At 43.0% G+C, this 121,896-nt stretch overlaps 2 protein-coding genes across 2 annotated transcripts; one reads left to right on the top strand and one right to left on the bottom strand.

The window, feature by feature from the left end:
* The first annotated feature begins 44,936 nt into the window (after window positions 1–44,936).
* Window positions 44,937–50,877, top strand: NDUFB4 (NADH:ubiquinone oxidoreductase subunit B4). Its single transcript, XM_003412976.3, has 3 exons — window positions 44,937–45,158; window positions 49,250–49,396; window positions 50,758–50,877. Exons 1-3 carry the CDS (start codon window positions 44,979–44,981, stop codon window positions 50,818–50,820), a joined length of 390 nt encoding a protein of 129 aa, XP_003413024.1. The 5' UTR covers window positions 44,937–44,978; the 3' UTR covers window positions 50,821–50,877.
* A 10,930-nt stretch (window positions 50,878–61,807) lies between these two features.
* Window positions 61,808–120,223, bottom strand: HGD (homogentisate 1,2-dioxygenase). The gene is made up of 13 exons (XM_003412835.4): window positions 120,058–120,223; window positions 117,495–117,583; window positions 112,727–112,832; window positions 96,170–96,229; window positions 93,793–93,884; window positions 84,882–84,916; window positions 83,831–83,910; window positions 83,192–83,291; window positions 81,017–81,141; window positions 79,381–79,485; window positions 76,837–76,963; window positions 67,240–67,421; window positions 61,808–62,376 (listed from the first exon to the last, which is right to left on the bottom strand). Exons 1-13 carry the CDS (start codon window positions 120,160–120,162, stop codon window positions 62,227–62,229), a joined length of 1,356 nt encoding a protein of 451 aa, XP_003412883.2. The 5' UTR covers window positions 120,163–120,223; the 3' UTR covers window positions 61,808–62,226.
* Between the last annotated feature and the right edge of the window lie 1,673 nt (window positions 120,224–121,896).

Raw genomic sequence — 121,896 nt, forward strand, 5'->3', positions numbered from 1 at the left:
GATGACTGCCCTGACAGGGAACACAACAGAGAACCCCTGAGGGAGCAGGCGAGCAGTGGGATGCAGACCTCAAATTCTCATAAAATGACCAGACTTAATGGTCAGACTGAGACTAGAAGGACCCCAGAGGTCATGGTCCCCAGACCTTCTGTTAGCCCAAGACAGAAACCATTCCCAAAGCCAATTTTCAAGCAGGGATTGGACTGCACTGTGATGGAAAATGATACTGGTGAAGAATGAGCTTCTTGGATCAAGTAGACACATGAGACTATGTTGGCATCTCCTATCTGGAGGGGAGATGAGGGGGCACAGGGGGCCAGAAGCTGGCCGAATGGACATGAGGAGAGTGGAGGGAAGTAGTGTGCTGTCTCATTAGGGGGAGAGCAATTAGGAGTGTATAGCAAGGTGTATATAAATTTTTGTATGAGAGACTGACATGATTTGTAAACTTTCACTTAAAGCACAATAAAAATTAATTAAAAAAAAAACAAAACACCGTGGCTTGGGTCAGGCACAACTTAGTCCTTAAAGTGAGATCTTTTCTTCTGAACACTTGGAAGAGGTCTTTTGTAGATTTCCCCAATGCAATGTGTCATTTGATTTCTTGACTGCTGCTTACATGGGCATTGATTGTGGACCCAAGTGAAATGAAATCCTCAACAACTTCAATCTTTTCACTGTGTATCATAATATTGCTTATTGCTCCAGTTGTGAGGACTTTTTTTTCTTTACGTAATCCATACTGAAGGCTGTGGTCTTTGATCTTCATCAGTAAGTGGTTCAAGTCCTCTTCACTTTCAGCAATCATGGTTGTGTCATCTGCATATCGAAGGTTGTTAAGGAGTCTTCCTCCAATTCTGATGTCCGGATCTTCTGCATATAGTCCAGCTTCGAGGATTACTTGCTCAGCATATAGACTGAATAAGTATGGTGAAAGAATACCACCCTGTTGCATACCTTACTTGACTTTAAACCATGCAGAATTCCCTTGTTGTTCTATTGGAATGACTTTCTCTTGGTCTACGCAGGTTTCACGTGAGAACAATTAAATGTTCTGGAATTGCCATTCTCCACAATGTTATCTGTAATTTGTTATGATCCACACAGTCAAATGCCTTTGCATAGTCAACAAAACACAGATAAACATCTTTTCGGTATTCCCTGCTTTCAGCCGAGATCCATCTGACACCAGCAATGATATCCCTGTTTCCACAACTGTCTTAGTCATCTAGTGTTGCTGTAACAGAAATACCACAAGTGGATGCCTTTAACAAAGAGAAATTTATTCTCTCACAGTCTAGTAGGCTACAAGTCCAAATTCAGGGTGTCAGCTCCAGAGGAAGGCTTTCTCTCTCGGTTGGTTCTGGAGTAAGGTCCTTGTCATCAATTTTCCCTTGGTCTAGGAATTTCTCCTCAGAGGAACCTCAGGTCCAAAGAACATGCTCTGCTCTGGTGTTGCTTTCTTGGTGGTATGAGGTCCCCATGTCTCTCTGCTCACTTCTCCCTTTTATATCTCAAAAGAGATTGACTATAACTGCCATTAATCCATCTCATTACATCATAATGATAGGATTTACATCTTACAGGGAAATCACATCAGATGACAAAATGGTAGACGATCATAAAACACTGGGAGCCATGACCTAGCCAAGTTGGCAGATATTTTGGGGGCACACAATTCAACCCATGGTAACGTCCTATTCTGAATCTGGCTTGAATTTCTGGCAGTTCCCTGTTGATACACTGCTGCAATCATTTTTGAATGATCTTTAGCAAAATTTTACTTGTGTGTGATATTAATGGTATTGTTTAATAATTTCCCCATTCTGTTGGATCACCTTTCTTTGAAATGGGTACAAATATGGATCTATTCCAGTCCATTGGCTACCCTTTGCTGTTGCCATCGAGTCAATTCTGACTCATAGTGACCCTAGAGGACACAGTAGAACTGCCCCCATAGAGTTTCCAAGGAGTGCCTGGTGGATTTGAACTGCCGACCTTTTGGTTAGCAGCCGTAGCACTTAACAACTACATCACCAGGGTTGGCTAAGTCTTCCAAATTTCTTGCCATAGATGAGTGAGTGCTTCCAGCACTGCTTCAGTTATTGAAACATCTCAGCTGGTATTCCATCAATTCCTGGGGCCTTGTTTTTTGCCGCTGTAAAAAAGTGGTTGGGATACTACATGTCCCACAAGTCACCAAAGGGCTTTATCTCTAAAATGGGGGAACTAATTTCTGTCCTGCTTATTTCAAAGTGGTTGTGAAAACGAGGTATATGAAAGTGCTTTATAGACCATAAGGCACCAAAAGGTAACGTGGATATTTAAAACTAAAACACTAGGTCATGCAGAATGATATTAGTTTTAAATACTCATGATATAGAGCTTATAGGAAACATGGAGATTGTCTACTCCAATATTTTCCTCTTACTGACAGTGAAATTGAGACCCAGAGGGGATAGGTGTCTCAGGGATAGACAGCTAATTTGAGGCTGAGCCAAGATGAGAGTAAAACCTCCTCAGAGCTTTGCCCTGGAGCTGCAGAAACAGATAGACATGGCATTTCGTGCAGCTGTCTGCCTCTGTCTACTCTGCTCTAGCCCCCATTTTCATTCTTTACCACCCAGCCACCCCTTATGAAAATGGTTTCCAAAGGGATATGGTTTCTAGTCACATCAACACCCAATAATTAATGCCTTTGTGGAAAAGAACAAGAGGTGAACTAGAAAAGCTTGCACAGAAAAGGGAGAGGTCTAGTGGCCAATCCAAACCCTGCAGGTCAATCCAAATATTGCAGAAAATCCTTGTGAGCCATGGCTTTCTAAAGAATCATTTGCCAAGATGGCTCACCTCTTTGCAAGACAAACATCTAGGCACAAGCTCATGAAACCAACGACGCAGAGGCAGCTTGATGGGAGGGGCCCTAGCATACTGGTGGGAGCTGGGAGAATGAGGGCTGTGGGTTTTCCATCCATCCATGTCTCTCCAGCTGCTGCTACTAAGGCTTTGAATGTTACATGAGCCTAAAAGAGAACCTGGGGAGCTAGCTTCTCCAGGTCGCACCTCCGACTCTGTGTTCAATGTAACCTGAAAAACATGAGGGCTCTGGTCTTTCTATAAATTCCCCCTGAGGAGAGAACACGGCCATTCTCTGTGACCCATTCTAGTGTTTCACCATTGTCAAGTCTGGAAAAGTGGGCCCCACATTGGCCTTAAGACACCACCCTGGCGGTTTATGTTTATTTCCTCTGCCCCCTAATTCGAGGCAGAGAATAGCCGCTCACCAAGGTTTCCACTTAGAATTATGCCTTTAAGTACTTGACCATAATGGTCCCCCTTAACCTACACTTAGCCAGACCTAATAATTTTAGAAACATTTAATACACTTGCTTACTGATGACAGGCTTCTAAAGCTGTTCTGTAATCTCTGCTATTGGACCCCCCGGTGTTCCATCCACCAAAACTCCCCCACAGAGCTCCCCCTCAAGCCCTCCCCGGCAATGCTCTCCTCCCCTTTCTCGGCCCCGCCGCTCCTCCCTACCTAAGTGACCTTGCCATCTTCAGTTCACTGACATTTGAACAGCTGTACAAGCACAAGATGTTTAATTTGGGAACAGTGTCTGTGGGAAGGAGTGCTTTGTTAGTTTCCAAAGTAATGCAGAGCTTAATTTAGAAAGTAATGAAACAATTCTTTTGGTTCTGGAAGTCACAGAGATTATGGGTTGCACTGCAGAGGCAACCTGCCCAATGATATTGGCACTTTTCAACACTGGATATTTTTTGCAGCAGTTTCATGTTTATTCCCGCTTAAAGACACAGTGGGTCAGTCCAAAAGAAGTATTTGCTCCCCGAGGACAGGGCCATTGTCTTTTTCAGCCTCTCTGAAGGGCCAGAGCCTGGCAAGGACAAACAAGTGGTGGGTTTTTAAAAATGTTGAATGGCACTGCATTTCCTGTTTGCCCCCTGTTCCCTACCTTGGCCTTCTTGATGTAAAATTCGGTCCAGTCAGGTTCTGGGACATAAGAACAAGCACCAAGTACTGAGTAGGGCAGCAACAGGGTCGATGCGATCACACCACTTACCTTCCTTGGCTCAAGGAGGCTTAAAAAAAGTTCAGGTGTCAAGATTGAAGAGTATCATGACCTACCAGATCAAATGTTAGAATCTTTGTCTCAGGGACACATGTATGGAACAGGATAGATTTGAAGGTTGTCATTGTTGGATGCCAGCAAGTTGATTCCAACTTATAGCGACCCCATGTGACAGAGTAGAACTGCCCCGTAGGGTTTTCTTGGTAGAAATCAGCTTTCTGTCAGATACTGGCGGTGCTTCAAGGCTGTCATGGACTGTTTTGGCACCTCACAACACATGCTTAGCTACATTTCTCAATTCTCCAGGGACCAAAATCCCAGAAAAAGAATTTAAACTCTGTCCCCATGTGGGTTCAGATATATACCAACTTGTGTGATGACCTAAAAAAAAAAAAGAATTAAGAAACCAAACTAGTTGCCGTCGAGTCGATTCTGACTCATGGTGACCCGTGTGTGCCATGGTAGAACTGTGCCCCCTAGGATTTTCAATGACTGATTTTTGGAAGTAGCTCACTATGCCTTTCTTCTTGGCTGCCTTTGGGTGAACTCAAACCACCAACCTTTCGTCTAGCAGCCAAGTGCTTAATCATTTTCGACACCCAGAAACTCCATGTGTGATGAGCTAGGGATTCCCAAATGTCAGTTTGGAAAGAGAGACAATAGAATCTTCAAGAGAAAATCACCATGGGTGATTTGGCAGAGTGAACCCGATGGACCGGAACACCTGAGTGCTGGAGAACACGAGTTTCCAGGAGAACGTGAGGCTGAACCCATTCATTTTTCTCCTGGAGCCTCTCAATCCCTCATCCCAAGAGTTCCAGTTTGCCTGAGAATAAGGGGACAATTTTACTTGAAAAACAAAAACCAAACAATTGTGCCACTACAGGTCCAATTGTTCAGGTGTGGGCATCTTTTCTAAAAGACCTGGAAGGGGTTGCCCCTCTGGTCACAGACAGAGCCAGCCACTGGGGGTCAGTGGTTTGGGGAAGGTGGGCAGCAGGCTGGCAGCAACCGACCAGCAGTAGGGAGACAGCCTGCCAAGGGCAAGGGCAGCAGATCCGGAGGACGGAGGCGGGGAGAATATATATGGAAAACGTGACTGCACAGCTAAGTGGTGGCGGAATTACCCACTTTTGCTGCACAGCATATTTTAAAATTTTATTCTAAGTGTTATGTTGCCAGATTTTGATCTCTTTCAGGGCTCAGCATGTGGGTGGGTTCATCTCCATATATTTTTCATTGATTTTACTGGTAGGCCTAGGATGGAACACACAGGCAAAAAGAAAGAACCGTAGACAACCAGAGTAACAAAAAGAGACCCACAAAGAGATACTGAGAAAGCTTCAAACAAAGATTTTAGATGTAATTCGATCAAGAGGCAGTCGGGAAAGCCTATTAAGACGGTGTTCTGCTAGATGCTAGCTGGGTCGCCTAAGAGAGAGATCAGGCCTCCCTGGTTTAAGAACCCAAGGGAAACCACAAAGGTTCGTTGTTTTGTTTGTCCGATGGTTTGGCTCCTGGCAACCTGGGCCCTGGGGTTCTGACACACTGCCTGAGCTCCCCCTGCTGGCCGCTCTTCGGAATTTCACCATCTGGGCCCAAAGTGGTATCGGATTACGTAACTGCTTCTCCAGCTTTGCCCACCTGGTTTTGTGTTTTATTTCCCAAAGTTGCTGCCTTCTCCGAAGCCCGCTGTCTAACCTCAGGGCTTGAATGCCTTGACTGATGGCCATGGTCCTAACGCCCAGTGAGTACAGCCCTGAGGGCCCCTTCCAAAGGAGAGCGCACTCAGGAAGCTGGATGAATAAATATTTACCAAGCGCCCTGAGCGCAAAGCATAGGAAGGTCTGTGCACAGGTCTCAGGGAACCGCGTTTGCCTTTGAGAGTTCGTGCCTCAAAAGTGACGCTAGAATTAAACTGGCCTTAAAAAAATTTTTTTCCAGCACAAAGGCGACACTAGGGGGGTGTGGAAGGTACGGACTGTACCGGGTGACACTCAGAGGGAGCAACACCAAAATGACTGTCTAAAATTTTTGTGCAGTGTTTCAGCAGAAATTTATTATTTTTTATTAAAATATCCCTGTAGTTATAACAAAAACATTTTTTTCATAAGCCAGCTTAAATGTATCAATGTACCTACAAGGCTGAAACTCCATGCTAACTGACTTTTTGAATCACTTCTAATGCACTCTGGAGCCCTGGTGGCACGATGGTTAGGAGTTATGGCTGCTAACCAAAAGGTCGGCAGTTCAAATCCACTGACGCTCCTTGGAAACCCTGTGGGGCAGCTCTACTCTGTCCTATAGGGTTTGCTATGAGTCGGAATTGCTAGCAACGGGTTTGGTTTGGTTTTGGTTTAAGGTACTGTGGTCAGAGCAGTCATTATTACTCAGTTATAATGAGGCTTGGAATAACGCGGTTTACCCTGAAGGTACTACAAACAGCTCTTTTCCTTTCTGCAGGTGTTTTTAGTCAAGTTTTCTGGTGTTTTAGCTTTAGTCAAGTTTTCTGGTGTTTTAGCTGCAATACTGTGATAATTAGTATTTGTGAACCCATATCAATAACTTCTTTCAGGATGAAGTAGTAATTAAAGGGAAAGAAGGAGTGATATACTGGGAATTACAATTTATAAGTAACAGTACAAAAAACATTACTAAGGATTTTGTATGGTCTGATACAGGAGGAGGTCCATGGCGGGGGGCGGGGGTGACACCACGAGTTACCACACTGGGCGACACCAATCCTAGGGGTGCCACTGTGTGAGGGGTTGGGGTGAGGGCACTCCCCCATCCAGTTCTGACCGACTGGACCAGCTTTCCCAAATAAGTCCTGAGAAGAGCCTACTCAGGCAACAGCGCTGGACTCCCTCTGTCTTTTCCTTCTTTGTCTCCCCCTTCATCTTCCTCTCTTGGTTTGCAGGAAGGAGGGGAATTGTAATGTGCCAAGTGCCTGGAGCGCAAGAGAGAGAAGTACAAGTTGTCCCAAATACTCAGCCTTAGTTATTACTAAGAATAGCCTTTATCTCTGGGAGGAGAGGCAGGAGGCCTGTTTCTCTGTCAGCTGAAGGTTAACTATAAAGGGGGCAGGCCCATCACAGGGATGACTGGGAGCCGTTTCTTTCCTAAAGTGATGGAGTTCTGAGTCACAAAGGCAAGGAGGGGGTCTGTGGGAGGAGAGACCATGCATTCATATGACGACCACCAGGGAAGGAAGTGAGGGAGGAGGGAAGACAGAAATGGGGGGCTGGTAGGGGAACAGGACACAGGAGTCTTTGTTGCTCCCAAGCCCTGGCTCTGGCTCTGCACCCTGCGCTGACGGACAGGAGTGGTCACACACACTCGGGGAACGGCCCCTGGGCTCAACAGTAGGGCATAGCTGGGGCTCTAGGGAGTGGACCCCCCTCCCCCACTCTGGCTGTACACCAGAATCTCCTTGTGAGGAGGGCAAATATCCAGACCTCGGGCTGAGACGAATGCTCACAAGTACCTGCCCCCAGCTGCTCAGAAGTTAGAAACCCAGAGCCTCTTTTGAAAGATTAAGACATCTTTCTTTTATTAAACTGCTGCATTTCTTTCAGGGCAGAAGGTATTAACATGCCTAAAACATTACGTCAGAGGACTGTGGTTCTTTTCAAGGACTCTGGGTGAAAACATCAGAAAGCATCCTCTTTCCTTTGTTTGCTAAAAATCAAAGACATTTTACAGTTAACTGCACTGCAGAAAACAGGAACGGCCCTCAGGGAAATAGTCTCTCATGGTTAAGAGCTCAGCTGCTAACCAAACTGTGGGCAGTTCGAGTCCACCAACTGCTTGTCGGAAACCCTGTGGGGCAGTTCTACTCTGACCTACAGGGTGGCTGTGAGTCAGAATCCAGTCGATGGCAGTGGGTTTGGTTTTGGTTTTATTCTTGCCTAGCCCTTGCCCAGTGTTTCTTTCTCTTATCCACCTTCCCTCCCCCACCTTCTCTGTTTTCCTCTTAACACTTGTTAAGCCCTTTGCTCACCCTGTCTCGGGGCAGGTCACCTTTCCTGGCCCATCCTGGATTCCCTCCCTGGTCAAAGGACTGATAGGGAAGGAGAGGGAAGGAAGTGTTGGCATTTCTGCTTAGGTTCCAAATGTCTGACGCTCTGAAGGACACTTTGACAGGGCAAACATATCCCACGGAGAAGCCAGGGGAGAATCAGGCTCTGGGTCTTTCTTTCTTCAACACTCAGTCTGCAAACCTCTGAAAAATAACTAGACCACTGACGACTCGTCCATTTGATTATCTACTTCTACCATAGAAAAGTGTTTTAGTGACTCATGAGTCGATAGGAGCAGAAGGGCCTTGGCAGGCACTGCATAAATACAAATAATGGCTATTTATCACGAATGAATTTGCCGCATAAATAACTGGCCCACCCAGGTCTGCGTCTGTTGAATAAAAGGAGAAAAAAAAAACCCACAAACATCACAAAACAAAATAACCATAATAAAAGAGGAATACTCTCCAGAAGGTGTTATTTCTCTGTATTGCTATTGCGGAATAAATTGTAGCAATTTCCAAAATGCTACTGGAGAAGAGATGATGTTGGAAAAATCTGCTCGGCTGCCCTGTGTTGTGGGTCGCGACTGCCCGTGACCAGCAGAGGGCAGACTTGAGTTATAAACGGAGGCCTGCAGAGCGGGGAGGTGGGGACATGGCAGTTTAAGATTCTGGGGCTGTAAACTGATAACTCCATGCGGTAAATACCCACTTTGGGGCTGTAAACTGATAACTCCATGCGGTAAATACCCACTTTGGGCCTATGCATCCCCCAAAGATCAAAGTCTAAGATTCTTGACAGGCTACAAGAGACTAGATTTTAAGTTCTAAACAGGGAATGACACGACTAAATATTTCTTAAGATTAAAACCCGAGCAAAAGGGGCTGGTTCTACATTATGTCCCTCTGGGTATGGTAAGCTGCTATGTAACGTGCAATCGCCTCCCTGAGTCGTCCCCAACCAGCGCTTGTCATGGTCACCTGAGACCACGTGTTGTTCGGAGCGGAGGTGTTTGGGCTTTGTCTCTGACTTGCGTCCCAGGCTTGGTGAAAAAGTCCCTTCTGTTGATCTTTCTCTTTTGTTTAGTCTGGTCTGGACTAAACCCTGGTGGCGCAGTGGTTAAAAGCTAGGGCAGCTAACCAAAAAGTCAGCAGTTCGAATCCACCAAGTGCTCCTTGGAAACTCTATGGGGCAGTTCTACTCTGTCCTATAGGTGGGAATCGACTTGATGGCAACTTCTTTTTTTTATTCTCTGGGAAACAGAGACATAAGAGTGAAGACTATTAGAAATATTTCCTTAAGATTTGGGCCAGCCTAACAATTCCACTCATAGTTAAATACCCAAGAGAAATGAAAACATATTCACGCAAAACCCATACACAAATGTTCATAGCAGTGTTATTCATAATATTCAAAAAAGTGGAAACGACCCAATGCCTACCAATTGAAAACAAAACGTGGTATATCCAAACACTGGAATAACAAAAGGCAACCTGGTATGTGACCTGGTACCTAAAGTGTCCAGAACAGGCAAGTGCACAGAAACAGAAAATGGAATAGCTGTGGCCAGGGGCTGGGGGTAGGGGTGAATGGGGACGGACTGCTAATGGGTACGGGATTCTTTTGGGGGTAAATGATGAAAGCGTTCTCATATTAAATAGAGGTGATGGTTGCACAACTCTGTGGATGTACTAATCACCACTGAATGCACACTTTAAGAGGGTAAATTCATGGTATGGGAATTACATCTCGATAAAACTGTTATAAAAAAAAAAAAGGAAAAGAAAAAAAAAAAAAAATTGGGCCCCGGGCAGACATAGAGGGAAACTCAAAGCAGAAAGCAAAAAGAATATAGACTATCTGACTTTTGGGAAAGCCCCCCAACAACAACCAAAACCAAACAATTGGATGAGAACAGAGTAGAACTACTGCAGGCTGGAGGCAGAGAGAGCCAGACTCATTGTAGGAAGCAAGGGGAATTACCACAAAACCTGCGAAAGCTGGAACCTATGTACGGTGGAAACCTGTCAGAGAAACAAAAAAAACCCAAGCCCGTTTCCATCGAGTTGACTCTGACTTATAGCGACCCTATAGGACAGAGTAGAACTACCCCCTAGGGTTTCCAAGGAGCGCCTGGTGGATTTGAACTGCCGACCTTTAGGTTAGCAGCTGTAGCTCTTAACCACTGCACCACCAGGGTTTTCCAAACTGTGCTCCACAGGCTTTCAGTGGCTGCGAGCTCTCAGAAGTGGATTACGAGGGCATTCTTCTGATGCGCCTCTGGGTGAATTCGAACCACCAACATTTTGGTTAGTAGCCAAGCATTTAAATATTTGAGCCACCCAGGGATGATTTTCCACTAAAACAAGCGATAGAAAAGTGGGAAGACTGCACCCTGACAAAGGCAGAAAACTTGCAAGACTCAGAAAAACAAGGCATTCCTGTCCAGTTTTGGTTCTCACAGGATTTCACTTTATCTGCAAAGCTGAACTGGCCCTGCATCTTCTCCAGCTGGCTGGCTTGTGAAGCGTGGGCACCTCGCTGATCCTCTGGCCTGTGGTCGCATGGGTGCTGTCTCACTCAAAGCAAGGGGCCGCATCTGCGATGATGCCATGGTGGCCCCCTGTGCAGAAGGAAATGAGGGAGAATCACACTCCTCGGGCCACAGTAAGGAGGAAGACCTCACAAGATCTCAGGAGGTGGCCAGGAAGGAAGGTTATAATACTTAAGTCACCAGCTCAGCTGCAGGGGGCCTCACCATCACACCTGTGTTTTGGGTGTGTCATCAATCGTGCTGAGTCCAGAAGCTTGTCCTCTGTTCCTGCCGTAGCCCCCCCAGCGCCGTGCAGTGCTCAGCCCACGAGAGCCCTTAGTAAGCACCTGGGGAAAATGGAGGAAATGGATGAGCACACAGCTGAGAAGGCCTGGTAACATTTCCTGGGACGGCCAGAGCCAAGGTCAGGTACAGCCCTGGTCAGCACATCATAGGGGAAGTACCCTGAGCGAGAAAGACACTGAGAAATTGTTTTATTTGCTTGTTCCTTGTCAGAACCCCCTTCCACAGATCACTGGGTTGGCTTCGTAGAGTCGAAAAGCCTTGGGCAGGGAGAGGTCCCAGGTGTACCTGGGCGCAGCCATCTATGCCTGACACAGCTCTCATTTCTTACCTCCATCCAGTTCCTGGACAGAAGCTGTAACACTATCGTGTGCTACGAAGTAAAAATGGGGTTTGTTTCTAATATGCACTATGAAGAAACTTTTAAATTTTGTGTTTACTGATTAAAAAAACAAAAACCTTCCTGTTCTGTAATTGCTTATGGTGACTAGAGTATGATAAAATATTTTCCAGTCCTGTGTTTTTCTCCAAGTCTGGTCCTCTGGGTGAATGTTACGCCTTTTAGGGAACCAGGGAATTTGTCTAACTATATGTTACAAAATCTGCTTAATTATAGATTCAGCCAAGAGGTAGGAAGTCAGTAACTAATTATGTAGCTTGAACTTCAAACAGGCATTGGAGAAAGAACCCATAACATTTTCGGTTATGCAATAAATAAGGAGCTAAAAACAAAAAACAACTGGTCAAATACTGATTATTTTTAATAAATTATGTGAGTTTGACCAACTACTTCCAAAAGTCAGCCAATGAAAACTATGGATCACAACAGTCTGATCTGCAGCTGATTGCCAGGCCTTTCTTCCTAGTCCATCTTAGTCCAGAAGCTCTGCCGAAATCTGTTTTAGCATCATAGCAACACGCGGTTTTCCACTGACAGGCGGTGGCTGCGCGTGAGGTGTGCTGGCCAGAAATCAAACCTGGGTCTCCCTGGAACCTACTAAATGCCAGGCACTGTTCCAGGCACTGAAGATACAGCAGGGAGCAAAACAGGCAAAAATTTCTGCATTCGTATTTTACCTTCGGGGGGGGGGTGGGTAACACAAGAATGCATAGGTAATATACAAAATTCAGAAAATACAGAGAAGGAGAAACAAAGGGAGTGAGAAGAGGAGGGAGGGAGGGGGGAAAGAAGTACAGGGGACTCATATTCGGGCCACCCAGATAAGGCACTGTCTTTTTTTTAAGATACTAAGCTGTTGTTGTTTTTTAAGAGGTACAAACTGGTTACACATATCCTAGCTTAAGACCATTAATTTAGCAAATGTCCTTAGATTCTTGGGACTGCCATATTTTAAAGCCTTAAAGATACATTTAATAAGAAGCTGCTCTTGGGTCCAGCAGACAAGTAGATAGAATCGGATCTTTCTAAAGCCAGTGTTTACACTCTGATATCTCTGGTCTTCTCGTTTACTTTAACAGGCTTAGTTCACAAGGTAACTTTAAAGACACTTTTTTGTTTTTTTTTTAAGGAGAGATGTTTTTTAGGGAAGAGCAAGGAGCTTAAAATCCAGACGTTAGACTTAGCCCCAATTCTGCTGAATGACTTTAGACTAATCACTTCCCATCTGTAAGCCTAAAATTTCTAGTCTACACAATCCGTAGGATGGACTAGACCAGAGGTTTTCAAACTGGTCGGTGGGCCCCTGGGATTTCCAGGCCATATTTCTGGACCATCCTTGGGGATTTAAAGTGGAGGATCGTGCTGGGGCTTGTTACCACAAATTGCGGGTTCAAGCCGCCTGCCGCAAAGCCAACACTGAGACAGGAGGAGGTAAGCAGTAAAAAAAAAAAAAGCAGTAAGAAGGCTTTATTGAATACCGGTATTCAAGAGACAAAGGGGGTTAAATTTCTCCCAAATTCTGCCTGCCCTAGAGGGTTGATGGGAAGGTTTTATACGGAAAAGATTACAGTTACCTCATGTTTTGAGCAGGTAGTCCACAGATGGTCTTATACATCACAAAACAACTACAAAAACTCTTTATTAAACTAAAGATAAACATGTCAGGTACCTGGACTCTAATCAGTATATTTATGACAGGCTGAAAACTCTCATAAGAATCTCTCGGCTAGTGGGGCTGTTTTGCCAAGTCCACTGTGGCTGAGATAGGGAGCAAGAAAGCAAACCTTCTTGTCAGTTTGCAGGCTGAAGGCCGTTTCTCAAGACAACAAAGAAAGGAGACATCAAAGCCACAGGAGCTGAGATAGCTCTGCACCCCTTTGGAAGAGACCAGTGCAGCTGGTGCAATTAAAAAAATGTTTAGAGATTACTTAGAGCATCATTATGGCGTTAGCCATGTCAAGCTCTCAATCGCTTATTTCGAATAAGGGAAAATATGTTGTAAGGTATTAGGGCGTTTGTTATGGTTAAGAGGGGAACAGGCTGCTCGGCTATATTTTGAACAGAGCCTGCACCATTCTCCAAGTACTAGAGATTAATCACAGCTTATACAGCTATATTAAAACAAATGAGAAAATATATTCTCCCTAATATTAAAGCACTAAAGAAAACAACATTTTCACTACTTCAGGCTCTAGAACCGTGACACCCTCTGGCCTTCCTCCTCTTTCCCACTCAGAAAACCACCCGCTGTCAAGCCGACCTCGGCTCATAGTGACTCCACGTGTGTCAGAGTAGAACTGTGCTCAGTAGGATTTTCAGTGGCTGATTTTTCGAAGTAGATTGCCAGGTCTTTCTTCCAAGATACCTCTGGGTGGACCCAAACCACCAACTTCTTGGTTAGCGACTGAGCGCAGTTAACCTTTTGCACTTCGCAGGGACTCTTCTCTCTCAGAACAGCTCCCCTTTTCGTTGTTTTACAGGGGTATATTTTCCATCAGATTTTATTTGAAAGAAAGGCTCTGCTATTTTTAAGGGCTCAAAAATCGTCAGAACTGCCAGATGGTCTGAAACACCCTTTCTAGTTCTGAGTCCAAAAATTGGCTCTGATTTCTCTTTCTAGAAGTCTCTTTGCTCTCATGAACTCGCTCACTGATCACCCTAGATTATAAATACTCTCTCTGCAGACCCCAGCTGCCTGCTAACTAGGTATTATGCTGGCTCTAAAGATCCTGGAAATGAGCTTGCCTGGTAATCCTGGCCTAATCGCCTTGCCACCGGCAGTGAACGATGTTTGCAGCACTGCTAATTTGCTGACCAGGGATTTGATTTTTTTTTTTTTTTAACTTGCAGATGTTTGTTCCAACCACTTTGGAAAAACATTTCCAGAATCGTCCCCAGCCTGGCCAGCGCTGCAGCATCCTCATTTGCATATTGCTGCCTTGCTAGCAAAAGACGTTCTGCAAAACGCTGCAGTTCCTCTCCGCTCCCCACCGCAGGGAGCAGCTATTCAGAGAGGGTCCCTCGTCCTCTTCTGCACATTTTTTTTCCTTGCTGGCTGTCTCGCTGCCTGCTCCCTGAGTCGCCTTTGAAAGCGAGCAATCTTTGGCTGCCACTGCAGTCGGGGCCCGAGCCAGGCTGTGCCAGCCCAGCCCTGCCTAGAGCCACCGCTCTTTCTGGTGCTGATTGATTTCGCACAATGAGGCCGCTTTTCCCAGGGTGCAGCGAGAACAATATTCCTATACAAAGCATGGATCTGGGCTTTCATCTAAAATTCACTGGTGCTAAAAGCAGACAAAGAGAAACCAGCGTTTTCTACTCACTGCAAGTCAGTGCTGCCAGACACATGAAATCAGGACATAGGACTGGGAAAAGTGAACACTGATTAAGGGCCTACTTTGTGTCACAAAAGGAGCCCTGGTGGTGCAGTGGTTAAGTGTTTGGCTGCTGACAGGAAGGTCTGCAGTTTGAACCCACCAATGGCTTTGCTGGAGGAAAGACCTGGTGATCTGCTCCCATAAAGATTACAGCCTAGGACTCTGTCCTATAGGGTTGCAATGAGTCGGAATCTCCTTGACCACAATGGGTTTGTTTTTTTGGTATGTGTCACACAGAGTGTTCATCTCATTTAATCCTTATAATAACCCTCCTACCTGTGCAGGTACTCCTACCCTCATTGGTCTGAGGGAGAAGCTGAGGCTCAGAAAGGGAGAATAACTTGCCTAGACACACAGCCAGCAAGTGGCAGATGTAGGAATTGAACTTGTTCTTTCTGGCACCAAATGCTGTGTTCTTTCCACTACACCATGCTGCCTTCTTGGTGAACATGCTGACTCACTGGGGAAGTTATATAAGCTTGTGAATCACATTGAGATTCCCAGAGAATAGAACTGTGTAAAGGAGAACAAAGTATTGCCATAGTTGCTTTGGTGCAGTGGCAAAGCACATTAGACATAACGCAGTCTAAGGACTCAGCAAAAGTACTGAACAAGGTAGAGGGCTGCAAGGTGGACTCCAAACCAGGGACAATCCTTTGTGTGTCTTTTCCCCTCCTAAACCTTTTCTGCAAATAGGCAGTAATTGTAAATTGTAAATTGTCTTAGGCTGGGTTCTCTAGGAAAGCAAAACCAGTAAACCATATAAATATATATACAGAGAGATATTTATATCAAGGAAACAGCTCATGCAATTGTAGAGGCTGGAATGTCCCAAGTCAGTGGATCAGGATAGAGGCTTCTCCTGATTCATGTAGCCACAGGGGCTGGTAAACCCAAGATCAGCAGGTTGGAGATCAGGGCCCTTGCTCACAGCTGTGAAGGTTGATGAATCCCAATATTGGCAGGCAGGGCTGCAAGGTTTCTCCTGATTCACGTAGCTGCAGGGGCTGGCTAAACCAAGATTGGCAGGTCGGAGAACAGGACTTTGCTCACAGGCTTCGGAAATTGATGAATCCCAACATCAGCAGGTGAGCTGCTACCTCAAGTCCCAAGAACCGGAGGACAGATGAAGAAGAGGCAACTCCAGGATCCAGAACAAGCCAAAAGCCTTGGCAAGGTGAGCAGGAAGGATGTAGGTGAGGGAGGGTGGAGAAATGAAGTTTGAGGAGACAGTGAGCTGCCACGGGCCCCACCCCACTGGTACCACTCAGCAGATTCCATCATGGGGGTGATCACAGATCAAATTTCAACAGGGAAATGATCACATTATACAACGCCAAAACACTGAGAGTCATGGCCCAGCCAAGCTGACACACAATCTTAACCATCATATAAATATATAATGAATAAAGCTACCTAGCTATTTAATTCCCAAGTAGTTACTGAAAGTCCAATCCCAATTTTGGCTACCTGAAGGAGCTATGCCAAATGTGCCCAGGGTCAGATGGCTCAGTGCCACTCAGGGTAGTCACCTCCATCAGGGAAAACAAGCAAAGCTGGTCTTTAGCATCAGAGTTCCCCAGGGGGATTCAGAGCTGGTGGCTACAGTGCTTGATAACACACCCTTTACTGACTTCCTTCTCTTCCCTGTCTCCCTTTCACACTCCTCAAATGAACTATTTATATTCAAATTATTGTCTCAGGCTCTGTTTCTGGGGGAACCCAAATAAAGATCATGCAATACCTCAAATAGATAATGGGGACCACAACAAAGGGAGTAGAAGTACAGATGGAAAGGAGAGGATGAATATGAGTAAAATTCACCTCGAGATTTAGGTCTTGAAAATTAGTTACATGGCATGGTGAGAGAGAGCGCAAGGAGACCAAGACTCTACAATAACCCCAGGTCTCTGGATTGAGCTACTGGCTGGATGCTAATGCCTTGAACTGAGTTAGGGAACAACTTTGTGGGGGGTGGGGAGGGGGGGTGGTATAAGAAAGTAAATCCAATTTAGGATATGTAGGAGAAAGTGCATCTGGCTCTGTGACGTAACTTATGACACTGAAAGCATGCCCTTTGCCAAAAGCATCTTCCCAAGCTCTTTACCATAGTGCTTGAAATTCCTATATTACTCATTCCTCTGGCTTGCTTTTTCCAGAATCCTATTTTTAAAATGCTCCTGAAATTATTGGTAATTTTGTTACTGTGATAATAACATTGTGGTTGTGTTAAAAAAAAAAAAAAAAAAACTAACTGTTACAAAGAGATGCCTAAGTACTTACGGGTAAAATGAAGCAATGTCAAGGATTGCTTTAAAATAATCTAGCAAAAAGAAAATAAAGCCTGTACCTGGGGAGACAGACAAAACAACACTGTTGAAAATATTTAAAATTGTAAATGCTGAGGATGGGTTCAATACACTGTTTCCTCTACTTTATTTGCAAATTTCCATAAGAATAAACACACACACACAGAACAGTTACCCTGATTTAAAAAGGCTCCTGGGAGGACATATCTCATCCAGCTGTCTTTGACACCTGGGAAAAAACAACCACAGAAATGGGTTTGAAACTTTCATTGGGTTTTATATTTTTAGAGTTCAGAAGGAAGGGGCTGATCCGTTTAAGAAACAGACTTGTTAGGTGCTGTATTTTAAAAGAGAGAAGAGCCAGGACTGGGACAGTTTGATCCTTTCTACAGTTCCACAGAGAGGGAGAAGGTGTTTGAAGACTGCCACCATGCTGTGATAGTCATGTATCAGGTCCTGCATCAGATGCTTTGTATGTGTGATGTCATTTTATCCCCAGTGTCTTGGGATTCATTTCATAGATGAGGAAACTGAGTCTAGAGAGGTCAGGCCATTTGCTTAAAGACCATAGGGCAGTAAATTGCCAGGGCGTTGGGCGAGAGATTAGGGTTTGCAGTGGCGTTTGTCTGGTATGTTCCACAGCCTCCAGACTGGCACACTGTCGTTGGCCCTGGGTCAGCTCACTGTTGAGAGATGTGGGCACTCAGCAAACTGGCTCCTGCTGAACTGATATTCTGGGAGTTGCTCAGAACAAGCCTAAACCAAAAGAAATTAACAGCATGTCCCCTTGGACACAGATGAGAAGGAGATAAGAGCTTGTAGAACAAGAGAGGGGTTTTAAGGAAGCATGAAGCCTATTTACCTCAGATCCTCATGGGGTCCACAGGGTTGGCCAGAAGGCTGGCAGTGGGCACAGCACCCAGAAACCTAGAAGAGCTGGCAGGGTGAGAAGCGAAGATAACCTGAAAATATAAAAGCAAAAAACTCCATAAGGAAATGTAAAATGTTTAGAAAAATCAATGTTTATTTAAGTATCTATTTATTCTTTTTTTAAAAATCAACTTTAATGGTGAGTGACAAAGATAGTGAAATAAATTATAATTATTTTCTTTTGTTAGGATATTATACATTCATAATAAAGACAATGGAAAAAGGTTTATCTCAAAAATTTAAGTGAAAGAAGTAGAATCTGGGTTTTAGCATGACTAAAATTTTCCAAAAACACCCTGTGCATGGGAAAAAAAAAAAAACTCGAAGGGGGAAAAAATAGCTAAGCTCTTATGTGATTGTCCTTTGGTAGTAGAAATATGGATTCTTTGTATTTTAATTTTTTTGTTCTATTTTTTATTTTCCTGTAATGAACATGTATTATTTCGGAATGAGAAAAAATAATAAATGTTAAAAAAAAAAGACAAAGAAATTCATTTCACTTTTTATTCTTATTTTAATCTGGGGTCATGAGGATGCTTATAGGAATAAAAGAAGTTAAAGCTATTTTATGGTTTCGTGTTGAGAAGGTAAGTACAATTTGGTATGAAATCTCGGCAAAACCAAACCAAACCAAATCCATTGCTATTGAGTCAATTCCAACTCATAGCGACCCTATAGGACACAGAGACAGAGTAGACTAACTGCCCCCATAGAGTTTCCAAGGAGCAGCTGGTGGATTCTAACTACCGACCTTTTGGTTAGCAGCTGAGCTCTTAAACACTTTGACACCAGGGATCCTGAAATCTGCACAAGCGGTAGCAGGTAGTAAGTCATACCTTAGCTGCCCTCAGTTACCCATATAGACATGAAGTAAACCTCGTCACTGGGCCTCCACCACCTTTGCTTGATATTATGGATTAAATCATAGCCCTATAAAATATGTGTTGGAATCCTAACCCCTCTACCTATGGATATGAACCTGTTATGTTAATTAGATCATTACCAGAATAAGGGTGGGTTTTAAATCTAATAATGTTTAAGTTCTAAAAAGAGCAGGATACCCACAGAGAGACACACAGGGGGAAGGCAGACACCATGTCAGAGTCATCTACAACCAAGGAACCAAGAACATCCGGGACTACCTACAAGAAAGGAATCAACGTGGCCAAAGTCCTGATTTGGACTTTGAACCTCCAGAATGATGAGAAAATAAATTTCTGTTCTTTAAAGCCTCTGATTTGTGATATTTCTCTTACAGCAGCACCAGGAAATGAAGACACTGGATCCAGGTGACTATGTAACATTGAGGAGATCTGCTCACCTGAAGATCACGCTAACTGAGAACAGTACAGACTGCTAGCCAGAGGTCTCTCTGGACCTCAGGAGATTAAATTCATACTCCAGTATATTAAATTAGCCATCTCCTTAGCATGTTTAACAGACCGTAGGAATTAGACTCTATAAATAATACCTTTTAGGGGGCCAGACAGTGCTACCTTGTAGAAACTCAAGGCTGACCCAAGCAAAAGCTTCAGCTATATCTTTTATCTGGAGAGAGAACTTCTTTCCAAAATTGATGGGCCAAAAGCTATACTACACCCACCCAAAAGATCTACAGAAGCTCCTTGGCAGAGGAGTGTGGTATTTCCTAGTTGACCCTAAAACTGAAATTTTGTATATCTGCCATTTAGAAACATGAAATTCAGTAGCTTTCTTGAAGGGGCTTTCTACCAAGACCAAAGAAAAGAAATGTAAAAAGTTTGATTGTAATTCACCCAGTCCTGGACTCTGCCAGGTGCAGGGTCCTATACCAGACTCTTCAGGAGATTCAGAGTGCTTGCCCTCAAAGGAGAAAAAAAAAAAAATTTTTTTTCACAGCAGTGCCAGAATACCATGAAGAAGAAAAGCAGTAGTGGGCATATTCAGGGAAGAGAAAAACCACCTCTACTTGAGAGCTTTACGGAAAAGTATCTAGAAGGATGTGGCATTTGAAGTGGGCATTGATGGACATTCAGGCCCTGATGGATTTCAGTAGGTCACGAACAGCAGGGAAGGTGCAGGGTGGTATTGATGGAGGCAAGAATATTATCAAGCAAAGGAAAAGATGGACAACTCTTTCTGTTCCAAATTTTAAAAAAGTACAAGTGGCCTCATGAATCGAGACCCCCTGGAGCCCTGGTAGAAACCGTGGTTGTGTAGTGGTTTGGCTACTAATCAAAACGTCGGCAGTTGGAATTCACCAGGAGCTCTTTGGAAACCCCATGGGAAAGTTCTACTCTGTCTTATAGGGTTGCTATAAGCCGTAGTCCACTTGATGGCAGTGGGTGTGGTTTTGGTTTTGGGAGCCCTGGTGGTGCAGCGGTTAAGAGTTTAGTTGCTAACCAAAGGTTGGCAGTTTGAATCGACCAGATGCTCTTTGGAAACCCTCAGGGGAAGTTCTACTCTGTCCTTTAGCGTCGCTATGAGTCAGAATCAACTCAATGGCCACAGGTTTTTTTGTTTGTTTTTCTTTTTGGTTTAGGAGTAGTGGCTTGGCCTCTGGCTGTGCTTTATCTTACTGAGGACTCTGAGAGGGAAGGGGGAGGCGTAGCCAGCTTAGGTGGAGGTGATCCCAGAGCTGACTGGTGAGGGCAAAAGAGGAGGGATGAGACAGTAACTACTGTTGTCGAGATAGGAACTTCGGGAAAAAGCAGAGAAGCTAAAAGGGCATTGCTTACAACTGGCTGCCGGATTGGAAGTTATAGGTTTCCATTATACCTGGGTTTTTTATATTCTCCTGTGTTAATTAATTTACAAAGTTTACAACGTATACATGTGAAAGCACATGCTATCTATTAGAGTATAGTTTACAGTTGACCGTAAGGGAATAAATATGAGTTGGTCTGTATAAGAAAAAAAAAGTCATTCCTAGGACATTTTGCCTTGTGATACTACCTCTTCGCTGTACTCACACAAAATCTTCAGTGGAAAGCTACATGACTGAACAACACTTTGGGACTTGAGTTTTGAATTTGTGTTTACAGGTGTGGGTGGGCAGGCATGGGTGTGGAGTATGTGAGCATGGGATGAAAATGGGCAGCAAGAGGAGTGTGGGAACCTTTGGTTACTATAAATACTTTGAGGTGAAGAAAGGCAGCTGTTCATTCATTCACTCTCTACAGCTATGATGTTCCAGCCACTGTGCTAGGATTGGGATCCAGGGTGAGCTGAGCCTGATGAGGCCCTGGTGTTCAAAGAGCCCACAGTCCAGTGGGAGGGGACAGGTACTAATGAAATTAAAAAACGTAAAATTAGGATTCTAACTGTGTTATGAAGGAGAGGTCTATAATGCCATGAAAGCTCATAGGAGGAGCTGACCTTGTTGGTGAGTTATTGGGCGGTAGAGTTGAGGGAGTGCTGAGTGAAGGATAGGAGCAGTATAGAGAGTGATGCTTACAGGAGAGTAAAGCGTAAGTGCAAAAGTCCTGTGGAAGGAAGGAACTGAAAAGAGGCCAGTGTGGCTACAGCACAGACAGAGATGAGGAGAATAGAGCCAAGTGTGGCTGAAGAGGCAGAAAGTGGAGCACACTGGGTCTTTTAAGTCATATCAGGACTTAATTAGGGGTGATAAACCCCAAAAAACCAAACCCAGTGCCTAATGTATCTGTTCTTATTACCAAAGTCACTTATATAAGCACATATTGGTGCTGGAAAGGGGTGATAGCATTACGTATGTTTAAAAAGGTCTCTCTGGCTTCTGGATGGAAAAGACAGGGGAGGGAAGCAAGAGTGGATGTATGTAAGAAGGTCTAGTAGGAGGCTATTGCTCTCTCCAAGCAAGAGATGATGAGCCAAACCCACAAAACCAAACCCACTGCCGTTGACTCGATTTGGACTCATAACGACACTATAGGAAAGAGTAGAACTGCCCCATAGAGTTTCCAAGGAGCGCCTGGCGGATTCGAACTGCTGACCCTTTGTTTAGCAGCTGTAGCACTTAACCACTACGGCACCAGGGTTTCCAGAGATGGTGATAGGGCAGGATTTTATCCCACAGAAGAAAGCATGACACAGCCTCAGCTAAGAGGAATAACGTTTTATGTTATACTGACAACTTGCAAGGAAATCTTGCCTTGCACTTTGTTAGAAATGTAACATTTCTTTCCAGCACCAATATGTGCTTATGTAAGTGACTTTGGTAATAAGAACAGATATATGCTAACGCCAGGATGAAAAGCCTGCCTCTGAAGAACAGCCATGCAAAATGTAATATTCATAAGCTTTTAGATGTGTCTACATGACAGATATGCTTCTAAGTGTACTGTATATTTTAGGTAGATATCTTTTTTCTTTCTTCCTGGTCAGAAGATGGAGTGAGCAAGCCATTATGTATGAGTTGCTTCATCTTCACGATAAAAACAATTCGCAGATGCGTGCACATTAAAGTGTTTCTGCATCACCTTCAATTCACCCTGTGCGCTCCAGTCTTGCTCAGGGAGAAATTAACAAACCACAATGGCATTAGGAGGTTGCAATACCTCTCCTTATTGGAAACAAATCAAGTAGACAAAGATAAATAAAGATATGAGGGATCCAAATTACACGATTAACAAGCTTGAGCTTACCTTGCACTCAATGAATACAAATTATTTTGGGGTATAAAAATTGGCTACATATGATGCTAAAGGTGTGTTCACTTTGTGTTAACTCATTGAACTCTATGTCTGATTTGTACCTTTTTCTAAATGTATGTTAAGTTTCAGTAAAGTGATTCATTAAAAAAAAAAAATCCAAACCAATCCAAATAAAACAAAAGCTAACCACATATAAAGTCCCAAAGACAGCTTCAATAAATTTCAAAGGGCTGATATCACACAAAGTTCTCTGACCATGTTGTTGTTGTTAAGTGCCATTGAGATAGTTCTGTCTCGTAGCAACTTTATGTACAACATCCTGGACCAGCCTCACAACTGTTGCTATGTTTGAGCCCATTTTTGCAGCCACTGTGTCAGTCCATCTTGTCGAGGGTCTTCATCTTTTTTGCTGACCATCTATTTTATCAAGCGTGATGTCCTTCTGCAGGGACTGATCCTTCCTGACAATATGTACAAAGTATGTGAGACAAAGTCTCGCTGTCCTCTCTTCTAAGGAGCATTCTGGCTGTGCTTCTTCCAAGACAGATTTATTTGTTCTTCTGCCAGTCCTTGATATAGTCAATATTCTTCACCAAAACGAAATTCAAAGGCATCAATTCTTCTTCAGTCTTCTTTACTCATTGTCCAATTTTCGAATGCATATGAGGCACATCTTAGATCTCAGGATGACGCCTTTGCTCTTTAATACTTTAAAGAGGTCTTTTGTATCAGATTTGCCCAATGCAATATGTTGCTTGATTTTTTAATTTTTTTATTGTACTTTAGATGAAGGTTTACAGGACAAACTATTTTCTCTTTAAACAGTCAGTACACATATTGTTTTATCACATTGGCTGACAACATCACAACATGTCAACACTCTGCCTTCTCCACCTTGGGTTCCCTATTACCAGCTTTCCTGTCCCCTCCTGCCTTCTCATCCTTGCCCCTAGGCTGTTGTGCCCCTTTAGTCTCGTTTACATTTTATGGGCATGTCTAATCTTTGGCTGAAGGGTGAATCTCCGGAGTGACTTCATCACTGAGCTAAAAGGGTGTCTGGGGGCCATACTCTCAAGGTTTCTCCAGTCTCTGTCAGGCCAATAAGTCTGGTCTTTTTGGGGAGTTAGAATTTTGTTCTACGTTCTTCTCCAGCTCTGTCCAGGATCCTCTATTGTGATCGCAGTCAGAGCAGTCAGTGGTGGTAGCTGGGCACCATCTAGCTGTACTGGACTCTCTGGTGGAGGCCGTGGTAGATATGGTCCATTAGTAAAAACTCATTGCTGTCTAGTTGATTCCTATAGTAACCCTATAGGACAGAGTAGAACTGCCCCACAGGGTTTCCAAGGAGCGTTTGATGGATTCAAACTCCCGACCTTTTGGTTAGCATCTGTAGTTAGCCATAGCTCTTAACCATTGCACCACCAGGGGTCCCTGATTTCTCAACTACTGCTCCCATGGGCATTGATTGTGGATTCAAGTAAAATGAAACCCTTGACAACTTTAACGTTTCCTGCATGTATCATGATGTTGCTTATTAGTCCAGTTGTGAGGATTTTTGTTTTCTTTATGTGAAGGTGTAATTCATACTGAAAACTGTAGTCTTTATCAGTAAGCGGTTCAAGTCCTTTTTGCTTTCAGCAAGCAAGGTTGTGTTATCTGCATATTGAAGGTTGCTAATCAGTCTTCCTCCATTCCTGATGCTATGTTCTTCTTCATGTAGCCCAGACTCTCAGATCATTTGCTCATCATACAGATTAAATAAGTATGGTGAAAGGACACAGTGGCTGACCCACACCTTTTCTGATTTTAAACCATGTGGTATCCCCTTGTTCTGTTTGAACAAACTGCAACTTGGGTGATGTACAGTTTCCATATCAGCACAATTAAGTGTTTTGAAATTCCTATTCTTTGCAATGTTACCCATAATTTGTTATGAACCACACAATCGAATGCCTTTGCATAGTCAATGAAACACAGGTAAACGTATTTCTGCTATTCTCTGCCTTCAGCCAGGGTCCATCTGACATCAGCAATGATATCCCTGGTTCCACGTCCTCTTCTGAATCCAGCTTGAATTTCTGGCCGTTCCCTGTCAATGTGCTCTTGCAGCCACTTTTGAATGATCTTCAGCAAAATTTTGCTTGCGTGTGATATTAATGATATTGTTTGATAATTTCCACATTCTGTTGGATCACCTTTCTTGGGAATAGGCACAAATATGGATCTCTTCCAGTCAGCTGGCCAGGTAGCTGTCTTCCAAATTTCTTGGCATAGATGAGTGAGCACCTCCAGTGCTGCATCCGTTTGTTGAAACATCTCAATTGATATTCCATCAATTCCTGGAGCCTTGTTTTTTGCCAATGCCTTCAGTGCAGCTTGGACTTCTTCCTTCAGCACCATCAGTTCTTGATCATATACTACCTCCTGAAATGGTCAGATGTTGGCCAGTTCTTTTTTTGTAATTTTTTTTTAAATGTGCTTTAAAGAAAGTTTACAAATCAAGTCAGTCTCTGATACAAAAACGTATACACACCTTGCTATGTTCTCCCCCTAATAAGACAGCACACTCCTCCTCTCCACCCAGTATTCCCCATGTCCATTCAACCAGCTCCTGTCCCCCTCTGGCTTCTCATCTTGCCTCCAGACAGGAACTGCCCAGATATCAACCAATTCCTTTTGGTACAGTGACTCTGTGTATTCCTTCCATCTTCTTTTGATGCACACTGCGTCATTTGATTTTTTTACCCATATAATCCTTCAGTATTGCAGTTTGAGGCTTGAATTTTTCTTCACCTGTTTCAATTTGAGAAATGCTAAGTGTGTTCTTCCCTTTTGGTTTTCTAACTCTGAAAGTGAAGAAATATTTCCATTTCTCTGACCAATTAAATTAGAAGTAAAAAGATATTCAAAACAAAACAAATTTTCTTTGGGAAAGTGAAACATGTAAGTAACTTATAGGAGCCCTGGTGGCACAATGGTTAAGCCCTCAGCTGCTAACCAAAAGGCTGGTGATTTGAACCCACCAGCCGGTCTGAAGGAGAAAGACCTGGCAATCTGTTTGCATAAAGATTACAGCCAAGAAAACCCTACGGGGCAGTTTTACTCTGTTACATGGGATTTCTATGAGTTGGAATTGACTCAATGGCACACAGCAACAAAATAATTCATGGGTAAAGAAAAAGCGTGATAGAAATTATGAAATACTCAGAACTACATGACAATGAAAATACTAATCTGAACTTTTGGAGTTGTGGAGATACAGCTAAATGAAATGTAGAGAATAATATGTGTGTTTTATAATAAAATAAAAATGAATGAGATAAGCATTCAGCTTAAGAAGCTGGGAAAAGAACATTAGAATCAACTCAAAAAAAGTAGAAAAAAGTATGAGGAAAATAATTAGAGATGATCAACAAAGTAAAAAATGAGTTTCTGAGAAAACAAAATAGACAAACCTCTACAGGACAGATAAAGAAATAAAAAGAAGCAAAAAAATAAAACAACATTAGAAGCAAAAAGCAGACCATAATTATAAAGACAGTGTTGTTGTTGCTAGTCGCTATTGAGTTGATTCCAAATCATGGCGACCCCGTGTGTGCAGCGTAGAACTGCTCCATAGGGTTTTTAAGGCTGTGATCTTTCAGAAGCAGAAAGCCAGGCTTATCTTCCAAGGTGCCTCTGGGTGGGTTCGAACCACCAACCTGTCAGCTAATAGTCAAGAGCTTAACTGTTTGCGCCATCCAGGGACTCCGATAAAGACAGTAGAGATTGAAAAAAATCACAGACTAGAAACTCTTTGGCACGAAGTTGAAAACAAGATGCTTGAGAAGTTACAAATTACTAAAATTGATTCAAGAAGAAATATGAAGTCTGAACAGACCAATAATCATTACAGAAATTTAATTGGTAGTAGAAGGTCTCTCCTGAATAAAGACAAGAGACCCAGACAGTCTTACAATCTGACCAAGCCTTCAAGCAATAGATACCAGGATCAGCTGCCGTTGAGTCGATTCCTACTCATGACGACTCCATGTGTGTCAGAGTAGAACTGTGCTTCATAGGATTAGATCACCAGGACTTTATTCTTCTTTTTTAAATTGTGCTTTAGGTGAAGGTTTACAGAGCAAATTAGTTTCTCATTACACAATTAATACACATATTGTTTTGTGACTTTGGTTCCCAATCCTACAATGCGTCAACACTCTCCCCTTCTTGACCTTGGGTTCTCCATTTCCATTCATCCAGCTTTCCTGTCCCCTCCTGCCTTCTCATCCTTGCCACTGGGCTGGCGTGCCCATTCAGTCTCATATACGTTGTTGAGGTATGTGTATTATTGTTTATTTTATGGGCCTGTCTAATCTATGGCTGAAAGGTGAACCTCAGTAGCGACTTCAGTACTGAGTTAAAAGGGTGTCTGGGGGCCATAACCTTGGGGTGCCTCTAGTCTCCACCAGACCAGTAAGTCTCGTCTTTTTTTGTGAGTTAAAATTTTGTTCTGCATTTATTTCTAGCTCTGTCCAGGACCCTCTATTGTGATCTCTGTCAGAGCAGTTGGTGTGGTAGCTGGGCACCATCTAGTCGTGCTGGACTCAGTCTGGTAGAGGCTGTGGTAGTTGTGGTCCATTAGTCCTTTGGACTAATCTTTCCTTTGTGTCCTTGGTTTTCTTCATTCTCCCTTGCTCCAGATGGGGTGGGACCAGTAGACGTATCTTAAATGGCCACTCGCAAGTTTTTAAAACCCCAGCCGCTACTCACCAAAGTAGGATATAGAACATTTTCCTTATAAACTATGTTATACCAATTGAGCTAGATGTCCCCCACCAGACCTTTCTTGGGAGGAGCCTCCGGGTGGACTTGAACCTCAAGTCTTTTGGTTAGCAGCCAAGCAAGTGAATTGTTTGCACCACCCAGGAGCTCCTAAGAAATAGATAGTAAGCGACTTATACAAACTGCTTTGGAGAATTAAAGAGAGAGAGAGACTATCCAACTATTTCATGTAAATATAATACAAAAACTAGACAAAACAAAATAAGAAAAAGAAAATTATCAAGCCAACTCATCTATGAGCATAAATGCTAAAATCCTAAATAAAATGCTAACAAATTCAATTCATCAGTGTATTAAAAAAATGTATATCATGACCGTGAAAAAAAAAACCAAAGCAGTTGCCATCAATTCCAACTCATCCTGGCCTCATGTGTGAGAGTAGAGCTGTGCTCGTTAGGATTTTCAGTGGCTGATTTTTTAGAAGTAGACTGCTAGGGTAGACTTGAAGCTCCAACCTTCCAGTCCAACTGAGCATGTTGACCGTTTGCACCACCAAGAAAATTCTCTCATGGCCATGAGGAAGGGTTAAGCACAAAATGTCTCCCCTTGAGAACATCCTATCAAGGTACTCTGCCTTTTCAACAGACCAGCAGAGAAAAGCTAAGCCAAGGGAGCCACAGATGAGTTCGATACAACAAAAGCCAACTTCCCATGTAGTGCTTTGGGGCAATATAGATTGCATAGTGTCAAGTTGACTGAATAATATCCTCTTTGAGGGGAAGAGTAAATGCTAGGTAACAAAGAGAAGGTTATTCAAGGTCACTTGAGCTCATGGGGAGCCCTGGTGGTGCAGTGGTTAAGAGCTTGGCCACTAACCAAAAGGTTGGCAGTGCCAATTCCCCAGCTGCTCCTTGGAAATGGGGCAGTTCTACCCTGTCCTTTAGGGTCGCTATGAGTCAGAATCGACTGAATGGCAACTGGTTGAGCTCATGGGAACCTGAAAACTCTGGAATGTTGTTCTTCTGCTCCCTGAGGACTGCGGTCACTTCAATTCTGGAAGCAAAGAGTCCCAGAGTGGGACTTTCCTTGCTAACTCATGCTCCTAGATCTTCTAACAATTAATTCGCGTAGCACTCTGTGTCTCTTACTTGCAGCCTTAACAAGACTTGAAGCTCATATAATTTGAGGGGGTGGAGGGGGTGAGCTTAAAGAAAAAAAATACATACAAAATTACAAATACAATTAGGTATGAATGAACAAAGAATTCATAATAAATTACGAATTAAAAGCATAAACTTCACAAGATCTAGAGAAATAATAAAATATTCATACTTGTATCAAGTCCTGATATGCCTCTATTTTTTTTCCCCTACATATTTTGGCTGCATGCACTTTGCTCACCTTTTCAGAGGACGATGATTTTGTAATATTGTTTTCTTTAGAGGGAAAAGAAAGATAATTCAATCTTTCCTCGGCATGATTAGAGTTTGTTTTTATCAGTATGCTTTCTTATTATTGATAGATATACATACATACATATATGTATTCTTTGTTTGAATCATTGTTACAAGTTTGTGTTGTACAAATATAGGAATTCTGATAAATTCTTTTTTTGTATGATTGTCATCAGGAAAGAAAACAAATATTGAGTTCGTAATTATATATACTATGTATTATCAAGCGTAATATTGACAGGAAAGACTTTCTGTTTTGACTAGGCATCCTGAGAAATGAATACTTGGCTTACAACTTTGCACCAGTGATGGCGGGAAGAATTTTCTACATGTTAGCTTCTTATCCTGTATATTTCAAACCTTGTTTCCCCTCCTTTACCCATATATTGAAGCCCTAGTACCACTGTGGTTAAGAGCTTGGCTGACAACCAAAAGGTTGGCAATTCGAATTCACCGGCTGCTTCTTGGAAACCCTGTGGGGCAGTTCTACTCTGTCCTATAGGGTCGCTAAGAGTCGGAATCAACTCCGTTAATATCACAATACAAACTCTGGTCTTGTACCTTTGTGGTACTCCAGGTGGTGGGGGTATTCCTGGAAGCCATTCCTACAGCTGAATTGACTGTGAATCAAATAAACACATCCCACTAAACCCAAACTTTCTTTTGCGAGATCCTCAAAATGCCTAAGGCCACTGCAATGCCACCCAGCAGAAGGGAAAATGTGACAGAAGGGAAGTCAGAGAGAAATTACACAGTAATTTCTTAGCCAATTGTGGTTAAAATATTTTACTTATTCTAACTTTACAAGAATTGAATAACCATATGAACCAATTTCTAGGGTTTTTGGAGGGGAGCTACATAAAGAAGAACTCTTCATTATCTTCACAGTATACCCTCTGCTGACGTTTTTTAATGTTAAGACAAGATTTTTAAGATATGTAATAAAGGAAAATGTCAAATGCTGTTAATCACTGATTATTTAAATCTCTGGGCGTTGGGTTTATTCTCAATTCAAAGCAGAGAGTTTATTCACAGATTTTCCTCTGCTTCTACCCAATTAAGAGAAGGAAGGCTTTTCATGTTGTTGCAAGCTGGAACTACAGTCTTACCAACTTTTCTGACTCCAGTTGAGAGGTTATGATCTGCTTCTTACAATTTCTTACCCATCTGTCAATTTTCTGTTCCCTAAAACCCTGCCCCACTCATATAGCTTGAGCACCCCTGCATATGTGCACTCCTTTTCTTCTTCACTTCACCACTTCATCCTCCCTCTTCCAGCCAAACGCAGGGACATATATCTACTGTCTTAGTTATCTAATGCTGCTATAACAGAAATACCACAAGTAGATGGCTTTAACAAAGCGAAATTTATTCTCTCACAGCCTAGGAGACCAGAAGCCCAAATTCAGGATGCCAACTCCAGGGGAAGGCTTTCTCTCTCTGTCAGCTCTGGGGAAAGTCCTTGCTATCAATCTTCCCCTGGTCTGGGAGCTTCTCAGTGCAGAGACCTTGGGTCCAAAGGGTAAGCTCCTGGTTCTCTTTGCTTGGTGGTAATGAGGCCCCCCTCCCCTAAGCTGAATTCTCTCTTTTACATTTCAAAAGAGAGTGACTCAAGATACAACCTCATCTAGTAGATTGAGTCCTGTCTCATTAACATAACTGCCTCTAATCCTGCCTCATTAACACCACAGATATCATTTAACATCATTACAACGCATAGGAAAATCATATCAGATGACAAAATGGCGGACAATCACATAATACTGGGAATCATGGCCGAGTCATGTTGACACACATTTTTGGCACACACATTTCCATCTATAACACCTACCTAATCCTTGAAATCCATGTCCTGATAGATCCCTCAGAGGAGATGTCTTAGAGAAGTAAGTCTTCAAAACATGAGATATTCACTGATGAAAATTTCACTTGTGAAATTGCTCCCTATTCAAATCAAACACTCTGCTAACCTGAGTGCCTACACCTACCCCCATCAAAAGCCTTGGTCATTTAGTTCCTCAATACAGCCCTCAAATACAATAGAAATCTATTCCAAAGGAAAACTACAAGTCTTGCAAAAGATGGAGAATTTCATGAAATCGGTGACAGTGATGTTGGTGAACTGCTGGATCCACACGCAAAGTCACTAATACAGGAAGATCTCACAGAGTTGAACCAGGTAACAAATGAAAAAGAGAAAATAATTAAGAATGATGATGAGATCAATACAACAACAAGAAATAATTTTATTTAAAAGATTAAAAGGTGTCCTTGAAGAAATTAGAAAAAGCCCTCCAATACTTTTGCAATATGACCCTGCTGCAAAAATGCAACAAGTGCTAAGTAAAGGATAATGAGCTCTATAAGAAAAATTATGCCCCCCATTAACACTTGATTTATCAGAATTAGCACACCATTGCAATCATAACCTAAAATGCGTTAAATATAAGAAAATTTATTTGCATAATATTTGGGTACATTATTTTCAAGATAAAGTTTCAATCAAGTCCTTTTCTTCCTCTGTGGAATCTATGTCTCCTTCTTAAATAAATTTACTCTAAGGGTCTTTTCTGGTATTAATTATCTTGGGAAAAGGAGGAACTCCTTAAAAAAAAAAAATGTTTTATTTATTTTTTGGTGGCAACATACAAACAACCAAACATACATTCATTCATGATTTCTACGTGAAGAGTTCAATAACACTGGTTATGTACTTCGCATTGTATCGCTATTTTCACTATCTCTAGCCATACTGCTTCATCACCATCAGCTGAGGCCCTCTGCCACTTAAAGTTCTCATCTATGCTTTTGATTAGCTGTTGTGAGCTTATCTTACATAGATAATTCTTCTATGCCAGAGGCAAACATTCTTCTTTAATTGGGCTAAACTATTGCTTCGTTTAACAATGACTTCATAGGATAGTTTGGGTTCAAGCTTTAAAAGATGATTTCTGGGTTCTCAACAAAAACAAAATAAAATAAACTACATAAAAAAATTAAAAGTCACTTCCAGAAGATCCCTCTAGTTTGAAGCTTTACTGTGAGAAATAAATTTCTCTTTGTTAAAGCCATCCACTTGTGGTATTTCTGTTATAGCAACACTAGATAACCAAGACAGAATTTTGTACGGAGAGAGTGGGGTGCTGCTCTAACAGATCCCTAAAATGTGGGAGCGGTTTTGAAACTGAATGGATAGAGAATCTGCAGCAGCATAGATGTGGCAGCAGCAGAGCCAGGAGACCAGCACAAGACGGGGTGCTGGAGCCAACTCAGGGAGTAAAAGAGCTGAGTGCCTGTGTGAAGGAGGCTTCCGGGCAGAGTGCGGTGTCTCTGGGCAATTATTGGTGGAGCTTCAGAGCTTTGGAACACTTGCCCCACCAAGATGAGGCCTGAAGATCCAAGAGGTCAAGAAGCTGGGAAGCAGAAGCTGAAGAGACAAGAAACACAGAAAGCCAAGAAGCCTCAGTCTCAAAAGCTATGGCCATGACTTTTCAGGGGTTTCAAAGGGTGGAGCCATGGCCTCTAGTGTTTCTAAGGGTGGAGTTGCCACTCAGATGGATGAGGAGAATGGTGTGTCTAAAGCCGAGGAAGCAGAGTTGCTGTCCAAATGGGCCTGGAAGGTGGAACCGAAGCCTAGGGCCAAGGGGCCTCCACTCAGAATCTGAAGAGTATGGCCAATATCCAGAGTCTGGAGGGCAGGGCCATTGTGTAAATTGTCTCAGAGAACAGAGGATTATTTTCAAAGCTTTGAGAGCTAATGTATTGTGTTCTGCTGACTTGCTTGGTGCCTGTTATCCATTCTTTTCCTCCAGTTTCTCCCATTTGTAATAGAAACGTCTAGCTTGTTCCTGTTCTGCCATCGTACCCTTGGAAGCAGATAACTTGTATTCCTGATTTCACAGATGAAGAGGAATTTTTGGATTTTGGACTTGGATTAAGACTTTTGATATGGTATGATGGAGTGAATATGTTTTGCATGTTTCAAGGATGTGATTTGGGGGGGCAAAGGGTGGAATGTCAAATGTGTGTTATCAATTTGGCTGGGCCATGATTCCCGGTATTTCCTATATGTTGTAAATCCTGCCTCCATGATGTTAATGAGGGAGGATGGGCAGCAGTTTTGTTAGTGAGGCAGGATTCAATCTACAAGACTGGGTTGTGTCTTGAGGCAATCTCTTGACATATAAAAGAGAGAAGGAGCAGAGAGACAGGGGACCTCATACCACCAAGAAGGAAGCACCAGGAGCAGAGCATGTCCTTTGGACCTGGGGTCCCTGTGCAGAGAAGCTCCTAGTCTGGGTGAGATTGATGAGAAGGCCAACAGAGAGAGAAAGCCTTCCCCTGGAGCTGACACCCTGAATTTGGACTTTTAGCCTATTTTACTGTGAAGAAATAAATTTCTCTTTGTTAAAACCATCCACTTGTGGTATTTCTGTTATAGCAGTGCTAGATGACTAAGACAAAGGCCTTTTCTGGTATCAATTATCTTGGGAAAAGGAGGGACTCCCTTTTAAAAAATATTTTATTTATTTTTGGTGGCAATATATACAACCAAACATACATCAATTTGTAATTTCTACGTGAAGAGTTCAGTAACTTTGGTTACATACTTCACATCGCGTCACTGTTCTCACTATCTCTACCTGTATGGTTTCATCACCAGCAATTTAGGCTCTCTGCCGCTTAAAGTTCTCATCTGTGCTTTTAATCAACTGTTGTCAGTTTATCTTATACAGATAATTCTTCTATGCTAGAGGCAAACATTCTTTTTTAATTGGTCTAAACTCTTGGTTAGTTTAATGATGGCTTCATAGGATAGTTTGGGTTAAAGGTTTAAAAGATTATTTCTGGGTTCTCAGCAACTACAAAATAAAATATATAAAAAAATTAAAAGTCACTTCCAGAAGGCTCCTCTAGTTTGAAATAAAAATAAAAGTTGACTTTGAGGAAACCATCAAAAAAAAAAGTTATCTCTGGGCATTAGATTTGGGGGTTCCCCTGTCTCAATGGATTCAGTAGTCTGGTTTCCATATATGTTTGAAGTTCTATCTCACGCTTTTCCTCCTTTTGATCAGGATCCATCTATTGGGTCCTTGGAGAAGCCGTGGTGGTGCAATTGTTAAGCACTCGGCTGCTAACTGAAAAGTTGGTCATTCAAACTCACCAACTGATTCATGGGAGAAAAGATCTGATGATCTGCTCCCATAAAGATTCCCTCCTCCCCCCCAAAAAACGAACCTATTGCTGTCAAGTTGATTCAGACTCATAGTAATCTATAGAACAGAGTAGAGCTGCCCCATAGGGTTTCCAAGGAGTGGCTGGTGGATTCACACTGCCAATCTTTTGGTTAGAGCTGTAGCTCTTAACTACTGTGCCACCCCGTAAAAATTACAGCCTAGGAAACCCTGTGGGTAGTTCTTCTCTGAGGTATAGTGTCACCATGAGTTGAAATCAACTTGACAGTGCACAACAACAACAACAACATTGGGTCCTTGATCGATAATGGTACACAGGCACAATCCATTTTTTCTGGTCTCATGGTAATGGAGGTAGTAGTTTATTGAGGCAATTAAACCTTCAGTCCATTTCCTTCTCTGATTCCTGGGTCTTCTACCTCCACTGTTCCAGGTGATTAGAGACCAATTGTATCTTGGGTGGTCATTTGTAAGCTTCTAAGACCCCATTGCTATTCACCAAACCAGAAGGCAGAACTCTAAAAACAATTTTAGGCCAAATGACTGGATAGACCAACAAAGCCATGATCCTAAACTCTCAAACCAAGAAAACTAATCCCATGAAGTGTTTAGTAAAATTATATAAAACTCTTTATTTGCCATTTCACTTTTTTTTTTTTTTTGGTGCGAAGCATAGTGATAACAGCTACATCAGTCAAATTGTGCAACCATCACCCTTGTTGTTAGGTGCCATCAAGTTGGTTCTGACTCATAGCAACCCTATGTACAACAGAAGGAAACTGCCCAGTCCTGCACCATCCTCACAATTGTTGCTATGTTTGAACCCATTTTTGCAGCCATTGTGTCAATCCGCCTCACTGAGGGTCTTCCTCTTTTTTTGCTGACCCTCTACCAAGTATGTTGTCCTTTTCCAGGGACTGGTCCCTCCTGACATCATGTCCAAAGCACATGAGACAGAAAACAAAACAAAACAAAACAAAACAAAAAACAAAGGATGTGAGACAGAGTCTCGCCATCCTTGCTTCTAAGGAGCATTCTGGCTGTACTTCTTCCAAGACCATAATTACCCCTAGTCTTCCCATCACTGTAGAAAAAAACTCAATACTTCCCGGAGAGTGATTTCCCTTTTCCCTCTGTAAAAATGGTTTGGGGGTGGAGTCTGGCTTCCTCTCTCTCTTCACAAGGAGGACCAAAAAAAAAAAAAAGCAAAACAAAACCCCTTGCTGTTGAGTCAATTCTGACTCATAGTAACCCTATAGGTGAGAGTAGAACTGCCTCATAGGGTTTCCAAGGAGCGCCTGGTGGATTCAAACTGCTGACCTTTTGCTTAGCAGCCATAGCTCCTCACCACTACACCACCAGGGTTTCCTCACAAGTGGGAAGAAGAACCAATATCAACAGCCCAAGGCTGATTCCTACGAGGCGGAGGTCAGATATACCTCCTCTCTCTGCCATCTTTACCAATTCTGACACCAACCGTCCCTCCCACAGCACTCTATTTCTCTGCTGGGTTTGATAATTCAATGCCATTGCCACACAGAACTCACAAATTGTACTTACTACTATGGGGTTTATTAGGGAAGTGACAGATTACAATTCAGGCTCAGGAACACTGAGGATACAGTTCTTCCATCAGGACAGCTTCTTTTCAGCTCTGCTCACAGGCACACCTCTCTCTGGCTCTGGACCCCTGCCCTGCTTAGGCAAGTGTTACAAATCTCTTTTAAAAAAATCTCTTTTAGCCCCTGCCAAAAAGTCCCCAGAGCCCTGGTGCTGCAGTGGTTAAGAGCTTGGCTGCTAACCAAAAGGTAGGCCGTTCAAATCCATCAGCTGCTCCTTGGAAACCCTGTGGGGCAGCTCCACTCTGTCCTTTGGGGTCGCTATAAGTCGGAATCAACTAGACAACAGGTTTGGGTTTTTTTTTAGTAAGTCCCCAGGGGCATCCCCGGGACTCAGCTTCCTCATTCTGTGGGTCAGGAAGCCCACTGCGAGGTCTCTTGCCAGTCTCTTCTGCCACCACTTCTTGCTGTCTTCAGGGTTACAGCTCGCTCGCTCTCTCTTGGTCTCCTGGTTCCAGGAGTTTCTCAGCACAGGAGTCTAAGGTCCAAATGACATGTTCTCCATTCCTGGCTGTTCTTCCTTGGTGGTGGTGGAATCCTCTCCTTCCTGCCCCTGGGATGGCTCATTTCAAGCCCAGCAGGATGGCAAAACTGACCAATCCCATTGATGGGCCACAATTACCCTATTTATAAAATACCCAGTCACTTGGGTGGGAGATAGAAGCCCACGACTAGAAAGGCCAAACAAAAGCTATCCATTGCACTGGACCCTCCCCGCTCCTGCCCCTGGTTTCCATTAGTAACTGTTGGATTCTATATAATTACCTATTCTTGCCATTTCATATAAGTGAGACTGAAACCCCACTCCGTGGTGGCTTCCCCCTGCTTTGTTTGCCATCCTTGCAAGCTGAGGTCTCTAACCTCAGTTTGCTCTGAGCCCACCAGCCTTGCAGACCACAGTCTCTAACCACAGTTTGTTTTTGGTGCCAGATCTTTGCACATGTGCCGGCCAGGATCTTGGCGCATGCATAGATCTGGGGAATCATGTCCTTACTTGACCCTGGACCTGAGCATTGCCAGAGGCAAAGATATTCTCTGGTACACAGCACCACCCAAGCCCCTTTGCAAAGCGAGAGGTTCCACAAGGTGAAGAGTGACTCAGCACCCGGATCTCCAAATTTGTGCATGGAAGGACTCAGGCTACAGGGTTGCAGGTGCCAATCCCTGCCCCCTGGGGACTCAAGGACATAAAAGGTCCCCAATCCCCTTGGGCGGGGAGTGCGTGGTCTTTTGGCCATGAGGCCCCACATTGCTCCTTGCCTACACAGTCAATAAATTGCCACTTTCTGTTTTTCCTGCAATTGGCATCCGTCTTATTTTAATCAGCTAATAGGACAGGACAAGAACCTGAGGAATTTGGTTACAAATTCTAATGACTCCACTGGGACCCACGGACTCCAAAATCTGGGCAATGAGTATCCGGACGCCCACAACCCCTTAAGACAGGACCTGATGTTGTTTGATGGGTAAGGAATTTTGGGAGGCCACTGTGATCCCTTCCCCAGGACAAGGTCTGCTGGGTCCCCACCTCAGCTTGGGAACAGAAACTAGACAGGAGAGGGTTAGAGTTCCTCTCCTAAATTAAGGTAAGCGCGCTTGACCAGGTCGTTCCACTGATCTTGGGGGTTAGAGTCCCCCTGGGGAGCTAGGCAAGAAGAGGGTGGCAAAAGTAGAGTCCTAAGACCAGACCCCAAGGGTTAGAGATCCATTACAAAACAAGGGAAGTAGGGCCCCTGGGACCCATTCTCAGCTTAGTTGGGGTCCATTGTCCCATCGGTGACCTGGAGGTTAGAGTCCCTCTGAGGGTTAGAGTCTCTCTGAGTCCATCTGTGGTCACCTTATTGAAGGTATAAAGTCTCTCTGGGGTCGCCCCACCATCGGCAACAATCTTCTGGGACACTTTCTCTCTCTTTCTCTCTCTCCCTCTCTGTTCTCGATCCTTTATTTTCCTTCTCTTTCCACTTCAAGTGGAAATCTGTAATAATCTGACATGGCGAGGTATCTGGAGGATTGAGGTGGGACTAAGACATCCCCATTAGAGGAGACTGAGGCCCTGCTAAGATCATCCTCATTACTTCGCCGCTACTATTCTGGTATCTACTATTCTGGTATTGGTGTTCTTTGTTCTGGTCTTTTCTTTCTGGATTCAGGGAACGCCCTTCTGTCTGAGTGCATCTGGAACTGGTGTTCTTTGTCTTTCTGTCCGTTTGTCTTCATGAGAGTGTATAGGAGGAGTAAAACCATGGGTAATACTAAAAACATTCTGGAGTGTTCTCCCTTAGGGTGTGCATTTTGGAGAATTGGGATAAATTTGGCTATGATCCTAGGAAAAGAAAAAGTCCACCATGCCGCCGCCAGTGCTAGTGGCAGATGACCCTTTGGATCCCAGCAGTGCCTGAGGCTTTCCTCCCTGCACTGGGCAGGGGAGAGACAGCTGGAGTGAGAAGGAGCAGGCTGATGGGACAGGGTGGAGAGCATGCTCCTGCCCCCCTTCTCAGTGACAGTTATCTCCTGGAGCCTGGGGGAGGGAGGAATCAAACAGAAAAGCAGGGCCGTCCAAATAGCCTGGGGATCTTCCCTTGCCATCACCCCATACAGGAGTGGGGGTAGACACCCTATCAAGAGACAAATGTGGCCCAGGATGCCAGAAAGCCAGGACAGAGCCAAGAGGGAGGGTTAGCCTCCAGCCAGTATCCCCCCTGCCAAATTCAAATGGTGGATGAGGGCCTGGTTTGGGTTCATGTTCCCTTTAGTACAGCAGACCTGATTAACTGGAAGAGTTAAACCCAGGGATATCGCTCGAACCCGAAGAAAATGTATGAACTGTTTACTACCATCTTTAACTCTTTTGATCCCACATGGACAGACTGTCAATCTTTCTTAATCGCCCTCCTCTCCCTGGAAGAGTGGCGATGATCCTAGACAAGGCCCAAGAGGAAGCCCAGAGACAACATGACACTCAGCCAACCAGGGATGCAGTTGATGACACCTTTCCCCTTCGAGACCCCCATTGGGATCACAATCACACAGCAGACTACGGTATGCTCACCTGTTATTGGAACTGTCTCTTAGTGGGCCTTAAAAATGGAGTATCTGAACCCTTAAATTGGAGCAAGGTATGTGAAATTGAACAGCGTGAAGATGAGTTATCTGGGTCCATGGCGGGATGGATAGCGCACGGGTCTTCTAGAGGTGGTGGGTTCGAGGCCCACCAGAGTCGCTGAGATGAAATTCTTCAGCTTTCCTCAAAAGAATTTATAGAATCTTTAGACAATATACTGATTAGGATCCAGGATACCTAGTTGAGATGGCATTCAAGGCCTATAACAACAGGGAAGGCAAAGGCAGAAAGTGCCAGGTTGCCTCACTAACAGCCGCAGTACAGGATACACCTCCTGAGAGGAGAAGACCTGCAGGCCCTAGCAGGGCCCAACACTGACCCCCACTGGGAAAGAACCAGTGTGCATATTGTAAGAAGGAGGGCCACTGGGAAACAGAATGTTCCAAGAAAAGGAGTGAGCAACGAGTAACTCAAATGTTAGCCCTCACTCTGGAGGAAGACTCTGACTAGGGTGGACTGGGGGCAGGACCTCCACCTGAGCCTCTGGTTATAATGAATGTGGAAGGAACTTACTCAGTTTCCTGACCAGCCCTCTCCTCTGCCCCTGGGAGACCCAACCCACCATGACTGTGTCCAGGCAGTGGACCTGGTCCATGCCAGCCACCCGGACCTTCCTGTCGGTGACCTGAGGGTTTGAGTCCCTCTATGGTAGCTTGGTAGAGGGTGGCCAGTGAAGGGCTGGCTACCAGTTGTCAGCCGCACCGAGGTCCTCAAAGCAAATGCTCTCCCAAAAGGAACCTCGGCCCAAAAAAGCTGAGCTGGTTGTGGTGATCCAGGCTTTGTGACTGGCCAAGTCCAAGCGAGTGATCATTTATACAGATTCAAAGTACGTGTTGTCAGTTTTACATGCACATGGAGCTTTTGGAAGCAGAGGAGGCTTTTGAATTCGGCCAGTAAAGAAATCAAACAAAGCCAACAGATTTTTCAACTTCTTGAAGCAGTGTTACTCCCCTTTGCTCTGGCTGTGGTACACTGCTAGGGACAGCAGCAGGAAGTTACCGCAGTGGCCCAGGGCAACCAAAGGGCTGACTTAGAGACCAAACAGGTGGCAAGAACAAACAATGACCCCAGTAATAGCAGCTGCTCCCTTTCCATACCCTACCCCATCACGAGCCACAGAAGACCCTGGTTACAGTGACAAAGACCTTTATGTGGCCCATTAGTGAAAAAAAATAAGTACTCTGTAGTAGTGGCTGACGAGGCATGGAAGGCATCCTAAAGCACCTACACGAGGCCACTCAATACCTGCAGGAAGTATGTATGATTGGGTAAAGAGACACCCCATCAGCCAGAAATTTGCAGGCTATTATCAGAGACGTTATTAGACAGTGTGTCATCTGTCAGAAGAAACAACTCCAAGACCTTCTCAGCAGTGCCAGAGGGGACCAAGTACCAAGAATATGTTCCGGGAGAAGGTTGGTAAATAGACTTCATTGAAATGCCCTAGGCTGCAGATAATTACAGGTCTGCCGGTATTTGTAGACACCTTTTCCAATTGGGTCGAAGCATTCCCCTGCAGGACTGAGAAGGCCACAGAAGTTGCCAAAAGGCTACTAGAAGACATCATCCCCAGGTTTGACCTCTCCCAAACCATAGGGAGGTTTGAGTCCCTCTGTGACTTGCTCTGTCAAGGGTTCGAATCCCTCTGTGGTCTGCTCAGGTCACACAGCTTGTGGCCCAGTAACTACAGATTAAGTGGTGTCTTTGCAGTGCCTGAAGACCTCAGTCCAGTGGAAACTTAAAAACAGTGAACCAGACAATTGGAGCCCATCTGGCCAAACAGTGCCAGGAGACCAAACTAACACGGGTTAAGGCCCTTACCTTGGTTTTGATTAGGATTAGGGTTGCACCTCAAACCAAACTTAAGGTGAGCCCTTTTGAGTTTATGTACGGGCATCCCTTCCTCCGTAACTTTTGGGAGGGCTTCAATTCTTTGGATCCTGAAGACACCCTGGAGGCTGAGAACATACATAAGCAAAGCTAGCTCACTATTAAACAATATTTGTATTCTGTGGTGGGGCAGGGGAGTGCGTTGCTTGACTCTCTTTACAGGTATAGGACATGGCAGATTCGTCCGCAACTCATAGTCTCCCTCCACGTTGAGACCTGGAAGACTACAGACCTGGCAGGAAACGGAAGTGACATTTTGAGGTTTTGATGTCAACCCCCACTGCAGTCAGGATTACCAGAAAGCGAGTGGGGATGCACCACTCTCCCATCAAACAGGCTCCTACTCCAACAAACCCTGCAAAACAGTAAGAGTTGGCAGGATAGTGATAATCGGGAGGCTCAGGCTTTAGAGGATTTGAAGTGATCGTTTAATAAGAAACAGGTAATGGAGACAATTACAACTGTGTCAGTTGATTGTCATCCCCTGGTGACTGTGCAGGTTGTTTGCCTTATTGGTAGTTATTTTCCGGCTCTGGCTTTGTATGACTTCGTGCTTGTTTCCCAATAGGCTTAATGACTGTCAACTAGTTCTCCCTTTTGGAGACCTGAGGGTTCGAGTCCCTCTGTGGCAGCCTGGTTGAGGTTTCGAGTCCCTCCATGGTAAATGGCTATACAAGTTCAACCAAGGCCCAACTTAACAGAATGTCTGGGACATAGTAAAGGCTGCAATCCCGAGTTTAACGCAGTTTATTCCCCTTCTAGGACCCATGATCATGGTCATCTGCTACTTGTATTTGGGCCGTGTTTGTTAAACCTTTTAGAAAAATTTGTGTCTTTCAGGCTTCGGAAGTTTCACCTGCAGATGATGTTAGACAGGAATATTGCCCATCTCCCCTGAACTGGTTCCAGCCAGGGCCCAGTTCTACGCCAGTGCCCTTAGCCAGCATGAGGAAGCAACAGAAGATGACACCTGCAGCCTTAAAACCCTTTTAAGAATAAAAGGAACCTGTTAGAGGGGGATTGAAATCCCACTTTGCTGTGGCTTGCCCCCTCTTCATTTGCTGTCCTTGCAAGCCAGCCTCCAACCGCAGTGTGCTCTGAGCCCACCACCATTGCAAACCATGGTCTGTAATCTTGGTTTTGTACGTGGTGCCAGATCTTTGTGCACATGCGGGCAAGGATCTTGGCGAATGCACAGATTTGGAGAATCGTGTCCTTACCTGACCCCAGACCAGAGCATCGCTGGAAGCGAAGACATTCTCTGGCACACAGCACCATCCAAGCCCCTTTGCAAAGTGAGAGGTCCCACAAAGTGGACTTCCTATGAAGAGTGACTCCACACCTGGATCTCCAAATTTGGGCATGGAAGGACTCATGCTGTAGGGTTTCAGGCACAAATCCCTGCCCTCTGGGGACTCGAGGACATAAAAGGTCTCCAGTCCCCTTGGGTGGGGAGCTAGTGGTCTTTTCGCCATGAGGCCCCACATTGCTCCTAGTCTGCGAAGGCAATAAATCACCACTTTCTGTTTCCCTTGCATTTGGCATCCATCTCATTTTGATTGGCTAATAGTACAGGACAAGAACTTGAGGAATTAGGTTACAAGACCATAAAATATTTGTCTTTTTGTGATTTATTTCACTCAGCTTAATGTCTTGGAGGTTCATCCATGCTGTAACAGGGGGAAAAAGAAGAACTCTCATACTCATCTCTATTTCCCAAATGTGCAATATTATAAGAATCCTCTCAGGCAATTGTAAAAAAATACAGATCTCTGCGTTTCCCTGACAGTTTTTTATCCACTTGTCAGTTTTCTGTTCCCTGAAACCCTGCCCCACTTACAGAGCAAGCAAAAGGTTCCTGAAACGCTATCTATGCAGACTTTAAAATTTTACAACCTGCTTCTGCTTTTTCTATTGTTTTATTTTCTTAATAATTTTAAACAGCTGTGAACAAATCAGAACTTCATTTTTGCTTCTTTAAAATTGAATATGAGTGATTTTTCTCCCATTTCTTTTTTCTATATTCTGTCAGCCTTCATTCTCATGCGACCATTTTGTTCTATATTCATTTGGACATTAAACTGCTTTGCAAATACTATCACGTTCTTTCTGTACTACCTGTCAGTTCCTCGAAGACGAACACCGCATCCCCTATTTCTTCTTCACATCCCCACTGAGCCTAGAAGATTAACTGGCTAGTGTTCAGTATGCTTCATGTGGTGAGTGCTTAATTTAAAATGTTGACAGTAGTGCTGTTCTGCATTGCTTGGAGTGCCAACACTTTCTAGGTCCCTTCTCTGCCTAGCAACCATTTCCCAACATACCTACATGTCCCCAGATGTTTCAAGAAAACTGAAACTCCCTTTTGATCCAGCTTTCTTGCCTAAATTACATACTGTTTACATTTTTTTTCCATGTGAAAAGCACCGTACTGCTCCTGAAAGATTCCGCTGTTTAAATTGAAATTACTTTTTTCCCTTGCTGTACGGCTGCTAACCAAGAGGTCGGCAGTTCCAATCTGCCAGGCGCTCCTTGGAAACTCTATGGGGAAGTTCTACTCTGCCCTATAGGGTTGCTATGAGTTGAAATCGACTCTACTGCAGTGGGTTTTTGGTGGGTGGGGGTGGTTGGGAGGGGGACAGTATGATGATGTTTTCATTTCGGGATACCTTCCTTTTCTCCCCAAATCAACGGTACAGTAGGATACAATGGCCCTATGATCATTTTCATTATCTCTAAGGCTGTTTAATGGCAATGGGTTAACGGGTTAAGGATGTTTTCACCAGCAGAGCGCTAAAACCTCTAAGAATGCTAACAGCATAAGAGGTTTTAGTTTTTCAACAAAGCTTTATGTAATACACCATTTTGTTTTCTGACCTAGTCACGCAATGCTTCTATGACATCACTCTCCTGTTAAACATTATTTTGTGCCTATGATAAATAAATGTATCCTTGTATGTATCTAATTAACGTACATAAACTCTTACTCGGGACTTATGTTTTGCAAAGCACTTTGCTATCTATTCATTATTTAATTCTCACAACAATGTCCCTAGGTGGACAAACAGGAATCATTATCTCCAGGATACAGAAAACTCAGACGGTAAGCGACTCTCAGGCAGTTGTAATTACCTGAGGAGTTTTTCTCAAATTTCTAGTTTCTATATCCTGTCGTCCTTCATTCTCATGAGCCCATTTTGCTCTATATGCATTTGGACATTAAACTGCGTTCTTTCTGTACTGGCTGTCAGCTCCTCGAAGACAAACCCCATGTCCTCCATTTCTTCTTCACTTTCCCTTTTTCTTTTTTTCTTTCCCCACTAAGCCTGGAAGATTAACTGAGTAGCGTTCAGGATGCTTCATGTGGTGAGTGCCCATTGCTGTTAAATATCCTTAACCAAAAAAACCAAAACAAAACAAAACCCCACTGCCATCAAGTGGATTCCTACTCATAGCAACCCTAATAGGACAGAGTAGAACTGCCCCCATAGAGTTTCCAAGGAGCGCCTGGCGGATTTGAACTGCTGACCCTTTGGTTAACATCCGTAGCACTTAACCACTATGCCACCAGGGTTTCCTAAACATCCTTAAGGTATGAAAATGATCATAGGGCCATTGTATCTTACTGTGGAGTTGATTTGGGGAGAAAAGGAAGGTATCCCGAAATGAAACCTCCATCTCTACCATACCCCTCCCAACCACCCTCACCAGCAAGGGAAAAAGGTAACTTCAATTCAAACAGCGGGATCTTTCAACAGCAGTAAGGCGCTCTTCAGGGGGGGTAAATGTGAACAGTATATCTCTAACGTCAGTGAAGATAAAGCTCCTAGGAAGAATCAGCGACAGACTATAGGTAAGTCAGGGCGGAGAAGAAAAGGAACGTTGGGAGTGCGTAAATCACTAATACAGGCCAGACGGCGAGGAATCTTCGGGAAGAGTAAGAAGACGCCCTCCCCCCTGAACGCCATCGCCGTCCTCGGGCTAGTGCGCAGGCGCACTTCTTCGCGCAGGAGGTCAGACCAAACGGGGTGGGACTCAGAGCTGCGCGGGCACACTTCTTCGCGCTGAAGGTCAGACTAAACGGGGCGGGAGTCAGAGCTGCGCAGGCGCACTTCTTCGCGCTGAAGGTCAGACTAAACGGGGCGGGACTCAGCTGCGCAGGCGCACTTCTTCGCGCTGAATGTCACACTAAACGGGGCGGGACTCAGAGCTGCGCGGGCGCACTTCTTCGCGCTGAAAGACTAAACGGGGCGGGACTCAGAGCTGCGCAGGCGCACTTCTTCGCGCTGGGGGTCAGACGAAACGGGGCGGGACTCAGAGCTGCGCAGGCGCGGTTGCGCGCCGCGTCGTCAAGATGTCGTCTCCCAAGTACAAGCCGTCGCCCCTGGCCACCCAACCGGCAACCCTTGAGCCAGGCGAATACGACATATCTCCGGAGACCCGGCGGGCTCAAATTGAGCGGCTGGCTCTAAGAGCCCGGCTTAAACGGGAATACCTGCTTCAGTACAATGACCCCAACCGCCGAGGAATCATCGTGAGTGGGGGGCAGGCCGGGCGGGGATCGAGGCGCCGGAGTCCGGGGGGCCCGTGGGTGGGCAGCCTAGGTGGTCCTGGGCAGCCAAGGGCCCCAGGAAGGGGGTCGGCCTCTCCCAGGCCCAGACAGTAGGCCGACTCACTAGCCCTTTGACCTTGGGCAGAGAGCTTGGTCAGGAGGGTGGCTTCTGGGGTCAGACCTGGCTGGGATTGGGTCCTGGCTGGATCCCTTCCCTCCTGGGTGATCTTGAGAAAGTAATATAGCTCCACTAAGCCTCAGTTTCCCCATATGAAAAAATTCTGACCTTATGGGTCTGTCATGAGGATTAAATAAGATAAAGCACGTGAAGGGCCAAGCACAGTGCCCGCTTTGTAATGAGTTCTGAAAAATTTTGTATGTATGTAACTTTAGAAACTGGTTTCCACCTTTCAGTTCAGTTTCTAGCGAAGGTACTTTCTCCTGCTGGGAATATGGTGATTCTTCAACCTCTATATTTTAAAGACCCTGCAGCTTGTTGAAGCTTTGGGTTTTGGAATCCCACCCCAGGGCACTACGTACTGGCAAACTATATGACCCTAGGCAATTTAGGCAATTTACCTGATCTCTCTGAAACCTCATCTTTGGGTGGGAATGGTAGTGTAATATTCATAGGACCCTGGTGAAGTTAAATGACAAAGTCTGTGTAATGGGCGTGGCACATAATAGGTATTTAGTAAACTGATGGCTGTTATTATTTAACGCATGTGCTTTTAGATAATTTTATGGACCAAAAATCCGTTGCCCTGGAGCCGATTCTGACTCATAGCGACCCTGTAGGAGAACAGTGGAACTGCCCTATAGCATTTTCAAGGAGCGGCGGGTGGATTCAAGTGGATTCAAACTGCTGACCTGACCTTTGGGTTAGCAGCCATAGCCCTTAACCACTGCGCCACCAGGATTTTATGTACAGAGTTGTTTAAATAGTTGTCAAATATAATGTTAAAAAGAACTTCCCAACAGATGCATAGGATTTTTTGGAGGTTTAGAGGATATAAGGAAAGCTACAGTGTGCTAGGCACTATGCTGAACCTTTCCTGAGCATTATTTTATTCAGATGTCACAACTATTCAGAGTTTAGCTCTATTATCATCCCCATTTTACAGATGAGAAGACTGCATGGAAAGGACAAGTAGCTCATGAAGAGATACCCAGTTAGCAAGTGAAAGAGCAAAATCTAAGTCCTGCTCTGTGTACCCCAAAGCTTCTACTTTAACTAGTTGGCTCTACTGTCCTCAGCCAGAACCTTGTTTATTTGAAAAGAAGGTGTGAGAGAGACGTGTACTATATACATAGTTGTATGATTGTCTTAGATAATAGCGAAAAAGAGTAAAGGCTCGGAGTTAGACAGCCCTAAGGTTCAAACCTCAGATCTTTTATTTACCAAGGGCATTTTCTCATGTGTAAAATAGAGTTAATAATACCTGCCTCATTATTTGTCGTGATAAGGAAATGAGTGCTTGGCACTTAATTATTTATTAACCAATAAATGTGAATTCCCTTGCCCGATCTTTAAGAATAATTGATTGAAGCCCAAGCCCATTGTCGTCAAGTCAATTCCAACTTATAGCAACCTTAGAAGACAGAGTAGAACTGCCCCATAGAGTTGCCAGGGAGTGCCTGGTAGATTCGAACTGCTGACCTTTTGGTTAGCAGCCATAGCACTTAACCACTATACCACCAGGGTTTCCTTGTTTCAGTCAATTGCTGAGGGCCTGTTATGTGCCAGGTCTTATTTTAGATGCTGAAGTGACAATGGAGAACAAAACAGGCAAAAATCCCTGTCCTCATAGAGCTTTCCGGTGGGGGAGACAAGTAATGAACAAGTTTGAAAACTAAATTATTTAGCATATTAAAGAGTATTAAGTGACAAGAAGAAAAATAAATCAGTGAAGGGGATTAGGAGCATGTGTGTGTGCGCGCGCGCACGTGCGCGTGTGCTGGGAAGAGGAAACAGCTGCAATTTTAGATAGGGTGACCAGGGAAGGCCGCTCTTGGGAGGTGATTTTTGAATAAAGACCTGAAAGACTCAGAGTGAGAGAGCGAGCCATGCAGCTGTGAGAGTAAGTGCAAGGGTCCTTAGTCAGGGATATTCCTGGTGAATTAAAAAATGCTGAAGACACCACTGTGGCTAAAGTGGAGAGAAGTAAGGGCAGAGTGAGAAGAGATGAGGTCAGAGAGCTGCCTGGGGCTGGATCACACTGCGCCTTGTAAGGACTTTTACTGAGTAGTGCATTGTGGCCAATAACCAGTTGCGGTTGAGTCTGTTTCAAGTCACAGCAACCTCGTGTGTCAGAGTAGAGCTGCATGCATAAGGTTTTCAGTGGCAGATTTTTCAGAAGTAGCTCTCCAGGCCTCTCTTTCAAGGCACCTCTGGGTGGACTCGAATCGCCAACCTTAGGTTTGCAGCTAAGCACGTGAACCATTTGCACCACTGAGGGACTCCTGTCATCTGGATTTTAACAAGATCTCTCTGCTGCTTAGTTGAGAATAGACAGTGGGGGAGCAAGGAGGGAACAGGGAGGCTAGTTAGGACCCTGTACAGTAATCCAGCTAAGAGATGATGGTTGCTACCACGGTGGTAATGGGGGCAGTGAGAGGTAGTTAGATTCTGCATATTGAAAGTAGAGCACGCAGATTTGCTGGCAGATTGGATGTGGCATGTGAGAGAGAGAGGTCAGGGAAGACCCTGAGGTTTTTGCCCCAAGGAATTGGGAAGATGAAGTAGCCTTTTACTGAAATGGGAAAGAATGTGAGAGGAGCAGTGATGGGGGTGGAGTAGAATATTAGAAAATTAATTTGGATAAAAAGTATGTTTGTTATATTTGAGGTAATTGTTAGACAAAGTGTAAATGTTGAGCAGTTTATTGGATATTAAGTCTGGAGTTTAGGGGGGAGATCTAGGTCTGGAGATAACAATTTTGGGAGCCATCAGCCTATAGATGGGTATTTAAAGCCATCTGACTGAAAAAGATCATCAAGGGAGTGAGTATGGGGAGAAATAACCAGCAACCCGAGATCCTGGAGCTGAGGCCCTCCAATTTAAGAGATTGGGGAGATAAACAGGAAAAGAGCAAAAGAGACTAAAACAGGAGGAAATCAAGCAGGTTCATGCCCTGGAAGCCAAGTGAAGAAAAGGTTTCAAGGAGGAGTGTTCAGCATGTCAAATGCTACTAGTAGTTCACTGGACATGGAGTGGTGTCCGAGAAAACTGTCTCCCATAGTGTGTCTCTTGGAACCTCTCAACAAAATTACTAGGCTCAATGAACTATGGTCATGGGGCTATTGGCATTTCTATGAAATGAAATGTCTGTTTCTAGAAGACAACTGGCAGATACTGAAGTGTAGAGAAGTGACTGACAGATTTTTGAAAATTCTATCAGTCATTCAAATACGTAGAGAAGGGATAGACATAAAAAGGGTTGTATTTGTCCCCTCAGGTATTGTGCTCAAACCTTCCCTTGAACCTGTGCGCTGTGTATCTTCGCCGTCTTTACTGTTTCTATTTGGAATGTAGACATAGTACTAAGAAATAGCACAGAACACCCTCCTGCAACTTAGTTGTAGCCTGGAAAGACCAGTGTGGGGGATTACTAGGAAAGGTTCTGGAAACAAAATCCAAAGTGTAACACAGCGTATGAAGCCAGTTTGTCTTCATGGGGAATCCTGTGTGGTTCTGATGGTCACACTTCAAAAAAGACGGTGAGCTAAAAACCCGAAAAGAGTAGATAAAAATGATCAAGGATAGAAAGTGGCTTCTCGGACAGTGTAAAAAGATGAGGACTCTTAAATCTTAAATATATAGAAAGTTGGCGGGTGATATAAGAGTCTTTAAAATTCAGAAGGATTTGAAAAGGGTCATCCGAGAATTATTCAACAAATACTGGAAATGAAAGACCTTCCCTGAAGCAATTTAAGAATATTCAGGAATCCCTTAACTCTTGTATAAAGTAAAAGGCATATCTCCTGTGCTCTTCCACAAATGTCCTTATGAAAGTCTTTCTCAGTATGGCACTTCTTAAGTTCTTAGAAGCTCTTGTTGTCATTCATTTTAGGAAGATCCTGCCTTGGCTCGTTGGGCCTATGCGAGATCAAGAAATATCTATCCCAATTTCAGGCCCACTCCCAAGACCTCACTCTTAGGAGTCATCACTGGTATTGCGCCTCTGTTCTTCTTGTTCTGTGTTGTGAAAGCTGACAGGGTAAGTATTAGGACCTACTGTTAGTATGCGTGGGATCGGTTCCCTCCACAGCGGCCGCGCTTTCTCTTTTATGGTTGCCACCAGTGCCTCTCCCATCTTGGGCCCTGTGTTCCTCCTTCCACTTCTCACTCCTTTGACCTTTATCGCTATTGGGCAAGAGTGAAAAGACTGCTCAGTTATGTGTTTGGTTTTCTTGCTTTATTGTTTCAGTTCATAGGAATTTTTTTTTTTTTAATCATGATAGCCACTGGATTTTTCAAATTAAGTTTAATTGGCTTCTCTACAGTTCAGAATAATGAAATGATCAATTTAAATTTCTAAGACCTGAACTTAGCTCACTGAAGAATTTTTCCGGTGTGTTTTAGATGATCTGAAGAAATTGTATCAAGCAAGGGAGCACAGAAATCAACTTTTCAGAAGTTAATTTCTTTTTTCTCATTAGGAGGTGTGCAGAAGTTAAATTGTTGTATTCCCACTCACCTTAGATATTACCTTTGCAAGCTTTTGCACTTAATTTTTTTAATTCATTTGTTTATAAAAAGATGATATTTATTGGGTCAGGTTATTATGGGAATACATAAATCATTTAGTGTGTTCTCTGTGTGTGGGATGGTCACGTTTTGTGAATAAATGTTAAAACTTTTAATAGCCTAACAACAGAGATGCACAAGCCGCCTGTCCTGAGAACCAGGCCATGAGAGGCCGGGCTATGTGATTGCAGAGTAAGCCAAACTTAGCTTTGACTCTAGACTGCTCCACTTCTAGCCCCCAGGCCTTGTGTGGCCATCCAGGCTGGAGCCTACTCATCTAGCTCTGCCTTAAACCAGCCAATTCACTCTCCTGCTAGAGCTCATGCATTTTGATTATTTGATAAAGCACCTACTTAATAGAATCGCAGAAACCCTGGTGGCGTGGTGGTTAAGTGCTACGGCTGCTATCCAAAGGATCGGCAGTTCGAATCCGGTAGGTGCTCCTTGGAAACTCTATGGGGCCGTTCTACCCTGTCCTGTAGGGTCGTTATGAGTCGGAATCGACTCAACAGCACTGGGTTTGGTTTTAGTGATAGAATTGTAGACCACACTTTCCCAGGTGTTTTCATTTTGCTTTTAATGTATGTTTTTTAGTGGGGTAGTGTATTCCTAATTGCTAAAATGTAGGAAAGATGTTTTTGAATAAGAGAGCTTTCTTATTGTCCCTGTATTTCTCCAAACCACTGCCTCTTCACTTACACTCCCCAGGTTTAGAAGATGGAGGATTGGCATTAAGTTTAGAATTTTTCTGTTTTTCAGAGTTATACTGTGGGTTGTGCCAGAATGCACTGATTTTTAAAACGTACTCTTTTTTTTTTTTTTTTTATACAGGATAGGAAAGAAAAACTTATCCAGGAAGGAAAATTGGATCGAAAATTTAGCATCTCATATTGAGTTTGGCAATGACGACTGTGTATTCTTGCTTAAATAAATCTTCTATTAATCACTAAATAGGTTGTCTTTCTTAATATCACCTTGATTCAACAAATACTTTCTGGATATTGTAGAATCCTTGCTTTCTAAGAGTTCACAGTTTAATGAAGAAACAAATTCATGTTCATTTATTCAATCAATTATTCAAGAAATGAGCGCTTACAGTGTGCCAGGTACTGTGCTGTGTGCAGAGAATACAGCAGTCGGTAAGACAGACTTAAGGAGTACACATGCTGACAGTTGTTCACTCAGCAATTGCTATTTACGTGCATCTTCCTAGCCTGGCACTGTATAATATGGCAGTCCTTCTCTGGCCAGCCCTGGCACTGTATAATATGGCAGTCCTTCTTGGGCCAGCCCTGGCACTGTATAATATGGCAGTCCTTCTCGGGCCAGCCCTGGCACTGTATAATATGGCAGTCCTTCTCTGGGCCAGCCCTGGCACTGTATAATATGGCAGACCTTCTCTGGCCAGCCCTGGCACTGTATAATATGGCAGTCCTTCTCGGGCCAGCCCTGGCACTGTATAATATGGCAGTCCTTCTCGGGCCAGCCCTGGCACTGTATAATATGGCAGTCCTTCTCTGGCCAGCCCTGGCACTGTATAATATGGCAGTCCTTCTCTGGCCAGCCCTGGCACTGTATAATATGGCAGTCCTTCTCTGGGCCAGCCCTGGCACTGTATAATATGGCAGTCCTTATCTGGCCAGCCCTGGCACTGTATAATATGGCAGTCCTCGGGCCAGCCCTGGCACTGTATAATATGGCAGTCCTTCTTGGGCCCTAGCCCTGGCACTGTATAATATGGCAGTCCTTCTCTAGGCCCAGCCCTGGCACTGTATAATATGGCAGTCCTTCTTGGGCCAGCCCTGGCACTGTATAATATGGCAGTCCTTCTCGGGCCAGCCCTGGTGGCGAATGCTGGAGAGCAGTGACAGCCATGTGGTGCAGAGTGCAGTACCAGTCGCTGTGGAGTCGATTCCTCCTGGTACTGGAGGTCAGATGCGGGCTAGAACCCTAGCTCTGGAGTTCAGCAGTTGGAATAGCAGGCCTCTGTTGGCTCATCTACAGCATAGAGATGGTGATGCTTACAACTATATAGGGCAGTGAAGATTCAAATGAAATAATGAGGATTGCTCAATTAATTAAAGCTACCTCCTGTGTGTAGTGCAGTCTTGAAGCAGTTGAGTGACAATCTGCTCCAGAATGAAGTCAAGTGCTGTAGAGGAGCAGCCTGCTCTGTGAGGCTGAGGACAGTTGTATTTTGGTTTTAACTTTGAAAGCATGTTCACAGCTATTCTCTCACTGGATCCTTGTAGCTTGGGTTCCCTCCAAAAGCACAGCCTGAGAGAAAGGCTTGTGTGCTGGTAGTTTATGTTAGAAAGTGGTCTGAAAGAATAACTGGGTGATGGGAAGAGTGATCCAGGGCAGGAGGGAAAGCCAACCAAGTACGTGCTATTGGCCTGGTTGCCTCTGAGAGTAATGGGCTCAGTTCCACCAGGTACTTTCTGAGGAGCCCTATAAAAAGAATTTTCCCTCCATCTGCTGCTTCTCACCGTTGGTCAAAAATTGTCCCATGCAATTCCCTTGCACCTTCAGGTACGGGCATGCCTCAGAGTGGCTGACTGGGGTCTTGTAGGCATCCCATATGGAGTGGGGAAAAAAGCTTAGGACAGATAGCAAGCGTTGTGCTGTGCAGCTGAGCTGAAGTGCTGCCCGGTTACAGTAACAGTTGCAGTAAAGAAGGTGGGCCAAGAGGCTGTCAGGCAGGGCACGAGAGGGATTCTCAATTCCTCATCCACCTCTGCACTGCTTGGACCCGCTTGTGCACGCATTAAGTCAGTCTCCTACGTGACCTGCAAGGCGGTGGCCAGCCACAATCTCCACAGAATACTCAGTGTAGGAGGGTTAGTGGAACAAGCTTTAGTCCACACTGTTGCAACTGGTCCTGATGCCATAATTGGTACTCATCATCCCCCTTCATTATGCTTTCTAGATATCCCTCCCTCGGACTATCACTTTAGCAGGTCTAGATTGCCTGACTGATGGAGCCATCATGCCTTCACTTACAAAGGCCAGAACTTGAGTTAACTCTGGCATCGTTAGGCCTTTGTTGCAGCAATTGCCTCTTGACAGTTTCACCAGACATGGAAGCACCAAGATGCTCCAGCGAATCCCCTGGGTTCCGGGCATACCCCTTGCCTCCACTGTGCAGTCACTGTGCGACCATAACTCCTCATAATCAAGGTTGATTACTGCTGCCAATGTGGGAACTTTTTTGTTTGTTTTGTCTGCTGTTTCCCAGGGACCAGAAGCCCAAAATGACCAGAAGGTAGACATAGGTTCAAGGTAAATTGGAATGTACTGTGTTTCCTAGTGAAAGTGCTTTCCCCACCCCCAACTGTGGAAATCAGGGCTGGCTTCTAGTCCAGCAGAGCCTAAGTTTGTAGAGAAGGAGAGCACATACCACAAGGAAGTCCCTGGAATGGCGAAAGGGGCTAGTCCTACCTCCTTCTCTTGGTTCTCAGACTAGTGAATTCTAGGTACTGGTGCCTAGCACTGTAAATATGATCATTGGTTCACTGCATATACCACACGGTCAACGCTGCATCGCAATCTTTCAGAGTGTTGTCCTCAAACTGGTACCTTAGTATAAACCGGTAGTAGTAGCATCAGGACCTGTCTAAATTCACAAGGTTGGCGGGGGGACAGAGAATCAGCATCAAGCTGAGCCCAAAACTGATTCCTGTGAGGTAGAGGTCACACATACCTCTACCTTCCAACTTTTTTACCTGTCCTGACACCACCTGTCCAGCCACGACACTGTACTTCTCTGCGGGGTTTGATAATTTGTTGCAGTGGCCACACAGAACTCACAGACCATATTCACAATTGCAGAGTTTATTAGGGCAGTAACAGGTTACAATTTCCGATCAGGATCAACTTGGAAGTCACAAGAACAACAAAGGTATTCTTAAGAGTGAACAGTTTCAAAAGATTTTTATCAGTCAGGCACAGAAGACAACTCTGGACAGCTCGTAGAGTGGCTGGGAGACCTTGCATCCAGGAACAGTGCCCAAAACTGCACTCGAAAAGTGGTCTGGTGAGGACACCATTGCGCCTCCTCTGAGCACTAAATGCTGCCATCTGTCCGGCTGATGCCACTAGTCCTGGGCACTGGGCACGGGAGCCCACGCTTCCTCTTGGCCTAAGTACTCAGGCTTTTTGCCACCACTGAAGTAGCGAAAATGCATTTTCTTCAGTGTTTTAATATTAGAATATATGTTCTCATTTGTTTTAGTATAGCTGTATAAGTTGTGATTAATCTCTAGTCCTTGGAAAATGGTGCAGGCTCTGTTCAAAATATAGCTGAGCAGGCTTTTCCACTCTTAAACACAGCACCCTAATATCTTACACCATGTTTTCCCCTATTCGAAATAGGTGATTGAGAGCTTGACATGACTAACGCCATAATGATGCTCTAAGTAATCTCTAAACATTTTTTTTTCACCAGCTGCACCGGTTTCTTCCAAAGCAGTGTGGAGCTATCTCAGCTCCTGTGGCCTTGGTCTCTTTTCTTCTTTGTTCTTTTGAGAAATGGCCTTAAGCCTGCAAACCGACAGGAAGGCTTTCTTTCTTGTTCCCTATCTCAGCCACAGTGGACTTGGTAAAACAGCTCCACTAGCTGAGAGATTCTTATGAGAGTTTTTCAGCCTGTCATAAATATACTGATTAGAGTCCAGATGCCTGACATGTTTAGTTTAATAAAGAGTTTTTGTAGTTGTTTTGTGATGTATAAGACCATCTGTGGACTACGTGCTCAAAACATTAGGTAACCCTAATCTTCCCCATATAAAACCCTCCCATCAACCCTTTAGGGTGGACAGAATTTGGGAGGAATTTAACCTCCTCTGTCTCTTGAGTACTGGTATTCAATAAAGCCCTCTTACTTTTTACCTCCTCCTGTCTCAGTGTTGGCTTTGCGGCAGGCGGCTTGAACCTGCAATTTGCGGTAACACCATTGCCAGAAAGAGTTCCTCAAGGTCTCCCTATCTTCCTATCACTTGCTTCTGAGCCTGTGTGCATAGAATTGGCTGAGCCTAGGTTATGTGCCTGAGTTCTAGTTGCAAGGAAGGCTAGAAAAGCAAACATGCAGCATGTTCAGATCAATAGAGACAAGTAAGGAATCCCCAAAGGGGTCCAAATCCTGAGCATCCAAAAAATGGCAAGTGTGCAACAAGGTGATACAAATAGTCCAACATAACAAGATCATAGATGGCAAGGAGAATGGAATAGATGGGGTTGAATAAAGGGGACCAGGGACCAGGTTATAAGGGCCTTAGCCACAGTTGAGGAGCTTAGGCTTCATGCTGATGGCAATGGGGAGCCAATGAAGGTATTAAGCAGGAGTAACCTGATTGGATTTGTGTTCTTGGAAGGTCACTCTGGTTCCTGGGTGGAGGATGACCACAGGGGACGAAAGAGGCTGCAGGGAGACCAGGCTTGTGGCAGAACTTCAGACTAGAAATGATTTCAATTTTTGAGACAGCCTTCCATACAGAACAAAGCAGCCTCTGCCAATCCCGGGATGACTCATTTGGATGTGAACTTGTCGAAAGCTTTATGAAAGTTTAAATATATTATTAGTTCCTCTTTATGCACATGCATGAGGAGCCAATCTTCTTAACAATCCCTTATCCTTGCATGACATCCTTGCCCTTTCTCTGGAGCTGTATTGCTTCCTAACAGGCTGCTTTAAGTGCTATGTCTTTTTGTCCTTTGTTATGGATCCTGCCTAGAGAGAGAAAAATTACATTCTGGCTCTGATTGCAATCCCCTTGGGTTCAGTCCCTGACTTACTTTCCTTTTTTATGTTTTCTCTTTCCTGGTGACACCTGACACAGTATTCTCATAACTTTGGGGAAGATATAAAATATTATCTGTCTCTACATTCTTTATGATCATTACTGGGCTATTTGAAGAGTTTAGAGATCTGTGCAAAAAGGTGTCTCTATGAAATCTGCACAGTTACAAAACATGGAAAGTATTTTAAAATGACTAAGAATGTAATTGTATAAATATATTCAAAGAGTTTGGATTTTCAAAGCTTCCACTGCCATCTTCTACCTGTGAGTGAACAAATAGAATTTTATTGTGTTTCTATTTTTATGATTGTGTTTCCTTGAGGACCCATTTGTACCTATAACTATAACTGTAATATTTCCAGTAGTTGTCCCTCTGGATGCCTTGTTTACTGCCATTTATCTGACTGAGATAGACGCGGCTCATTCTGCTGGTACTCACTGTGGCCTGGAGAAACACCGAGCTACCTGGAGACCCTTCATCTTGAGTCACCAAGGAAGTACAGCATGCATTGATCCCATTGTCAAGCTTCAAGATTTAACCCTTTCGTGACCCAGTTATTTTCTGCTTTGAGTTTTTTGTTGATCCCATGTGTTTTCATGAATGGAGGCATGCTGAATCATTATGTCTGAATTTTTGGTAGGTAATGTGGATATTTTTCTTGCTCCCTCCCACAAGCCTATCCTAAGTATTTAGTGGTACATATGAAGTACCACTAATTTTACCCCAGAGTCCCCACCGGGGTCTATTGGTACATATGCGTAACAAATAAAAAATTTCAAAATTTCTATTCTTCCTCCCAAAACTTCAGGCACCTCATACAACACCCTGTGAAAACAGTAATTTGCAGCACACACCCGTTTCTTCAGTTTCAAACAGTCACAAAGGCCCGTCTTGTGCTAGCGTGCACTGTCAGCGGCCCAGCAGCTTCCCAATAAACCCCAGGGGCTGAAAAATTTTGTGGTCGCTACATGTACTGCCAGGCATGAGAGAAAGCTCAGTGACTGGCATCTGACCTTCAAGTGTCCCAGGGGATGGATGGTTGGAGGAACAGCTGAGATTTTTGGAACAAACCTGGCACTTCTAATCAGAGTTCAAGTTCACTTTTCCCCATAATCACAAGGAGGAGTAGTACCACCTGGGTGGAGAGTAGATGGAGATGGTGAAGTCATCTGTTAGAAGCTGGAAAGGCAGTTTCCCCTCCAAAATCATGCTCTGCAGAAAGGGTGGCCCGGAAGAGCTTTGGTTTTTCAGGGCATTTGGGAGGAGATGCTAGTGCAGGCTGCATAGAGTATGGGCAGCTGTTGGTCTGCAGATACTGGGGATGATTTGTTTCCTGGAGTTACGAGAGCAGAGGAATCCGTGTGCCATTGAATTCTTGTGGGACATTGGCCCACAAGTCTCCTTGCCATTGATCACTTATTGAGCCCCTGTTATTTACCAGGATATTAATATGAAGGAGATACAGTCCTTCTTGGAGGAACTTATAGGAGAGAAAGACGACTATAGCAGCCAACACTTATTGAACATTTACAGCGTCCCAGGCGGTAAGCTGAACTAAGGGATTTATACACCCCCAACAACTCTTCTAGGTAGATTCTGACATGCCCATTACACAGATGAGGTTTGTCGTTATTGTGTGCTGTTGAGTCAATTTCAACTCATAGGATGGATTAAAACTATAGGACAGAGTAAAACTGCCCCATAGGTTCCCAAGGTCGTAATTTTTACAGGAGCGGATTGCCAGGTCTTTTCTCCCACGGAACAGAAGGTGAGTTTCAACTGCCAACTTTCCAGTTAGCAGCCAAGGGCATTTAACCACTGCACACCAGGGCTCCCAGATGAGATTTCGAGAGGTTAAATCATTTGCCCAAGTATGTAGAGTTAATAAGGACTCAGGTAGGACTTAAATCTGAGCAGACAAATTCCAGAGGTCATGTCTTTAACTACTCTTTGAAAGGGATAAGAACTGATGCTGTGTGGAGTCAGGTACCCAGAAAGGACACCTGATCCAGGCTAAAGGGTATAAAAGATGGTACCTTAGAGAGCAGGGACTCCCACTTGTGTTTTAGATTTTCCAGCATATTCACAGACAGATAGCTGGAAGGATCTTTAAAGATCAGCTAGTCTCACAGCCTAATTCTATAGGTAAGTTTTGGACAGAAGACATGATTTGTCCAATTCTTCAAGAAACTCTGTTAATTCAAGGGTTAGGACTCTAGGTTTTAATTACAAAGTACTGCTCTGACTGCCCATGCCACCTGCTTGTGATTAGAAGTGATCTTGTCAGTTGCTGAAGACAATTGTCAGACAACTTTCTTAACTCATACAAAGAGAAGACTTGCAAAACCATTTTAACAGAGGCAGGTCGAGGGGAGAAGTCAGGCAGATGTTCGAAGCATTCTCTGTATAAGACAAGTATTAGCAGAGTGGTCTCTTCTGGGGACTGTGAGAGTGGAGATATTAGATTTAAACCCATATCATTCTTGCCGAAGTATCATGAATTATCCACACAGGGTACTAGCTTTTTCCAGCAAATAGCCACTCCCCCTTCCTTTCCCTCCAGTAGAATCACGGTTTGTTCAGAAGGCTAGTGGAGATCTCTTTATCTCAGGAAGGATAACCATGGCCCAGCCCCAGGAAATAAATCAGAGATTGCAGATGACTGGTAGATTTCAAGGGTAGGAATGGTGCAAGGTGAATTGGAGAGGTGGTCTGGAACCCACCGGTGGAGGACCTGGCATGTCATATTGTAAACTTTTAGCTTTAAAACACACCGCTTCTTAGTGTGGGTTCCTCCCCAGTGCACCAACTTCCCGGCTTCCTCTTCACACCTAAGTTTTTCCCAGGTGGTGTCTCTAGTTCTCAGCACACCTACGGCCCACCTTGACTTGCCCAAAGGGAAAAAAAAAAAAAAAAGAGTGGACATGTGACCCAATTCCACACATGAGACATAAAGTGCTGTCTGCTGGGGAGGGCTTTGTTTCCTGAAATAGGAGATAACATTTCCCAAGGAGAATGCGTTTGGTTTTTTCTTTTTGCCTTCTCCCTGTCTTTGACCTAGAACATGGATGTGAGGCCTAGAAGTGGAATGAAAGTGATAAAACAATATGCCAAGAATGACAGAGCAGAAAATCAGAAAGAACCTGGGTCCTGGATAAATTCGTGTTACTATTGTCCCTGACCTGAACTGCCAACCTCAGACTTCTTTTATGAGATAAAGCCTTCGTTGTTTAAGCCAGTGTTAGATTTTTAGTCACTTGCAGTTAAATGCACTCTTAATTGATACTACATCCTTTTATTAAGAGAAGTGGTAGCATACCTGTCTTTCAGATTTTAGTTTTATTCATAGGATCCAAAATGAAGGCTGTAAATTCTCATGAATAAGCAAAACTGCTCCATTTCTCTTCCAGGGACTGTATAGAATTGCATATGCTTGGTTTTTACAAGGTATCACTGTTAATAGTGCTACAGTGGGTTTGTTGAAGATTCTGATATAATTTTTGATTTCAAAAACCTACCATAGGTTAGTTAGAGTCACAAGAAGCCATGTAATTAGGCAGAATTCCTCCAGGAAAAACTCTGTAGACAGTCTTATGTGAACTGCTTGTACCAACCTAAAAAAAAAAAAACAAACCTACTGCTGTCGAGTCAATTCCGACTCATAGCGACCCTATAGGACAGAGTAGAACTGCCCCATAGAGTTTCCAAGGAGCACCTGGTGGATTTGAACCGCCGACCTTTTGATTAGCAGCCATAGCACTTAACCACTGTGCCACTTGTATCAAAGCTACTTTAATCGTCTGAACTTTCACTTTAATTGAGCTATTAATATGCACTGTTAAGCAGTGATGCAAACAGGCACTTGTACACCAATGTTCCTTGCAGCAGTATTCAAAAAAGTGCCAAAAACTGAAAGCAATAGAAATATCCATTAGCTGACGAATTGATAAACAAAATGTGGCCTATAAGTATAACAGAATATTACTCAGCTATAAAGCGGGGGGGGAGTCCTGGTGCGCACCACAGCATGGTTGAGTAAAGTAAGGCAGACACAAAAGGACTAACACTGCATGATATCGCTTACATGAAATAAGCGTTATATAGAAACCACAAGTAGTTAGCGGTTACCAGAATGCATTAAATGTATGTTAAAGGTGATGGAATAATTTGGAAAAGATGCAAACCCAGAACGTTGCATTCACCCGAGGAAGGCTCTGCCACCAGACTGATACTAGAGTGGACCGAAATGGGTGGCACCTGGGTGCATGTGTAAGATTTAAAAAAAAAAAAGCTGCCGTAGAATGGAAGCCAATTCACGGCATCCCCACGTGTGTCAGAGTTGAACTGTGCTCCAGAGTATTTTCAGTGGCTGATTTTTCAGGAGTAGATTTCAGGTCTTTCTTTTCAGGAGCCCTTGGGTGGGCTCGAACGTCCCATTTTTCAGGTTTTTTTAACCAAGTGTGTTAACCATCGCGCTACTCAGGGGTGGAGTAAAATTAGGGTGACACTGAGCCCATAAAGGAAAGGCTGGGGTTTATGAGTACGGTACTTCAGTGGTCGTCTTAGTTTGGGTTTAAGGAAAGAGCCCAAGAAGCACCACGGGAGAGAGGGGAAGGGCACGAAGCTAACTCTGGGTACATTATGTCACTGAGGATTGCAGGGAAGCAGGGTGGAACACAAACCTCAGAGACGTGGGGCGAGAGCTGGAGTATTAATCCACTAATTTCCATTCATCATTGGTTGAGGGCTGCTTCCAGGGCCATTAATTCCTCAGCATTTCTAGAGTGGTTCTGGTTTCAGCCTCGGGTAAAAAGTTGCTGGTGCTGACCTTTGGAAGCAGCCAGTCAGCATGATTGTTGATAGGACACGTGTGGGCAGTTATTAACTGTTTTGGAGAACTAGAGGGGTGCAAACTCCTTCAGGACTCTTTAGGTCTGGCTGAATGTCACAGGACCACTGGTGGCACAACAGTTAAGTGCTCAGCTGCTAACCGAAACATCAGTGGTTCAAACCCACCAGCAGCTGTGCGGGAGAAAAGACCTGATAGTCTGCTCCTGTAAAGACTTCAGCCTAGGAAATCCCATGGGGCAGTTCTACGCTGCCACATGGGGCTGCTAGGAGTCCGAGTCCAGGTGACGGCACACAGCAACAAGAAATGTCACTTTTACATTGAAGCTCTCCCTCTGGAAAGAAAGACCTCCCTCAGCCTCTCCTACTTTTGTCCCCACCTCAGTTCCTGTGTTTTCTTCTTAGCATGTTTCACAGTTTTGTTTAGATTGTCTCTTTCCCTCTCTAGAATGTAACCTCTGTAAGGACAAGAACCAGTCTATCACCTTGACCACTGTATCTTTAGTATAGTTGCCAGGTTTAGCAAATAAAAATACAGGCTGCCCAGTTAAATTTGAATATCAGATAAACTGCAAATAATTTTTAGTATAACTGCCTAAATATTGCACACACACACACACACACACACACACACAAAACCACTGTCGTTGAGTCAATTCTGACTCATAGCAACCCTACAGGACAGAGTAGAGCTGCCCCCACAGGGTTTCCAAGGAACGGCTGGTGGATTTGTACTGCTGACCTTTTGACATAGGACATACTTAATAATAAAAATTATTTGCAGCTTGTTTGAAATTCAGAATTTATTTGGGTATCTTGTATTTGATCTGGCAACCCTAATCTCTAAGGCTCTGACACATAGCTGACTCTCCCTACATATTGTTGAAAGAAAGCCACATCCAAATTCTTACTACGGTAACAAAGTGAGGGAAATGTGCTAAAACTACAGAACTAAAGTAGCAGTAAATATGGCTTCCTGTCATGTTTTCTGTTCTGATTTGCCTGCCTTTTCACTCCAGGAGAGCCTAATCCACGCACACCCAAGGTCTTGGGCAGCCCCGTTCCCTGGGAAGGATGTGGATCATTGTAAGGAAGGTCTAACGCGTTGCTGTAGAGAGTCAACTCCGATTCATGGCGACCCCATGTGTTACAGAGTAGAACCTCACATGCCGCCACCACCCATCTGTCAGTGGAGGCTTGCATGTTACTATGATGCTGACCAGGTTTCAGCGGAGCTTCCAGACTAAGATGGATTGGGAAGACAGGCCTGCTGATATACTTCCAAAAATCGGCAGTGAAAGCCCTATGGGTCACAGTGCTCCAACTGGCCTGATCAGCAACTGATTGTGGAGATGGTCTAGGACCAGGCAGTGTTTCGTTCTGTTGGACATGAGGTCACCATGAGTTGGGGGCTGACTTGATGGCAGCACACAACAAGAAAAACCACAGAAAACGAGCAAGTATTTATTGAGTAATTAAGCGGACAGCCATAGAACTTTCCAAACATGTTTTTTATAAATGTTCTCGTTACTTGACTGAGAAAAAGTGAGTTCTCACTTTAGCCAGCCCTCTCCTCCAATACTGCTAGAGGGCACAAGATTCTAAAGGAAAACACGTAAATCCATTCTCAACTATGCTAACAATGTTCCAGTCTCAATTCGGTCCTGTTGGGTTCCTGGAATTGGGGGTGAAGTGGCTCTTGAGAGGCTCCCAGCATTTGTAGTAGTTCTCATCCAAACAGTTGGAGGTCTTGAGCCCCCACTTGGTGACAGCCATACTTAAGGAAGACTCAAACATAAATGCCTGTACGAAATGAAGATGGGTTAGAAAAGAACAGGTGAGATGGGTCATAAAACACATTTGATTAGATGTCAAGAGAAAAGCGGGCAGGCAAAATCTTTGAGTAATAAATTGTGTGTGCCAGCATGGTGAGGTGAGCAGGCTCAAGCCCTGGGTTCTCTCTCTGGTCCAACCACTTACAAGGTGAGAACTTGTGCAAGACCCTTAACTTCTCACAACCTCGTTTCATTTCGTCAAATGGAATTGGGCACTTTAGCCTCACATTATCCTCATAACATCATGAAGCAAAATTTGCTAGATCCAAGAGCAGAGGTGGGAGAGTCCTGGGAATACAGGCGCCCCTCAGTATGAACAGTGTTTAGCTTTCAAGTTGGAATAGGAAGGTTGGCCAGGTTAGGGCGGTCGTGAGGCGCTGGCTCAAAGCAGGCACTTTGAAGGACAGCGGCATCCGGGCCTCCCACCGCGGCCGCCCTCTGAGCCAGGGGCCCTCAGGTAGGAGGTCCTGGATGACTTCGGGCGCTGCACACACAAGGTGCAAAGAGTGCTAGGTAGGTGCTGGGCCTGATAACTTTGTTCTCTCCTTCCGGACCGAGGCCTCTGCCACCAACAAGCTCGGCCAGATCCACGGTCAGGCCAAGAAGCCCCGCAGGGTAAGTTCGCGACCCCATTCCTAGTGTCCTCATTTGTCCACATTGTGTAGGGATGTGGCTGCCTCCGTCCCCCTGGGAGCTCCTTCCTTCACAGCCACATTCTGGTCCTCAGGCGAACCATGTCTTGCCTTGTGCTACCTCTCCATTGCCCCCAGGCACTTGAGCTCTTTCTTTTTTCCAAATATTTTCCATCCACGCTTGCCTGAATCTGTGGACGTGGATACAGAGAGCCTACCGTATCACCTTTACAGCGGCCATCACTTACTGTGGCTGTGTTCTGGTGAGGGAAGTCATACCCCCCTTTGGCAGAGGAGGAAACCAAGGCTCAGAGCTGTGAAATGACTTGTCTAAGGTGAAGATGAACCCTGGTGGCGCAGTGGTTAAGCTCTGGGCTGTTAACCAAAAGGTTGGCGGGTCAAACCCAGGAGCTGCTCTTTGGGAGAAAGGTCTGGCAGTCTGCTTCTGTAAAGATTTACAGCCTTAGAAACTCCATGGGGCAGTTCTACTCTGTCCTATAAGAGGGCAGTGGGTTTAAAGTGAAGGTAGCAAGAAAAGGATAAAAGGTAGAAACAACCCAAGTGTCCATCTACAGATGAATGAATAAACAAAATGTGGCAAGTCCATACAATGAAATATTATTCAGCCATAAAAAGGAATGAAATTCTAGGACATGCCACACCATGGATGAACCTTGAAAACATGACGATGGGTGAAATAAGCGAGACACAAAAGGACAAATATAGCACGATCCTACATACGTGAAACAGCTAGAATAGGCAAGTTCATAGAGACAAAGAGTAGATTAGCAGTTACCAGGGACTGTGGGGAGGGGAGAAGGAGCTGTGGCTTAGTGGGAAAGAGTTTCTGTCTGAGGAGATGAAAAAGTTTTGGAAATAGATGGTGGTGACGGTTGCACAGTGTGGTGAATGTAATTAACGCCATTGAGTTGCTCATTTAAAAATGGCTAAAAGGACAAGTTTTATTGTATCTATTTTACCGCGATAAAATAATTTTTAAAAAAAAGAAGGGGCAGAGCTGTGGTGTGAGCCTGACTTTTCAGGCTCTGACCTTCTCCTAGACATGGGCTGGGAAAACCTGAAGGATGAAGGAGAGTGAGGAGGAGGAGGCGGGAATGCCTGTGGCACTTTCAGAAGTCCTATCCCAGATGGGTCTGGGTGGGGGCTGTTCCACTCCAGAAGGTTGTTGTCTGCAGCAGAAGGTAATTGTGCTCATGAGGAGCCTTTACATAGATCAAGAGGCAGTTGTTCAGACAGAACAAGGGTATACTGATTGGTTTAAAGTCAGGAAAGGCGTGCATCAGGGTTGTATTCTTTCACCATACCTATTCAATCTGTATGCTGAGCAAATAACCCGAGAGGCTGGACTATGTGAAGAAGAACGGGGCATCAGGTTTGGAGGAAGACTCATCAACAACCTGTGTTATGCAGATGACACAACTTTGCTTGCTGAAAGTGAAGAGGACTTGAAGCACTTACTAATGAAGATCAAAGACCACAGCCTTCAGTATAGATTGCACCTCAACATAAAGAGAACAAAAATCCTCACAACTGGACCAATGAGCAACATCATGATAAATGGAGAAAAGATTGAAGTTGTCAAGGATTTCATTTTACTTGGATCCACAATCAACAGCCATGGAAGCAGCAGTCAAGAAATCAAAAGTTGCATTGCTTTGGGTAAATCTGCTGCAAAGGACCTCTTTCAAGTGTTGAAGAGCAAAGATGTCACCTTGAAGACTAAGGTGCTCCTGGCCCAAGCCATGGTATTTTCAATCGCATCATATGCATGTGAAAGCTAGAAAATGAATAAGGAAGACTGAAGAAGAACTGATGCCTTTAAATTGTGGTGTTGGCAAAGAATATTGAATATACCATGGACTGCCAGAAGAACAAATAAACCTGTACTGGAAGAAGTAAAACCAGAATGCTCCTTAGAAGCAAGGATGGCGAGACTGCATCTTAGATACTTTGGCCATGTTGTCAGGAGATATCAGTCTCTGGAGAAGGACATTGTGCTTGACAAAGTACAGGGTCAGTGGAAAAGAGGAAGACCCACAATGAGGCGGATTGACACAGTGGCTGCAACAATGGTCTCAAGCATAACAACGATTGTAAGGATGGCTCAGGACCGGGTAGTGCTTCGTTCTGTTGTGCATAGGGTCGCTATGAGTCAGAGCCGACTCGACGGCACCTAACAACAACAACTGTGCATCTTAGGCATTCTAGCCTCACCCAGTGCTGATTTTTCTATCTACTCTGGCTTTAAAAGAAAACAAAACAGAAAACAAAACCCTACAGTTCTTATATATTCATATTGTTGGAAATTTTAAAAATAGAGATGGGCAGAGGGAAGTTAATAAACTTCTCTCGTGTCACAACCCCAGGTGCCCACATTAATGATTGGTGTCTAGTATACATTCATTTCTTTTTGCCTAAGACAATGGAGATGATTATCCCCGCCTGACTTCCTGTGAAAAGCTTAATGTCAGGATCAGATGAGATCATATGGAAAAAAATAATGGAAGCCCTATGCAAATTCTAAAGCACTATTCAGCTGTAAGGGTCATTATTGTGGCCATTATTATTATTGTCTCTTTGCTGATTGCTTCTTAGGAGCCTCACTGTCTGTCTGGAGTAAGAAAAGCTCCATCTCAACGGACCAGGGGAGACAGCATTGTATCAAGTTAACTGCTCCAAACTGGAATAAGGATAAGGAATATAGATGGGCCTAAGTCTAAATTATGTAATGGGAAATGGTGAGGGAGACCTGAAGTTAGGTCAGGGTAAAATGTTGGGCCCTCCCCCAGCAAGTAGTTCATTCTCCCTAGTTAGCCAGGGCCTCCCGTCCCTCCATCCCCTTCTCCCTGCTTAAGAGAGCTCTTGCTCACTAGCATTCCAGGCTCGAGGCGTTACCCAAAGTGTTGCTCCTCGTAGAAACAGCCCTGTCTTGTACCTCGCTGCCACAGAACACTACTCTCTGGTAACATTTACTATCCACAGCCACTTTGGGACACTGAAGGCTATTGAGTGGCTCCTCTGGATAGCCTGTGCACCTCCAGGAACCTTCTGGAGGCAGAAACTTAACCAACATGGTCAAATGGCATCTCACAGAGACATAGGGGTTCTACAGAAATTCCGCAGAGGTCATTGCCAGGGAAGGTAGCGCTGAGGTCAAGCAGATGGGCTCTCTGTGCACCGTTCCTCTCCAGAGCAGCTCCACCAACTCTGACCTTGGGGGTGGCAATGAAAGCAGCCTACCTTGGACAGATGGGCAGATAATGCTCATTGCTAAGGTCGTTTGCAAGCTGGGCATGAAGTCACACAGGTCTTCGCTATAGCTTTTAAAGTCAAGTAGCATTGAAGACATTTATTTAAAAATGTAAAAGCAAATTTGCATATGATTTAGCATAAAATTACTCCTTGTGGTCCATAACTCTACCTCCAAGAATGCAGAGATAAAATAAAATAAAATCCGCAGCAAGATGTGATTGTGTTCAGCCTCAGTGTTTACAGCCTGACACAGGAAGAATACAGAACAGGTTTTAAATCCCATCAGTTCCACCCCACGTCAAAGCAAAGCAAAGGAAAATGAGAAACCAGCTGAGAATTGCTGTTCACAAGCCCTGACTCTAGTGAGGCAAAGGCTTTCTGACCCTCCTTGGCTTGAGAAAGCAACTGAAGGTGACATCCTGCCTCCCCTGCTACTGTGTGGTCCTAGAGGATTACTTCAAAAAGCAGAAGACTCTGAGACAGAACTTAGGTACAACGCTGCCAACAGATAAGGGAAGACCGTTCATATAATATTAATAATATCTCCTTATATTTGCACAGCATTGGACACTCTATAAGGTTCTTAACTCACAGCCATTTGCTGGGATGAATAGAATACCCGTTCTTCAGATGGGGGAAACAAAGCACAGAGAAGTTAAGCAACTTGTCAAGGACACACAGGAACTAATAGCTAGGATTTGAACCCAGATCTGACTCTAAGTTCAAAACTCTTTCTATCATACCACACCAGCAGTATGGTATAATCACAGGAATGTATGCACACACACGTAAGCATACATACCCAGACATACATCTCTCCTGATTCCTCCTCTGTGACTTTGGAGAAATAAAAAAAAAATAGCCACTCCTCTCACAAGGATAAGGAGCCCAGAGGCCACCCAGAGCTTGGCATTTAACTTGCTTACCATGGTGCCATCAGCAATCCTTTCAGGTGCCAGCTTGGCCTTGCTGGCCTTCTCAAAGCAGTCGGCATCGGGCCCATGGGGGGTCATTGTGCTGTGCAGGCTGCCTCCTCCTGGCTGGAACCCACCTTGCTTTGCCTCATAGTGACCTTTGATGAGTCCCATGAATTCACTCATGCAGTTCCCTGGGAAGGGTAAAACCGTATTTTTATAATTTGAGGCAAAACACCAAAATGCCCTCAAACATTGTTTCTACAGAATGTCAAGAGGACAGGAGAGTCTGATAAATTTTACAGGACTGATAAAGAATAACCAGGAAGCCAGTTGCTGTCAAGCTGACTCCAACTCATGGAGACCCCATGTGTTTCAGAGTAGAACTGTGCTCCACAGAGTTTCTAATGGCTGGTTTTTCTAAAGTAGATCTCCAGGCCTTTCTTCTGAGGCACACCTGGGTGGACCTCTCACCTTTTGGCTAGCAGTTGAGTGAGTTAACCACTTGCCACCCAGGGACTCTGAATAAAGGATACTGATCGACAAAAAAACAACAACAAAAAAAAAAACACAAAACATTCATCAGTATGGACTTCTTGGTAGGTAGAGCTCTGCTCAGTGACTGTGGATTGTCAGGGGTCTTGAGTTCCAGTGTCTGAAAGAAATTAGGCTAGATCTAAAGAAAACCAGGACCCAGACAAGAATTTTAATAATAATGAAAATGCAAATTATAACAGAGTGGGTGTACTCCATCATCTAAGCTTCCAAGCCCCATATCAAGGTTATCTTCTCTCCCAGGTAAAACCCCTTTTTCAAATAGCCCTATTCTAATAACATCACCAACGTCCCTAGGTGGCACAAAGAGTTTGTGCTCAACTACTAGCCTGAAAGTTGGTGGTTTGAACCCACCCAGAGGTACTGCAGAATGACGTCCTAGTGATCTGCTTCCATTAAGATTGCAGCCAAGAAAACACTATGGAGCAGCTCTACTCTATAACACGTGGGGTTGCCATGAGTTGGAATTGACTCGATGGTAGTAGGTCTAATTTTAGTTTAGTGGCATCACCATATTTCTGGTTCCCAGTCCAGAAAGCTGAAGTGGTGTGTGTCGATGGAGGGGTGATGCAATGGAAAGAAACCTAGAATTGGAGTCCATTATCAAATGATAACCTGTGTGAAAGAATCTCGGTATCTGTAAAACATGGTCTGTAAATGCTATCCCATTGCAGTTAAGTCCATTCTGACTCATAGCGACCCTGTAGTACAGAGTAGAACTGCCCCATAGTGTTTCCAGGGCTGTAATCTTCACAGAAGCCGATTGCCACATCTTTCCCCCACAGAGCAGCTGTGGGTTCAAGCTGCCAAACTTTTGGTTAGCAGCTGAGTGCCCAACTGCTGTGCTGCCAGGGCTCCTTGTTGTTAGGTGCCATCGAATCAGCTCTGACCCATAGCGACTCATGTACAATGGAACGAAACACCACCTGATCCCGTACAACCCTCACAATCGTTGCTATATTTGAGCCCATTGTCGCAGCCACTGTGTCAATCCATCTCATTGAGGAGCTTCCTCTTATTTGCTGACCCTCTACTTTACCATGCATGATCCTTCTCCAGTGACTGGTCTCTCCTGATAACTTGTCCAAAGTACGTGGGATGAAGTCTTGCCATCCCCGCTTCCAAGGAGCATTCTGGGTGTATTTCTTCCAAGACAGACTTGTTCATTCTTCTGATAATCCATGGTATATTCAGTATTCTTTGCCAATGCCATAATTCAAAGGCATCAATTCTTCTTCAGTCTTATCCGTTGTCCAGCTTTCACGTATGAGGCGATTGGTGAAAATATCATGGCTTGGATCAGGCGCACCTTAGTCCTCAAAGTGACACCTTTGCTTTTTAACACTTTAAAGAGGTTTTTGCAGCAGATTTGCCCAATGCAAAATGTTGTTTGATTTCTTGACTGCTGCTTCCCTGGCCATCGATTGTGAATCCAAGTAAAATGAAGTCTTTGACAATTTCAGTATTTTCTCCGTTTACCATGATACTGCTTATTGGGTCACTTGTGAGGATTTTTGTTTTCTTTATGTTGAGGTGCAGTCCATACTGAAGACTGTAGTCTTTGTTTTATTCTCTTTTTTGTTTTTACTGTGCTTTAGGTGAAGGTTTACAGAGCAAATTGGTTTTTCATTAAACGATTAATACACATATTGTTTTGTGACATTGGTTGCTGTCATGGATTGAATCGTGTCCCCCAAAATATGTGTATCCATTTGGCTAGGCCCTGATTCCCAGTATTGTGTGATTGTCTACCATTTTGTCATCTGATGTGATTTTCCTATGTGTTGTAAATGTTGATGAGATGGGACTAGTGGCAGTTATGTTAATGAAGCAGGACTCAATCTACAAGACGGGATTGTGTCTTGAGCCACACTCTGTCGAGATATAAAAGAGAGAAGCAAGCAGAGGGACAGGGGGACCTCATACCACCAAGAAAGCAGTGCCAGGAGCAGATCATGTCTGTTGAACCTGGGGTTCCTGTGTAGAGAAGCTCCTAGTCCAGGGGAAAATTAATGGGAAGGACCTTCCTCCAGAGCCAACAGAGAGAGAAAGCCTTCCCCTGGAGCTGACACCCTGGATTTGGACTTCTAGTCTACTAGACTGTGAGGGAATACACTTCTGTTAGTTAAAGCCATCCACTTATGGTATTTCTGTTATAACAGCATTAGATAACTAAGACAGAATTTAGTACTAGGAAGGGGGTGTTTCTCTAACAGATACCTAAATGTGGAAGCAGTTTTGAAACTGTGAATGGATAGAGGACTCAGAAGGAAATGAGGGGAGCTATTACACTGGAGATGGAGCAGATGGCGAGAAGCAGCAGAGAACCAGCAGTGGCAGAGAACTGGCTGCCACAGAACCAGGAGACCAGCATGAGATGGTGCTGGAGCTGACCCATGGAGTGAGACAGCAGAGTTCTTTGGCAGGAGGTTTTCTGGTAGAGTGGGGTACCTCCAGGTACTTATTGGTGGAGCTACAGAGCTTTGGAACACTTGCACCAGCTTGGCACACTTGGGCAGAGAGGCCCAAGGGGCCGAGAAGCCAAGGAACCAGGAAGCAGAAGCTGAAGGGACAAGGAACACAGGAAGCAGAACTGCCTCAGTCACAGATGGTATGGCCACAACCTCTGGGGTCTCAAAGGGTAGAGCCATGGCCTCTGGAATTTCTAAGGGTGGAGTTGCCACTCAGATGGACTAGAAGAATGGTGTGTCTAAAGCCGAGAGAGCAGAACTGCTGTCCCAGTGGGCCTGGAATGTGGTGCTGAAGCCCAAGGCCAAGGGGCCTCCACCCAGAATCAGGAGAGTGTGGACAATACTGGGAGCCTGGAGGGTAGGGCCATTGTGTAAATGGCCTCAAAGAACAAAGAATTGTTTTCAAAGCCTTGGGGGCTAATGTAATATGTTCTTCTGACTTGCTTGGTGCCTGTTATCCCTTCTTTCCCTCCAGTTTCTTCCATTTGTAATGGAAATGGCTAGCTTGTATCTGTTCCGCCATTGTACTTTGGAAGCAGTTAACTTGTATTCCAGTTTTCACAGATGAAGAGAAATTTTTGGATTTTGGACTTGGAGTTAATTTAAGAGTTTTGCCATTATATGATGGGGTGCATGTGTTTTACATGTGGCAAGAACATGAATTTTTGGAGGCCAAAGGGTAGAATGTCATGGATTGAATTGTGTTCCCCAAGAATTTGTGTATCAATTTGGCTACGCTATGATTCCCAGTGTTGTGTGATTGTCCACCATTTTGTCATCTGATGTGATTTTTCCTAGGTGTTGTAAATCCTGTCCCTATAATGTTGATGAGATGGGATTAGCGGCAGTTACATTAATGAGGCAGGGCTCAATCTACAAGACTGAATTGTGTCTTGAGTCAGTCTCTTTTAAAATATAAAAGAGGGAAGCAGAGAGACAGGGCAGTGTGTGTCCTTTGAACCTGGGGTCCCTGTGCTGAGAAGCTCCTCAAACAGGGGAAGATTGATGACAAGGACCTTCCCTCCAGAGCCGACAGAGAGAGAAAGACTTCCCCTGGAGCTGGCGCCCTGAATTTGGACTAGACTACTAGACTGTGAGAGAATAAACTTCTGTTTGTTAAAGTCATCCACTTGTGGTATTTCTGTTACAGCAGCACTAAATAACTCAGACAGTTGCCAATGCTGTGATGCGTTACAACTCTCCCCTTCTTGACCTTGGGCCCCCCATTTCCATTCGTCCAGCTTTCCTGTGCCCTCTTGCCTTCTCATCCTTACCCCTGGGCTGGTGTGCCCATTTGATCTTGTATACATGGTTGAGCTAAGTGTGTTGTTTGTTTGATAGGCTTGTCTAATCTTTGGCTGAAGGGTGAACCTCAGGAGCAACTTCAGTACTGAGCTGAAATGGTGTCTGAGGGCCATATTCTCAGGTTTCTCCGTCAGGCTAGTAAGTCTGATCTTTTATTCTGAGTTTGAATTTTGTTGTACATTTTTTCCAGCTCTGTCTGGGACCCTCTTTTGTGATCCCTGTCAGAGTAGTTAGTGGGGGTAGCCGGGTACCATCTAGTTGTGCTGGATTTAGTCTGGTGGAGGCTGTGGTAGTCATGGTCCATTAGTTCTTCGGACTATCTTTCCCTTGTATCTTTGGTTTTCTTCATTCTCCCTTGCTTCAGATGGGGTGACCAGTAGACATATCTTAGATGGCCACTCACAAGCTTTTAAGACCCCAGGCACTAGCCACCAAAGTAGAATGTAGAAAATTTTCTTTATAAACTATGTTATGCCAATTAAACTAGATGTCTCCCAAGACCACGGTCCACAGAAGGCTGTAGTCTTTGATCTTCATCAGTAAGTGCTTGAAGTCCCCTTTGCTTTCAGAAAGCAAGGTTGTGTCATCTACATATCACAGGTTAATGAGTCTTCCACCAATCCAGATGCCACTTTCCTCTTCATATAGTCCAGTTTCTCAGATATTTGCTCAGTATACAAATTAAATAAGTATGATAAAAGGATACAACCCTGATGCACACCTTTCCTGATTTTAAACCACACAGTATCCCCTTGTTCTGTTCCAATGACTGCCTCTTGGTCTATGTACAGGTATTTCATGAGTACAGTTAAGTGTTCTGGGATTCGCATTCTTTGCAATGTTATCCATAATCTGTTATGATCCACACAGTCGAATGCCTTTGCATAGTCAATAAAACACAGGTAAACATCTTCCTGGTATTCTCTGCTTTCAACCAAGAGCCATCTGACTTTAGCAACGATATCTCTCATTCCATGTCCTCGTCTGAATCCAGCCCAAACTCTTGGCAGTTCCCTGTTGATGTACTGCTGCAACCGTTTTTGAATTATCTTCAGCAAAAACTTAATTGTGTGTGATGTTAATGACGTCGTTCAATAGTTTCCGCATTCTGTTGGATCACCTTTCTTTGAAATGGGCACAGATATGGATCTCTTCCAGTCAGTTGGCCGGGTAGCTGACTTCCAAATCCAGAGCTTCTTATAAATGCTATATATTATAAAAATAGTATCTTCTGTATCTAAATCTGATATCATCTTACTCTTTCATTGTTAAAAATTCCTCTTAGATTCACTCTTTTCTTTTTGTTTCCATTGACGCTGTCTGCCCAGAATCCTGTAACTTAAAATTGGAAGGGATCTCTACTTCTACTCAATACAGAAGTATTTTCTACATAATTCCTGACAGATTACCACCTAGGCTCATCTGTATGTCTACTGTGAATGGCTGCTCTTTACTGTACAAAACAACCTATCATATTAGTGAATAGCTCTGGGTATTAGAAAGCTCTTTCTTATATTAAATGGAAATTTGCTTTCTCAAAAGTTAAATATGTTTGTCCTAGTTGTGCCTTCTGGAGTCACACAAAATTTGAGAATAATCATCATGCTCCTATTGCCCCAATCATATATTTCTATTGAAATAAAGCGTTTTATTAGAATAACAACACATTTAGAGCAAGAACTAAAGAAATAAAACATCTGAGTAAATTTAGGTGCCTTACCATCCATCTACCCATCCATCCATCCATCTATCCATTCATTTCCCATCCCATCCATCAGCCCTTCTATCTATCCATATAACTAGACATTGTGTTAAGTACGGCAATACAGAGATAAATAAGAAATAGCTCTTGCTTAAAACCTATTCATAGTCTGTCTCTTGAGAGCACTGAGAGTGCAAACCATGGACGGGTAGGGAGATATGGCAGTGGCTTCTTTGCGAAACCAAGTATTTGACATGATAAATGCTTGCCCTTCTTCCTTGTAGGTGGTGTATGACTAAGTGCCAGAGTACTTCTGTAATTGACTAAACAGCCACACCCACCCTGCCCAGAAAACAAAATGCTACTGCAGGCCCCTATGAGAATATGACGGCTCCTGCAGAAATGGCATGACCCAGATAACAGCTCTAATTGTTTCTTCACAAAGAGGAAATAGAGGAAAAGAAATGAATTTAGGCATGAAATATCTATATTTTAAAAGCAGTTCTGCTCATGACCGAAATATGCTGTCTTGCTGCTCACTCCAGTACATATCCTCAGGGTCACCTTCACGGCTTAATTTTAAGAAGAGAGCAAGACAGAATTCAGCTCTGATCTGAATATGAATTTAGGTGGCAAGGAGTTTGGTGATGACATTTCTACATCATTTTCTGTATTTCAGAGAACCTTTCCTTTCTGATTAAAGCTGAATCCAGTTGACTAAGGTGCATTAAGATAACTGGAGGCAATATTTTATAGAAATGATTCCCCACTTCTATAAAGCCACATCAAAGTAGCAGAGATTTTGATTATTGCTGAAGTAGTATTTTTAATATCTCTGGTAAAACTAATTTCCAACTTGGGGTTCTGTGATTTTTCCAACTAACTCAGGGCAACCATGCTTGTCTGAGGTCTATCCTGGAGCCAGATTTACTTGAGAGTCATTAAATAATTATAGGAGGCATTTCACAAGCCTATTTGTTTCAGGCAGTCAGAACTACAATTCAAATTTAAGGATTAGGTTGAGAGCCTTTATTTAGCACAGCAGCAAACTTGCCCAAATCAGCCACTTTTTGAAAATTATGGAAAACAAGAGCTACACATCCATGAAATGCTGCATAGTGAGGCTGAAACAAGGACCTCGGTCAAGAGTAACTAGACTTTCAGCTGATGAAGGTAAAAGATAAACTACCTCCACCTTGGAATTCTTTACTCACCCCGGCAGCAGATGGAAGAAGGCTTAGTCCCCCATCGCTTTACATACTTCATGGGGCCAGTGTTCTTCCCCCTCCCTTCCTGAGGCACCCACCTGAAGCATCAAGTATTTGCTAAGTCCTTACTGTGTGCCCAACACTGTGTGGGGTAACGTGGGGGGCAAACAGTACATATGTGGGCCATCCTTTTATCCTTTCACCTAGGTGGAGAGACAAGCCCTAGGCCAGTATTATTCAACGAACTGTGTATAGACCTGCATGAGAATCCCCTAGCTTGCTAGCTCAAAATTCAGACTGTTAGGTTTCACTCCCAAACCACCTAATTAAACTCTGTGGGAAAATAAGCTTTTAAAAAGAAAAGATTTTAGGTGATTTTTATATCACCTAATGTTCTCAAAGTATGGTCCCCAGAACAGTAGCGTCAATATCACTTGGGAATTTATTTAAAAATGCAGATTCTCAAGCTGCACCCTAGCCCTACGGACGCAGAAATTCTGAGGGTGACACCCAGTAATCTATGTTTTAATAAGGCCTCCAGGAGACTCTGACATGTGCTAAAATTTGAGAAGCACTATCTCAAACACACAGGTAGCCTCAAAACAAGAACAGTGTCAAGCAGTAAATTATCAAGCCCTAGCATTTTAGGTACAGGCTATCAGCCAGTTTTTTCTCTGTGACAACTGACTCTTGAGGGGAATAACTGCCAGGAAAAGGTCAGGGCCCGTGATAGGCCTGGCACTATTCAGAAAGGATATAGCTCATTATGACTACATTCACAAAGCATCTGATGTCTCTGTAATGGTAATTGTTTTCTTCACCATAGTGGTACACCCAGAAAAAGATGATGCTGTCGTTTGACCATGGAGTGGCCTTCCTTCATGAGGGCGTGAGCTCCCTACCCTCTACAAAAACCACTATGGCTTGTTCCAAGCGCTCTTGTATACCTGGGAGCTGGTACGTATAGAGAGGAGCCTCATGTAAATGGAAGGCCCTGTAGTTAACTAAGGAAAGGAGTTTGTTTTCTAGAATGTTCCAGCTGAAATGAAATGAACCTCGGAATCTTTCCAGAACTTTACCTATAAGAAATACCTCCAGGAAGCAGAATTGTACATTGACCTTTAGGTTTTCATCTAGCTTCTGCCCCACTGCAAATGTCAGTCTCATTAAGTACAGCCATGAAGTACTTCATTCATTCTTGGTGGTGTATTCACTTATTAAGTAAATATTTATTAGATGCATATTGTGTACCAGACACTGTGGTCAATTGGTGGCCATGTATGTCGGGTTGCATCAGAACACCTGCAATTAAATCCTGACTCTTCCACTTAACTGGAGTCCCTGGGAGGCACAAATAATTAAGCACGTGGCTACTAGCTGAAAGGTTGGAGGTTCAAATCCACCCAAAGGCACCTCAGAGGAAAGGCCATTGAAAACCGTATGGAGCACAGTTCTCTGAAAACATGGGGTTGCCATGAGTTGAAATTGATTCAACAACAACTGGTAACTACCATTTAACTAGCTATGAAGCCGTGAGCAATCCCTCTTGTCACATTTTTCATCTCTGAAAGTAAAGGAGGCTAAGTAATGATAACACTAGTTCAACTGTTACGAAGATTAAAGAACAGCATAATTATAAAATGATCAGTAATTGTCAGCTGCTAGTGATATTAATAATAAAGTAATAGATTTGATAGGTCCAGCTCTACACAGTAAATGCTCTGCAGAAACTCCTTCCCGAATAGTCTATCCCAGTATAGTCTGCTGTCTGCTTAAAAACAAAAACAAAAAAACCCCAAACCTGTTGTGTTCGAGTTGGACTCTGATTCATAGCGACCCTGTAGGACAGAGTAGAACTGCCCCATAGGGTTTCCAAGGAATGGCTGGTGATTTGAACTGCTGACCTTTTGGTTAGCAGCTGTTCGCTCTTAACACCACCAAAATAATTGGAGGAGGCATATTTCATTAGCTCTTGAACCAGATTTAGATAACGAATGTTCTAAAAACAACAAATTAGTTAACTAACAACATCCCCACCCTCGCTACCCCCTTCCCCAAAAGAAACAGATTTAAAATGTCAAGAAGCTTCTCGTGTCACACTTTACAGCCTTTATGCCTCTCTTTGGGGCCAGAAGAACCAGGATCCAGATATTATAAATTGTTTCCTTCTCACAGTCAGCACATTGCTGCCATCATACGAAGTTGTGGTTTTTAAGCAGCTAAATGTCTGAGTTGCAGCACTAGAAGTTGAGAGGTAAGATCCTACACTCGAGCCAGAAATGTCTCAGGCAGTATTCCCAATGGGTAGTGTTCATTGCTTTGCTCTCTCTTTGGTTTCCAGATGTGGCTTGGTAAAAGAGAGACTTACTGTGGTAATAAGGAGGCCTGAAGGTCTTATCAGCCACCCCCCACCGAGGTGGGAAGATGACAAAATCAGCGATGGCCACCCCAGGGCAGAGAGACTTGGCTGTCAACACCGTGAAAATGGATGGATCCTGTGAAAGCAGAAGGAGAGATTGAACATGCTATGCAAGGGACGAGGCTGGACAATGACATGCATGTCACCACCCACGAAGGTGTTTCCAAGTGACAGCCTAATTTCTGATCACACCACACAGGCCAGGCTAAGAAGTCTGGACTTGTCACTGTGGTACAGTAATCACTCATCTGACTGTCCTCTCCTGCTGGGCTTGAAGCAAAATGAATTAACACTTTTTTAAGAGGATTCTGAGCTGCTTTTCACCCCTCTGAGGCCACTTCTCATGAAGTACAACCCCAGGGGTCTGATAGTCAGTGGTGCCTGCCTCCCAACCTTCTGTCAGGGTGACCAGAGCAGGGAAGTGTAGCAGAGAGCTCCTGGCAGAAGGGAAGTTTGTAGTAAGGTGGACATAGAAATAAAATAATATCTAAGTGTTGATGTAGAATGAGCCTCTCTTTGGGGGTATCACAGAGATTCCAGATGGTGTCTGTCCTTGGCTAGAAGGTCTGAGAACGGTTTCATTGCTTTCTTATCCGTGTTTGACTCGCAAATCTAAAATACATCACCAGTTTAGTGGTGGTAGTGTAGATGGGAATAGGTTGGGGGGTGATATTATGATTTTTAAAGAACTTTAGAGTACTTCAGTAGAAAAATGGAGGATTGGTTTAATTGAAATCAGCAATCATGTTAGCCTTCAGGTGCCATCTTAGGGTCTGGAGATTAAACAATAATTGAGATCTATTCCCTGTTTCTTTAGCATTAATGGTGACGGAGGGTGAGAGTGAAGGAGGTTGAAGGAGTGATAAAACAGTTTCAAGAACAACCAATCACAACAAGGTGTTAGGTCAAGCTAGCTTTATAAATAAAGATCTAAGGGGGTAGAGAAGGAGTGTCTATCTCTACCTGAAAGGATCAGGAGATGCTTCAGAAGAGGTGACATTTGAGGATGGTCCTGAAGAATAAACAGGGGGAGAGAAAGGGAAGAGAAGGAATGGAAAAGAAAGGAGAAAGGGAAAGAAGAAATGGAAGGAGGGAGAAAGGGAGAAAGGAAGGGAAGGAAAGAGGGCAGGAAGGAAGAAAGAAAAAGGGGGAAGGAATTTTAAGCCCAGAGAACAGCAAAGACATTGAAGTACACAGAGATTTCATTAAGAGGAGAGACGGCTAAAGCCCAGGGTGCTTTGGTAGAAGAGAGAGGGCAAGAGGTGGTACTGGGAAGTGAGTCCAGGGCCAGAAGGCGAAGCGCATCAAACACCATACTACAAAGCTCAGACTTAATCCTCAGCCATGGGGAGCCTGTGAAGGTTTTCTAATGCAGCGATGGAATGATCCGGTCTGTGTTTTGGAAAAATAACTATAGCAGCAGTGCAGAGAAGATTGAACTTGTGTAAATTCAAATCCGTCAACCAACCCTTACTGCTGGGAAAGCTGACATTTCTTCATCTGTCATGGGAAATGATGTGGAACTATTAAAGTCAAGGTCCCAGTAACCCAGCGCCGTAAAGTCAAGGTAGTGAGCCTCAAATAAAGCTATATCTATGTCTCAAGATGCTTTCTCATGCTGTTTGGGGCTTGGTGCCTCACTTTCCTATTCCCCTTTGGTTTTATTAAGAGTTGCTGCTCTTAAAAAAGGTAGTTTTGTTCCCCCAGAGATAAGCTGAACTGACTCAGAGTAATCTTTCTGTCTCTGACCCTCTGGTTTCTGCTCTAATTATCCCTCCAGCTTGTGAGTTAAGTTAATGTATTATGAACTAGGCTGCACAATGCACTTTCCCTCAGGATCTCAGAACTGGCACTTTATCAGGAATGTGGGGCCTTAGGGGCCTGTACTATAGACCAGGGAACTATTTGTGGCCCCCTAATTGAGTGAAAAATTTGACAAAGTTTGTTCTCTGAATTTCTTTGGTTTAAATGTAGGTACTGAACACTGAACAATTTTAGAAGTAGACTGCTCCATCACTGGGAAAGACAGCCAGTGGAGAGGCACCAGGATAAGCAGTCAGAACAAGTGGAGTGGCCTCTTGATATTTGTGAGAAGTCAGGTCAGAGATCTTTCCAAATCCCTCCATTTTCCTTCCTGTTCACTCCCTCACTAACATTAGCAGGTGGTTTTCTTTTTGGGGGTACATTTTCCACAAAGAAACTAAGCTTTTCCCTATCTATCTGTGAGTATCCTGTGTCGAGAACTAAGCTGAGTTCAAGGTGAGTGTTGAGTGTCTGGCCTGGCCCCCTCACTAGCTATATGATTTATGCCTACATCAAAGCCTTGCTGCAGCTGATTCACATTCCTGTCAGCACAATGACAAGTGACTGTATCTAGGGCTTCCAAGGCAGACAGTGGAAATGCTAAGTCTGTGAATGTCAAAGGGTCTACTGTGGACTCCTCTCACCCAAGGGTTGCCCTATTCCCAGGGCCTCTAAAGGGTTCAAACTTACGGCATGGTCAAAGGCCACTGAGTTGATGACCATGAAATTCTCCAGGTTGTACTTGTAGGGTGTATAGTTCCCATGCCAGGCCACCACATTGAATGGGGAGACATCCTGATGACAAAAAGCAAGAAAGGATGGTCCGGTAACTAATGCTTTTGTAGCTGTGATCCCTCAGTTTGTACCTGGCATCACTCTTTCTTTTTATGATTTGATCTTTTCTCACAACCTGATTATTTCACCCCTGAGGAGAAGTATAACGCTGAACCATTCTGTGGTTGCTTCATAGCCCCTCTGTCCCGCCCTTGCTTAGCCACTAACAAGCGCCCAGGAGCGATCTCTAAGTCTCCACCTCCCTTGTCAGCAGGTGTATGTACGGGGGTGATTCGCCTCATCTGGTGCCCACTTGGACCTGTGCCCCCCCTTGCTATGCCTCTGACTAACCCCATTTTTCCAGTTCACAAGCTGCAGCTGTCTTCCGGTCACATGCAGCAACAGCGCAGCACATTCTGCAAGCAGTGCTTTTTTTAACACTTTTTAACACAATTGTTAGACTCTGTGGCTGCCAGCAGTTCTCCAACAACCTGGGCCACCTTCTGGGGTTCCTGGTGCAGAGGGCATTGGCTGTGACTCTTTTCCAGGTAACTGGAGCCCAGAGGAGTTTCCAGTAGACATAGTGTCTGGGTAGGTGAGTATAGGAGAGGGGAGAAGGTCTCTAAGACTTCCAACCCCAGGGATTTAAGATTTCAGGGCAATCCTAAGGTGAAGCTTCTTGGGCCTGCACTAGGGTAGGTGTTATGCTATAGGCAGTACTCTCCAGTGCAGCAATGGCCCTATTCAGGAGACAGAATCAGAATCAGTGTTCTAAGGACTTTAATAAAGGAACTACACACACAGGTATGGTTAGGGTTAAGTTAATTGACTGGAGATGTTGAGTATTTGAGCCTAGCAATTGTGGGAAGACATTACCATTCCTAGGCCTGAGAGATAAAGGAAGGAAATATTGTTACAGAATTCTAGTAGAGCTAGAACAAATAATGGTAAAGTTAAACAGAAGATGTTTTGTTTAGGTTATTTTTTGTTATATTATAATTTTATTTTAGTATATTCTATATCAATATATCTCATATACAGTATAGAAAATTGTATATGAAGTAATACTATAGTATAAATACTTCATGGTATAAATCAAGCAAGGCTAATTAACTGAGTTCTGCTTGTTTTGTATCAGCCATTGCTTGTCTTTGAACTGTGGTGGTTGGTCATTGGAAAATGTAAGTCTTGGCTGATCTATTTGTTGTTTCCCTTTTCATAACATTATATGATATGATGTTTTCACATCAGTATAGAGAGCTACATTTGCCAGGGTTTTCATTGCTTGGTGAGTGGAAAGGCCAGGAGCTTTGAAGTCAGACAGATATGAGTTTGAGTACTGGCTCTGCTACTTATTGTGACACTGGGTAAATTATTTATCACCACCTGGTCTGTTTTCATGACTACAAATAAGGCGATTTGTAGTACCTTGGTGATGTGGTGAAGGTGAAAGGATAGAATATATGTAAAGTACCAAACACTGCCCTTGGCAAACAGTAGGTGCTCAATAACTATTCATTCCCTCCCCTGCCTACCAACCCTCTTACTTTACCTGTTTGGCAGCAAACAGCTTGCCCTGGTATTTATTGATGACAGTGTAACCACCTGGCACTTGACGATCTTCAAACCAAGCAACAGGTATCATGAAATCACGAGGATTTGCCAAGCCATTGGCTCCTAGAACCGAATGATCCAAAGGTCTTTTAGACACTTTGAAATGACATAGAAACATGCCCATCATCACACAGAGAGAAAGGGCATTCTTTCATGTCGAGAGCCACTCAACCAATGGATTTCACTGCTCAAAGCCTCATTGGAGTCCCAGTTTTAGGAAGGCAAGGAATTTAATGAGGTAAGAGACTTCAGGGGGAGCAAAAAAACCAACACGCAATCATCGTCATCACCAGCATCACCTCCTACAGTTGCATTTCACATGCATTATCTCATCATTACAGGGGAGGAGAGGAAAGACTAGGAAGGAGGAAAAAAAGAAGAGATAATAGAATACTAGACATTTTTTTTTTTCTTTCTAAAGAAACCCTGATGACTGTAGAAAGCATTGCCAGTCTTCGATCTTGGGAAGGGAGGGTTAGGCACTGCTGCCCCAGGCATGTCTCTGCTCCTTAGAACTTGGAACCCGAGTTAGTAAAGCTGCTCTCCAGCCTGACAAATGTGTCTGCCACTCAGAGAGAGAGAATGCAGGACTTGCCTGCTTACCTTTGCTTGGGAGCAAGTGTTCCCTCCAGAGAAAGAAAATAAATCAAAAGACCAAAAATGAAAAGCATAAGTGCAAAAACATGATTTAACTCCGAGAGATCTGGGGAGTGTTTTATCATTTCGAGCTCCTGGGGTTAAAAAAAATAAACCCCCAGCTGGTTAGTAAATTATATATATTTTCCAGAGGGTACATGTGCCATGGAACCTGGAGGCTACAATGACTGTAAAGCAGCAGGAAGCCAGACCAAAGTGGGAAGAGTGGGTGGTGAGCAGGATGACAGACGGCCCACCATGGGTCCAGCTGCCTCTCTACTGCCTCCCACCTTCCTCTGACTATTTGGATCCCTCCAGGGGAGTGACCAGAAGGCACATCCTGGCCTGTCCCTGTTTCGCTCTAAAAAGCTGTTGATGAGGAAGGGAAGAACTGGAGGTGTGGCCACCACCTTCAGCAAACATTCCAAGGATGAAAACAAGGGCCAATTTTTCCAGTCACTGCTTTCACTCCAAGAGATGTTTTGAGAGCAGCCCCTCCTACCCCCTTCACTTCTCTCCTACATCTCCTGCCTCCGGCTTGCCAGGAGAATGGGGAGGGACCTTGGATCATCTCTGAAAGTTCTCGTCTGCCTCATGGGGGCTGTGGCCTCTAGCACCTTCGTAGCACTGACTGATCCACCTTTTTTGGTTGTTGAGTGTGTGGATTTTGTGGAGTGTGCTCAGTAGGAATATGGTGTTTACGGACTATGCCCCTCAGCTTGTCCCCCATCTCCGTAGGAATATAGCTCCTGACATCTTTCAAGCTTTCGCTATTTTATCGTCTACACAACCCATCAGCTTAGGAAAATGATTTCCCTCCTATTCACAAAGTGCATTCTCACTTGCACGCTTTTGCTTAAGCTGTTCCCTTTCCTCTTTACTTCTCCTCAGTGTTTGATCAAGAATTAGACACATGTCATTTTGTCCGAGATGCTGTTCCTGCTGACACTGGCTCACTTTAACCCAAACTCCTACATCCCTTGCAGTATGTACTGCAAAACCAGAAATCCACTACATACTGTCTTGCTCTCTGATAGTCTGTATACTCTTCTAGAGAGAAATTTATAATGGGTTGATGTGGCTTGTTGTCTGTTAAGTATCATATTTTATGAGACGAGGCTTGTGTTACTCTTAATGAGGTGTCTGTCAGTAGCCTCAGCACAACGTGGGGGCCAAGACTAGCTGATGGGTTGATATACAGATGGGTTAATTCATGAAGGTTTTATTTCATCAGTAGATCAGTTACACTGCATGGAGCCCCTAAAATTAGAGGTCTGAAAAAACAGTCTGAGATTGCTCAGGGAGTTCTATCAGGTTTCTGAAATTCTAAACTACATTTGATCTAGAGAAGAAGCTGCTTAGAGAGGGAAGTAGAAATTTGAGTTAGATAGTGAGTGGAGAAGGATGCTTAACTTTCATGCAATTATCTGTGTCCTGTATTTCAAGCGAGGGTTAGAGTCTTGTAGTAAAGATTTACCAATGGGTCCCAGGTCAGGCAACTCGAAGTGGATGCCGTAGATCTCCAGGATGTAACCCCTGGTCTCCTCGAAGACATCTATGTTGAACCGCATTCCTCTCTGGAAAGGGGAGCAAACACTAGTGTGCCCTCCCAAAATCATACCTGTAGTTATAAAGAAGCTGCCCCAGAGCCACATCTAGCCCCATCTGCAAAAGTAAAGCTATGCTTGCCTCCACAGGTGACCAATTCAAAGATGGGTTAGGAAGAAAAACTCAACTCCTAATCACCTCTATGACCCAGGTCAACTCTAGTCTAATCTCTCATTTGATCGAGGGAAGAAATTCTCCTTCACTGCCTCCCCCAACCGCTTTCCATGGAAACACAGCCTAATCCAGAGACTGTATGAATATTGGAGGAAGAGAATTGACAATGCTTTGTGCTTTGTGAGTGTTTGCTATTTTAAAACGAAGCCAGCACCCAAGCCTGCTCACTCTTCTCCACATGGAGCCTTCTGCATAACTCCAACTCCCTCCCCACTGTCCAGGCCTGACCGAGAAATTTTAGGGTTGGAAATAGCAGTTGCTGCAACATCTGATTGCTTCAGTTTTACTTGAGCCAAATTAGGAAGAGGCAGGGAGAAGGGGACACATCACCAACCTGGATGACGCAGATCTCATTGGGCTGCACAAGCATCTTGCCAAACTCGGTGTAAATGAGAAGCTTCCCTTTCTGGGGAACTGACACAACAGAGAGGGCAGCGGTGAGCAACGCTTTTAGTGTGAGGACCGTTTTATGAAGAGTAAAAGGCTTATGGGCTGTGTGTGCTTTTTCATTCCAAATATAAAGAGTTTATTTAGTCTCAATTTATATTGTATATTCTGACAATTTAGGTTAACTATCTACAGTCGGAACCCTGGTGGCACAGTGGTTAAGAGCTAGGCAGCTAGCCAAAAGGTCAGCAGTTTGAATCTACCAGTCACTCCTTGGGAACCCTACAGGGCAGTTCTACTCTGTCCTGTAGGGTCTCTATGAGTTGCAATCAACTTGACGGTAACAGGTTTGGTTTTTGGTCGTCTACAATAATGTGAGTGAAAAAAATTGGCTCCATTTTTTTGGTTGCCAGGTAAGGAGCTTGTATAGACACAATTCTGTGGATTGACCAAAAAGGAAAACAGAAATAGGGTGGAAAATCACCCATTTCTAATGGTTCCAGGGGGAGGCTGGCATTCACATGTCTAAAGTCTACACCAAAATGTTGACTCCAAAATATCAAATAGGATGGGCAGACCAGAGCAATCTCTAATAGGTACTGAACTTTAAAAAAAAAAAAATTGTACTTAAATTGCAGATATCGATGACAGAATGGCCTTTTCCTGTGCAATTTTGAAGACAAACAGAATTCTCTTACTAAGTTAATCACACGTTAGTATTACTCTTCATTTCTTTTCAGCTGCCCTTATCTCCCACATCAGAAATGCCCAGCAGAAATGGGGAAAGACAGAGAGACCAGGGAATAGAGTTGGGATTTTGAGGTACACTAGAAATCTTTTCTGGACCACCAGTGGCCTCTATACCTTAGTTTATAGGTTGCACTAAATGAAATGAGACACACTGGAGGCTGAAGGAAAAGAATATGTATGAAATAAAAAAGCAGCTTGTGACTAGAGCTCAATTAACTGTGAGGGGGTCTGAAATCTCCAGAACTTACCAATTAAGAAGTCCCCATCTGAATTGTAAAAACACCTGAAAATAAAAGTAAAGATTAATTCCTGAGATTTTCAGTTTTAGCACTACCTAAACAAATTAATTCATTCCACAAATTATTGTTTAGTGCTTACAGTGCTGGGTATAAAATGGAGAGCAAAGCAGACTCTGCCCTCATGGAGCTGAGAGTGAGGAGTCAGACAGCAATCAAATAATTACAAAACTATTATCATTGCAAAGTCTTATGGTACTGTGAAAGACAAGTTCAGATGACTGAAAGAATAAGGGACCTGGAGTAATTCAGAGTCAGCAAAGGCTTCCCTGAAGAAGTGACATATGACCTGAGACATGAAAGAATTAACTATGGTTGGGGGAGGGGGAACATTCCAGGCAGAAGGAACAGCATGTGCAAATGTTCTGAGGCAGGAGGCCACATGGCAGTTTGAAAGAAGTGATGAAGGTCAGCGTGTCTCAAGTGAAGAGAGGGACTTGTGGCTGAAAAGAGATTGGGCCCAAAGGGAGATTTTCAGTGCCTTGTCATAGGGCTGTGATCTTGGTCCTGATTCATTCAACGTTTTTACAAAAGTTTGGATGAAGGCCCAGGGGGGTCTATTTATCAAATCTGTAATTGCCAGAGTTCGGGAGGCTTCTCAGAGTCTCTCCTGGTTCTTTGAATCTCAGTTTTTAAAATCTCTGCCTTAAAAAAATCAGTGAGAGGTGGAGCTAACATGGCACCACACCACCCCTCCACAACAAAGACCCGAAAAGCTAGGTACAACAGAGACAAATGTCAATCTTGGAACCCTAAGCATCAAATGAAGAGATGAAGAACTCCACCAAGCACTGAATGGAATAAGAAACTGACAAAGAACAGAGAGTAGAGATATGAGTGGAGGTCCCCCGTCAGCTAACGCAGCACAGATTCGCTACCTTGTACTCCTGTTGGAGATCAGTGGACAGGAAGTACTGGAAAGCAGCTTCACGGAGCTCCCAGCAGGAGACAGAGCACCCATTATCCAGCAATATACAGTTTCCGACCCCCCACGCTCCTTCCCCCTGCTCGATCTTTGCCGCTTCCCAGCTGGCTGTAGTATCTTGGCTGAGAGGTGCTGGCTCTGTGCCACTTGGATTCCCCCCGCCACACCTGCTGGCTCCCTCAGTGACATTTCTTTGTTGCTTTTTTCCGCTTCTTTTTTTTCTCCTGCCTCTAGCCTCCTCACCCCTCGTTTCTCTTGAACACCTGGCTCTGTGTGCCATCTTTGTTTCTTCTTGACAGACTGTGAAGAACCACTTGACTGGGGAACTGCTTTCCCAGTCTGCACTGCCACACTGGTGGGATCCTGGGGCCTTTTTTTCTTTTGTTTGTTTTCTTTTTCTTTTCACGGCTTGGGAGCCCCTTCTAGCTGGGGTGTACTGTGGTGGCTTGGGAGCCATTTCCCTGGTCATGTAGCCACATCATTGGGATCCCTGAAGCATTTTTTTTCTTTTGCCCTTCTTGTCTTTCTTCATTTCTCAGTTTCTTATCTCTCTATACCCAAAACCCAGCGCCGTCGAGTAGATTCCAACTCATAGCGACCCTATTGGACAGAGTAGAACTGCCCCGTAGAGTTTCTAAGGAACGCCTGGCAGATTCAAACTGCTGACCCTCTGGTTAGCAGCCGTAGCACTTAACCACTACGCCACCAGGGTTTCTTCTTTCTATACTTAACCTTCTTTTCCTGTCTCCTGAATACCTGATGCTGTGTGCCATCTCTGCCTCTTCTAGCCAGGTTGTACTTTGTAGTTTGGGAGCCACTTCCCCGGTCTACACAGCCACACTGGTGGGATCCCTGGGGGTTTTTCTTTCTCATTTTTTCCTTTTGATGATATATTTTTTTCTTTTTCCCATTTTGTCTTTCTTCATATCTCAGTTTCTCATCTCTCTCTACTTACCTTCTTTTCCTGTCTCCTGAATACTTGGTGCTGTGTGCCATCTCTTCCCCTTCTAGATAGGCTGTACTGTGTGACTTGGGAGCCATTTTCCTGGCCTGCGCAGCTGTGTCAGTGGGAATGCCCAGTGGCCTTTTTTTTTTTCTCTTTTTCCTTTTTGCTTTATGTTTTTCTTCATTTCTTAGTTTCTCATCTGTCTCTGCTCTCCTTTCCTTCCTTTCTCTTCAGTATGTGGTGCTCTGTGCCATCTCTGCCCCTTCCAGACAAGATGTACCTTGAGGCCTGGGAGCCACTTCCCCAGTCGTCACTGGGATCCCTGGGGGGCATTTAAAAAATTTTTTTTTGTTTGTTTGTTTCTCTTTCTCTTTTTTTCCTTTGTTTTTCTCCACTTCTCAGTTTCTCGTCTCTCTAGTCTAACAGCAAGCTCCTTCAGCACTTTTTTTGTTTGTTTGTTTTTGGCTCCTCTTTCTCTCTCCTCTCTCTCTTTTCCCATACCCATCTTAGCTCCACACATCACAACCTCCCCCTTCCTTCCTGCCTTCTTGCACCATGTGCTGAACATCACACCTCCGAGCAGAGTAGTCATGGCCTACCATAACCTGCCTTGAATTGACTCCCGACCTGCCCTGTTGGCCCTAGTATGTGCCACAAACAACACATCCCAGATCCTCCCCTTCAGCTGGACCTGCCCTGCTGCACCATAGCTGAGCAACTGGTCTTGCCCATTGGACAAGGAGGTGAAAAGTATTGTTTCCATAGATGAGCAAACAACAAAGAATGTACAGCCTGCCTGCTGAGACATAACCAAATAAGAAAAAGCAGGATAAACAAACAAATCTACAAACAATAAATGAAGAAAATAACTATGGAGTGACCTAAAGAAGGCAGACAATATCAAAACATATTTAAAAAAAAAAAAAAAAGGACAGGATGGTTCCAATAAGTGTCCAAAATTAAACACCAGATGACTTTCCAGTAGAAGAAAAGGCACTAGAACTATTTGATAGGGAATTCAAATTGCTAATATTCAGAGCTAGCCAAGAGTTGAAGCAAAAAACATACAAAAATGAGGAAAAAGTAGACAAATTCATGGAAAAGGCAGACAAATTCATGAAAAATACAGACAAAAAAATGGAAGAATTCAGGAAAATAATACAGGAACAAAATGCCAAAATAAATTCACAACTAGAAATCACGCAAAAATAGCAATTAGAAATCCAAAAGAGATACAACAAAATTTCAGAAATGGACAGCGTCATAGAAGGTCTGAGGAGTAGCTTTAAAACAACGGAACAAGATCAGCGAAAATGAAGACAAATCCTTGGATACAACTTTGAGAAAAAAATCAGAAAAACAAACAAACAAAAAAAAAAAATGAAGAAAGCTTGAGAATTACGTGGGTTATAACCAAAAGCAAAAACTTGCAAGTGATCAGAGTTCTAGAATGGGGTAAGAAAACAGAAAAAACAGAGATGATCATTGAAGAATTCCTGACAGAAAACTTCCCTAATATCAGGAAAGATGAGAAACTGACCATCCAAGAAGCTCAATGAACCCCATGTAGGATAGATTGCAAAAGAAAATCACCAAGACATATCATAATCACACTTGCTAAAGCCAAAGACAAAGAATCCTGAAAGCACCTCAAGAAAAACAAACAGTCACATAAGGAGGGGAAACAATAAGACTAAGCACTGATTACTCCGCATAAACCATGCAGGCAAAAAGGCATTGGGATGACATATAAAAAACCTAAAAAGAAGAAAATTGCTAACCAAGAATAATACATACTGGAAAACTCTTGTTCAAATATGATAGTGAAATTAGGACATTTCCAGATAAAAAGAAATTAAGGGAATATGCAAAAACCAAACCAAATTTACAAGTATTAAAGGGAGTCCTTTTTTTTTGGTTTGAGAACAAGCAGCATCAGACCATAGCCTGAATCTAGGATGCAAGATTGCACCAGCCAGATACCAACCTCGGAAGTGAATTCTCAAGGACTATTCAAAACCAAAAGATTTATGGCAGGGAACCAGAGAGGTTAATCTGTAAATGACAACAACATCACAACAATAAAAGAGGGAATAAATGGTGTAGGTATAGAACTTTCTAATGGAGAAGAAGGCAAGGCAATACCAAGTAATAATAGGCTGATTCAAACCTAGGAGGATAAGGGTAAATTTCAAGGTAACCACAAAGTTAACAAACCTACTCATCAAAATAAAGAAGAAAAACATAAAGTCTGAATAAAAACAAAATCTACAAAAACAAAAGAAATGGGGGGGGGGAACCCACAAACAAAAGGAATTCAGCACAGGAGAGTAAGAGGAACAGAGAAAACATCTGCACCACACACACACACACACACACACAAAAGGCACTCCAAAATGACAGTAATAAACTCATGCCTATCAATAATTACCCTGAATGTAAATGGCCTAAATGAACCCATAAAGAGATGGAGAATGACAGAATGGATTAAAAAACAGTATCCATCAATATGCTGTCTAAAAGAGACACACATTAGAAACAAAGATGTAAATTTATTAAAAATCAAAGGATGTTAAAAAATAATCAAATAGCTACCAAAAACAAGCAGGAGTGGCAATACTAATCTCAGATAAAATAGACTTTAAAACAAAATCCACCATAAAAGACAAAAAAGGGCACTGTGTAATGATTAAAGGGATGATCCATCATGAAGACATAACCATAATAAATATCTACATACCCAATGACAGGGCTCCAAAATACATAAAACAAACTCTAACAGCACTGAAAAGAGAAATCGACAGTTCCACAATAATAGTAGAAGACTTCAACACGCCACTCTCAGTAAAGGACAGAACATCTAGGAAGAAAGTCAACAAAGATACAGAAGAGCTAAAAAGCACAATCAGCCAACTTGATCTCATAGACATATATAGAACACTCCACCCAACAGCTGGAAAATACACATTCTTTACCAATGAACATGGAATGTTCTCCAGAATAGACCACATCTTAGGCCACAGAGCAACCCAAAACAAAATCCAAAACATTGAGATAATACAAAGTATCTTTTCTGACCACAACACCATCAGAGTAGAAATTAACAATAGGAAGAGCAAGGGAAAAAAAAAAAAAATTGGTTACATGGAAACTGAATAACACCCTGCTGAAAAACCACTGGATAATAGAAGAAATCAGAGATGGAATTAAAAAATTCCTAGAATCAAATGAGAATGAAAACACATCTTACCAAAACCATTGGGACACGGGAAGGGCAGTGCTCAGAGGTCAATTTATAGCAATAGGTACACACATCAACAAAGAAGAAAGAGACAAAATCAAAACATTAGCTACATGACTTGAACACATAGAGAATAGCAAAAGAAGTCCACGACCACCAGAAGAAAGGAAATAATAAAGATCAGAGCAGAAATAAATGAAGTAGAGAATAGAAAAACAATAGAGTCAACAAAACCAAAAGTTGGTTCTTTGAAAGGATCACCAAAATTGACAAACCACTCGCCAAAGTGACAAAAGAAAAACAGAAGAGGATGCAAATAATCCAAATAAGGAATGAAATGGGGAACATTACAACAGACCCAACTGAAATAAAAAGGATCATAACAGAGTATTATGAAAAACTATACCCCAACGAATTTGAAAACCTAGAGGAAATGGACATATTTCTAGAAACACACCACCTACCTAAACTAATTTTTTTGTATTTTTTATGTTGAGGTGTAATCCTTACTGAAGGCTGCGGTTTTTGATCTTCATTGGTAAGTGCTTCAAGTCCTCTTCACTTTCAGCAAGCAAGGTTGTGTCATCTGCATAAAGCAGGTTGTTTATGAGTCTTCCTCCGATCCTGATGCCCCGTTCTTCTTCATATAGTCCAGCTTCTCGTATTATTTGCTCAGCATACAGATTGAATAGGTATGGTAAAAGGATACAACCCTTAAGTACACCTTTCCTGACTTTAAACCACTAAGTATCTCCTTGTTCTGTCTGAACAACTGCCTCTTGATCTACATACAGGTTCCTTATGAGCACAATTAAGTGTTCAGAAATTCCCATTCTTCGCAATGTTATCCGTAATTTGTTATGATCCACACAGTTGAATGCCTTTGCATAGTCAATAAAACAGAGGTAAACATCCTTCTGGTATTCTCTGCTTTCAGCCAGAATCCATCTGCCAACAGCAATGATATCCCTGATGCTACATCCTCTTCTGAATCAGGCCCGAATTTCTAGCAGTTCCCTGTCTATACACTGCCGTAGCCGCTTTTGAATGATTCTCAGCAAAATTTTGCATATGTGTGGTATATAATGATATTATTCTATAATTTCCACATTTGGTTGGGTCACCTGTCTTGGGAATAGGCATAAATATGGATCTCTTCCAGTCAGTTGGCCAGGAAGCTATCTTTCATATTTCTTGGCATAGACAAGTGAGTACCTCCAGCACTGCATCTGTTTGTTGAAACATCTCAACTGATATTCCATCAATTCCTGGAGCCTAAAGAAAATAAAAATCCTCACAACTGGACCAGTAAGCAACATCATGATAAGCACAGAAAGGATTGATGTTGTCAAGGGTTTCATTTTGTTTGGATCCACGACCGATGCCCATGGAAGCTGCAGTCAAGAAATCAAAAGATGCGTTGCATTGGGCACATCTGCTGCAAAGGACCTCTTTAAAGTGTTGGAAAGCAAAGATGTCACTTTGAAGACTAAGTTGTGCCTGACCCAAGCCATAGTATTTTCAGTCACGTCATATGCATGTGAAAGCTGGACAATCAATAAGAAAGCCTGAAGAAGAATTGATGGCTTCAAATTGTGGTGTTGGCAAAGAATATTGAATACACTATGGACTGCCAAAAGAATGAATGAATCTGTCTTGGAAGAAGTACAACCAAAATGCTCCTTAGAAGCAAGGATGGTGAGGCCACGTCTTAAAATACTTTGGACATGTTCTCAGGAGGGATCAGTCCTTGGAGAAGGACATGATGCTTGGTAAAGTGCAGGGTCAGCAAAAAAGAGGAAGACCCTCAGTGAGGTGGATTGACACAGTGGCTGCCACAATGGTCTCAAGCATAACAACTAGTAAGGATGGCACAGGACCGGGCAGTGTTTTGTTCTTTTGTGCATAGGGTCGCTATGAGTTGGAAGCAACTCAATGGCACCTAACAACAACCCAAACTAACACAAAATGATGTTTAAAATCTGAACAGACCTATGACAAGAGAAAAGATAACAAGAGATTGAAAAAGTAATAGAAAAAAACTGCCAACCAAAAAAAAGCCCTGCCCACTTTGGAGACCATGGTCTTGGGAACATCTAGCTCAATTGGCATAGCATAGTTTATAAAGAAAATGTTCTACATTCTACTTTGGTGAGTAGCATCTGGGGTCTTAAAAACCTGTGGAGCGGCCATCTAAGAAACTCTACTGGTCTCACCGCTTCAGGAGCAAGTTAGAATGAAGAAACTAAAGATACAATGGAAAGATTAGTCCAAAGGACTAATGGACCACAACTACCTTGGCCTCTACCAGACTGAGTCCAGTACAACTAGATGTGCTCGGCTACCACCACTGACTGCTCTGACAGAGATCACAATAGAGGGTCCCAGACAGAGCTGGAGAAAAATGTAGAACAAAATTCTAACTCACAAAAAAAAGACCAGACTTACTGGCCTCACAGAGACTGGAGAAACCATGGAACTATGGCCCCTGGACACCTTTTTAGTTTAGTAATGAAGACACTCCTGAGGCTCACCCTTCAGCCAAAGATTAGACAGGCCCATAAAACAAAATGAGACTAAAGGGGCACACCAACCCAGGGGCAAGGACTAGAAGGCAGGAGGGAACAGGAAAGCTGGTAATAGGGAACCCAAGGTCAAGAAAGGAGAGTGTTGACGTGTTGTGGGGTTGTTAACCAATATGTGTACTAACTGTTCAATGAGAAGCTACTTTGTTCTTTAAACCTTCATATAAAGTACAATAAAAATAAAAATAAATCAATGAGGGAAGAGGTGAGTAATGTCCTTAAAAGCAATTCACCATCACCAAGAGAGGCTGAAGAGAGTGAGATAAAGGAGCCTCCCACCAACATTCTTATTAAAACAGGCAAACAAATAAATACAAAATAAGAAATTGAGAAAAAGAATGTCAATGTGGAATAGGGACAGTATTTAAAAGAAAGAATAACAACAATAACAAAACACTGCAAAAACTTTGGAAAACATGGACCCTCTTAGTGATGGTAATAACAGGTAACGCTTGTTGAGCACTTGCTCTGGACCAGGCTCTGTGCTGTGTACACTTCACAGTGTGTTCAGCTCAGGGACATTAAATGCTTTTCCCAAGGTCTCTCAGCCAGAAAGAATGAAGTTGAGCTTTGGACGGGAACAGTCTGGTTCCAGAGGTAGTATGCAAAGCTAATATGATATTCTGCTGCCCAAAGAAAAGGCAGAAGTGCCGTTTATATGGCTTTTTGATTAAAAAAATAAAAGCCAGTAGAAGCTCCTGTATGTAGGAATTCTAAATTTATACAAAGCTATTAGCTGAAGCCAGTCTGTCAGCTTGACCTGCCACCAACAAGTGGTCCCAGTGGCTGCTCATGCAGTGTGACTTTGGGCTCAAGAATAGCCCAGGAGAACCTTAAAACTAAGAATATTCTGCTCCAAATTTGGTTAAAGTCAAAATGCCTCTTGGACTATTCCCATGGTCTAGGGCCCTGTCATCTCATTACTGTTTGAATTGTTATGTGACATTCTTGTTTATGTCACAAGAATTGGTTAAGATAAAAATGCTCATTTATCATCATTGTAAATATGTATCAATATTACTCTGTGGGTGGTGGGGGCAAAAATAAAAACAGTTTTTTTTTTTTATGTGTGTGTGTGACTTTATAAGGGCAACACCTGGCCTTCACCCTCTGGTCAACAGCCCTTGGGGAATGGGACTGCTTTGCCCCAGTACTGGGACACTTACCTGTTCCCCATGGAGGTGTTGCAGAGGAAAATGTGGATGGCAAGTCCATTGTTAGATCTCATGTCTCCAGCTCCACACAAGGTGTGCAGGCCCTGGGAGAGACCATGTACGAGAGGGAGGGGTGAATGTGAGTAGTGCTACAGAGGCCAGCCTTCCCTCTGGGCCCTGAGAGTCAGGGTTCTACCAGGGTCTTCCCTCTGGGACCAGTGGGACATTTGGGATCCAGGCTGCCTCTGGGGAACCTGGAACTTACTGACTTCTGTTTGGCAGGTGGTAGCTCACGCTCGTTGCCAGCCATGGCCCTGAGCCTGAATTGTCTCAATGGCTACACCAGATCACCTTGCAGTGCATTAATTCATACTTGGCATTTTATCAGTTTGATGCTTAAGATCAACCCGAAGGAGAGATTCTGATGGAAGTGATATCAACCACCCTGATGCCACAGTGGTTAAGAGCTCGACTGCTAACCAAAAAAGTTGGCAGTTCAAATCTGCCAGCCACTCCTTGGAAACCCTATGGAACAGTTCTACCCTGTCCTACAGGGTCACTATGAGTTAGAATCGACTTGATGGCAATGAGTTTGGTTTGGTTTTAGGAGGTTTGGGGAGGAGTTTTGTAGCTTCAGGGGTCAGTTAATGCCCCTCAAATACACCCCACCATGTAAATACCCTCTGCTTATGAATAAGGTTAGTTCTAATCTCTCCAGGGCAGAGAAAAGCATTCAGATGTATGATCAGATTATCCACACCTAAGAAATTTTAACACACAGGCCTTCTCAAAATAGCCATCATCCCCAAACCTGCAGATGGAGAGCCCAAAAGGAGGGGCCTCTGCTCCTCTAAACCAAAAAACCCAAACCCATTGCCATCGAGTCGATTCTGACTCATAGCGACCCTAGATGCCCATAATTCACACAAGGAGGGGGTACTTTTATTTAAGTGAGTCTGCATAGCACTAAATGCTGATAAGAACTTAAAGCTGACCTGAACAGTTGGGCCCATGATTGGGCACCTGGACTGTCTCTAAGTAAGCCGTGGGCTGAGGTTGGTCTGCAGAATCTTCCACTGGCCTCTTTGAGTCCCACGCCCTTGTAGCTCACTTCTGCCCTCCCCCACATACTCCTTGCTCTGGGAACAGGTATTCTAACGCAACACCTATAACTACCAAGAAGAGCTTCTAATTAGCTTGTGCTAACTAGAGTGGCCACCCTGAGTTGACGCTTTTCTAGCCCAAAGGTCCATTTCAGGGGTTACATGAACTTGAATGGGAAAAAAAGTTGCATATATATTTTTCACTACTACCTGATTGAAATTTTTCATTTCCTTCAGTCAATATGAATGCAGTCAACAAATGACAGTAGCGTTAGCAGCGCCTATAACCTTGTAGGGAGCCCTGGTAGTGCAGTGGTTAAGAACTTGGCGGCTAACCAAAAGGTTGGCAGTTCGAATCCACCAGCTACTTCTTGGAAACTGTATGGGGGCAGTTCTACTCTGTCCTACAGGGTTGCTCTGAGTCGAAATCGACTCGATAGCAGTGGGTTTTTGTAACCTTGTAACTGATAGCAATCATAGATATTTTTGCATCACAGATAATGTTGCAGATATCTCTGAATATCATTTATGCTCATCCCTCTTTTTAATAACCATAGCTATTAGGTCTGTTTATAAACCAAAGCGGGGTGGGGGGGCCTGTTGCTGTTGAGTTGATTCCGACTCATAGTGACCCTGTGGGAGAGAATAGAAGTGCTCCATAGGGTTTCCTGGGCTGTCCTCGTTACAGAAGTCGACTGCCACATCTTTCTCCCGTGGAGCAATTAGTGGGTTCGAACCACCAACCTTTTTGTTAGTCGCTGAGTGCTTAACCACTGCACCACCAGAGTTTCTTAGGTTTTTTCATAGATCTTGTTATTTACTGCATTAATAAGGAAGCATAGATATACTATAAACCAAACCAAACTTGTTTTTCAATATTTTGGTAATCATATTTCAATATAGTTGGCTTCTTTGGAATTTTATGTAATTTATGCATTTAAAAACACAGGCTTCACCAGATAGCAGAGGGTCCATAGGATGAGAAAGGTTAAGAGCCCCTGTTCTAGCCAAAAGCAAAGGAACTTGAGGTAGGTGGACGTTTAATTTCCGTTGGCTTTGCTGAGATGTTGTTAATAGTTAGCTCCTGAGTGTCCTTTGGTGTTGGGGGCCATACGGTGGCTGTAAGTAAGACATCCCTCATTCAGCTATCCAGGTGTAGGCAGGTGGTTTTGTCTCTCTCCCTCCCCCCGATGCCGGTTCTGCTGGGCACTCCACCTGCAGATGGTTGGAGCCCTCACCACAGAGGAGAGGAGAGCAGTGGGAAGGTGGGGGTAGTATTGACTTACGTTCACAAAGTCTACTCTCTTCTCAGATGCTTTTGGAATCTCAAATGGTTTCCATCTAAGCTGGGAAAAAAGAGTACACACATACAGGGAAATTATTTCATGAGGGGAAACCATAGACCTTCTCAATAAAGCGCATCAGTTACACAGAGGAAGAAGGACAGTTGCTCCCTTGCAAGGCTCTGACTACTTGTGATTTTGTTATTTTGAAAGTAATAATTATCCATCATTTCTTTAAAGGGCTTCGCTGGGTTGTGTATGTGTATGTGGGGCACGTGTGTATGTGTTTAAACCTGTATGTATATAAGCCATCTTTGTTCCTTAGCGCTTTAAATTATTAAAAAGAAAAAAAAATCGTCCTTCTATTCATTGCTTCCTCCTTCAGAAGCTGTTTGTTTCCTTTAACATGTGCCCAGCAGATCAGTGAGTTTTGACTGAGGCCACTTTTCATGCTGTTTAGGATCAGCTCTGTTTCCTGGTGTGCCAGCGTCTCTGTATGTGCTCCTGACACTGGAGGAGAAGGTTCTACTCCTACTTCCAGCCCGTGGAGTTTTGAATTATTTCCTTAAGAGAAAGAAAAAGCCCCCAGCAGAGACTGGGTTTCGTAAATGCAGTACTGGGCGCAGCTCCTTCACCAAACTCCGTGTATGTCCCCAGGCTGCCTGTCAATTCAGTTAAATCACAACAACCTTTAATTTAATAATGAAATGGTCTAAGGAAAATCATCAGGCTCGGATCCTACTAGAAGTATCAGCCCAGAACTTATTAATCAACTTGGCAGCAGCCCTGACCTAGCTGGTTGGCAGCTGACAAGCCTAGCAGCCTCAGGACGCATCTCCCAGAGTGACCTGCACCCCACGCATGGCTCCACTGGCTGCAGCACCTGGCCAAGGCAGGCTGGGCAGGGCCTCATCAGGTGATATGGGGCTCACTCGTTCTGCATTTCAGAGAGGGAGCCAGAAGGGAAAGGAAGCAGCAGGTGGAACAGATGCCTCTGGGATTATTCTGCCTCGCTGACACACACAGACAGGTGACAGCCTTTATTTCTTAAAGCAGGATATCATGTTCTGGGGCTACTTTGGAAGGATTTAAAATGTTGATTTGAAAAACATGGTTAAAATCATGCATCAGAAGGAAAGAAAAGCTTTAGGATTAATTCCATTGAGGATGAGGTTTCCTGGGGAAGGTGGGGGAAACTGAAAGCAAGTACCTTATTGTTGTTAAAAAATATATATATATATTTATTGTTGTTAGTTGCTCTCAATTCCAACTCATGGCGATCCCATGTGTGCAGAGTTGAACTGCTTTATAGGGTTTTCAAGGCTGTGACTTTACAGAAGCAGTTGGCCAGGCCTGTCTTCTGGGGTACCTCTGGGTAGGTTTGAACTGCCAACCTTTCGGCTAGTAGTTGAGTGCTTAACCATTCTCATCACCCAGGGACTCTGAGCAAGGACCTAGGAAGGGGTTTCTTATCCTAAACACTATTGACATTTTGTGCCAGATAATTTTTTGCTGTAGGGGGTCTTTCCTGTGTATTGTAGGTTGTTTAGCATCATCCCTAAACTCTACCAACTACATGCCATTAGCACCCCCCAAATTATAACTAAAAATGTCTCCAGACATTGCCAAATGTCACTTGGGAGGCAAATTGCCCCTGGTTGAGGGCCACTGATTTAGAAGAGTATTTCCTTGACGTCAGGAAAGGCCACAGGTGAGCACTACTGGCTCTTTGAGGGGAGGCTCTAGTCTACTAACCATTGCTTGCTGCTTCCCTATACAATAGCGGTGCAGAGTTTGTATATCCCAGGAAGACTGTCTGAAAGATGATATTACATAGAATCTTAATTCCAAGTATCATTATAGATTTCCCAGCGTAAGCGAAGGGATTTAAGTAGCAGATCAGTGATTGGCTAGGAAACCTTTTAGCTTTATCCAGAAATTCTGGAGAGTCTTTGGAACCCAAGATCAAATTAAGTCACAATCTGTGAAGGTGGGGCCTAGGCATCAGTATAAAAGCTCTCCAGGTGACTCTAACGTGCAACTAGTGTTTGAGAATCGGCACATCCAAGAGAGAGACTCTGTGATTCTTGTATTGCTGAACCTAGAATCATATTCAGAAAAGTCCATCCGATCAACCAACCAACCAACCAGTCAACTAAATTGTGGTATTCTGGGCCAGATGTTGCAGTGGCAATGCCAGTACCTAATAGCAAGGATATTTAAATAATACAAGTCTAAGAATTTATAAATATAAGGGAAGAGAGAGAGAGAGAAAAAGAAGGAAGGAAGAAAAGAAGAAAGGAAAAAACAGAGAAAGATACTCACATAGCAGGGGTAGCACTGTCTGGTTTGTTGCACTGAGGGCAACACCTTTGTATACCTTCCTGGAGTTAAAATACCTGTTGTGGACAGAAATAAAGTCCTGGCCCCCAGAGAAGAAGTACATCTTCTGTGGATGGGAAAGACTGAACCAGGAAATCTGATAGGTTAGCCAGGTTTCCTTGTTGATTTACCAAGGTTTGTAGAACATTAGACCTCAAGTCATGAGGACAGAGCCTGGGGTGGTGGGTCGAAGGGGATCCACATAATGATTCAGGGTACATGCCTTCAACAGGGCCCACATCCTGGATGAGGCAATGGCTTTGAAGAACCTTCTTGAATGCAATATATATATATTCCCTTCAGATAACAGAGACGGTTTAGGGAGAGGAGTAATTGATCTATTCGTGTTGATGGCAGCAGATTACAGGTTTATCGTAGAGGGCAGGTATATATAGATTCAGAGTATCAGGAGGACAATAAAGACTTGTAATAAACCAAGCACACCATAAAAGGAAGCTAGCTTTTGATCCTTAGGCAAGAGATTTTGGTCAGGAGCTCTGGTGTGATTGTCTTGGTGAATGTGAGGAGAGAGATTGGGAAGAGGATAAACGGGAAGAGTCCATGGAGCGAAGGGTAGGAAAATCTCCTGCTAAGGCCAGATGGTCAGCTTAATTGCAAGCTGTGGAGTAGTAACTCTCAGATCCAAAGCCAGACCAAAGGGGCAGTGCCTTGGGCTGAGCCAGGGGACCTCGGTTCTGGTGCTGCCTCTTCACATTTCCTTTGTGACCCTAGGCAAGTCATGTTCTTTCTCTGAATTTTTTTTTCTCACACGTGACAGTGGGATACTGGTGAGAATTACAATTCTGTAATTCTCTTCAGAGAAGAATTTCTGAGAGTAGTAAAGGATGTTTGTTAACCCACTTAGCCCTATAATTTTTCACAGTTTTTAAATTCATACTCCAGATTATTACTAAATAGCTCCTCCATACGAAATTGAATTATTAAACATTTCAAAGAGAATGAAATCAACTGTAGTTCCAATGCAATGTCTTGACTATAGTAGATATTAATGAATATTTGTGGGATGATTGAATAAAAAATAAATAGATATAAGGCACTTAGAACATTGCTAATATTTCAAAGAGAAAGACTAAAGGAAATTTGTGAGGTTTTTGGAAGTCAAAATGACCTTCAGACAATAGCTAGTAAGTTGATAAGTATTTTTAAAGTCCAAAGATTATTTCTAAAGATGTAAGCCCATTCTTCATGTGCAAACCTTTCATTCTTCTATACTGTTGCTGATTTTCTGTCTAAGTTGTTTTATCAGCTGTTGAGAGAGGAGTGTTGACGTCGCCAGCTGTAATTGTAGATTTGTCTGTTTCTCCTTTCATTCTGTCAGTTTTTGCTTCACATATTTTAAAGCTGTATTCTGAAAAACTATTCTAGAAAACAAGCCTTTACTTACTAGAAATGGGGTATTCAAAACTAATTTGAAAAGCATCTTCAAATGAGTCCAAAATTAGAATTAAAAATTCTATGAAATTACGAAAGGAGGAAGACCAAGAATCAAGGGCAAAATTTAGTGATCAAGATGCAAAAATGCATGCTCAGAGATGAAAAGGAAGCATCATAGAATTGACTTCGGCATTTCCAAAGTCAGAAGACAGTGAGATGGGCTAGATGGTCCGACTATTCCTTTCAACAGTGAGATTTTTTGATTTACTGAGATTTCTGCCTAAATTGCCTTGGGCTCAGCTAGATTGGATGAATTGGATGGTCTCAACGACATTGACTGGCTACAGGAAGGCATATCATTAGAAGTCAGTATCATCTATAGAAGAATTTTGAAGTAATTTGTAGGTGAAATTGTGATCACAGTGTATGAACAATTGTTAGTAGAAGCTATGGCTAGGAGAGGCTCAGGGTAATCAAAAGTGGTGAGTCTCAGTCCAGACTAGGGAAAATAGGGGTAGATAAACTAAAACAAAGGCTCATAGAATTCTTCAGCAAATCTTCCAATTTGAAGAAAAAGGCAACGTGGTTTATGTGAAGAAACATCGGACTTTGAGTGACCAGCTGGAGTTCTTTGAAGTAATAGGCGAGAGTACAGATACAAGGAGAGTCCAAGTCACTGTAATTTATTTAGACTTTTGAAAGTCTTTCACGAGGCTACAAAATGACAGTCATCAGACTGGGGTGACATTTTATTATGGATGGAAACCTGGATTCCATTTGATCTTGCTTGAACTCAGCTGGCTGACATTTATTGAACATTTACTGGGTGCCATGTTATTTGCTAAGGGCTTTGCATACATTATTGAACACCTAGCACAGGGCCTGGCACACAGAGTCACTCAATAAATATTTTTTGGATGACAAGTAATTCTCACAACTCCCAGAGGCTCCTATGATTATTATCATTTCTAATTTAGAAGTAAGACAACTGATGGATTACAGAAGTTAAATTTTCTCTCCTAAGAACTGATACCAGCTTTCTTCCAGACCCCGCTTGTTAACCTATACTCTGAGCCCTTTGGCCTCATTCTGTCGTTATCTGCCTCCCAAACTATTCCTGATCTCCTTGGCTCCTGAACCCAGGCTTTGCCCCTTTTAATGACCTTGCACTTGCCCTTCCAATCTGGCCATTATTTACTGCTTCTCCAGTGCCGACTTGCTCTGGCCCAGTCTGGAATCCTGGGACCCAAACCCTGCTAAGGTTCTTTAGGGTCGCCATTTTTGTCCAATCTTTTTAAGCTAATTTATTCAAACAATATTTATTGAACCTTTTCATCCACCAGGTTTTATGCTAGGTGCTGGAGGTAAACATGACATAGTTTAGAGAAGATACTAGAAGTGCAGACACTTCCTGATAGGAAAGCAAGGAAAGGGATATATAGAAATGACTTTGGGAGAGAAATGTAAACAGGGATACTCCCCAGGTATAAATCCTGGCATAGGGCCTATTTAATATTTTATACAGGAAAAAAAAAGACAAGGAAATAGGTGTTCAGACAGCGCCAACATTTTTCCAAGGAGTGAAATGTAAGTTGATGGAGATGTACTGCAAGAAAAGCCAGCCAGCTGTCCAAAAGGGTTGAACAGGGCAGTGTGAACTGCAGTGATGGCACAGTTCAATGAATGCATTCAGGGAAATGCAATCTGGTCTATTTGTAGGATGATGGGACTCAAGCTATCAGAGAGTCAATTCAACAAACACATAGGATTCTACAATTTGGAAAAAGGCTTGGTGCTGGGCACCGCAGGTTATATGGAGATCATGGAGACATAGATCTTCCTTTCAAATACCCTGAGAAATATTGAAGGGGTTCATGAAGAAAGTGATATTTATGATGAGTCTTAAATTAGGGGTAGAGTTTGGATTGGTGGGTATTTGTGAGGGAAGAAGAGAAAATTCCAGGTAGATGAAACAGCATAAAAGACCTAGAATGAAGAACTGAAGATACCGCTCGAGAATGTTGAAGGCTCCAGTTTGGACTTTGAGTAGGGGACATGGAAAGGAGTAGAGGATTTGAAAAGCAATCAGTAGCAACAGTAAATTAAACCAAAGCCAAACCTGTTGCCATCAAGTCGGTTCCAACTCATAGCGACCCTACAGGAGAGAGTAGAACTGCCCCATATAGTTTCAAAGGAGCACCTGGTGGATTTGAACTGCCAGCCTTTTGGTTAGCAGCCATAGCACTTAACCACTACCCACCAGGGTCTCCAACAGTGAATTAGGGCTCTTGTAGGAGCCTGCACTTGATTGGCTGGGAAATGAGGGATGATAGTGGGTGTTATGGATTGAATTGTGTCCCCCAAAAATGTGTGTCAACTTGGCTAGGCCATGATTTCCAGTATGTGTGATTGTCCACCATTTTGTGATCTGCTGTGATTTTCCTATGTGTTGTAAATCCTACCTCTATGATGTTAATGAGAGAAGATTAGACGCAGGTATGTTAATGAGGCAGGACTGAGTCTACGAGACTAGTTTGTGTCTTAAGTCAATCTCTTTTGAGATATAAAAAAAAGAAGCGAGCAGAGAGATATGGGGGGCCCTTCATACCACCAAGAAACAAGAGCATATCTTTTGGACCTGGGGTCCCTGTGCTGAGAAGCTCCTTGACCAGGGAAGATTGATGATAAGGACCTTTCCCCAGAGCTTACAGAGACAGAAAGCCTTCCCCTGGAGCTGGGCCCCTGAGTTTGGACTTTTAGCCTTTTAGACTGTAAGAGAGTAAATTTCTGTTTGTTAAAGCCACCCACTTGTGGTATTTCTGTTGTAGCAGCACTAGATAACTAAGACAATGGGATTTAAAAAATTTTTTATCTGATCATTTAGCAAAAGTAAATACATGGATCAGTTGTTGTTAGGTGCCGTCGAGTTGGTTCCGACTCATAGCGACCCTATGCACAACAGAACAGAACACTGCCCGGTCCTGAGTCATCCTTACAATCGTTGCTATGCTTGAGCTAATTGTCACAGCCACTGTGTCAGTCCACTTCGTAGAGGATCTTCCTCTTTTCCGCTGACCCTGTACTCTGCCAAGCATGATGTCCTTCTTCAGGAACTGATTTCTGATCAGTTAGGAGGCCATTATAACAGTCCAGGTGAGAGGAAATGAGAGGCCTGAGCCAGGTAGAAATGAGAAGAGGGAGGAGAGAACAGATACCAGAGACACCTTGGAAACAAACTCCACAGTAGTATTTCTTGCAGTATGGTCCAGGGCTAACCTGCATGAATGATCTGGAGAGACTCCTGGGTATCACCTCATACTACTTAATTAGAGTTTCTGGCAGCAAGGCTGGAGAATCTGCATTTTCAAAAGTCCCCCTGGAAATGCCTGTACACATGAAAATTTGGGAATCATCTCTCAATGGACTTGGCACCTAATTCAATTCCCCTCATTAGGGAAAAGGACAGAAAGGTATCAAAGACGATTCTGAGAATTGTAACCTGGGTGTGTGAAAGAAAGAATGGTGTGTCAGTAACAGAACCAGGAGAGTCAGAGGGAGAAGATAATTTGGATGGGATTATGATGGCTTCAGTAGGAACGCATGGTAACGTCCAATGTGGGTTTTGAATTTGGGGGACCGATTTGTAAATCATTTTGCAGAGAGCTTGTAGTCAAAGTCATAGGAATGAATGACATTTGTTAAATTTTAAAAAGTAAAATCTGGGAGACTGGACAATGGGTTGGAAAGGGATGCTGGTGAGGAGTGAGCTTCTTGGATCAGGTGGACACTTGAGACTATGTTGGCATCTCCTGCTTGGAGGGGAGATGAGAGGGTAGAGGGGGTTAGAAGCTGGCGAAACGGACACGAAAAGAGAGAGCGGAGGGAGAGAGCGGGCTGTCTCATTGGGGGAGAGTAATTGGGAGTATGTAGCAAGGTGTATGTAAGTTTTTATGTGAGAGACTGACTTGATTTGTAAACTTTCACTTAAAGCACAATAAAAACTATTAAAAAAGTAAAATCTGGGAGATGGGAAAGATGGTGAGAAGGAGATGAAATAGGAGATACAGTGTGAATGAGGTGTCCACAGTGAAGGCAGCCCCAGAATGGCTTCCAAACCTCAGGGCTGTGGAACTGCCTTCCTGTAATGTGATCTATCAGGTCATGCCAAGATTTGGGCTGAAGTTATGTTGGGTGACGTTAGACCTATATGGCAAGTGTCATTTCCTAGAGGCAGAAGATAAGGGGATGAAAAAGCAAGCCATGAACCAGTGGTGACAAGACCTGGGAAGAAATTGAGAAAAAGGGATTTAAAAAGAACAGTTGCTCTAGGTCGTATATTGGACACTGATGTTCTCAGGTGAAGTAACTAAAGATTGAAGTCATTTGCAGTTACTTTTGATTACTGGCTGGATGGGACGTCAGGATATATTTTTCCACATATGTACAAAGAAAAAGACTGGAGAGAAAGAAACCAAAACATCAGAGAAGGTTAACTATGCATTGGTGAGACTACTGGGCACTGATAAGTTTTGGAGAAAAACCATGTATGGTTGAGGGTACATTATTGTTGTTTAATAATAAGGTAGGGTGATCTGGGCAGGCAGAATCGCAGAGGTTGAGGATTAAATAGGGGTGACACCGTGGGTTTAGATGACTTTCTCAAGAAGTGTGGCCGCGGCTAGGAGAGACTTGGGCAGACGCTTAGAAAGGTAAGAAAACCAAGACATGAGGTAGCAAGAGCTGAACAGTTTGGCGAATTAGGCAGCAAATACTCTGGAAGTGTGTAATGTTTTGAAACACTTCGGAAATTTACATGTTCTGGAGGCAGAGGGAATATTAAGATACAATCTTTAATTAGCCTTGAAGTGTTTCTCACTTGGTCCAAATTATATTGGTTCAGAAGTAAAATTAATTTCTTCAGCTGAAACCTGACTGGGTCAGGAACCTGATTCTCCAACAATTGAGAGGTTAGGGATGTGGTAATAAGAGCAATCAATTTTAAGGGACTCTCACCTCTAAAGACGAATGCTGATTCAGGAATGCTAATAAAATCATGGTTAAAATTGGACGTGGATTTGCTCATTAAATTCTCGGATTCCAGAAGTTGGAGGAAAATATATGATGAACAAGATTAGATATGCTTCTTATGTGAGATATTAATGGCTAGAACTTGTTATATCCACAGGCTGAATTTCAATATGCTAAAAAAAATTTTTTTTTTTTACAAAAAGGGTTTGAATAATGCTTGGATTCACTAAAGAAAATGAAGGTTTTGGGGAGATAGTCCCTGTGATGGTTAACTGTATGCGTCAACTTGGCTAGGGTATGGTGGCCAGTTCTTTGGTCGAACACTGGTCTAGATGTTGCCTTGAAGGTGTTTATTTATTTATCTTGAAGAATATAAAATTCTTTTTTTATTTAATTTTTAAAAATTGTATCTAAGATGAAGATTTATAAAGCAAACTAGCTTCTCGTTAAACAATTAATACACATTATTTTGTGATATTAGTTGCCAACCCCACGACATGTTGACACTCGTCTTCTCTACGTTGGGTTCCCCATTCCCAGTTTTCCTGTCCCCTCTTGCCTTCTCATCCTTGCCCCTGGACTGGTTTGCACCTTTAGTCTCGTTTTGTTTTATGGGCCTGTCTGATCTTTGGCTGAAGGGTGAACCTCAGCAGTGACTTCGTGGTTTCTCCAGTCTCTGTCAGACCAATAAGTCTGGTCTTTTTTTTTTTTTTCTTTTTTGAGTGTTAGGATTCTGTTCTACATTCTTCTCCAGCTCTGTCTGGGACCCTCTATTGTGATCCCTGTCAGAGCAGTCAGTGGTGTTAGCCAGACGCCTCTAGTTGTGCTGGACTCAGTCTGGTGGAGGCTGTGGTAGTTGTGGTCCATTAGTCCTTTGGATGAGTCTTTTCTTTGTGTCTTTTGTTTTCTTCATTCTCCCTTGCTCCAGACGGGGTGAGACCAGTGGAGTATCTTAGATGACCGCTCACAAGCTTTTAAGACCCCAGATGCTACTCAGCAAAGTAGAATGTAGAACATTTTCTTTATAAACTATGTTATGCCAGTTGAGCTAGATATTCCCTGAGACCATGGTCCCTACAGACCCCAGCCCAGTAATTTGGTCCTTCAGGGAGTTTGGATATGTTTATGAAGCTTTCATGACCTTGTCTTGTACCAGTTATGCTGGCTTCCCCAGTGTTGTGTACTACTGTCTTACCCTTCACCAAAGTTACTACTTATCTATTGTCTATTTAGTGTTTTTCCCTCCCACCCATCTCTTCCCTCATAACCATCAAAGAAAGTTTCTTTTTGTGTGTAAACCTTTCATGAGTTTTTATAGTATTGGTCTCATACAATATTTGTCCTTCCGTGATTAACTTATTTCACTCAGCATAATGCCCTCCAGATTCATCCATGTTGTGAGGTGCTTCCCACATTCATCATTGTCCATTTTTGTTGTGTAGTATTCCATTGTGTGTATATACCACAGTTTGTTTATCCATTCATCTATTGATGGACACCTAGGTTTTCCATCTTTTTGCTATTGTGAACAATGTTGTGCAGTGAACATGGGTATGCATATGTCTATTTGTGTGCCAGCTCTTATTTCCCTAGGATATATACCTAGGGGTGGAATTGCTGGATCATATGGTATTCCTATTTCTAGCTTTTTAAGGAAGTGCCATATCGTTTTCCAAAATGGTTGTACCATTTTGCATCCCCATCAGCAGTGCAGCCTCTCCAACATTTGTAATTTTCTATTTTTTTTTTTTTTGATTCATGCCAGTAATGTTAGGGTGAGATGATATCTCATTGTAATTTTGATTTGCATTTATCTGATGGCTAGTGATCCTGAGTATTTCCTCATATATCTGTTAGCTGCTTGAAGGTCTTCTTTGGTGAAGTATCTCTTCACATCCTTTGCCCAATTTTAATTGGATTATTTGTCTTTTTGTTGGAGAAATGCTGGATTTTCCTGTATATTTTAGAGATTAGAGCTTTGTTGAACTTGTCATAGGCAAAATTTTTTCCCATTCTGTTGATTCTCTTTTTATTCTTTTGGTGAATTCTTTTGATGAGCATAAGTGTTTAATTTTTAAAAGATTCCAGTTATCTAGCTTATCTTTTGGCATTTGTGTATGGTTAGTTACAATTTGTATCCTGTTAATGCTGTGTATTAGGGCCTCTAGAGTTGACCCTATTTTTTCTTCTATGATCTTTATAGTTTTGTGTTTTATATTTTGGACTTTGACCCATTTTGAATTAGTTTTTGTGTATGGTGTGAGGTATGGATCCAGTTTTTCCAGCACCATTTGTTAAAAGAAAATCTTTCCCTGGTTCGATGTACTTTGGGCCTTCGTTGAAGATCAGGTGACCGTAGGTGAATTGATTTATATCTAGGTTCTTAGTTCTGTTCCCTTGGTCAATGTGTCTGTCGTTGTACCAGTACCAGGCTGTTTTTAATACCGTAGCTGTATAGTATGTTCTGAGGTCAGGGAGAGCGAGTCCTACTTTATTCTTCTTCTTCAACAGTGCTTTACCTATCTGGGACCTCTTCCCTTTCTGTATAAAGTTAATGATTAGTTTTTCCATTCTTTAAAGAATGCTGTTGGTATTTGGACTGGGATTGCAAAGTGTTTGCAGATTGCTTTGGGTAGAATTGACATTTTCACTATGTTAAGTCTGTCTATCCATGAGCATGGTATATTTCTCCTTTTATGTAGGTCTTTTTTGGTTTCTTGCAGTAGTGTTTTGTAGTTTTGTTTACATCCCTGGTTAGGTTTATTCCTAAGTATTCTATTTTTTTAGGGGCTATTGTAAATTGTATTGTTTTCCTGGTTTCCTTTTCTTAGTTCTCTTTATTGGTGTATAGGAGTCCACAGATTTTTGTATGTTTATCTTGTATCCTGCTACTCTGCTGAATCTTTCTATTCCAGTAGTTTTCTTGTGGAGTCTTTTGAGTTTTCTGTGTATAGTATCAGAAACCCTGGTGGCATAATGGTTAAGAGCTATGGTTGCTAACCAAAAGGTCGACAGTTCGAATCCACCAGGAGCTCCTTGGAAACTCTATGGGGCAGTTCTACTCTGTCATATATGGTCGTTATGAGTCAGGATCGACTCAATGGCAGTGGATTTGGGTTTTATATTTATGTACAGTATCATATCATCCACAAATACAGTTTTAATTCTTCCTTACCAATTCAGATGCCTTTTATTTCATATTCTTGCCTTATTGTTCTAGCTCGGACTTTCTGCACAATATTAAATAGGAGTGGTAATAAAGGGCTTTTGGTTTTGTTGATTCTTTCTATTGTTTTCTATTTCACTTATTTGTGCTCTGATCTTTATTATTTTCTTTCTTCTGGTGGCTGTGGGCTTCTTTTGCTGTTCTCTATTTGTTTGAGTTGTGTAGCTAATGTTTTGATTTTGTCCCTTCTTTTGATGTGTGCCTCTATTGCTATAAATTGACCTCTGAGCACTGCCTTTGCTGTGCCCCAAAGGTTTTGACATCATGTATTTTAATTTTTGTTTGATTCTAGGAATTTTTTTTATTGCATCTCTGATTTCTTCTATTACCCAGTGGTTTTTAAGCAGGGTGTTATTTTTTTCCCTTGCTCTTTCTGTTATTAATTTCTACTTTGATGGCATTGTGATCAGAGAAGTTACTTTATATTATCAGTGTTTCAGATTTTGTTGAGGGTTGCTTTGTGGCCTGAGATGTGGTCTATTCTGGAGAATGGTCCATGTGTTGGAAAAGAATGTGTACTTTGCTGATGTTGGGTGGAGTGTTCTATACATGTCTATGAGGTCAGTTTGGTTGATTGTGGCCTTTAGATCCTCTGTATCTTTGTTGAATTTATTTCTGGATGTTTTGTCCTTTACTGAGAGTGTGTGTTGAAGTCTCCTCCTATTGTTGTGGAACTATCAATTTCTCTTTTCAGTGCTGTTAGCATTTGTTTTATGTATTTTGGAGCCTGGTCATTGGGTCCCTTTAATCATTATATAATGACTGGGTCCCTTTTATCATTATATAATGCCCTTCTTTGTCTTTTATGGTGGATTTTGTTTTAAAGTCATTTTACCTGATATTAGTATTGCCACTTCTACTCTTTTTTGGTTATTGTTTGCTTGATACTTTTTTTTATCCTTTGATTTTTAATAAATTTATGTCTTTGTTTTTAAGTGTGTCTCTTGTAGAAAGCATATTGGTGGGTCCTGTTTTTTTAAACTGTTCTGTCACTGTCTCTTTATGGGTGGATTTAAGCCATTTACATTCAGTGTGATTATTGATAGGTATGAGTTTATTGCTGTTATTTTGTAGTGCCTTTTTTTTATGTGGTACTGACTTTGTTCCTCTTAGTCTTTTGTGCTGAATTCCTTTTGTTTGTGTATTTTGTTTGTTTGTTTCTTTAATTTTTATAGATTTTGTGTTTACTGAGACTTTTTGTTTTTTTTTTCTTTATTTTGGTGAGTAGGTTTGTTAACTTTCTTTGTGCTACCTTGCAATTTACCCCTATCTTCCTAAGTTTAAAAAGTCTTTTATTACTTGATAATGCCCTGAGTTCCTCTCCATTTTAAAGTTCTGCACCTACACCATTTATTCCTTGTTTTATTGTCCTGACATTGTTGTCATTTACACGTTGATATTTCTGGTCCCCCGTGTAAATTTTTAGTTTTGTTTTATCCTTGCGAGTTCATTATCTATGTTGTACCTGGCTGATGCTGTCTTATGTGCTGGATTTAGGTTGTTTTCTGATGTTGTTTGTTCTCTAACCGATGGTTTAATTTTTTTTATTTGCTTTTTATGTATTCCCTTCTGGTATTGGACCTCAACTCCATAGCTCTCCTCATTCTCTGTTCTCTATCAGTTTTTCATTCCATTCAGTGCTTGATCAACTTCTTTATTCCTTCATTTGGTACTTAGGGTTCCAGGATTGACATTTGCAGCTGTTTTACTTAGTTTTTTGGGTCTTCGCTACAGAGACATTGCATGGTGCTTCTGTTTATAGCACCATGTTAGCTCTGCCCTGGAGGTGGTTTTTAGATGTGATTAACATTTACAATCAGTTGACTTCAAGTAAAGGAAATCACTCTTCGTAGTGTGGATGGGCCTCATCCAATCAGTTGATGGCATTAAGAGCAACAACTGAGGTTTTCCTGAAAAGGAAGGAATTTTGTCCCAAGGCTGTAACAGAAATCCTGCCTGAATTAAACAGTTACTTTAAACTCCAAACTTCAGCATCAACTCCTGCTTGAGTTTCCAGCCTGCTTGTCCATCCTACTGATTTTGAACTTGCCAGCCTCCATGTTACATGAACCAATTCCTTAAAATAAATATTTATATTATGTATGTGTTCATGTATATATTTATGTGTGTGTAGGTATGTGTACATATATGTGTATATATTTTTTTATGTATATATGTGTGTATATATATACACATAGACATATACACGCACACATATATATGTATATATGTACACATAAATGCATATATATATATTATCCTACTGGTTCTGTTTCTCTGGGGACTCTTGATTGATACAGTCCCCATTCTTCCCAGGAAGGCATTAAGGATGATGGTGATGATAGCATATCCCATGATGGTTTCTTGGAAACTGAGTGCGAGACTGGAGGAAACCATAGGTAATTCTCAGATCTTCAAATTCCCAAAGACAGTTAATGTTGGTAGTTGGTAAAGCTGATGAAGTATTGGGTTTGGTCTGTGACAGGTGAAGACATACCTCTTCAGGCTTTAGCTGGGGAGAACTGTCAGATGATAGGTACCTAAATATAATTTTCTCAGACTTGCTTGGTGAGATTCTGAAGTACATATATTGGAAGAGATTATGAAGGGGGAAAAGTGGTGAATACAGATTGCTGTGGTTAATTACTGAAGCATAAATTTGGAAAGAAATATTAACTTGTCAAGGAGGTGTAAATGAAAAGACAAAAAGAAAGATTTCACGAAAACAGCCTGGGCGTGTATATGAGGGAACCAGAATGGCAGGTGAGACAGGTCACAGGACAATTATAAAACTGCCACCTTCATGGAGCTGGCATTCACAGAGGCATGATTGAGTGCTGAGCAACATCCATCCAGTGTACGTGAGCACAAGGTTGCAAATGTGCAGGGGAAATATTAGAGAAGAAATCCATTTGGTGGCCCCATTTAAAGTGTTCAAATATTTCAAAACAGGAGAAATGTACAGTGTTCACAGAGAAATGTAAAGCAAGGTAAGAATGGTAGTCACAGGGAAGAGTGGAGGAAGCAGGTATTAGGGAGTAAGCAGGAACTTTTGATGCAGCTATTTTGAGATGAAACATGTGGGTATAGGCTGTATCTCACACCAATCCTCTTCCCGTTTGACTGAGCAAGGCCTTTTGTGCTGGGTACAGTTTGCATAAACAGCCTGGTGACCGTGTCTTCACCTCACCCTTGAGTCTCATCTGGGCTGTAAACCTCATTCCACTTTACCACTTTCTTTCCCCCACTCTGGGGTTAGGAATGAGGGGTGGGTGGGACTGGTTAGGCAGCATCTGGTTGACTATCGGCGTTTAACGTTTTGCCTCACTCACTTATCTCATAAAGGGCCATAAATCATTTTAGCCCCAGTCTCTGCTCAGTCTATTAGAATCTGGTTGACTCCTAAACAAGTTACATCACAAACTCTTGAATCTCTCTCTCTTAAAGTTATGATCATACTCATTTGTTTTTGATTAATGAATTACTTGACTATTTAATAACAGGACTTCTTCTTCCATTAGAAAATATAAAGAGGGGATACATGTGCTTTTTGTAGGATTCCTGGTCAGGCTAAATGCCAATTAATCATTTAATACACATTAGTTTTGGAAGTTGGATAGGGTATTTGGACTATAATAAGTTCCTAATTTGTTTCTTCAGATGGCACAGGGAACCCTCACCTAAGTTTCTGACAATTTTTCTCAAGTACAGCCAAATCACATATTATAAAAAGGAACAGAGTAATTGTAAAACCAGCAAGTAAGATGAAAATTAATACAAAAACATCTCTGAAAATCTCTTAAGTCATGCATAAAGTGCAGTATACGTGGTTTTGTGCGTGCTACCCCGTATGGTAATTCTTATGTATACTAAATTTGAGAACTACTGAGCAAGACTAAAGGAAGGTTTACAGAAAAAGTCCGTAGTCTTTGGTCCATCTCGTTGCTGCAAGCCCAGCATGAAGAACATGTAAATAATACTGAGATACCCAGAGGAAAAGCCCACTCATCACTAGCCTCAGAGAAGGAAGCTCCTAGGCAAAGAACAGAGTTCCTAGGTCTGAAGAGAATGTAAGAGCAGTCTGTCACCACAATCAGACTTACGGAATTCAGCTCTGGAAACGAGCCTCCTGTCCCTATACCAGAGGCCTCTTTTTAGATATGTCAGTATTGAATGTGTTTTTATAATCTGCAGTAAGTTTAGGTTTAAAAAAACCACAGACTTGGAGATATTCTCACCAGCCTATGTAATATCCATTAACCCAGCTCACCTTGACACTCCTACCAAGTCTGATTCACCCCGTGCCTTCCTGGGTACCATTGGCCTAGAAGAACACAAGCTTACGTGCACGCACACACACACACACATATGCAATCCATCAATTCCAAAACTTCCATCCAAAAGAACAGACACACTCTAGCATTTATTTTAAAAAGTTGTCTAATTCCTGTAAGATCCAGGCCTGAAATAAATATTTATATGCAAGGCTTTGGATATATGGTATGTTCTCATTCATAGGACCAGGTTACCTGGTTAGGATCCGGATCAACTTCATCCCAGTTGTGAGTGACATGGCCTTGGTCAATGGATTCAAAAGGTTTGTGAGAAACTGAGGGCAGGATCCTATACAGCCAGCTGTGGGGAAACAAGGACATACAAGCTTTAGGGTGATGTAAGTGATGCACATACTGGCTCAGGAAGGACCATCAGGAAGATGCTCAAGTCCACAACTACCTGAGGACTCTAAAGTGAGAAGCACTGACACAAGCATCACCTCTTAATGACCACTGCTGCCCATAGCCTTGGCCTCTTACCACTCTTCCACTCCACCCATTACCCTTCAAACGGAGTCTCTGGCTCTTGGTTATTCACCTGCTGACAAAAAATGAACAATTGTCTTTTCCAACAACAACTATAAATATCTTGGGGGGATGCCGTGTGCAGGAAAGACCACAGAAACACATTAGCTTACAGATCAGAGGATGTTAACCCTCAATCTAAAGGAGAGGACAATGACTTCTATGTAGATTAAGAGAATCCTGTTTTAGTTTTTCGTTGTTGTTTTTAAAATATAAATTAATTTTCCTTTTTTAAATTATAAAAGTAAGCATGCCGATGGTAAAAATAATTCAAGTAATTAAAAAGTCATGAAGATTAACATCTCCTTTCCTCCAGTTTCCTCAGGGCTACTCCTCGGAGGCATTAGAGTTTAAGAGTTTTCTTGTAAATCCTCTCAAATATCTCCAATGCATTTAAAAGCAAAAGTGCCAAATCACTGCAAACCCTTTATCTCCCACCAGCAGTGTGTGAGAGTGCCTGATCACCCACACTTTCACAAATACCCACTACCACCGGTTGCCTCTGAGACGACTCCGTCTCGTGGCGACCCCACGTGTGTCAAGTAGAAGTGCATTCCATTGAGTTTTCAGTGGTTGGTTTTTCAGAAGTAGCTTGCTAGGCCTTTCTTCAGACGCACCACTGGGCAGACTCAAACCTCCAACCTTTAGGTTAGCAGTCAAATGTTATAACTGTTTGCATCACCCTGGGAATCCCCAAAATTAATGTATCTCATTTTTATTTTGTATTTCCTTTATTATGAGTAAGGTTGAGAACCTTTTCATTTGTTTATTGGCCCTTTACTGTTTTTCTATGAATTACTTGTATGAGTTCCTTGCCCTTTTCCTCTTTGGTTATTTGTCTTTTTGTTATTAATCTGTAAAAAGTTTAGGAAATAAACATGAATCAACTTTACAGCAATGGGTTTGGTTTGGTTCGGTTTTGGTACTCCAAAATTATAAGTGTATGTGCCCATGTTTTCTTATATTTATGATTTTTTTTTTTTTAATTACTATCTGTACTTGTCACACCCTGAGTCAAAGGTCTCCTTGCCAGGACTCCAATCCCAGGTCTCAGGAAGGAAAAAACTCGAGGAAGAAGACTCCAATGAAGGACCTGCAGGGTACCAGGGGGAGAAACCTCCAGATCTCGAGAGGGACACTGAGACTCACTAAGTAGGACCCAACTCCTTCCAGAAGCCATTACCCTGACAGGGTCCAGAAGGAAGAGGGAGCCTGCTTCTGTTAATGGAAAACCAGAACTGCTTTAACAGGCTTTTGGGCTTTGACCAGTTAAACCTAAGGACAGTCCATCTCAGAGGGTGAGGTTGACCTGGCCCAACACTGAGTCAATGGAGGTATCAGAGAGTTAGATTTGCTTAGCGTTCATTTGATTCCTACAGCTCTTGGTGATGTGACCTCAAATCTTTGACTTTAGGCCAAGAATAAACCAAGTCTCTCCAGCTTCCCATAGTATATGGGGTTGAGGACATGTGTGTGTATCTTAGAATCAGTTGTTTGAACCTGGGCAAGTTAATAAACATTCTTAATTCTTGATCCATGTGCTCCTCATCCTTATCTCCTAGGATTGTTTGAGGAGAGCTTATACAGTATGGGCTCATGTATTAGGTAGTTGTGGAATTGTCCGTCCCCTCCTAATCACTTGAGTTTTTGTCATGGTCTAGATTTTCCACCTGACTCTCTGACCTGATTCTCACCTTTGCAAGATCCAAGGGATCAAGCTAACTAATATGACAAAAATTCATCCCTGATAGAAGACGGTTTTGTGGTGGCCCTCCCCTCTGAGGCTTAAATGAGTAGTAGCTAACTTGGAAAATTTCAGGCTGGCCAACCTATGGATAACTCTGGTCCCATTTTCCCACTGGGGATTTTGAGCATTTTTACAAAATTCTTGTGGATACCTTTGGAGAGTTCTAAACAGATGGGTGAGCCATGCCTTGTTTTTTAGCTGAGTCTCTAAAACTACCCAGGCAATACTACATTGCCCTGGACGGAGATTTAATTCTGACTCAGGGAGCAGTGCCAGTTTTTTAATGAAATGCCAACAGCTCCTTTTCAGCCTCCTGGAACAGAGCTCAGCTCCTGCTGGCTGAAGATATTGCTGAATGATGGGAGCAGGCAGCAGAATTCAGAGTCCAGGTGTCCTGTTAGTGGATGGGCCATAAAGTCAAGAGCATAGTCACGGAAGCCAGGTTGCCATAAATTAGAATGGACAGGAGTTGTCTTATCTGTGTGCTTACATTACCTTGATTATTTAGACTTGCAGAACTAACCCCGATTTTTGGTATACACAGGACACTATCTCTTCCTCCCTCCCTCATGCACATATCTATTAGGAGAGAAGCAAGATAGATATTGACATTGTAACATAACTCTTGCCGTATTTCTCAGCTCTTAGATAGCTTCCTAGGGTTATCCTGGCATTGAGGCACAACCTTGGCTAGGGTGGCAATAATTATGTTGATTATAAGAACAACTCGCAATATTGAACACTTACCACATACCAGGCAATGTGCTAAGAACTTTGCATACATTCTTCTTTTTTTATTGTTGTTGAAAGTGTACACAGCAGAACATACACCAATTCAACAATTTCTACGTGTACAATTCAGTGACATTGATCACATTCTTCCAGTTGTGCAAACATTCTTCCCCTCCTTTTCCAAATTGTTCTTTCCCCATTAACATGGATTTACTGTTCCCTAAGCTTCCTATCTTTTTGATTTGCTGTTGTCATTTTGATCCCATGTAGCTAGTTCTTCAAAAGAACACAATGTTCAAGGCAAACATTCTTTACTAAATAAGCTAATTTATTGTTTGATTTAAAGAAGACTTCAGGGAATATTTTTGGTTTAAGGTTTAAAGATTATCTCAGGGCAATAGTTTTAGGGGTTCGTCCAGCCTCAGTGGCTCCTCCATTCTTTCTTTTAATCCTTGCCACATCGATGAAGTAGGTACTATTATTATCTCTGTTTTACCTGAGAATGTAGATGAGTTGCCCAAGGTCACACAGAAAGAGAAGGAGCCAAGATTTAAATCCTAGGAGTGTGACACTAAAGTGTGCATGATTAAACACTAAAGGGAAGAATCTTTTTCATTTGTGTGGTTGTCATGGATGAATTATGTCCCCCCAAAAATGTGTGTATCAATTTGGCTGGGCCATGATTCCTAGTATTGGTGAAATTTTCCTATATGTTATAAATCCTGCCTCTACGATGTTAATGAGGGAGGATGGGTGGCAGTTGTGTTAGTGAGGCAGGACTCAGTCTATAAGATTGAATTGTGTTTTGAGGCAATCTCTTGAGATATGAAAGAAAGAAGGGACCAGAGAGGTGGAGGACCTCATACCACCAAGAAAGCAATGCCAGGAGCAAAACGTGTCCTTTGGACCTGGGGTCCCTATACAGAGGAGCTTTTAGTCTGGGGGAAGATTGATGAGAAGGCCGACAGAAAGAGAGAAAACCTTCCCCTGGAGCTGACACCCTGAACTTGGACTTTTAGCCTACTTTGCTGTGAGAAAATAAACTTTTCTCTGTTAAAGCCGTCCGCTTGTGGTATTTCTGTTATAGCAACACTAGATGACTAAGGCAGTGGTCCACCCTGCTATTGTACTATCTCAAGGAGATAAACCCAGACCCACGTACTAAGCAGTACAAGACCACTTACCCTCCTCCCCAAGTCCCCCGTGGCAGCACCAGCCCTCTTCACAGATGGCCTAGCCTGAAATTTTTACAATCAGACACTGTTTATTTAAATCACAACACCTATTGCATCCAACCTACCCCGAAGGAGCTAATCAAGGGAGCAGGTTCACTGGGCTGGCTTGTAGGATTACAGCAAACGTGGAACATGACATACCGTGTGGATCAATGTGCTGACTTTCCAGCAAAGGCAATTCCAGAGGGAAAAAACCTTATTAATTCAAACCACAAGGGGGCTTAATACATGACCTTTCAGCTACCCAAGCTGGGATTATCCAATGTTTTCATGCAGAGCACATGATGCTTCCAGTCAGCTGAGGAAGACATGGCTCTGAATCTTATATCATTTGAGTTAATCATTATTTAAAAAATAAGTAAATGAAAAGCCAGCACTCAACTGGACAATCCTGAGAGCAAGGACAGACTATTAGAAACCTTTTTTTCCTGTGTCTAGCTGAGGCTTTGTGAATGCGACTGAACGTGCATGTTTTCCAGGCCATGTGCAGCTGCTTCCTCACCTTTCTTCCGTCAGTCACTTGATTCTAGCTGGGGACGAGGGCCACAGAGGTGCCTTTCACTCTGTTTTCCCAGCTCTCCCTGACCATGGCCCCAGAACAGAGTGTATGAGAACCAGGGTCACGGGCAGCTCTGGGAGACTATGGCTCAGCTGTGGGAGGCAGGCACTAAATCCTGGTCATCACTCCACAGTCTGCAGGTCAGAATTAATCTAATCCTTGTACCTTCTCTTATTGGAGCTCCGTGGACAAGTGAACGCTGATCCTGAGAGCTGCTCAGCATACAGGTTGTAGGGGCAGACCTGAGGATTATTCTAAAACAAAGGAGGCAATAAAGAACGTCACTGCAAATAGAGAACCATCCATATCCCCACAAAGCACCTCAGTGGGGGAATCTGCCCAGGATGGGGATGCTCTGGGTCACTGCAGCATGGTGCCCCATGCATTGGTGTTGGGGCATTGCAATGAGGGGCCATGTCAAGAGTCCCTAGAAATGGGAGGCCCCACACAAGAAAGGGGAGTCAGCTGGACATCCTCTGAACACTGCCTTCCCCAGCCCATATATACTTATTTAAAAATAATATTTTATTGAGTTTTTGTTGAAAGTTTACACAGCAAGGTAGGTTTCAATTTGACAATTTCCACAAAAATTGTTGAGTGACATCAATAACATTTATCACAGTGTGTCAACATTCCATTTAATTGTGTTCTCTTTGTTCCATTTCCAGTACTCTAGTTTTCCTGCCCCCTTATCTCCTCATATTTGCTTTTGGGTAATTGTGGACCTTTTGGTCTCATACTGATGGTATTTAAGTACAGCACTGATCTTACAGGTAATGTCTCTTATTCTGTGTGCTGCTCTACTATTTTGCTAAAAGGTGATCTCAGAGGTTAGACTCGGTTCTAGGTTTAAAGAATGTCTCAGGGCAATAGCCTCAGGGAGTCCTCTGTTCTCTACTGTTCCAATTTGTCTGGCCTTTTTTTTTTAAAATAAGAATTTGAGTTCTGCTCTGTATTTTTCTTTCATTATATCTGGGACTACCTATCATGATCCTGGTCAGAATGGTCAGTGATAGTAGCCGGGCACCATCTAGTTCTTCTGGTCTTAGGGTAGATGAAGTCATAGCTTGTGTAGACTTGTTTCTTCTCTGAGTTTTGGTTGCCTTCTTACTGTTTTGCTCCTGGCAAGTAAAGACCAGTAGTTATGTCTTAGATGGCTGCTCACAAGCTTTAAAGATCTTAGGTGCTGCTCACTTCGCTAGAACGAAGATCATGATTTTTCTGAACTATATTATGCCAATTGACTGAGTTGTCCCATGAGAGTATGGTCCTAAGCTTTCACATCCAGAAAAAAACTAATCTTGGAAGTTGTTTGGTTATGTCTGAGGAGTATTCGTATTTGTGTCTTCAATGAATATATGTGTCTGCACCCACATATTTGTATTTACACGTACCTATAGATACTTCTGAAGCCTGGGAGGCACAGTGGTTAAGAGCTTGGCTGCTAACCAAAAGCTCAGCAATTCGAATCCACCAGCTGCTCCTTGGAAACCCTATGTGGCAGTTCTATTTTGTCCTGTAGTGTAGCTATGAGTTGGAATTGACTCGACGGCAACGGGTTTGGTTTTTTTTATACATATGTATCTATTATTTTTTAAAGAGCGATAGTCTCAAGGGTTCCTCTAGTCTCTGTTGGCCCAGCAGGTCTGTCCTTTTTTAGGAATTTCAATTTTGTTCTACATTTTTCTCCCATTCTTTCCGGGAACAGTCAGTAGTGGTAGCCAAGCACCATCTAGTTCTTCTGGTCTCAGGGTAGATGAGGTCGTGGCTTGTGCAGACTTGTTTCTTCTCTGTGCTGTTGGTTACCTTCTTACTGTTTTGTTCTTGGAGAGACCCGTAGTTGTATCTTAGTTGGCTGCATACAAGCTTTTAAGAACCCAGATAGTACTCATTTCACCAGGATACAGATTATGATTTTTGTGAGCTATGTTATGCCAGTTAACTGAGTTGTCCCATGAGGCTGTAGTCCTGAGCCTTCAAATCCTGAAAACCAGTCTTGGAAAGTGTTTGGTTATTTTTCAGGAGTATCTGTATCATATATACTTCTTATAATAACTTTTTAAGTGACTTATTTTCTCTGATTATAAAAGTGATACTTTCTTATTATAGAAAATTTACAAGATGTGTGTCTCACCACCCAAAAATAATCCCATGATAACATGTTGGTGTATTTCCTTCCATTCTTATTTCCCCTAAATGGGGATCCTGTGATATGTGTAGTCCTGTAATCATGCCTTTTTTTTTTTTTAAGGAAACACTGTATCATGTACATTTTTTCATGCCATGAATTAGTCTTCAAAACATGTTCAAAAAATTTTTGTTTGCTATATTTTTGCTGTTGTAACCAACACTAGTTTGAACATCTTTGTGCCTACGTTTTTTAAGGACCTGATTATTTTCTTATCACTGTCATATCTTATGCTGTTAAAAAGGATTACAAGGAAGCCCCCTTAGCCCTGAACCTTGGGGATCCTCTTCGAAGTCCTACAGGTAGTCCTATGGCTATTTTGGGTTTAGTGTTTTAGCTACACGTAATCCCCAATCTAACTTTAATCTTTTTATTATCATTGGCTTGTATCCCAGTTGTCTTAATGGCTTGGTGAAACTCCTAAACCGTTCACAGCCTAAATTATAAGAGCCATGGTGGGTGAAGGTGCTTTGACTTGATGGTTAGTCATCCAGGCCTATGATTCAGAGCTCCATAAGCTAGCATTTTATTCACTCATACCTGTCCTTCTGGCAGGGCACCCGGGCAGCGAGGGTCCTCTGAGGCACACTCGTTTCCGAATCCTGAAATGTACTGCATGCGACAAAAACACAAATGCCATCCCATTAATGAGATTTAAGGAGGGTTTCACAACCTTGGTGGTCTATGAAGGCAAGAATTTCTGTATGGACATGTGTTTGTGTATGATGTTCCATAAACAATATCTGTGCCATGTTTTGGCATACGAACCGCCTAGGAAAGACAACTTGTTCTGTGCAAATTTAAAACACTGCCAGTTAATTGGGAGAAGAGTATTGGGTATTGCATAGACTTCTTTACCCCTAGCTGTACTTAGTTGATTTATGGGCTTTTTCTTAATTACCCACCCCAAGAACAAGTTCTTTAATTCTGGTTGCATTAGAGTGCCTGAGAGGGGGAAAGTTCAGGCGCCACCTCAAGTCCAAATTATTAGAATCTTCCTGGGCCTAACTTGCAACCTTCCTGAGCCTGAGGCTCCACTCCCCTTCCATATTCTGAAACAAGCAACTGCGAAGAGGCTTATGGATCCAACCTGACAGAAAAACTCTTGAGAGAAAGTTCTCCAAACTAGCCCAGCTGCAGGCAGAAGCCTACATTATCTGGCTCGTCCGTGGAGCACTTGTATATATACCAGCATTTGTACAGTTGCACGAAAACAAAGATATTTGGAGATATGGGTGGCTTTCTGGCGAAGTGTCAGCCTAGAATCTGTACACATGGCACAATGGATCCTACTCTGATTGCCGTTTCTCTACACCCAGAGAAAAACAAGAAAAGGGGTTGCTCAACAAGGTAAATTATGAGCGTTCTCTGAAACTCACCCTTGCACAGTTAACGCACCTTAACAGTGAGTTCTTATTTACTCTCTGGCTTCTCTAGGGGCCTATAGGCTCCATGAAGACTGGGACCACTGCAATCTTGTCTACCTCTGTGTGCCCTGTACCTGACCCATAGAAGGTACTCAGTAGATACGCTAATTGATTAAGTCATTGATTTAGAGCCAATTCCAATGAGTGTAGGTCTGCTGTAAGTGGGGTTAGAATCCCCTTTTCTCTAGCTTAAGTAATTATCTCTGTCTCTCTCACACACATACAAAACCCACAATCATTTTCTTCTTATTTAAATAAAAACAAAAAAAAACCAGCTGCCAAGTTGACTCTCATTCATGGCAACCCTGTGTGTGTCAGAGCAGAACTATGCTCCAAATTGTTTTCAGTGATGAATTTTTTGGAAGTAGATTGCTAAATTCTTCCCAGATGCCTCTGGGTAGACTTGAACCACCAGCCTTTCAGTTAGTAGCCCAGGGCTTAACCATTTGTACCACCCAGGGACTCCTTATCTCACTACCTGTTGTTCCTAATAGTTGTTTAATAATTGTTCCTAATAGTTGTTCCTAATAGTTACTATTCAAATGGAAACACAGTCCAGAATAATGGGAGTATAGCCTCCTTCAGTGAGTGAAATGCTATCATCTGAACACATCTCTTTAAGAGATGTAAGAAGGATGGGAGTGGAGGGAGGGTCAGCATGCCAGGGTTCTTTGCAGCACGGAGAAGGATGAGCTTGATGTACATGCTTGGATGTGGGAATGACAATCAGGCAAATAGTTGCCTATATTTGGAAGGAATATCAAGTGTGAAGTGTTATGACCTAGAAAACGATGGAAGAGAAATGGTTCTTTTTGCCTTCAAACACAATTTCCTAAATATTTGAAAATCTGTCAGCACAAAAAACATGGAGTTATATTACATACAGATTGGTTGACAGCAGCGGCATGCAGTTTGGGGTAATTCTTTGGGGAAATGGCAGCAAACATCCAGC

This window comes from Loxodonta africana, chromosome 1 (assembly GCF_030014295.1).
Source record: "Loxodonta africana isolate mLoxAfr1 chromosome 1, mLoxAfr1.hap2, whole genome shotgun sequence".
In the NCBI taxonomy this organism is placed as follows: Eukaryota; Metazoa; Chordata; class Mammalia; order Proboscidea; family Elephantidae; genus Loxodonta; species Loxodonta africana.

Bases quoted from the DNA above. Each gene is read 5' to 3' on its own strand.
- NDUFB4 (XM_003412976.3), top strand. From the start codon at position 44,979: ATGTCGTCTCCCAAGTACAAGCCGTCGCCCCTGGCCACCCAACCGGCA. The intron at 45,159-49,249 runs GTGAGTGGGGGG...CATTCATTTTAG, and splicing joins CCAACCGCCGAGGAATCATC to GAAGATCCTGCCTTGGCTCG. The intron at 49,397-50,757 runs GTAAGTATTAGG...TTTTTTATACAG, and splicing joins GTGTTGTGAAAGCTGACAGG to GATAGGAAAGAAAAACTTAT.
- HGD (XM_003412835.4), bottom strand. From the start codon at position 120,162: ATGGGATGGCATTTGTGTTTTTGTCGCATGCAGTACATTTCAGGATTC. The intron at 83,911-84,881 runs GTAAGTTCTGGA...CTGTTGTGTCAG, and splicing joins AGATGGGGACTTCTTAATTG to TTCCCCAGAAAGGGAAGCTT. The intron at 76,964-79,380 runs GTAAGTTTGAAC...CTGCTTTCACAG, and splicing joins CAGTGGCCTTTGACCATGCC to GATCCATCCATTTTCACGGT.